Source organism: Chenopodium album, chromosome 12 (assembly GCF_948465745.1).
Source record: "Chenopodium album chromosome 12, dcCheAlbu1.1, whole genome shotgun sequence".
NCBI classification, from domain to species: Eukaryota; Viridiplantae; Streptophyta; class Magnoliopsida; order Caryophyllales; family Amaranthaceae; genus Chenopodium; species Chenopodium album.
The window spans coordinates 1404208-1544458 of NC_137845.1; the positions used below are offsets into that span (position 1 = coordinate 1404208).

The 140251-nt window shown below is 34.9% G+C and overlaps 16 protein-coding genes, 1 non-coding gene and 1 pseudogene across 22 annotated transcripts; 5 read left to right on the top strand and 13 right to left on the bottom strand.

The window, feature by feature from the left end:
- Positions 1–2033: 2033 nt before the first annotated feature.
- On the bottom strand, positions 2034–7693 carry LOC145569965 (uncharacterized). The gene is made up of 8 exons (XM_081628936.1): positions 7545–7693; positions 5653–7314; positions 5367–5556; positions 4328–4431; positions 4120–4222; positions 3692–3990; positions 2820–3125; positions 2034–2708 (listed from the first exon to the last, which is right to left on the bottom strand). The coding sequence occupies exons 2-8, from the start codon at positions 7303–7305 to the stop codon at positions 2277–2279; spliced, it is 3087 nt and encodes a 1028-aa protein (XP_081485062.1). The 5' UTR covers positions 7306–7314; positions 7545–7693; the 3' UTR covers positions 2034–2276.
- A 1473-nt stretch (positions 7694–9166) lies between these two features.
- On the bottom strand, positions 9167–12793 carry LOC145569966 (putative serine/threonine-protein kinase PBL7). The gene is made up of 5 exons (XM_081628937.1): positions 12403–12793; positions 11405–11685; positions 11065–11254; positions 10562–10953; positions 9167–9656 (listed from the first exon to the last, which is right to left on the bottom strand). Exons 1-5 carry the CDS (start codon positions 12533–12535, stop codon positions 9339–9341), a joined length of 1314 nt encoding a protein of 437 aa, XP_081485063.1. The 5' UTR covers positions 12536–12793; the 3' UTR covers positions 9167–9338.
- Positions 12794–19414: 6621 nt separating this feature from the next.
- Positions 19415–23156, top strand: LOC145569968 (enoyl-[acyl-carrier-protein] reductase, mitochondrial-like; annotated as a pseudogene). The gene is made up of 10 exons (XR_014096358.1): positions 19415–19637; positions 19723–19820; positions 19942–20073; positions 20644–20787; positions 20992–21094; positions 21172–21271; positions 21388–21472; positions 21555–21633; positions 22135–22253; positions 22809–23156. The product of XR_014096358.1 is annotated as an enoyl-[acyl-carrier-protein] reductase, mitochondrial-like (transcript).
- A 306-nt stretch (positions 23157–23462) lies between these two features.
- Positions 23463–27733, bottom strand: LOC145569969 (mitochondrial hydrolase YKR070W-like). The gene is made up of 12 exons (XM_081628939.1): positions 27600–27733; positions 27412–27515; positions 26891–26926; positions 26537–26610; positions 26395–26435; positions 26161–26232; positions 25763–25961; positions 25547–25642; positions 25388–25455; positions 24687–24879; positions 24473–24556; positions 23463–23974 (listed from the first exon to the last, which is right to left on the bottom strand). Exons 1-12 carry the CDS (start codon positions 27698–27700, stop codon positions 23915–23917), a joined length of 1128 nt encoding a protein of 375 aa, XP_081485065.1. The 5' UTR covers positions 27701–27733; the 3' UTR covers positions 23463–23914.
- A 1395-nt stretch (positions 27734–29128) lies between these two features.
- On the top strand, positions 29129–31965 carry LOC145569967 (pentatricopeptide repeat-containing protein At2g30100, chloroplastic-like). The gene is made up of 2 exons (XM_081628938.1): positions 29129–30284; positions 30890–31965. The coding sequence occupies exons 1-2, from the start codon at positions 29550–29552 to the stop codon at positions 31661–31663; spliced, it is 1509 nt and encodes a 502-aa protein (XP_081485064.1). The 5' UTR covers positions 29129–29549; the 3' UTR covers positions 31664–31965.
- Positions 31966–33012: 1047 nt separating this feature from the next.
- On the bottom strand, positions 33013–37133 carry LOC145571519 (inactive receptor-like serine/threonine-protein kinase At2g40270). Its single transcript, XM_081630553.1, has 9 exons — positions 36494–37133; positions 36234–36372; positions 35784–35855; positions 35472–35615; positions 35198–35338; positions 34511–35007; positions 34239–34429; positions 34012–34144; positions 33013–33892 (listed from the first exon to the last, which is right to left on the bottom strand). The coding sequence occupies exons 1-9, from the start codon at positions 36588–36590 to the stop codon at positions 33294–33296; spliced, it is 2013 nt and encodes a 670-aa protein (XP_081486679.1). The 5' UTR covers positions 36591–37133; the 3' UTR covers positions 33013–33293.
- Positions 37134–50098: 12965 nt separating this feature from the next.
- On the top strand, positions 50099–54250 carry LOC145569971 (LRR repeats and ubiquitin-like domain-containing protein At2g30105). Its single transcript, XM_081628941.1, has 10 exons — positions 50099–50316; positions 50394–50488; positions 50711–50863; positions 51564–51686; positions 51784–51884; positions 52287–52424; positions 52789–52837; positions 53404–53469; positions 53542–53661; positions 53741–54250. Exons 1-10 carry the CDS (start codon positions 50169–50171, stop codon positions 53849–53851), a joined length of 1104 nt encoding a protein of 367 aa, XP_081485067.1. The 5' UTR covers positions 50099–50168; the 3' UTR covers positions 53852–54250.
- A 293-nt stretch (positions 54251–54543) lies between these two features.
- LOC145569970 (ubiquitin-activating enzyme E1 1-like) lies at positions 54544–61039 on the bottom strand. The gene is made up of 7 exons (XM_081628940.1): positions 60677–61039; positions 60041–60390; positions 58499–58716; positions 57423–58217; positions 56453–57321; positions 55946–56378; positions 54544–55555 (listed from the first exon to the last, which is right to left on the bottom strand). Exons 2-7 carry the CDS (start codon positions 60375–60377, stop codon positions 54959–54961), a joined length of 3249 nt encoding a protein of 1082 aa, XP_081485066.1. The 5' UTR covers positions 60378–60390; positions 60677–61039; the 3' UTR covers positions 54544–54958.
- Positions 61040–62913: 1874 nt separating this feature from the next.
- Positions 62914–65968, bottom strand: LOC145569973 (serine/threonine-protein kinase STY17-like). The gene is made up of 3 exons (XM_081628948.1): positions 65130–65968; positions 64086–64384; positions 62914–63307 (listed from the first exon to the last, which is right to left on the bottom strand). Exons 1-3 carry the CDS (start codon positions 65160–65162, stop codon positions 63268–63270), a joined length of 372 nt encoding a protein of 123 aa, XP_081485074.1. The 5' UTR covers positions 65163–65968; the 3' UTR covers positions 62914–63267.
- A 233-nt stretch (positions 65969–66201) lies between these two features.
- On the top strand, positions 66202–84183 carry LOC145569972 (uncharacterized). 5 transcript variants are annotated; one of them, XM_081628943.1, is made up of 24 exons: positions 66202–68098; positions 71003–71585; positions 72449–72594; positions 72703–72746; positions 72864–72927; positions 73139–73253; positions 73351–73418; positions 73517–73614; positions 73819–73990; positions 74101–74320; positions 74726–74852; positions 75290–75408; positions 75549–75638; positions 77556–77684; positions 77872–78005; positions 78122–78211; positions 78294–78349; positions 80015–80174; positions 80318–80389; positions 81428–81467; positions 82202–82467; positions 82718–82895; positions 82968–83179; positions 83683–84183. In XM_081628943.1, exons 3-24 carry the CDS (start codon positions 72553–72555, stop codon positions 83977–83979), a joined length of 2793 nt encoding a protein of 930 aa, XP_081485069.1. In that variant the 5' UTR covers positions 66202–68098; positions 71003–71585; positions 72449–72552; the 3' UTR covers positions 83980–84183. The 5 variants fall into 5 exon arrangements, with proteins under 5 accessions (XP_081485069.1, XP_081485070.1, XP_081485071.1 ...); XM_081628944.1 differs by having other exon boundaries at positions 72498–72594; XM_081628946.1 differs by having other exon boundaries at positions 66203–68098; positions 75290–75399.
- Positions 84184–97897: 13714 nt separating this feature from the next.
- LOC145571520 (uncharacterized) lies at positions 97898–98892 on the top strand. Its single transcript, XM_081630554.1, has one exon. It carries the CDS (start codon positions 97987–97989, stop codon positions 98752–98754), a length of 768 nt encoding a protein of 255 aa, XP_081486680.1. The 5' UTR covers positions 97898–97986; the 3' UTR covers positions 98755–98892.
- Positions 98893–103724: 4832 nt separating this feature from the next.
- Positions 103725–104486, bottom strand: LOC145572750 (uncharacterized). Its single transcript, XM_081631721.1, has one exon. It carries the CDS (start codon positions 104484–104486, stop codon positions 103725–103727), a length of 762 nt encoding a protein of 253 aa, XP_081487847.1.
- Positions 104487–114666: 10180 nt separating this feature from the next.
- LOC145569974 (eukaryotic translation initiation factor 2 subunit alpha homolog) lies at positions 114667–119806 on the bottom strand. The gene is made up of 7 exons (XM_081628949.1): positions 119327–119806; positions 117239–117295; positions 117071–117157; positions 116851–116997; positions 116051–116155; positions 115259–115357; positions 114667–115078 (listed from the first exon to the last, which is right to left on the bottom strand). Exons 1-7 carry the CDS (start codon positions 119708–119710, stop codon positions 114929–114931), a joined length of 1029 nt encoding a protein of 342 aa, XP_081485075.1. The 5' UTR covers positions 119711–119806; the 3' UTR covers positions 114667–114928.
- A 124-nt stretch (positions 119807–119930) lies between these two features.
- Positions 119931–120012, bottom strand: TRNAS-CGA (transfer RNA serine (anticodon CGA)). Its single transcript has one exon. It is a non-coding gene; the product is annotated as a tRNA-Ser (tRNA).
- A 4493-nt stretch (positions 120013–124505) lies between these two features.
- LOC145571521 (gamma-interferon-responsive lysosomal thiol protein-like) lies at positions 124506–128172 on the bottom strand. The gene is made up of 5 exons (XM_081630555.1): positions 127727–128172; positions 127558–127623; positions 126608–126748; positions 125155–125247; positions 124506–125043 (listed from the first exon to the last, which is right to left on the bottom strand). The coding sequence occupies exons 1-5, from the start codon at positions 127985–127987 to the stop codon at positions 124840–124842; spliced, it is 765 nt and encodes a 254-aa protein (XP_081486681.1). The 5' UTR covers positions 127988–128172; the 3' UTR covers positions 124506–124839.
- Positions 128173–128651: 479 nt separating this feature from the next.
- On the bottom strand, positions 128652–130500 carry LOC145571522 (gamma-interferon-responsive lysosomal thiol protein-like). The gene is made up of 5 exons (XM_081630556.1): positions 130113–130500; positions 129910–129975; positions 129615–129755; positions 129430–129522; positions 128652–129244 (listed from the first exon to the last, which is right to left on the bottom strand). The coding sequence occupies exons 1-5, from the start codon at positions 130365–130367 to the stop codon at positions 129041–129043; spliced, it is 759 nt and encodes a 252-aa protein (XP_081486682.1). The 5' UTR covers positions 130368–130500; the 3' UTR covers positions 128652–129040.
- A 918-nt stretch (positions 130501–131418) lies between these two features.
- Positions 131419–133804, bottom strand: LOC145571523 (gamma-interferon-responsive lysosomal thiol protein-like). Its single transcript, XM_081630557.1, has 5 exons — positions 133547–133804; positions 133407–133472; positions 132986–133126; positions 131761–131853; positions 131419–131650 (listed from the first exon to the last, which is right to left on the bottom strand). Exons 1-5 carry the CDS (start codon positions 133802–133804, stop codon positions 131492–131494), a joined length of 717 nt encoding a protein of 238 aa, XP_081486683.1. The 3' UTR covers positions 131419–131491.
- Positions 133805–135316: 1512 nt separating this feature from the next.
- Positions 135317–139669, bottom strand: LOC145571524 (cinnamoyl-CoA reductase 2-like). Its single transcript, XM_081630558.1, has 6 exons — positions 139517–139669; positions 139254–139426; positions 138976–139161; positions 137406–137568; positions 135992–136178; positions 135317–135710 (listed from the first exon to the last, which is right to left on the bottom strand). Exons 1-6 carry the CDS (start codon positions 139629–139631, stop codon positions 135566–135568), a joined length of 969 nt encoding a protein of 322 aa, XP_081486684.1. The 5' UTR covers positions 139632–139669; the 3' UTR covers positions 135317–135565.
- Positions 139670–140251: the final 582 nt, after the last annotated feature.

The following is a 140251-nucleotide window of genomic DNA, read 5'->3' on the forward strand; positions in this document are numbered from 1 at the left end:
CATTACACAGATCAACACAGTGTTCACTTCAATAGCTGTTGATCAATGGGAGATGCACCATCATCCGCCTTATCAGCCTACTTAGTACTCCATCATAGAGTTTTGTATTATTGGAACTAAAACACTAACTAAAATAAACTGCTATGTAGCTAGGAGAATGCCAAGCAATGAAAAACCTTCGAAGCTAAGTACACATGACACAGACCAGAAGAGTGTGCACTTCAACTGCTATTGCTCAATGGGAGATTGCACCATCATCCACCTTATCGACCTACTTAGTACTCTATAATAGAGTTTTTTATTATTGGAACTAGAACATTAAAACTAAAATGAACTGCTATGAAGCCAGGATAGTCTTAAGCAATGATAAATCTTCAAAGCTAAGTGCACATTACAGATATCAGAAGAGTGCACGCTTCAGTTACTGCTGCTCAATGGAGATGCACCATCACCTGCCTTCTCGATCACCGACAGCATGAGCTCAATGTTGGGATCTGGCAAAGTAGCTACTGCCAACATAGTCATCCGGCTCAGATTAAGGTCAGTGTCATTCAGAGAAAAAGGCCTTACAGTAGAGGAATGTTCTTGCATGAACCTGCCATCCCTGATTGCCAAATTCACTACATTGATCCAAACAATATCATACTTGTCAGATTTTTATAAAACCAAACAAGATGACATAACACTAGAATTTCGATTACCGTACTAAACCAATCAACTAAACACGAGTCTGGAAATGTGGTATATTAATGATTTCAAACAATGGAAAAATAATTTATATCCATGAATTAATATATGAATATGGAAAAGTAGAATTCAAAGTGCAAAAATGACCCATTAATTGATTTCTTTTCACTTTTGGTTGTCTACCCAATTGGCATTACTGCAAACCCGAATTAAAATTCATTCATATAATTACTTCATATTCTACCCAGAAATTTACAGAAAGAAGCCATAATAATCAAGAAAACATAAAAGACAATTGATCAAAAAAAAAAAACAATCAACAGAGATATGAAAGATGAAACAAGAATCAGATAATTGAGCAATCAAAGAACTAAAAAACAACAAAGACCAGAAATAACAAGCCCAGCTAAATTCATCAAGAAAACGCAGAAAAACAGAGCAATTGACTTTCTGCAAAAATAGAAATCAAAACTTGAACATACCTGGGTTGGAGAACCACCAGAGGAGGAAAAAACAGAGGATGATGATGACAGGAATAGAATGGAGAACCCAGGAAGACCCAAAAAAACGACGAAGACGAAAAGCCCAGAGACGGCGATAGTTGTTGCGGTGATGGTGGTTGTTGATGAGGGCAGGAGGAAGAGTGGTGGGGTTGGGATCGAAATTGGAATTAGGAAGAACCCTTCGTCTCGGAGGAGTATGAGGCAGCTGCAGAATCTGAGACTGAGACAACAATGGCGAATGTTGTTCCTCTGTTTGTTCAGCATCAAGATTTGGGATATGGATGATGTGCTCCTCTGAATTTGGTGATGAATTCCCTCCTCTCAAAGCTTTCCTTTCCATGGCTTCCGATTTAGAGAGAGAAAATGGGTTGATTTAGAGAGAGAAAATGGGTTTTTGCTGTGAACTCAGAAATGGAGGAGAGAGAAAAAAAAAAGGTGGAGGAGCTAAAGTGAGTTAGTTGGTTAGAGTGGGCTTTAGTTGGTTACTTTTCATAACAGATTTTTGGCGGGAAAGTTTACCTTGGTTTTCATTCGGAATTTACTGCATCTGCCCACTCCAAGCTTTATCTGCATCTAAGATATTTAGTTAAGAGCTGTAAAAAAAAGAAATATTAGTTAAGAGAAGACGAGTGAAAAATTTAAAGAAAATTAGTGAAGAGACTAGATACAATATTATTATTAACTAATGTAAATTTGTACAATATATTATCTCGAATAATTTTGTTAACTACTTTTATTGATCTCTGATCCTCTAACTTCCCCAAAAAAAAAAAAAAAAAAAAAAAAAAAAAAAAAAAGGTTCTTCAGATTAGGTAATAAAAAGAAAGAAAGAAACCCAAAATATAGTGTCAAAAATAAATAAATAAATAAATAAATAACATGAAATTTCAACAACAAAAAATTGAGACAAATTGGACCAAACAATTACAAAACCTTCAATAAAATTTATCAGCTATGCAAGTAGAAATTCTGTTTCCATTTTTACATAGTGCCACCTACATTTGACGGAGACTAAGGAAAAGTCGTAAAACTTGTTTCTCCAATACAAGAAGACCTGAGAGGGAAGAGGAGGTTTCACTGTGTTTCCTAGTCTCCCTTCCTCCGTTTCCTATGTCTACCACCACCGCTGTCATTCTTCTTCCTTTTATTACGCCTATTATCGTCTGAGCTTGATGAACTTGCATCAGAACTAGAATCAGATTCAGCAGAAGAGGACTCCGAGCCTGATGAACTTGAACTTGAACTTGAACCGGAATCAGAACCGGAACCAGAATCAGATTCATCTTCTGGCACTTCCGGCTCTGGATTCTGTTGTTGCATTATCAAACGTGGCATGTTCTTCAGGTACTCTCTCAAGTTCTCTGTTATTCCTCCAAGCCCAATGGATGTGAAGAAGTTGATTGCAAAACGTGTGTTTCTGGGATTATCTTTAGGGAAAATTGAATCAAAGGAGTCCTGCATTGCTGGGTCATTTAGCCGTTCATTGAGTAACCGGATACCAAGGTGCTCAGACAATTCCTGCATTAAATGATTTTTTTAAAATTACTTGAACAATCAAGCAGAAGTACATCCATAGAGAACACAATACTATAAATCTTTATAAGAAATAAGTGTCATATATTACGATACCTGGAAAAGGATTTTGATGAAGATACGAGATGAAGAAGTTGTGTCCTCTTCAGTCAGACGAATGTAAGCTAAAACATGCCAAGGAAGAGCATCAGTGCCCAGCAAATGAGCAAAGAATTTGGCCACATTACGTAATTTGTTGGTCTCAAGTCGATGTATCATGGAGTATTGCTGAACAAAGCATTTGTCAAAATTTTCCTGATACACTTTGTTAAGCATACAAAACCGTTGGCCCAAAAGACCATAATATCTGAGATATGTCCTCTCTTGGCTGCAGCACTCCAGTAACATTATATTCAACTCCATCTGCAGCAACAATTTGAGATAAGTTTCACATAGTAACAGCTTACAACAAAGAGCTAAGAGCACACAGAAGCAGAAGTCCCAAAGACAGATGCCACAGGCAAATAAAACCAGCATAAAGAAAAAGGAAGTGCTACATGCAACCCAAAAACCTTTTTTAAAATGGTAGCCAAAAGCCCACAGCATAAAGGCAAGAGCAGTAGGAAATTAAACTTCATTGACAGATTCAGAACGGCAAACAAAGGGAAAATCAGATATAATACTAACTTCATAACAAATTAATATGCATCATTGGCATTTGGAGCAGCACGAAGAATACATTAGAGCCTGGATAAAATAACAAGTAGAGGGTCTAGAGAATATCTCTGATAGGGTGTGCAAATAATGTTTCAGGGAAAGTTACACAAAATATGTGAAATGTTAAAAGGGTACAAAGAAAAGGATCTTCCAAAACTATCAGAGAAACAAAATTTTAGATCAAGTTCCAAAAGCAGAATCTGACGCAATGGAGCAAAATTCAACGCAGTACGAAAATCTGGTAGAGGAATTTAAAGAGAAGAATTGCATACCTCTTGCCCAGGCTCAAGTTTGATTTTTAACAGCTTGTGGCCAGCTTCTTCAAAATCTACACTGGACATTATTGTTAAATATATAGTTCTTCGAAGATTTATAAGGTTGGTTTCTGTTTCATCTTTTATCTGCATCTGCTGCTCTTCTTCATCTTCATCCTCTTCTTCATCGTCCTCGTCATCATCAGACCCAGCATCAGATCCATCCTCGACCTCTGACTCATCTCCTAGTATGGATTTCTTCAACTCTTCGTACTTTTTCTCATTTTCCACGAAATTAGGGTCTTGTTTGAAAATGTCTGAAATTGCATATAAACACGATAACAGTTCTAAGAATCGCTAACAAGAATGATACATTGCTAATCAATTTAGTTGAAGTTAATACATGCAGAAATCATGAATAATTATAGCGAGAATAGTTCAAATACCAAGACCAGTCTCAGGATCTATCTCGTCTTCCAGTGACATCTCATGAGTAAGCTGATCTTCTGGGTCCACAAGATCCAGTTCCGGCCGCACAGCTGGATGCCCCTGCAGATCCAAATAACCCCAAAAGGCCAAAAGCTTCACTACTCCAGCATTATTGATAATTCAAACAAGTAAACATGCCATCATAAGTTATATATAATACCAGACCTGAAATTTAGCCTTTCTAATGGCAAACAGGCCTTCAATCAGAAACTGAACCCTTTTGTCAATCTCTCCTTCATGAAGAATTCCTCGAAAACGTTCAAAAATACCTGAGAATTCAAACAAATAAATTGTCAATCTCTCCTTCATGAAGAATTCCTCGAAAACGTTCAAAAATACCTGAAAATTCAAACAAATAAATGAGATGGGACAGTGTGAAGACCGAAGAAAAATTGGCAAAGCAAAGTAATTGAAAAGTCAGATCCAAAGAAGATGCACAATTAGTCAATTACAAAACTTGCTTAAAAAATGATTTTGTGCATTTTTCCACTTTGGACAAACCATACAACGTTCATCTGACTTAAACATAGCAGAACATACAGATGAATAGGAACTAACATCATGATAAATGCTTCACTGTCTTAAGTATCAAAAATGGGTACTCAACTCCCACTCAAATACTCTTTTAGGTACTAATTTAACTATATGGCAGCTATGAGATTCTAAGTGTAACAAACAAAAGAAGCAAAATGGAAGGATACAGAAAAATGAATCATGTTGAAAACAACGAAAATTTCAAAAAACAGAGGTAGTGTCACATACAAGTCACAAGTAAACTAACCATGAAGACCCTTGGGACAAAGGTCTTGAGTATCAAAAATGGGTACTCGAGTACTCAACTCCCACTCATATACTCTTTTAGGTAACAATTTAACTATATGGCAGCTATGAGATTCTAAGCGCAAAAACCAAAAGAAGCAATATGGAAGGATACAGAAAAATGAATCATGTTGAAAACAACGAAAATTTCAAAAAACAAGTCACAAGTAAACTAACCATGAAGACCCTTGGGACAAAGGTCTTAAGTATCAAAAATGGGTACTCAAGTACTCAACTCTCACTCATATACTCTTTTAGGTACTAATTTAACTATATGGCAGCTATGAGATTCTAAGTGTAACAAACAAAAGAAGCAATATGGAAGGATACAGAAAAATGAATCATGTTGAAAACAATGAAAATTGCAAGTCACAAGTAAACTAACCATGAAGACCCTTGGGACAAAGGTCTTGAAGAATGGAGCCACATTCTTTGACAAAATCAACTGCAACCTCAACACTATCATCAGTAGGCTGCTCCAACAGAATGGTGAGCAATTCCAAAGCAACAAGCTCATGAGCAACTTGCTGGTTCACAAGATGAGCTATGAATTTAACAGCAGCCATCAGTTGAGGCTGTAAATGGATTTTGAGCAGATTAGAACTCTATAAATGAGCAATGAAAACAACTAATTATAAATGGCATTGGAAAGAGGTAATAATCATACAAACCTTATCATTGCGCTTGTAAGCTCTCTTTAGCTGTAGAATAATCCTCCTTAAAAGAAGATCCCCGATTTCAGGGAACTTGGTATTAACCACGGCAACCAGAGCAGCGAAAACATCAGTAAAACCAGGTGATGCCATTTGGGACTTCATGCATGATCGACAAAACAGACCCCTTCCCCTGATCAGATTCTCACCAAGCAATTCTGGAATAATGTTCTTGATATTAATGGCATTCACTTTGTTTACCAAACCATTGATACTCTTCCTAAGGGCATCCCATGTCAAACGCTGATATTCCACACTGCTTTTGTCCTCAATTTCCTTCATCATTCGAGCCAACTTAAATGGTGGGATGTAAACTCCTCCAGTCCTGCCAAGGGTACTAAGATCACCACCTGGATTCATATTTGCTGCAGTAGACTGTGTTTGTGGTTTTGCAGGCTCTTCCCCAATCACATTCCTGCCTTCTTGCTTTGACTCAAACACTTTCTCATTCCTTTCCCTCCTAGATCTTATTTCCCCTTCCTCAAAATCATGGGTTTGTTTGCTAGTCCTATCCTCTCTTCGATCACTCCTCCGCATGCTATGCCTCTTTCTACGCCCATCAGAATCCAAAGAATCATCCGAGTCATATCGGTGCCTTCTCCTCTCTCTTTCACGTCTGCGTCTCTCCCTATCCCGTCGTCTGTCCCCACCAGAGCTTTCTGAGTCACTCCCTTGACGCCCAATCCTGCTGTTTTTTTCATTCCTTCTTCTACCATGCCTGCCTACAATGACTATTTCCTTGTCATCTTTTTCTTTGTCATCCAACCTCTTCCCATGTTGCTCCTTTTCTCGTTTCTCACTTTTCTTCCTATTCCTCTCTTCGTCAGAACTCCCTGAATCATTCTCTTGACGTCCATTATTATCACTTCTCTTCCCATCACCAGCTTCATCATCATCCAACCTTTTCCTAGGCTTCTCTTGCTCTCGTTTCTCACTTCTCTTCCTATCCCTCTCGTCACCAGAACTTTCTGAATCATTCTCTAGGCGCCTATTCTTCTCCCTGCTATCTCTTTTCCTTTTAATCTCCTCGTCTCCATCTTCTTCCACATCGGATCTCTTCCTAGGTTGCTCCCTCTCTCGCCTCTCACTTCTCTTCCTATCCCTCTCTTTATCAGAACCCTCTGAATCACTCCCTCCATGCCCACTCCTTTCTCTTCCATCCCTTCTCTTCCTATCTCCATCTCCATCCTCCTCCACCCTTCTGCTGGGTCGATCCTGCTCCTGCTCTTGCCTCTCACTTCTCTTCCTATCCCTCTCTTCATCAAAGCTCTCTAAATCACTCCCTCCACGTCCATTCCTATTTCTTTCATCTCTTCTTTTCCTATTTCCATCTCCATCCTCCTCCACCCTTCTCTTCGATTCCTCTCGCCTCTCACTTCTCTTCCTATCCCTCTCTTTATCAGAATTCTCTGAATCACTCCCTCCAAGTTCATTCCTTTCTCTTTCATCCCGTCTCTTCCTATTCCCATCTCCTTCCTCCTCCACCCTTCTCCGCGGTTGCTCCTGCCCCCGCTCTCGCCTCTCACTTCCTCTCCTCCTCTCCCTATACTTATCTCCCCCATCATTCTCACTGACATGCCTAACATGAGCGGAAAAGAGCTCTGATTTCATAGTTGAACCCTAACATTTAAGTGTTGTGCAATACATTAGCAACCAAATTTGATTCAATTATCTCAGAATTTTAGGGATATTCAATCATCTTTTGGTTATGATGTTTCATAATCTAAGAATTTAGAACCAATATATTTACGAACCCTAAAGTTAAAGCACTGATAATTAAATTAGATTAGAGCAAAAATAAACCCTAGATTGTGAAATTGATATGATGATAACAAATACAAACAACTTACCTCAGAAGCTGCTTCAATCAGGGATACAAGAACTAGATTCAACGGAGAACGGCAACTGCGCTTCAATGGAGAACGTTGAATGCGCTTCAATACAGCAATTCAATGGGTTGGACGCCTAGGATCCCTATGACCCGCCACAGTTATTGATGGGTTAAATGATGCTTAGATCCGTCTAATAAATAAATGGGTTGAGTCTTTATACTATCGTCCAATTACGGAACTGAGCAGACCTTTAAGGGTTTAGAGTAAACCAGTTTTAAAAAGTATCGAGTGTTAGTTTAACTTTACACTCTCATTTCTCAAATACTATGTTCACACACTAAAGCTTGTATAATTTGTTTGTAAGTTTTTTGGTATTTTTTTTAAAAAAAATTTTGATAACGGCTAAAATTACATTAATTGAACTAAGTTTACAACAAACGAAAGGAAAGTATGGTAACATAAGTCAATTACAAGTTATCATGTGAAGTGTGAACCATACAATTATACAGATAGTGTTACCTTTGCGATTTTAACAACAGCTGACGGTCACCTAAATTTTATTATAAATACAGTTGCAAACTAGCATAGTGTAGAATTGTATAAGTTTGTTAATTGTATGAGTTTGTTAACTTTCCACTTAAGTGTTAACCAAACAACTCATAAATCCACTTCCCATGAATTTGTATTTCCTCCATTACAAATGTGCACCCAAACAAGGCCTAAGTATTTGTATTGTTTTGACTCATTTCCTTTTTACCGTATACTTATATTAATTGTCACTTGGTTTCAAAAAAAAAAAAATGTTAATTGTCACTTATTTGGTACTACTAATTACTCGTGCTCCTTTTATCTCTTATTATTTGTCCATATTCTATTAAAATTTGTCCTTAAAAGATTACTCGTATCTCATTGCTATTTTAATCATGAGGATCACATATTTACTCATTACTTATATCTCTTATCAATTTCACTAAACTAAAAGTTAACAAAGTAGCCCATATAAAATTAATATTGGACAAGTATTTGGAGAAGGAACTGAAGGAGTACCAACTAATACAAGTAACAAAGATTGTAAGTCTTTCAAAAAAAAAAAAAAAAATAGTTAAAAGTTTTGCAAATGCTTATCATTGTTATTGGGCAAGTATGCAACAAACATCGCTCCTAAGAATTTTCAATGATGATGCAAAAACCTTCCACAATTACAGTGCAAAAGAATTCGCAATTACCATCCATAACTTTCACTTACAAATTAACGATGCAAAAAAACTTCCACAATTACAGTACAAAAAACTTCCGCAATTACCATCCTTCTCCTGGATCTGAACATGTTAAGGGTCGCGACCCTTCAAACTGCATTACTGCTCCAATTTATATACTTTCTCCATATTATACTCCATCACCTATTATTCAAATCACCATTCACTTAAATATGCAGATGCCAATATCAGGAAGGACTAGTTACTAGATGACAAAACAAAGGAGAAACATGATGTTAGAACTACAATCGTTATTATTGATGATGACTAATTTTTCTCTAAGACAACTACCTACGGTATAGGTATCTTAATTCTTACATACAAAAAACCCGAATAGAAAAAGATCGATCCACATCTCACATGTACACAGCAGAGCGGATGAGGTGGAGAAACTCCGGTCCTGTCAATATTGTTGAAGTCACACCTGTTATCTGAGCGTTACAAAATTCGATAACAGAGCGCCCACTTGTATGAACAATATCAAAAAAAAAAAATCTTTCAATATGCAAGAACTATACTGGATTACTGGATATACGTCATTTGATTATTCCATCTTCTAGTCTTCTGAATCATTCTCACTTCGGCTGTCTTCAGCTTCAGGCTTCTTACTATTACTGTAATCTTTTTTATTGTTGGAGGAAGATGGGGTTCTTTGATGGTGGGGAGTATGTACCTCAAGATCATACTTCTGAGAAGCAAGGTAATTTAAAGCAGTGACCACATCAAATACAGAAGGCCTTTTAGAAGGTTCCTCTTGAACACACATTGCAGCGATTGCAAGAGCTTGATACAATCCTCTTGAGGGATATTGACCTTGAAGTGCTGGGTCTGCCATTTGAGGAAATTTCTTTCTGTCTTTGAACAATGGTCTCGCCTGCAAGCAATACAAAATATGTTAGCCAACTAGAAGCGCCAAAGTCCAGGCCAGATAGATATAAAGCAGTGTCAACAAAATTAACTTAGAAAAGTTATCTCACTCCTTGTATGGTGAAGCTTAGTCTTTAAAAAATCTGCAACAGGGCATTATCATAGCACATCCAGTATTTCGAACAAATATACAACGATTCCAATTGTGCTGATAAAAGAGATAAATATTGAGTGTTGACTAAGCAACAGAGAAGAATTTCCAAACTTTCCTAGAACCAAACACAGAAGGGAAGCGGGTTGGGTAAGCCCTTTGGGCACCTTAGTAAATTACCAAAAGAGCTTCAGAACTGCAGCCATGTGACCTATAATTGTAAATATACAACCTAATTACTAGAGATGCACAAAAATTCAAGGCAATTTAACAAAGCTTAATTGTTATTTCCATATTCCATAAGCCAGACACTAGCAGCCCATAGTTTGAGATAAGCCCTGATTCAAACAACACATAATTTGACAGTAAAAGCAGGCCCTGACATAGAATAGAATCATCAATCATAAACAATAATTAATGGATTTAAAGAAAAGCATTAACCTCTAAAAGACATGGAACTTCTAATTATAACACTACATATTTAGTAAACGAATCTGGACTAAGATTTTAATTATAATCACTAACTTTGCTCTCAAACTCTAAGATATCGAACCTCAGGGCAAGCAGTAAGCTAATGAAAACATAATCAATATAATCAGCCAATTTAGACTAAGGTCAACCCAAATCAGATACAACTAAAGTTAGCAACAAGGTAATACTTCACAGCCAAGCAACATCTCTAACAAAAACAAAATCACATGAAAGCAACAAAAGGCTCAAGTAACAATAGACCAATCTAACATATGAAACAGCAATCTTACCCAAGCAACCAGATTCTGTTCGCGCCCGTCTTTTGTGCTATCAATTGCTTTTCTTCCTGTGATAAGCTCCAATAAAACAACACCAAAACTGTATATATCTGATTTAAAAGTCAGCTGACCCGTCATTGCATAATCTGGTGCACAATAACCATATGTACCCATCACCCGAGTCGATACATGAGTATTGTCTCCAACTGGACCCACTTTGGCCAGCCCAAAATCCGACAGTTTAGCATGATAGCCCTCGCCAAGCAAGATATTTGAGCATTTCAAATCACGGTATATTACAGGTGGCTCCATCTTGTCATGCAAATATTCTAAGCCCCTAGCCGCCCCAGCAGCTATTTTCATCCTTGTGTTCCAATCAAGAGCCTTCTGCTTATTTCGGAGGTCTGCAGCATTCATTATCAAGGCAATACAAAAAATGCATTAGGATATGAAAAAAAATTGCCAGAGAAGGTCTACTTGTAGCCAAAAAAAATCACACAGAAGCGCGTATGTACCATGTAGATGGCTTTCCAAGGATCCTAGTGGCATGTACTCATACACCAACAACCTCTGATTACCCTCAGCACAGTACCCAATTAATTTCACAAGATTAGGGTGATCAGCTAGACTAAGCGTCACCACTTCAACAACAAATTCCCTGATGCCCTGTACTCCATTACGATCAAGTTGCTTGATGGCAACCACCTGTATCAGAAAAGGCATATGTTACTCCAAGAAACTACCATCATCCGCCATTTCAGGCATATAAACTGTAGTTTAAAATGAATCAGAGCTTACAAAAAAATACAAAAATTAGCATCTAACGTATCCAAAGAACAAGATTAACAAAGCGACCTCACTAGTATCCAATAATTTCCCTTTATACACTTTGCCAAAGCCACCCTCGCCTAGGAAGCCTGATCGAAAATTATTGGTTGCATCCACGAGCTCTTGGTATGTAAATGTCCGCGCCTTGGACCTACTAGGGTCACCTTCGACTGTAACATCCGTCACACCCGACACCCTACCATCCGTCGGTCTAGCATCCGAAGACGGAACAGTCACTTCCCTAGCCTCCTCCCTCCTTGCATTAACATCCCTCCTGGAGTCCAATTGTTGCTTAGCAGCAGATTCGTCTATAAAACCACATCAAAACTAAGTACTACTAGACAATAATACCAAATAGTGTGAAATTTAACATGCATTAAAAAATAAAATGAAAAGTGAAAAATTCTTTAAGGTAATTATTATAGCCTACTCCGTAATAATTTAGTAAAAAGAGTAATGATAAATTGAGGGGTAAAAGTCAAAGAAATGAGCAATAAGAAACGTATAACACTGTAAGAACATGGGCATGAAAGACTACGTATTGACATGACAATCATCATGAAAGAATTAAGCATGCATGATGAACAGATGAAGTACAAACAATCAACATCAGATTATTATTAACATGAACCTACTCAGAATTAAATAATACAAACTCAGAAAATTAATCAAATTTAACCACCCAACTATTCACTATACAAGAAAAAAAAATTTGAAAAATTTAAATTTCGAAAAAGAAAATTGAATTTGGGTTGTTACATTTTGCAGAAAATCAACATGAATCAACAAATTGATTAAATGAATACAACATCAAATTCCCCTGTAAATAAGGATGAAATTAACCCAAAATTCAAACCCATTTCAGTTGATTGAAGTACAATTGATGTGAATTCTGATGAAAAGAAAAGATGGGTTCACATTAAATGATCAAAATTCAACGAAATTAATCAATGTATCCAGAAAATTAAACAAAAACTCAAAACCCCAGAAATTTTTAAATTATTTATTTGGGAAAGTTAGATTACCTGCAGTAGAAGATGTACGATCCTGGGCTTTATTCTTAAAATTAGAATTGACAAAATCTTTAGGATTATGATTAGGGTTTTCTGATCGCTTTTTCTTGTTAGAATTTCCAGAACAACCAAAAAAACAACCCATCTTCTTCTTCCTTTGTTCTTTGATTCTCTGTTCTTTTGTCAAATTTACAAGAAACAAACAACCCAATCAAAAAATTTTGAGAAAATTTGGGGAAAAAATTTAGAGGAGGGTGACTAACAACAAGCAAAGCACCCGCCCCTCTTCAGTTGTTCAAAAATGAAAAAAATAAAAATTGACAATTTTTCTCTTTCTTTTTCTCTCTCCTTTTCTTTTTATCTGTGTTTTGCTTTCCTTTTTTATTTTTGTTTTTGCTTTTAATTTTTTTGGGTGTAAGACAAGGCAGAGAGTGTTGGGGTTTGGTAATGTACAGTAGACAAATACGGAGTATTTCATTTTTGACACATAAAATATTTATATTTAGGGTGTAATAATGTAAACATATTTCATTGTTACAAAAAAAAAAAAAAAAAAAAAAAAAAGAACATGTAAACATATTTCAAATTTTGAAATGGTTATCATTTTTAAAACTCCTATTGGTTTTTTTCAACTTAATAATCACAATCACGAAATATTTCGTAATTAATTAATAGTATAAAAATTATAGCGCAATATTTTATAAAGTGTGTATTTTGTTTCCTTTATTGTTTTACAAAAAACAAGTTTTGAAAAGAAAAAAAATTAGAATTACATGAATACAACTTACCACAAATTTACTTTCAAAAAAAAGTACGAAGAATTTTGATACATTCAACAAAAAAAAAACAAAATGAAAAGAACTTGAATAAAACAAGTATGAAAAATCATCTATCATTATATGTTGTAAAAGACTTTTCTCCCACAAAATAAAAATGTTACATTATAATTAAAAGAAATTGCATTTTCTTTCAAAAAAAAAAAAAAAGAAATTGCATTTGGTGTGAATAATTAAGTCTATATTTTTAAAAAAAAATAATTTACTATGTATTCTTCCACACGTTTGTGTCTTATTTATCTTATAAAAAAATTTATTTTATGAATAGATTGAAATATGATACATTTCTTACATACTCTGTAAATATTTATGCATTTTAAAAATATATTAGAAAATTATTTTTATGAAACACTCCGTACTTCATATATTAATATTAAGTGGTTAATATTCATCACGCTTTGAAATAAAAAAGTCAGTTTTGTCATTTAATGAGGGTGGAACCATTTTTGTATAAATTACAATAATAATTAAAATAGCATTTTCATGAGAAAAAGAAATCTAAAATTTGGACACTTTGACTGAGTTCTCCTACAGAAACCACACGGTTGAGTTTGGTAGCGCCGCTGGTTGCGTGCCACGTACTGGAAATAGGGAAGGATAAAATAGTAAATGCAATTAAGAAGAGGTTTCTCCGTAATTACAAAAATAAAACCCTGTTTGGGGTATAATTCCTGAAAAACGCGGTGAGGGTTGTTACGTTGTAGCTGATGGGTTGTTGGAATTGGACCAACATTTACATAACTACTCGTATAAAGAAGCTGTTATCCACATTTTCATTGCTTTTAATTTTGGATCGGTAAATTTATATTCATGTTCTTTGCCTTCAAGCTGTATTCCACTTTTAACAGCTGTAATTTTTTTGCATCTATATAATTTAATTATGTGATGGATTTCTACCTATAAATCAAATAGTATGATGTGGTGCTGAGTAAGATAATGTGTAAAATGCAATCCATTTATCATCTTGGATATCCATTTTGTTAATTTTAAATATTTGAAATCTGAGACGGTTTGGATAAGATTATTTTTTTTTTATTATTTTTTTTTTTTAATGTGTAACTCATATGATATTAAAATTTAAAATTAAGTATTAACTTAAAGGGTTTTGCTATACATAGCCCTAAGGGCTATGCATAAGAATCAACAATTTCATATCATTAATTGTATTTTTCTTTTTTCAATGGAATCTTATAGTATTATTAATTTAATTTATTATTAATTTAATATAATATTATTTATGGGATAATTATTATCAAAATGCATAGCAAAACCCTTAGGGCTATGTATAGCAAAACCCTAACTTAAATATCGATGTTTATAAATATTGAAGGTCGGTTTATTAAAATTTATTAATTGATAAACATAAATTAACATATAGAATAATTAATTTAAATTGTGTAATTAGATTGGTTGTGAAGACATGTTGATGTGGATTACACAAAGTCGATTTGATCTTTGTGATATAGTGGATAACTACTTTCACATAGACATCGTAGTTATTCTTAAAATGGGTGTCAATCCTCAAAGATGATATTATCCTTACATGGATACCGTTATATTTGTAAGAAAATAGCGTGGATTAAGAAACAAAAAATCCTTAATGTACATGATGCTTAGATGATGATTGTTCATCAAGTCTTTTTCGACTTGCTACACATATTTAATTGTCAGTGCAACTAACATATTCAACATCGATCTTCTTCTATCAAATTGTGTATATTGATAACATTGTTAAAGCTTATAGAATAATTACTAACTCAAAACTATCAATTCATTAGAAGAAACCTCATTGTTATAAATTAGTTAAACATCATATATGCATATATGTATTATTGTAGTAATATCTTTATCTTTTAAGTCTAACTTCATTGTTTTTCGATAAACCCAATTTAACACGCCATCAACTAATAGCAAGACACATTACTCATAAAATTTAGTACTCCGTAATGATAATTCATTGTTTTTTTTGGAATTGGTTGACATAAAATGTAAATAAGAAATGTTTACTTGACTAAATTGTTTAACAACAACCTCTAGTCTTTACAACGTAGGTGAAAACTTTTTGAAAATTTCAACTTCATCACTAGTAGTGATATTTCCTACGTATGACTAGACAACCACGTAACTAACATAAGTAAATACCCCATTTATTACTTGAATGAATCATTAAATAGTTTTCCCTTAAATTAAAGTCACAAACCGAATGAAAACTAAAAGAATCCTTATCAAATCCAATAGGCGTGGTTAACTAATTAGCACTCAAACAATCGTGCACCAACTTGTAAGCTACGGATTAGATTTGTTTGGAAAGAAACAACTCAAACAAATTTAATCTTTTAAAATTAAATCCCCAATTTTTCGACCACCTAATTTTGCCATGTGTCAATAACCCAATTCACCATTTATTTTCTACAATATTACCATGCAGATTGCCGAGCTCATGCTATTATAAAGTACCTTAATTAATTAATTAATTTTACTTTACGTGAAATAAAGTTTAACAAGGAATCTAGAAATTATATTTCAAGGTTTCAACATATGGACGGTTTAGATTTATTGTCATAGCATTAGCTCACTCTACTTTACACGTGTCGAATGTCGAGAGCTTTAGAAATGACTCATACTCCTATCATGTAATTTCTCATGACAAACTTAGGATTAGTTGAGCTAATAACTAATTAAAGTTTGCCACTAAAAAAATTGGTCGGCCGTTTTTTCAGTTTTGTGATGCACACACATAAGCAAGAAATAGTATGTAACATTAGCTAGAAGTGACATTAATTAATGATAATTTAATTTATCTTTTATATCATTATCTCGGGATTAGTGGTGAAGCAAATAATAGTCAATGTGTAAATTCATTAAAATCAAATAAATGGTGGATGACTTTATAAGGCATTGATCGATTTTTGAATATACCTTTTTTCATATTCGTATCAATGTTGTATTTGTGAAAGGGACAAGCTAAGCTGAGTTCAGCAAGCAATTCACGCTTTCTAATGGGTTTTGATTGTTGCAAATTAAGTGGAATGCTAAATAACGAACTCTCATTAACTAGTTTATCATCCAAACTAAAACGTTAATTTAATAACTTTATTGGCTTTCATAATTGATTTCTATCATCATTATTAGAGTTGAAAAACAAAGTTGAATCGTATTTAAGATGTGTTTCGATTAATTTTTACTATAAAATATACAATATTTAGTTATAATCTGTTCACTGTTAAAATGATATTAAGGTTCACTTTTACCTGGTCAAAATGATACTAAGATTTACTTAAACATTTTGGAGGCCCTATACTACATTACTACCAATAAAACCAAGGGCTCCATTAAAAAAAAATATACTTATAAAAAGAAAGCAAATAAAATACATACAAAGTATTTATATAGGTGATCTTATTATATTTTTTCTTTAAAGATACTGAATTTTATTGAAATGAACTTATTTTTACTATATTGAAATTATTTTTACTGAATTAAAATTATATTTACTTAATATTATTTTTTAAGGTGAAGTGAACAATGCCTTATTCATTATAGTGTTATTTATGAGCTGTGAATGCAAATATAAATATATAATGATTTGGCTACTCCTTATGACCTAGGATTCTAGGAATACTGTCAAAGTATAAGAATTGTGACATAGGACATCTTGCATAATCAAATTACTTATGCAATGACAGTTTTCAAGTAGAGAATTAATCAACTTTGTTGTATGAAAAATACTATTGAAAATAAGTTAGGGTAATATTGAGAGAAAACTATTCTAACTTCTTGTTTATCTTTCCTTATTATAAAAAAATAAAAATACTATTGAAAGAACTCATACTTAATTTTTGTAAAAAATAATAAAAAAAAAATTATACTTAATTTCTTTCTTTATTACCTATTTAGAGGGCGTTTGGTTCGCGAAATATAAGTATGAAGCATGGGTTTAGAATGACTAAAACCCGTACCATATGTTTGGTTGTTAAAAATACGAATTTTAAACTCATATCTGAAACCCATGAGATATAGGGTTTAGAAACCTTGGGCGGCTTCGGGGGTAGGTAGGCTCATTCCATTCCCTTAGATATCAAATAAAAAGGAGAAAATAGTGAGATAATCCATTCGAAAATTGAACCAAACACATGGTATTAAATATCAAGTTCCAACCCTTTTCTTCTTCTTCTTAAAAAAAAGTATCAAGTTTCAACCCGATACCACCTTAACCCCATTTATTATTCCAAATCCATACCACTTTTGAACCAAGCGTCACTTTATTTTTTCATTCATAAATCTGTGTAAATAGAATACAGAAATGGGCCTAGGCATAGATTTATGGTCATATAGACATACTTAAAAAAAACGTATGGGTCAAAGTTCCAAGTGAAACATTCACCAACCTAGGTTCATATTATAATTTGTGGGCCCAAACCAATAATATGCATTTTTCAAGAAATCGAACAGAAATGAGGACCACCAATTAAGAAAATACAAGTAATTAATTGTGTAAAATTATAGTCAAATGTTAGCCGATGTCAAATAATAGTGGCTATCGGTGGTATAGAATGGCCGCCGGCCACCGACCATTTTAATGCATAAAATAGTGGTCACACCAATGACCTCTTTGTAATAAAACAAGCTTCAATAGTTCTATATATATTCCAATTTTATTCTCAAATCTATATTGTGGATTTGTGGGATATTTCAAATTTGTATTTCTCTTTTGTTTTTCCTTATTTTGACACTTTTGAATGATTTTTTTATTTCCACTTATCTTAATTGTGATAAGGGGGTTTAATTTTCACATAATTTATTTTACACTGAACGATATATTAAAAATTTGAAATTATGCTCTTTCAAAAAAAAAAAAAATGAAATTATGAAATAGTCAGAAAAAATTGTGAATTGCTAGATGAGGACATTAATTTGAAATTATGTCTTTTTTAATTTAAAAAAAAAAAAAAGAGATGAAGACATGCATTAAGTAGATGATAGAACTACTATAACATTACATTACGAAAAATGAAATTGATCATTTTGCCCTCCTCACCTTTTATCTTCTCATCGTTTAGTACCTCCAATCACATCTCCACCACCCTCCCCACCACCATCCCCATTACTCCAATTCGGCCATATTAATATCATCCATGCGTGTATCATTTTGACCACCTACGATCGCATTCGTCCATCATCATCTCAAAAAATATATAATAGTATTCAACATTTATTGGCAACATTTGCAATTTGGCATAACATTTTTAGGCAAGTAAAAGAGAGAAAACACTTAGGTTGTTTCTTGTTATATATGGTGTACAAAAATAATATGTTAAGATATCGATTAAAGGTGAGAGAAAAAGAGTGCCAAGTATGAGACTACGAGTATATTAAGTAAATTAATTCGCAAAATTATATATCAACAAAGTTAGGGGTTAGCCACTTTTTGCTTTGTATGAAAATGACATTGGTGTATTTTTTTTCAAACAACATTGGAGTATTTTATTATCTTTGTAATATACATAATTTTTATAATCCACAGTCATAAAAAATTTATTAATTATCAGTAAAAAATAAGGAAAAGAAAGTAATTTAAAAGGTGAAAAGCCAAAAGTCATACTCCCTCCTTCCCATAATATAGTTCTTGTTTGTGTTTTTTCATGGTATTTAAAAAATAGGAGAAGAAAGTAGATGAAATACATTAATAAAAGTGAAAAGTACAATCATAGACAAAAGTTAGAGAGATAAAGTGAAAAAAAAGTATCAGGCATGTACAAAATTTAAGGGTAAATTAGGAAGCGCAATGAATAAAGTTAAAAAAGCGAGGGTATAATAGTTTTTACATACTATCCATAAATGAAACAGAAAACAACATTTTGGATCTCAAAAATAGGAAAATATGAACTATATTATGAGACGCAAAAAGTATTAATTTTTTTTATTTGATGAAAGCCGGCTTTTTAACTAGTAAAAAAGTCATTTATCAAATAATTTTTTTAACTGTTTAACCAAGATAAACAAATCAGAAGCCAAAAGCTAATGAAAAAACCATAAACAAGAACAACAAGACCTTAATTCCATAAATGATTTAAAATCGGTTAATGAATCAACTTCTTCTTAAAAAAACAAAAAAACAAAAAAAAACTCTCACTTTCCCCTGGTAAGAAAAACGACACCGTGTCGTCTTACTGATAAGTCTTGTGTCTTCTAGAGCTAAAGTGCTAACCTTGCAGAAAAAAGGTGAAGAAAAATGGCGGTAATGAAGCTACTTGCTCTAAGATCATCTTACAAAACTGCGTCGTTTCACTTTGGTTCACACCAACTTCCTCTTCGTCGGAACTATGTCTGCGCTTTCTCAGCCGCGATCATGTCTCCGCCGTCAATGGCGGTGGTTTACGATCAGCATGGTCCACCTGACCAACTCACCAGGTCCCACCTTCTCTCTTTCTCTCTCCTCACTACATTTCACTTTCTCAATTCATCTCATAAACTTTTCTAGGGTTTAAATTTGCAGAATAGTGGAGTTTCCGCCGGTTGAAATCAAAGCAAATGATGTTTGTGTTAAAATGCTTGCTGCTCCCATCAATCCTTCTGATATTAATCGAATTGAAGGTACATAAATTCTTGCTGCATTATATTGTGATGCAATTTTGTGAATTTTGATTGGTTTAGTTTTGGTTATTTTAGGGATTTGAATGAGATTTTTGTGCAATTGTTTGAATGTTTGATACAGGGGTTTATCCAGTAAGGCCTGTGCCACCGGCAGTTGGAGGGTATGAAGGTGTTGGAGAAGTTTACGCGGTCGGGTCTGATGTTAAGGGTATTTCCCCTGGTGATTGGGTTATTCCTTCTCCCCCTTCCTTTGGTATTCAACTTTCAAATTTATTATCAATTTTTTTTTTTGGTTCTAATTTGCATTTCATGGTTTGCATTGCAGTATAGTTAGTTAATACGAGTGTAGGACTTTCGTATAATATAAGACGTTTATGAGTGAATTTTGCACATAAAGATATGAGGCAACTTCTATTAAGAACGTTTTATCATATACGCCCCATCTTATCTTGGAATTCGTGTTTATAATGGACCTAGCATCACGAGGATCCGAATAATGACATTGTTAGTTGCTCAATAGCTTGCTTATAGTATATTTTGCTTGATTATCCAACATACTTTATCTTGGTATGATCCCTGATCAAGGTGCTTTCCCAGTGCGCATTACGTGTGCTATTAAGAATAGCGTATATGATATTGATTTGTGAAAGTTGGAAAGTACCCGAGGAGATGAAAACTACTACAACATTATGATTCTAGAATTATTGACCTGATTTTTCTTGCAATGCTGAGGGAGGAAGTGTAATTGGCTAATTGCTTTAGTTTTCCCATGCTAATCCATTGTGGGGCAATTTGCTTATGCTGCATTGGTTGCTTTACTCAGGAACATGGCGATCCTATATCGTACAAGAGCAAAGTGTATGGCACAAAATTAACAAAGACACACCTATGGAGTATGCTGCCACAGTCACTGTCAATCCTCTGACCGCTTTTAGAATGCTTAAAGACTTCGTCCAACTGAATTCAGGTAACCTGACCTTTTTTTTTTTTTTAATTATCTTGCATTTTAAATATCTCTACTCAGTAATTATACAATTTTTGTCACTTGTCTAGGATGGTTTGGATGTATGCAGCTCTGCAGCCTTAGATATAATTAGTGATGATTAATACCTGCAATTTGTTCACTTTCCAAATTAGTAGTACTTTATTTATCTTGCTAAACTATCAACAGGTGATGCAATTGTGCAAAACGGAGCAACAAGCATGGTCGGGCAGTGCATCATTCAGCTTGCACGAATTCAAGGTGTCCATAGCATCAACATTATTAGAGACAGGTGCTAGTGTGAAAGATTGATCTGTGTTGAAATGATGCTGTTTGGTTTTAATTTCACGAGTCTTTCACTTGCTTCAGGGCTGGGGCAGATGAAGTAAAGGAAAATCTCAAGAAGCTTGGGGCAGATGAAGTATTTACCGAAAGCCAATTAGACATGAAAAAAGTGAAGGATTTGCTGGTAATTTATTTCACTATCAAAATCTTTATAGTTACTGGATCCTCATACGTTTCGGTTTGAAGATCTTCTTCATCTATTATATCTGCTTGTTAATTATAAGAATTTGAACTTTCTAGGGATCTTTGCCTGAACCAGCTTTGGGTTTTAATTGTGTTGGTGGAAATGCTGCTAGCCTGCTACTTTGGTTCTCAAATTTTTGAGGTTTCAATATTCAACTTGATTCTTTGTAATGTTAAGTCTCTCTGCTCTTATGATGATATTTACAACATTTTCTGTTTGTCAGGAGTGGAGGAACTATGGTGACATATGGTGGAATGTCTAAAAAGCCTGTTACTGTGTCTACTTCATCGTTCATCTTCAAGGTATATTTGTGGTTATGATGTTGTGTTGCATCACAGAGAGAGTTGTGAGAAGTGAGGATCCAATTTAGTTGGTTAGGTGATTGTATTAAGTATATAGTCTGTCTGAATGAATCATCTGCATTTAACTAGTTTTCACTGATCTTTGCTGTTTAATGATTTTGTTTTTTAAAAATGTTGCTGCTAAATACTATCTCCAATTCATATTATTTGTAACATTTGTCAAAAATGGATGCTTTATATTTACAGCAAATGTTTTTTTTTTTTTTTTTTTTTCCTTTTTAAGTTGTTATTTCTCCCTATCTTTCTCCTCATCACATGCATCTCTATCTTTCTCTCTCCATTTAACACTCATGAAAAATTTTGCCTAGGAGTATGTGCAAACTCATTTGTTGCAAATAATATGAAACAGTTAATCATGCGCCTTGTCACCAGTGTTGAGTTTCTAATATGATGGGTGGTATATTGTTAGCTGATGATATCCTTTGTTCCATGGATTTCTAGGATCTTTCTTTGAGGGGATTCTGGCTTCAGAAATGGATGAGTTCAGATAAAGCTGATGAATGCAGAGTTATGATTGATCAACTTTTAGGTCTGATGCGTGATGGAAAGATAAAATATGAGTAAGTTTTCTTTTGCAGAATTATATACGTTATAAATTTTCAATGTTTTTGAATGTGAAATTATCTATGCTGCATTATACATATGATGTTAGAAATTTTAGTTGGATAGCTTAACCTTTCCATACTATATTTTTGGAGGAATTTGCCCCCTTGTTACCAACTCTAGTTGCTGCAAATGTTAGACATTTAAGCTGGCTGTTTGTCCTTTTCTTTCTTCTAATGCTATCTGCTATCACGAGGAGCAAATGAATTGTCTGAGAATTTTACAGGAATAATTCCTAAGTTTGCTCGTCTTACTTTGATAAAACCAACTTAATTTGGATACTATTCCCTAGTCACAACTTGGCCCCATGTCAAGTTATTAACAGATATAGTAACTCTGTCAATAGTTTATTTTGGGAATAATGTATGCAATCCTAGGATAATTTTGGATAATCTAATTTTGGTATTTAATAATATGGAGTAGAGGGAGAATTTAGGAATATTCAATCCTGCTTAATTGCACTTGTTCTAGATTATATGCTTCTTAATCCTGTTTGCATCTGTTGCTTGCAGCATGGAACTTGTTCCTTTCAAAGATTTTCATATTGCTCTGGATAAGGCGCTTGGTAAACAGGGGAGCAACCCTAAACAAGTCCTCATTTTTTGATTGTGGTTATGCTGGCTTGTGCTGTTGCAGTGTTATTTAATCCGAGAATAATTGTTCGAGAAGTTCAGTGACAGCGGCAGTTTCATGAAAGTTGAGTTAATCTTTAAATTAGCACTGTAAATCTTGAATACTTGTTGATATGTCAACTCTCCCTTCTTAGTATACTACAATTCTAAGTTTATATCAATTGCTTAACTTGTCCATCAATAAAGTAATGTCTTTACTCTGTGTAATGGAAAGGGGACTTCAAGATCAAATGTTTTGATACCAAAGCAACCTAAATTATACAAAGTATTAATGTTTGATATCCAGATTTTATGGATCAGCTAATATACAATATAAGACACATTTTTAAGTGTATTACTGATATTAACTTCAGATATGTTTGAATTTTACATCTGTCGGATAATTTGCCTACCATTCTTAATTTTTCAGACAGTTCGATTCTTATGTACTGCCAGTAATTACCGGAACACGGTTTTTGCCCAAAAATGCTGACAACTATTGTTGTGCATGAAGCAAATACTAGTATGCGTGCAGCATCAGTAGAACATTTTGCTTGCTCTCCAGGAAAGATTATTCAATTCGGGTGAATTTTTTTTTACATTGCCCCCCTCTTATTCAAGAAAACCCTGCCATCAGTGTCCAGATCCAAAGATCGGTTTATCATGCCTTGCGAATTGCTATGTAGCACCAATAATTTCATCTTCAGGCTTCAGCTGAGACTGTTAGTCTTCGAGTTGTGGAAATATAAACAACTATGGAGTACTAATTACAAACATGTGATTTTATCAAAAAATTGTTGACTTTAAACTGTTGAAAATGTATTCTGGCCTATACACAAATAGCAGCAGAATGAATCAAAATTGAATTTCATCGAAAATTAAAGACATGATCGGAAGTTTATCATTGAAGATAACTGGAGCATCTTCCCAATGAATCTTATATGGTAGAATGACAATTGTAGCCCAATCCAACACAAAATTCAAATATATATGCCGCCAACCAATTTTCAGCTAATGTTTTCCTTGTCCAATATATAGTTCACAGCATCTTCCACAGTGTCAACAACCTACAGAAATAACACAAAAGACACTCAAACATAGCTTGATAAACATAAGGAATAAGCGGACATGCTAATAGGTAGAGCCTGTGCCTGGAACTTTGTTAGACTTTTCCATAGTTTCTTTAAGATGAAAAGATAGTCTGTGATCAGCTTTAATAGGGTCAATTTAAAGTAATGTCAGCTTGGCCTCCAATTAACTCTTGACATAATTCCCTATAGTGTACTTGTTTGATGTGTAGTCTTTCCTTAAAATTTTAGTAATTTAGTTAAGCGAGTTATTAGGAATTTAAGATAATATAAGAAGAAATCAACATTAGCTTACCACATTCAGTCAATTTTAGAAACGGAGGGAGTACTACACTCGAAACATGGAATATAAGTTCATGAAAGCAATTCTCATAAGTGTTCAGACTTCAATATATTGCAAAGAAAAAGAAATGCACAAAAATATGTCAGATACCAATGCATGACAACCAATTTCACAAGTGTTCAGTAATTACGTACCATATCTGCCGGACATTCAGGATCATTTTCTTTTCCTCTAAAAAGTCCAGTCCTAGTTAAAATAGAGAACCAAGGACGTCCTGCCTGAAATAAGCAATATTTTGCAAGTATCGTAATGTCAGTATGACATCAGAGTAGATATATGTGTGTTTCAAGCTGCTTAATAAGATGTAGTCACCAGAAATCACTAATGCGAACAAGCTATGAGACTCACCTGTTGTGCACCTTTAATGTCAACTGAAGGGTTGTCTCCAATCATATACAGGGTTTCAAAAGGACTAATGCCACTAATGTCTTGAATGGCAGTCAGTTGGTTATGAAGATGCTGAAGAGTATTTTCGGCATTTTTGAAAGCAAGTGGATTTGGCTTACCAACAGCCGAATATTGCAAAGGATGAGGGTGAATACTACATAATTAAACACACTATAAGTCTAAAAGAGCAGTACATCAATTCAAAGAACCAAACTAGACAACTTATCATATGGTTAAAGATGCTACAGCCAAAATATTAATCTCAATTAAGTGGTCAATCCAAGAAACACCCAAGGGAACAGTAGACCATATGCTTACTTTTTATCAATAGTACTTGAGGTTGAAATATTACCCCTGATCACAAGCGCAGGTGGTTCAGCATTTAAACAATATCACTTTTCGACAATTAACAATCAAAATTAATAAATTAGACACTCCAGAACTTTTTTTTTTTTTTCATGATTAATTGGTGTACTAGCCTACTAGGTGCATTTACAAACAAACCCATCCAAGAGCCAGGAAAAAAAAGTTAGGTTATTATGGGGTAACAATTCTACAAAAATTAACAGCAAATACATGATCGAAGATTAATCAATTTGCAGATGATATATCAACAGAATATACTCTAGTGCTCTTTGTTAAAGAGATCTCAAAAACCTTACCTGTTGAAGACAGATTGTAAAGAAATCCTAAAGGCACCCATTCCAAATCGTTCAGTGGGGAATGCACCCTATCTTCGGTGATAACACATCAGAAAATAACAGATTAACAAAGCACTTTAAAATGTGACTTACAAAAACCCAAGCTGAAAGTAAACTCACTTGGTATTTCAGATCATCATGAGCAAAGTATAGAGGAGGTTGAGTTCCAATTTCTCCTCCAGGAAGGCCACCAGTTCTCAATATGTCACAGAGAACCTAAGACTACAATTAATTAGTGACTAGGAATAAACCATTTACAATGTGCCATGTTTAAAAAATATATTTTACAGAACAAGTTGGAATAGTGTAGACTTTAAATTGAGTTATGCAAACAACCTGAACGTCCCTGCTCCAATCAACAGAGTCACTCACGACAAATACTGCTTGGACCCTCTGAGAGCAAACATATTCCTTTAGCTCCGCTGAAGGGAAACCTTTGCTCTGTCCTGAACTGTTCAGTGTCCATTTTTTATGAGGTGCCAAAGGATCAATGTTGTCAAAGCACAATGCATAGTCATCTATAGAAATGACATTCCTGGAAAAATGGAACAAGCGCATGAGAAGTTGTAGCAGTGACGGAACTTGGTGAACAGTCATGTAAATTATACTCCCTCCACCCTTGTAATAAGTGGCCAATTATAAGTGTATGTATCCTTTTGTTAGCCTCCATTAATCTTATCATGGCAGTTATTTAAGGATAGAAGGAATATGTCAGAAAAGTAGATTGATCATACTTGAATCCATATTCAGACAGCACTGAAGCAGGTTCTCCTTTGCCAACAGCAACAACAAAATCATTCTCAAACCTGCATTTAGTCAACAGCATGAAATTAGGAGATGAGAAATAAGTCTTAAATTCTACCAAGAAAAGGAATTGCGATGATTTCTAAAATTTTGCATGCTTAAGTGAATTTATGAAACAGCTATGCAAAATAGACGTATTACATCAAAACAATGTCTGCAGATACCTATGTGCCAGTTGTTTGAACGGCGAATGTCCATGCAAAACCTGTAATAATGATGCAGCGCAAGGTAAGATGTGTTCTAGTTGTAGATAATAGTTGAAAGCCACCAGCATATAGGCCTTAGCCGAGTAACATAAAAGCTTACTTGAGAAGATGAAACTTCTACACCAAAGAGTTTGCTCAACTCAATAGCCCTCTTGGATTCACGAACTCCACCCCCTAGCAGACATAATATGCCAGACTAGTTACTTGACAATGAAAAAGTTGACAGCACTTACAAGTTACAACTACCAAAACCAGGGGAGATCAAGATTTCCACCACTTTAACGTAAAGTCCTAAACAACAAAACTAACAACAATGTGGTGTATGTCATCCTCAAATTCAACAATCATCGTCGATAATGTGGTGTACATTACTGCATGCTTTAATGCTTTTCTATTCATTAACTAAAAACATGCATGAAGCATGAACTGACAGTTAAGTGTAACAAAAACTTACCATTAGTTAAAAAGACATAGGGGACCTTCAAGGAACCTACATTCACAATCATCAAATCAGATTAGCGAAAAATACGAACCAATAATGGAAAAACAAACGCTAACATATTTCCTCACTTTTACTCAAGTCAATCAAAGTATGTTTGAAAGAGACTTATCTCGAGATTCCATCCTAAAACCAATTGGGGCAAGAGGAGTAACCCTCTAATATTAACAACTATGGAGTACTAGTACTCCTGGTCTGAATTAGTTGTCACATTACCGGTTCAAATTACACAATCAATGTGACTATCAAATCGAGACAGTAAAACTTCACCACAAATCTCCAACGTAGTAGATTGGCATACCAATGACAATTGTGACAAATCAAGTTTTTTGTTTTCATGTAAAGTTGTTATAAATTAATGGGCACCCATCAAATTATACAATTTATCTAATTAAATTAAAAACCAAGGGTTATTTTCACCTAAATTCCTCCAATAAACTTACAAATTAAATACCCAGAAACAAAAAAGAACGGACCTTGGGGATGATAAAGCTTACTAAGAGCTTGAGGGGAGCCTCCAATGGTGGAATTACCCCGAAGAAGGACACCATCAATATCAAAAGCAATGCCAAACGGATTCCTGTCAAAATTCCCAATTCGTCAGAAAATTGAAAAAATTAAAAAGGGGCAGGAAAATAGAGAGAATAGAGATGAAGAAAGGAACCCAGAAGAAGAAGAATGAGAGAAAGAACGCCAGAAAAAAGATGAAGCTTGTTTATCTCTCTGTAATACTGCTGTTGATAATTTACTCACGATTCTATACATTCTGATTCTCCTCTTTCTTCCTTGCGCTTCTCTCTCCGGTGAGATTGAAGGGAAAGTAGAGTTGAAGAAGCAGAATAATTACCAAGTATTAAAGATACTAGTCAAAAGTCAAACTATTTATCTAAGTGCAAGTAACATTGTTGAGAGTTTAGTTGATGATTAACCTTTGGTTTGTACAATTTGCATTAACAATTGTTTGAGATTGTTTTATGATGACCGTTTTTAACTCTTGTTAAAAAAAAGAAAAAAGAAAAAAAAAATTAACAATTGTTTGAGATTGCATTACACCTTTTTTTTTTTTTTTTTTTTTTTTTTAATTTTTTTATTTTATATACGTATTGTATGTTAGATACGTGTTGGTTATTAACATAAGCACAGTTGTTATAGAAGAGGTTCATACTTATTGTAATTCTAATGAAGAATACTTTATAACTAAATTGTCATGGTTTTTGCAATGAGTAGTTTAAGTGTGTTTCTAAAGTCATACATAATATAGTTCCATCACCCTTTTAATTATGCTTTATTTGGTTTCAAAGTTGAATTTGATGGGTAAGACGTTGGATCTGTAAAGCCTCTAGGTTATGAGTTAAACTAATAAATTATAAACCCCGACCCCTTCTCCCTCCACCCCCCCCCCCCTCCCCCACCACAACCCCCGACCAACAAAACCCTAGGTCTCACAATCATAGTGATAGAAACAATCATGGATTATCAACTAGCTTAGTTAGTTAAAGTATTGAGGGGTGGTACTCAAAACTTGAGATCAAATCTCATCTACATCATTTGCTTTTGTCAGTCTCTCTACACCTAAAAAAAAAAAAAAAGTGACATAAAAACAATTAAAGTGGATTGCAAGAGTCCTTTCAAATTATCTTATTTAGTTTAGAACTCAAACATGTATTAACAATTAATGAAAATGTCAGTGAGAGCAAGACTACTTCATTGCTATCAAGATGTAAATTGCTCCACCTATTGACTTCCAAGTTAAGGTGCAAATAACGAAAATCTTAATTGTACGAATTAACTTTTTAGATAAGATTGTCTAAAACCACCTTATAAACGAGTTTGAGTAAAGGAAAAGAGAAATTGAAATAAGATCGCATGTTATTCACCAAAGGAGTCGTATGATGATAATACAGTCTTATTTAGACGTTTTTCATTCTTATTTTAGTTTGTTTAAGACCTTACCAAATAGAAAAATTGAAGGTTTTAGCACAAGTTTGGTTTGGGTGGTGAGTTGCAACAACACACACAATTCATGTTTAAGGTCTACTTGAAGCAAAAAAATCCATTACCAAGTAGGCAAGTAGGGATATAGTAAGCTCCAATTAGCCCACGTTTACGGTCTACATACATTCTACCAATAATAACGGACTAAAAAACAAAACCAAACCGCATAATATAATCGTAGAAAACTACAGTACATTATCTTATTTTAATTTCTCCAATTTCCACTCTTTTGACTCTTGCCGGAAGTTGATGGGCATAAAAATTGGAGTTTTTGTGATTAGATTAACTGATTGAATTCATCCTTCACCATTTCTTAGTTTATGGTTGGTATGTTCTTCATTTCTTTTATTTATGTCTTCATATAATTTTATATTTTTCGGTCGGTGGTGTTTCATTATCTAAAATATGTCACTTTATTAGATAATTTTTTGCATAATTTTATGTGCAATTATCATATTTGTATGATTTATTTTAATGTTCATCAATCTTCAACTGGGTTTTCAATAGAATTCTAGTTTCTTGCCCATAATTCTCCAAGCTTGAATTTTTCTGTATGTAATTTTCTGGGTTATCAATTTTTATTTCTGGTTGTTATCTGGGTTTTCTTGAAATTGTGGAAATGGTGAATGCTATTGGGTTCGCTCCATTAAGCTATGGAATAGAATCATCTTACCCTAGGTGGCAAGACCTTGTTGCATTTAAAAAATTGAGGATTGAAGCATGTTCTAGGGTTTCAATTACTCAAACTAGTGATAAAAAGCTGAAATACATAGTCCCAATTCGGAGTAAAGTTAGAGAGTTTAGGCTTTTTAACTCAATCGAGTTGGACCGGGTTTTGACTAGTGTGGATGAGGATGAAATGAGTGAAGGGTTCTTTGAGGCAATAGAAGAATTAGAACGGATGGCCCGAGAACCGTCGGATGTTCTTGAAGAAATGAATGACCGGCTCTCGGCCCGAGAGCTGCAGCTGATGTTGGTGTACTTTTCACAAGAGGGGAGGGATTCTTGGTGTGCATTAGAGGTGTTTGAGTGGTTGAAGAAAGAGAATCGCGTTGATAAGGAGATGATGGAGTTGATGGTGTCAATCATGTGTGGGTGGATTAAGAATATGATTGAAGCTGAAAAGGAAGTTGGGGAGGTGGTTGATCTTTTGGTTGACATGGATTGTGTTGGTCTGAAACCCAATTTTAGCATGATGGAGAAGGCCATTTCTGTGTACTGGGATTCGGGGAAGTCAGATCAAGCAGTTTCTTTTGTCGAGGAGGTTCTGAGACGCAGAATCCTGTCTTTAGAGGATGGTGTGGATGATATACACAGGGGAGGCCCTGCTGGCTATCTTGCTTGGAAGATGATGGTAAGATTTCCTTCTAATTTTCAACTTCATTAAACATTTGTCATATTGAGAACTATGTAGTATTTGTAATTTTCAAGGCTTGGCATAATAAGTAAGATCATCACTTTGCAACTGTCAGACTATCATTGCATATTGATGTTTTATACAAGTATATGTGATTTTCTAGCTGCTAAAATTAAACGGATATTATGGAATTACGTGCTCTGTAATTTTTGGGGGTAACATTATGTGATCAAATCACCTTCATACTATCTTGTTTAGTTGAAAATTGCTGCCATAAATCAAGTATTTTCTTGGTTATATTGTCTATAATACAAGGCTTGGGTATCATGGTCTATAAGGCTTTATTCCTGTGATTGATTGCTCTCACTGTGTCAATTTACTTGCTGCTTCAGCCTTTTTTTTTTTATTCTTAGATTCATGTTTCCTGTTATTATAGAGTACTAGCAGCATATACCAGTGCCATTATTATTTGTTACAGAGTAATTCAATATACCAACAAAACAACGACCAACTTTTTAGTATGTGTCTGCCAATCCTTAAACCAAGTATACATAGTTTATTGTAACTCTCTTGATGATGATGATCTGTTTTTAATCTTCTAGGAGAAAGGAGATTACAGAGATGCTGTTAGATTGGTGATTCGCTTGAGGGAAAGTGAATTGAATCCTGAAATGTACAGCTATCTCATTGCAATGACAGCTGTGGTGAAAGAATTGAATGAAGTTGCAAAAGCATTGCGTAAGTTAAAGGGTTTTTCTAGGGCTGGTCTAGTTGCTGAGTTAGATGAAGAAAATATTAGGCTTGTTGAGAAGCATCAGTCTGATCTTCTGGATGAAGGGATCCTACTCTCAAGTTGGTTGATTAAGGAGGGAAATACTTCAGTGCTTAGTTCAGTTCATGAAAAGCTCCTTGCTATGTATATTTGTGCTGGTCGTGGGCTTGATGCCGAAAAACAGTTGTGGGAAATGAAGCTTTTAGGTAAGGAGGTTGAGAGGTACTTCTATGACATAGTTTTAGCTATCTGTGCCTCTCAAAGAGAAGATGGAGCTGTTTCTAGATTGCTGACTACATTGGAAGCTACAAGCTCTTCATCTAAAAAGAAAACTTTAACATGGTTGCTTCGAGGCTATATCAAAGGTGGCAATTATGTGGATGCTGCTGAAACATTAGCCAGAATGCTTGATTCTGGATTGCATCCAGATTTATTGGACCGAATTGCTGTTCTGCAGGGTCTCAGGAAAAAGATGCACCAACCTGGGACTGCAGAGATCTATCTAAGGCTTTGCAAGCGCCTGTCAGATGCCGACTTGATTGGACCTTGTCTCGTATATATGTACATAAAGAAGTATAAGCTTTGGATTGTGAAGATGATTTAGGTAGTGTATGGTAGAGGAGTTACTCGCAAAATGTTTGTGTTTGCAAATTTTGCCTATGTCGAATCCTATGACCTGAGAGTTCCAGGAGCGCAGGAATTACTTTAGAATCAAGGTACAAAGTGTAATTTCAATGCCTAGAATGTTATGTGTGTAAATTATATGTATATCAATATATGTGTATATATATATATATGTGTTTGTATATCATCATTGTTCTTGACTTCTTGACAATACCAAGTTATGTTACCTGTGCTTATATGTGTTAAAGAAAGATGGCAAAGAATAAAGACTACTTGTTTTAACATGTTAATCTTCCTTCTGGTGATTTTACTAGCTTTATTATAAATTAAACTAAATCAAAGTCATGGTTCTTTTTTTGGCCTGAATTGTGGTTCGGCCTGATGCCTTGGCCGAAATTAGCTAACTTCCTTCTTTTGCTGTAGCCTTGCCCTGGTCTGTAATCAACTCTAATTTTGCCCGATTTCTCATGTATTGGTTGTCTCATTGAGTTTGCCCCATACTCTTCTCATGAGATATAATGCATTTGATTAGGTTGTTCAGTGGCGGTGATTATTCATTGTCATACTTTTTGTGTGTAAACACTTCATTGTCATATTTAATTCCTTAGTCTGATAAGTTGGTAGAATACTAATTTTTTAATGCAAAGTATAATCCCTGCAACTTTGTTTTAGTCACTTTACATTATTATATTGCAATTTGTCACTTTACTCTATATAAAAACCCTCTTTTAATCAACCACCAAATAATCTTGCTTAAGATATAATTTATCTTTCAGATGAAATTGATGAAGCATCCACCAAATTTACCAAAATTCATGGATTAATCAATTACCATGACAAAGTCCTCAACTGGCAAAAAGATAAGGTCAAATTGGCAGAACCCTTCTGATTTGGGTTCCATATTTAATTACCCCTTAGCTTGAATATTTGGCAACATTAGATATTACATCACATTTTTAGTAGTCATACTTTGACCTGCATCTCTTACATAACACAGAATAATTCTCCATTTACCTAGTTTGTTATGTTGAAATGGAGCATACAAGTAGCACAAATTGTATCGTCAGCAGTGGCATATTACTCCGTATTACATAGATGTATTTGAAAAGGTCCTTCGCGAGGGCTCTTTTGGATCTTAAACTATCTGCGAAGCTTGTGTTCAGGATAACTTAACACTCAGTTTACAATGTTCATTGCACACCCAGCTTAGTTAAAAGTTTGCTTTAAGAGCCTGTCTCAAACTGTTGTAAACGCGAATCTGTCTGAGTTTAGAGCACATGTTCAAGAAAGAAATCTAGTAGAGGAATCAAAGAACGTGCTTATATTGGATAAAAAGGAAACATTGTCTAAAAAAAATTGAGACACAGATCTGGCCAAGCAGCCAACTAAAAGAGCTCATTTTTCTCATTTATGTACAGAAAATCACACGCTTAACGTCCTTCTAACCACCTGTCTCAGAAAGCTCTGCTCCAGTATTGGTTTTATACTCAAATCATATTCTAGGCTATGAACATGGCTTTGAGATGAAAGCCATAACCATGCAAAAAAAAAAAAAAAAAAAAAAAAACAAAAACATAACTCTAGGCTTTTACTTACAGGAGTAAACCCTACTAACTTCCATCCATAGACATAACTTCAAGCTCTGCCCACCACAGAGGAGATAACCTCGGAGTTGCTCCATCAGGCCCCATCCCTGTAATCTCTCTTAAACGTGCAGCAATGTTTTTCATAGTTGGTCTCTCTTGTGGATCAGGTTGTAAACAATCTTTTATGATGCAAAACAATCTCTGGACCTCCTCGGCTTTAAACGAACTTAACGTTGGATCTATGATATCTTGTGGTAAGTAATCTTTTTCCAAGCAGTGGAAAACCCAATCTGCTACAGTGCAATTACCCTCCATGTAAGGCATCCTACCGGTTATGATTTCTAACAAAACCATCCCAAAGTTGTAGACATTGCCCTCTATATCTGTCAGTGCTGCCTCCAAAAGATGCATGGAAGGTGATCTCATTTTAGATACCGTTCCCACAGTCCAGAAGCTAAAATCTGATACTTTGGTCGCATAATCTTCTGATAGGTACATGGACGAAGACTGCAGGTCCCTGTGAGGTATGGGTGGGTTCAGCTGGTGCATATGTTCAAGGCAATAAGCCATACCCATTATTACACGTAGGCGCATCTTCCAGTCCAAGCGTTCAGCCTCTTTGACTGCAAATAAGGAGCTCACTTGTTACAAACAAGCCGAGAAAGCAAAGTCCTAACATATATTCTTTTTTTTTTTTCACTTCAAGTTTCAAAATGAGATTGAGGTTGGATAAGATACTCACTGTGTAGATGTTCAAAGAGAGTTCCATTTGGTGCATATTCAAAAACCATCATCCTAGTAAAAGGCTTCTCCTCTTCACAAAATCCAATAAGGTTCACAAAATTCTTGTGGTTCACTTTGGACAATGTTTCTATCTGTAAACAAAAGCAAAAATAATGAATATACAGAAAAAAACAACTAATACAACTAATAGCAGGTTTAACTTATGTCAAGGCACAGTATTAATACCTTCTTCCGAAACTGGGCTTCCAATTTTCTTGACCATTCCTCAGAAGACTTCACTGAAGTTGCCACAACAGCAATTTCAATGCCACTAGAAAGAGTACCTTTATATACAGTCCCATCGTTCAAAGTGCCAATTATGTTGCTGAAATCTTCACAGGCTGTTTCAAGTTCAACTCTCTTAAGCTTCGGCACACCTGGAGTGTAAAAATATCAGTAAGAAATATGCTACAACAGTGATAGTTAGTAATTGATTTGTAGGTGATGAAGCATCATACCTGAAACAAATGCTCTTTGAAGCTGTCCACTTAGCCCTGTGGCCCATGGTTTCACAGTACGTATCTTACTGCTTCTGCAGATTACAATGGCAGCTGCTGATATAATCAGAAGTGTCAAGCCACCAGCAACGGAGGCCCAAATAATAACCTTATGATGCTTCGAGCTGGATCTTTTAGTGTTATCTGGGACTTGAGCAGCCTGTGCCGCCGGTGATACTGAAACAACAGGGGGATTTGATGGTGTCGGAGAAGGAGGATCTGCAAACACAGGAGCAGGAGCAGGCACCGGTGAGGAGATGGCACTTGATGGCGATGGAGATGGAGATGGTGATGATGGTGAGATAGGAGAAGGGGATGGAGATGGCGAGTTCGAATGAGATTGAGAGGGAGATTTTGATGTCGGTGAAGCAGGCCTTCTGTTTCTAAGTCTCCGAAATGGAAAGCCTGGCACTTGCAGCAAGCTTCTCCCAACAAAATTATCCGGCCGGGTAGTATACCTGATAAAGAAGCAAGAGACAGGTTATAATTGAACAAGGTAATCTCCCAAGGCCTGAAGAAAAGGAGCGAACATTTATTATGCTGTTGGCTGAAAAGCACTACACTTTTAATCAATCATGTGCCCAATTTACTAATTCAACAATAGCAAAACAGGTAGATTTAGCATGAAGTCATTTCACAGGTTCTCACCAAGAAAAAGATTTACTGTTACAGCTTGCCCTGGCAGAAACAGTACGTAGGTATTCCTCATCCACCTGATGTTCAGATAGCATCTGAAGCTGATTAAGCTCTGGAGATAAGCTACCAAGATTATTGTTGTTGTCCAGCAGACTGTATCAGATGCAAATGAGAGACATAAACAAAGGGTTAACAGAAGGTCCCTAAAGAGAAAAACAGATGAAGTAATGACTATTATAACATGTGATAATCTTTAGCATAATAATACGGAGTAGGATCTACTCACAGAATCGACAGCGAAAAGTTGTTCCCGAGGTTAGAAGGGATCGGTCCACTAAAGTTGTTGTAACCCAAGTCTAGCATTTCCAGTTCTTTCAGGCCAGCTATCTCACTAGCAATGATCCCATCAAAGGAATTGTTGCGCAATATACTGAGAATGAGAAGTAGAAAAGCCAACCAAAACAATCAGTAAGAGGAACAGATGATAACAAGATAAAATGACACTTAAGCTAGAACATTGAAAAAGATAAATTCCAGTATTTCACTAACATAATAAAAACTCTACTATAAGGAATAAGCAACTAACTTATGCTCTTACATGGATTTAATATGATATAGATTTCCAAGTTCAGATGCTAGTGTTCCTCCCAGACAAAGATCCTTCAGATTCCTGCAAGTCGAAAATCACTGGATTGTAAGCCTTTAAGGGTTTAATTTCATCAAAGTAAAGGAATTTGGGATATGAAATACTAAAATATACTATAAATCACAAGCATTAGACAATTCAGAATCCAATAACCCTAATAACCAATTCGAATAACCAAAACATGAGTAATCTAGTATCAACGGAGACCATTAGACAATTCAGAATCCAATAAACCTAATAACCAATTTACTTACTAAAAATAAACCACAGGAAATTAATACAAAATTAACCAATTTGAGTAACAAAATATAAACATAATTAATTAAAATCAAAATGCAGAAAAATTATTAAAAATTGAGAAAAAATTGCAGGAAAAAAAATATAGAGAGATAAGGAACATACAGAATTACAACATTGCCATCAGAACAAGAAACTCCAAACCAGGAACAATGATCCAAATCACCATCTTTATCACTCCAATTAGAAAGGGCATTAAAGGGATCTCTCACCACCTTTTCTTTAAACTTCAACAAAGCCAACCCTATAAAATAAACAAAAAAATAAAAATTATTCACACCCAATTCATTTCAGCTTACTCCCAGAAAAACCCAGAAAATAAAATCAAATTATACTTCGTATGATTTAAAGAAGCAGAATTTTACCTTCAGAATTAAGGGATGAACAAGGAAGAAGAAGAAGCTGGAGATGAAATAAGAATACCAAATTCACCCCATAAAACATCCACAAATTACTTCTCATCTTCAATCACTTAAAAAACAGCAGAAATCTTCAGAAATTCTAGGTTTAATTCAGCCAAAGAATGCAGTTTCAGTTTAATCATATACTTCCAAAAAAAAGTAGCAAAATTCAATCTTTAATTAGATGAACTAACAAAGAACAGATCTTTTCAAATGTTCACCAGAATTCTTGAAATTTGAAGTTGGGAGGAAAGAGATTAGGGATGAGAGGAAGAACAAGAGAAACGCGTTCACCATGAATGAGGGGTTAGCATTTTGACTAGTTTAAGTGCTTTCATTTTCTGGGTTTTTTTAATTTTTGGGTTCTGGGAAATAAACAAATTTTCAAAAGTGGGTCTAATAGTAATAATGATTTTAATTTTTGAATTGAACAAATATGAAAAATTGGGAAAAAAGAAAACAGGAAGAAACTTACAAAGAAATTTAACCCCTTTTTGGTGTCATTAATCCGCGTAATTTTGATTCTTATGCTAAATTGTTAGCTGGTTTTTAAAATAAAATTAATTGGTTTGAAAAGCATTCAGAAAGTTGATGGGTTATTTACTGAGCTTACCGAATTGAATTACTGGTGGCGGAGAAGGTGAATAAATAGGAAGACTGAGTAAGAGCAGTTGAGTTCGTTTGTCTGAATCAGCAATCAAGGGGTGTTGGTTTGGCGACGACTAGTCAGCCTGACCCCATCTTTGGCACCTTATTGAAGCCGCCATCTACACTATAAGTCCAATTGTATGCTCCACATTTTGTTATTAGCTCATCCGGGTGACGTATCCCATAGAGAATTGACAATTTCAAACTACTCCGTAACTTAATCTATCAACTAGTATTCGAGTGAATTATAACTTTGACATTATGTGCAGTGTTCTATAAATTTTGTATATCTAATGAGTAACAACTAAAATACTTTACATGAAATAGATAATTAATGTTACTTGCACATTTTAAAGCAATGTGTTTTCATATAATATTACTCTATAGTAGGTCAAATTTATAAACCAAGATTGTATAATATTTATTTAGGATAGATATTTAACACATTTTTATATGTAAACATCAAAGCATCTTCTAAAAGTCGAACTTTGACCATCAATTAATGCGTTGTTGATAAGAAATTTAGATGAAAAATTCTCTCACATCTCTTTTCTTGTTTACATACTAGGAGATAATAATAATCTACCTCGAATTATGTTCGCATCACTTGAATGATATTATCTTTTTAACACGGTATTAGTATAAAACTTACGTCCAGTAAATTAAATAAGTAGCTTTTTTTTTTTTTTTTTGGTGAAGGAGAGGGGCAAACCCCAAGCATATCTAGGCAAATGCTAATTTTTTGAATGGAAACAAATTGAAGTACGCAAATTAATTTTTTTCATACTCTACCCTACGGAGTGCTTATTAGTTATTATTGGGTATATTTCACCTGTTCTTTAAGTAATTGGATGAAAAAACAAAGTGAACTTTTATAATAAGGTCAAAATAAAGTGAACTTTTCTATAAGTGATTGTATGTCGCCTATTCTTTATATTCCATACGATAAACCAAATAGAAAGGGAGAAATATTAATGCTCTTAATTAGCCATGATATTTGCAATTATTTTTTCATTTTGGTGCAAATGATATTTGCAATTTTTACTGATGTGCATGACTGCATTGTAGCAGGATCGAGTTAAGATCTAAGAAATATTCCATATTTATTTACTAGGGAGTACAATAGCTAAATGAATGATTGTCACTAAGCAGTTTATATGTGTAATTATGACCTTAATTATGAATTTGAGCTAGATGTTGTAGGTCTAAACATGATTAACCGGGTAATTAAAATGATTGAAGAAAAAGGAATGTTTGATTAAAAATAGTTTTAAAAAGCCGGTTGCCGCCTTAACTATAAAATGGTCCAAGTTCGATTCTGAACAAAGTCCGTTGACGTATATTTCCATGTTTTGCGCCGACTAACAATTTTCCCCTCTACAAAACACATTATCCAGCATTACCATAACTCTTTCCTTAATTTGTTATTTGGGCCTGATTTTGACGCTATAATCTACCAACTTTTGACTACATTGGCTTATTTAGTTTTAACTTTTTTAAGCTGTAAATTCCATACATTTGAATTACTCCTTTCTTGCTACCATAAAATTAGAGATATGCTATGATCTTTAAATTTAGGGCATGTTGTAATTTACTGAACTGAACTGAACTGATCGGAGCTGAATTGAACTGAACTGTTTATGAGAGAAGGAAATTGGGAACTGAACTGAACTGTTTATGAGAGAAGGAAATTGGGAACTGAACTGAAGTGAACTGAAATTAAGTTGAAGAGAACATGCCCTTAGTATTAAAGTGACATGAATTGAGTATAATAAAAGACATGAAGTATTTTGTAATTTTGTTAAGCTAAGTAGACATTTAATATTGAATCAACAAAGGGTATTTTAAAGCATAAAAGTCCTGAAATAAATTTGCTTTGTACATAAGAAATGTTTAAATAAGTATTATATTATATTTCAAAATTAAAAGCCATACCAAGATAATCATATAGGAGTAATGTGCATGGACCATCACTCCATCAGCCAAGCACTCAAGAGTCAAGAATACTAGAACAAAAAGAATAGATACATTTGTTACACATAATAATGATCCCATTATTATATAAATCTATTGCTACAACATTATATATCTATTGCCCTATTGGAGTTTTGGACCTACTCACCATTATATTATACTCCTCCGACATGTTTCCTTAATCATGTTTATTAATGTATAAATTCAATTATTAATATCTTTAATTATCGATAAGTAAAAATTATAAAAAGTTTATATTTTAAAATATATGTCGTGACAAATTTAACAAGACTTTACATGAATATATTTTTCAATATATATAAACCATAAAATACGATCAAATAAAAAAGTATATATGTGAATAGTGTTAAAATCTAACGAGTCAACTAATATAACGGAGGTAATATATACTCGTACTTGTATAACAGTGTACATTCCTACATGCATATTACAGAGGCAATTGTAATACAAGTAGTAATTTGTACATTTACGTTAGAGACCCACTTATTTTGCCAATTCCACGTGAATGTTCCTTAGAACAGAGGTTGATTTAATTTCGTACGGTAGAAAAGGTGATGTATATATAAATGCATTTAATTTATATTTGCCACCTTACATATTTTTTTTTTTTTTTTTAAAAAAAAGTGTTAGAAATGGGGTCGACATTATTGATGTGTTGAATGATTAATTTGAAGTGAAAATGTTGTCTTACTTATGAAGATGACCTTAATAAGCTTGATTGTCTTGCACTTCATCAAAAAGATACGAGTGAACTTTAAGCTTGGCTACATTCTGATCGAAAATTGCTGCCCCGTTCATTATAATAATGAGCTTGTTCCTCCATAAACATGTTATTATGGTCCGGTATGTAACACGAGTCGGCGTGTAGGGTACATATTCATCGATAGCTAATCCCAGTATTGTATAGTTATTAATTTAGAAGTTTTGATATTAAACACGCTCAAATTTACACTAGTCATTATAAAAGAGCGTCCAAAAAAAAGAGTGTCTAATATGAGAATTACAAGTAACATCTAATAGTAATGTGAAACCTATGATTTAATTTAGAAGGAGTTTCGAATTAAACCATATATAGTTGATATATACTCCGTATATTGCTAGCTTTTCATATACTCCATATATTGCTTATTCATAATATTGATAATAAATTAATAACAAATGTCATACATCATATATGTTCCAGAAAAAAATCATGCTAGTTTAGTTATGTATTAGTACAAACTATTTTTACCAACCTTTATTATGCTTAGTTTTACATATTAGTAAAGTGCTAGGATGTGCTACCATAATAAAGAATACAAAAATCTTAATGAATATTAGCATATGTATACTTTATTTTCTCTGTATAGTGTATACTTCCCTTTTCTACTTAAATATTGGCCTAATTTCATTTTTATTCAAATAATTTTTCACAATTGTTCTTTACTTTATTTATTTCTCCTCAAATTAAAGATCAAAACGGCATATCACCTCAATACATAACTCTTAATTAGAAAAACGAAAGTTAAGTAATGAGCTTTTTTATGTTAAAAAAGGATAGTTATGACTAGATGAAGTACATCATATCAATATATATCTAGTACCAAGACTAGCTAACAACTACTATTTACTTATTTAGTTAATCAAATGAAAGGTGCAATGTCCAAAAAAAAGGTGCAATGTGTCATTCCCATAGATTCTAATATTCTATAATAGTCTCCATGTGATATGAATCATATGATATTAGATGTTGAAACTAAGAGAAAAAAATAATCATATATCCCATCTATATATGTTAGATCCATCAAGAAAACTACGTATTATTTAAGTATAATACCTAGTATAATTTAGGGGTCGTTTGGTTTGCACGGGGTAAATAGAATGGAGTGAACAAAGAAAAATAAAGAGAATAGAATAAAAACCCAACCCTATTCACCCGGGGTCTAATAAACGTAAGCACATCCGGAACCCGAAAACCCTATCAACAATACGAAGACTTGTATATGCCATCTAAGACAAGCGACATCTTTATGTTTTGAAAAACAAAAGGGAAAAAAGCCACCTTCTCCGACCATCCAACCACCACACCGCCCCTTATTTTCTTTCACCTTCTCCAACCACCACCTAGCCACCCACCACTCGCCGCCCCTGCCCCACCCCTCCCCAGCAATCTCCTCCCTTGAAACATTTCTCCACTCCCACAAAAACATTAAAAAAAACCTCCCCCTCTCGGTAAAACAGTTGGCCGACACTCCCCCTCCTCCCAAAACCCTAGGCCAGAATCAACTAAGAAGGATTAAAGGAAATGAAGAGAGTAAAGGGAATTGGAAAAAAGGCCAAACAAACAATAACAAAGAGAATGCGGACAAATACCCCTACCATACGACCATTAGTCTAAAATTGTAAAACAATGAGAAAAAGTATAATGTTGACAGTTGGGCTATGTATTGGGCTTTTTCTTGCCTCCCATGGGCTGTCTAGTGGCAACTGAAATTGTGGGTCACATAAAACGAAGATCTTTGCTTGCCTATCTCTTAACATAAAATAAATTATCAGACCTTAATAGCTTAATCTGTTTGGATCAGTGGATAGACAACACACAAATTACTGTCAAGTTTGATGAACTAGGAACAACCATTTACAGTAATTTTAACTTGAGATGTTCCAGTGAACATACCACTACCTAAAATTGATCAAACAGAGGGACTAACCTAACTGTTAGTCGAGGTACCAAACCTAACTGTCTACCTTCGTCCTTTCATATTCACGAAGGAATATACTGTATTTATTTTCATATAATATTTTTAGCTTTACCATTTTTTCCAATTCTATATGTGTGACGACATAAGTAGTGAAAATAAATACGGAGTAGTTTTTAAAACTATCGCACATATCACAAGTATATAGCGCCAGCATTAAATACTACGTACAAGTATTATAATGAGGGGAGATGATGAATTGACATGTTACATTGATTACTTTTTCTTAGATTGCTTGAAACTATTGTGTGATGAGGAGGCCTGCAGTGATTTTCTGTTTTTCATCTTTGAAAGTTAGTCTTTCAGTGTGCAGAACAAAACATTTTGATGTTACATTGTCACCTTCTATTGTCTCTATGAATGAGTTGACCAAGTCTAATCTTTGTTACAATTTGATCTTTGTTCAAATTATTGCTGAAATTTTGTCCTGGAACAAAAATACAATTGTTGGACCTGGGAAATAATGGGTTTTTAGGGGAAATACCAAATGACTTGGGTCAATTTCCTAGCATTGGAGAATTCTTTAAACCTTACCTACAAGCTAAAACCAATTAACAGGACTAAAGCCACATTTCCACCCCAATTCTCTGGGCTAGACTAGCAGTTCTTGACCTTTCTGATAACAAGATCACCGGCAACTTGGATATCCTGGCAAAGCCTACAAAACCTTATTCAACATCTTTAATCTGTAGGTTAGTTGATTGAAATTCAATTAAAGATGACACTTGGGAATTGACTCTCTACAAAAAGATGAAATCCTCAATAGAAGATGTCATCAACCTGACTTCTGCTAATGTAGAAACAAGGAGCTCTGGAGTTGTGTACACAGTAGCTATGCGGCTTTTTGTAGAGAGTCCAGAGCTAACGGGGAAATACTCACTGCTATAAAGATGTGGTCTACAGATGAAATAGGGGCATTTAACATAGTCCGGCTTTTGGAGTGGGGATTCAACAAGAAACTCAAATTCGTATTCTATGACTACCTCCTAATTGGGAACTTAAGCTTAAGCTCATTAAATAAATGAACAAAGCTCGAACCACACATGTTTGACTCGATATTGCTTGTGAACAACTCGTTAAAGTTCATTTATAAGCTTGTTCATTTATAAGTATTGAACACGGAAATAACAGGGAAGAGAGGGGGAGCCAGAGGAGCTGTAATTACAATTAAATCACATTCTGTTTGTAAATTCCTACACTGTGGAAGCTAACTCCATCAGCTTATGCTTTCATACATTGAATGAACAATGAGCATTTTTACACGCATAGAGTAAATCACAGTTATTCGATCTCTTCATTCTAACATTGGACTACTCTACCACATTCTGTTCACATCATTGAATCTTTAGGAATAAGCAAATGCAAGCAAAACCACCACTCTTACAGTAGTAGTCTTGCCTACACTCATCAACCATTATTCAGTAATCAGAAGCAATAATCACCCAACCCCTCATCGCTCATCAACGATTGTTGATCTCTAATCATTACATCAGTATCCAGGTAACCTGTGAATTCATAGCCATCCCAAATAGCACAGTAAAAATACCAAATGAAACTGCGATGTGGTAGGAGCAGCACAATACTGTCAAATGAAGCATTTTATAGTAAACTCTGTTGAAATCAACCCATCTGATATTCTGATGTATCAGTTGAAAGCAAACATTACCGTATTCTGTTTCAGCGCATCCTCTCAACAGCCTATAGACATTCAAAGCTATTATGCTGTCTCAAAAAGATCTACCACAGAATACAATGGCTTGGGATGAAATCGAATCCATTTTTACAAGATGGAACAAATCAAAGCTTCAAACATAAATGTGGAGCTGAGGTTCGTACACTTGAAAAAAAAAAACTTAATGATCCCTTAAGAGAACACAAAACTAACACACTAAAAATCATGAAGATACTCAAAAGCACGCATACCCAAGTCACTAAGAAGAGAAAGAACACAATAATCTGCTAAACATCGTTATGTGATTAATAGACACAGCTTTAATTAATCAAAAAACTACTTTCTACATCCTGAAACAATAATCACAATTCATAAATCATATGAAGTGATTTATTATGTCTGGAAAAAATTGTCACATTAAAACGCTAGTTACAAGTAATCTTTTAGATAGCTCATGTCATACGAGTATTTCCTTTAATAGTAGGGAGTAGGGACAATGCGACAATTATTTTCGAATAACCCGAAAGATAAAATTACAAAGAGTAGGCACCTCATTGAATAAAGACCACCACAAAAGTCAAAAATGGATCAACACATCATTGTTATGCATGTAGTACTAGTACAAAACACACAACATGATTCATTATCATCAAGTAACTCATGGTTATGAAAGGGACAACTCTAACCCAGCTGAAGTCTTTTTTCATACATAATGAGCAAACATTAACTATCAACCAAACACATTTCCATCAATAACAACACCAAGTAGAATACAACCTTCTAAAGACGCTAGCTACATTTGTCAAACCCGCCTAATTCTAACCACCATTATTTCCATGATCATTATCATTATTATAATATAAATACCATACAAAAAAACATTATAATATAAAGTTTATCTCAAAAAAAAAAAAAATCCTACTCCTTTTTTCCCATTTATGTCATCATCAACTTTACACAACACATAGAAAACAAAAACAACCAAATCCAAACAAAATGTCAAATTTCTTTTGGACCTAATTGGGCCCTAATGGGCCTAAGCAAACCCAAAACTAAAAACCCAAAAAATTAAAAATGGACCTGTCTATGAAAATTTACAGGCGTTAATCGGAGCTAAAATCGGACGGTAGAGAGAAGGCGAAGAACAATCAGGACATCTAATCAGACCGTTCTCATTGCACACCAAACAAGATCGAAACCCAATTTTTTCCGAGAAGATTTTATGACTACCGCTACAATCGGCGCAGAGGATAAATCTATACCCACCGCACGTGATGCACGTGCCGGGCTTTTTCGGTGGTATCCCAGAAACAAGCTTCTTGAGTTCACCGATTTCGTTAAGATATTTAACTTCGTCGGCCCCACCAATGTATCTTCCACCAATGAAAACTCGAGGTAATGACAGCTGTTCGGCGGGTTTTAACCCGAGTAGTTCCCGGAGCTCCGACATAAAGCCCAAATCCATTGATATGTCACGTTCATCTATAACCACCTGGAACCCTTGTAGTATTGCTATAACTGACCGGCATGCTTCGAATGTGGGCCGGATTACCCGGAGACTGGTGTAGTAGACCACGATTCGGGCCTCCGAGGAGGGTGGTTTTGGACCATCTTCTTTTGGGCCGGGTATTGTTGTTGTTGGTGTTGTTGGGTCGGATCTGTTGGCCCATTGTTGGAGAAGGGAGTTAGCGGTGCGAACGCGGTGGAAAACGGAGCGGACGGTTCGGGTTTGGGTTTGGGTTTGGGTCGGAGCAGAAGGTTGGCGTTTAAGGGGGGAATCGAAATCTTGGATGTTGCAGAGATTTTCGATGTCTTTAAAGGAAGAACATCGGAAATTGGAGGAATTGAATTTGTGTTTAGGAGTATTATTATTGGATTTTTTGGGGGATGAAGATGATGATGATTTAACCCACGAAGACGGCCACATTGACCCGACCCGGGAAACCCAGAAAAGAAAATCAAAGCATTAATTTAGTGGAGATTTGGGGTTGAGGAGAGAGAAAATGATGGTGGTGTTGGTGGTGGTGCAGTGCAAATGTGCAATTGGTTGTGTTATGGGGAGTAACGTAAAGGAAAGAAGGAGATGTAAAAATGAAAGAGGGGGAATTTGAGGTGGTAGGAAGAGAGAATAACAGGAGAGAGAAAATTAAAGGTTAATTAGGTTTCGAGGTGGTTAAGTTGGTTGGATTGGGGAAACCTTTTTATTTTTAAATTTTTTTTGGAAATTTTTTGTGTGTGGGAATATAAATTTATATATAGGGGTAAAGGCTAAAGGGAAATATATACCCTATGGTTTAACAAAAAAAAAAAAAAAAAAAAAAAAAAATGGTTTAACAAAAAGGGTGTTACAATTATTATGTACTCTCTTGATTTCTAAATAATTGTTGATGAGGGGTTGTGTTTAAGGAATGTAAAATAATATTAAATGTATCGTGATTTTTTCCTTCGTTAAAAGATTGTCTAAATTTTCCTTAAATGATTCAATGTTGTTAACGTTTAAAGTTATGTTTAAGGATATTATGTACTCTCTTGCTTTCTAAATCGATTTTAGTTGTTTTACTTGTCATATACTGCCTTTTTTTAACGCATGTATATTTTATTGTTGAATTATTTGTTCATTTTGGATTGCTTAATGAATTATACATGTTGCATAGTCATGTAAAAAGAAACAAACAATAAATTATCATAGTAATGGTATAAACAAACATCAATTCCCTTTAAAGAATGCCATTATTTTTTTTTTATATAAAATTATGAATTATGACTAATATAATGTTGTATATAGTCACTTGATTTTCACTTAACTATACTTGCTTGAACTTAGCTTAGCTTATTTAAACCAACTTAAACTTATGCATAGCTCTTGCCACAAATTAATTGTTTTATATATATATATACACACTTATTAGTTATTATATACTCTCATTTGGCCTCATATTTACTTTATTTTCAAGAAATTAGTAAAATAAAGCAAACAAAACATGACCTAATTGTGATAAAATGCTACAAAACCACAAAGGACTTTTCACATTTATAGATCGAGTTACACTTTTAAAAATACAACTAATGAAAATAGGAGAAAAGTATTGTTTTCACTAATTAATACGAAGTACTATGTAGAACTCTAATTAACGAGATATTAACTCAATTTTGATTTAAAAACTACACACTACGAAATAATTTTTTAAATTTTCTACTCTCAAAAGACCATTAGTTCAAACATACATGTTTTTTGGGTTTTTTTTTTATTTTTATTTATTTATTTTTTTATATATAGTAAGTGTGGGAAGGACAATGATGTAGATGAAATTCAATTTCAAGTCTTGAGTACCACCTATGCAAAACTTAAACCAATTAAACTCCATAATGAGATTAATGAGGACTATGAGAGTATGAGGTCCCATTTGTGAATACTCTTTAAGGATAAGAATGTTGGAAATCGTATCTATATGTTGGAAGGAAGAGATTGTCATTAGGTAGAGGCAATTTTGGATTAGATGCCAATTTCTTTTTTGGTTTGTTCCATCCCAGCTGGTTAATTAATCAATTAAAAAATGATTACTACAAATCCTAACAAATGAAAGGCATTAATTAGCTAAAAAGGACATTAGACCGGGTCAAATCTTTGATGTGAAATGTGCTCCTCTCCTCGTGGGAGCCATATACTTTGCATCATCTATTAATCACGTGTGGATCTCTGTTAAGATAGACCTAATACACTAATTACGAGTATAATAATAATCATGTCCATGCTTCTTAATGGTTATGTCATGTTAATTGCTACGTATTTTTCAATTTGCTCCTTTTGTTTTATGAAGAGGATTATAAGTTATGATTAATTCCAAACCAAAATCTTTTGTGGATGAACATTCTGAAACCTTTAACAGGTCACGAGAGCTGAATAATGATCACAAGTCATAACTAGAGTAGTTTATTCATAAATTAATTTTATTCTATTTTCTATAATTTATGCTTAAATGTGTCTTTAAATTGGAGTATTGAGTAATATAATTAAGAAACTGTATTGATCTAGTGAACTATATAGTAGGTTCAATGCTTATTTGTGTCAATTTATGAGATTTGTTTGCTAAGCCTAGTTGGGTCATTTATTTTGAGGGCAAGTTAAGTCATTTATTGTAGGAGTAATATACTAATATGTATATGTTTGTAGTTTTTGGATTGAAATTAATGAAGTATTGTTCTCTCATTCGAAAATCCTAGAATAATATTAATGATGGGTAAAACAATCAAAACGTATTGAAAGGATTATTCATTTAATGTACGTAGTAAAATATAGTACCATATATACAAAATATATCAAATGTGAAGAAATAAAATCTACAAGTAATATACTTGTATTTTTTAAAACAATCCGTTGGAGAGCTAAGGTATTTAACTCAACTACATCCAATTTTATACAAAAGTAAAATTTGTGTGAAATATTAGTAAAGGATAAATGACTCAACTAAACCTAATCTCGTACGAGATACCAAATTACCGAGTACGGAGTACTACTACTGTACGTACTACATAATACATATAGACGGTGAGGTATAGTAAAATTCTACTTGACTTAAAATTGAAAGGCATTATTGTAGAGGATACATGAAAAAGAGGAAACATTATTGAGGGCATGTGGTGTAACTTGAAATAAGAAAAAGGGAAATTGTTAGTGAAATGGGGTAATTGATTGGGGGCAAAGTGGGTTCTGAAAAAGGGTAGATTGATTATATGGTACTCATTTTAGCAGATGAGATAAATTCACATGCATGCATGCTTCTTATGGTCCCTCCATTTTTAACCATTTTCTTTTCATTTTTAGGATGACCAGTTTTCTTTTGTTCTCTATTTTTTTTTTCTGTTTGGGTTTTCCCTTTCATCTTCTTCATTCTTCAGGTCATGCTCCCTACTTTTTTGGATCTAATTTGTGTCAAAGGCCCATTCAGAGCGGCCTGTTTGTTCCTAACGGACTGGCTTGAAAACTCATTATATGTCCAAGGCCCGGGATAATAGTCAATGATCATACGTTAATTTCATGCATGAGGAATTTATTGGTGACGAATCAGATGATCTGTTATATACTGTAATAGGCAGTGCTAACAAAGATGGCACCTGGTCGGTCCAGCATGAAACACAACACGACACGTTACTTTGTGTGCCATGTCGTAGGCTGGGTTTAGGCAGTTTTTTTTTTTTTTTTTTTTTTTTTTGGAGAAGCATGATAAGACACAACTTGTTTTGGCACAAAAAAGTACGCCAAAATCAGTAACTTTGGCTCAAGTAAGCAAGTTCAACACGGTGGTATATGGGCTTGGGTCATGAGCAAGCTAACAATTTGAAATCCAAGGCAATCAAGAGTAAGGCGTTGATAATTGACAAGCACTTACTATAAATAGACGACAATTTACAAGTACGAGTACTTAGTTAAGATGAAAAGAATTCTTATTTAACACTTGTTAGTCCGGAGATCAAACATTAAATTACAAGTAGTAATCATAGTAAGAAATTTCTTGATTATGAGCTTTTCAGTACTATCATAAGTGGTAGGTCAAATATGAGTAATAATTATTCATAGGCTCATAACAATGAATAATTGAATTTTGAATACTATAAAAGAAATCTAGTTATACCTTATGATTTTTTCCGTTTCATGTTTTTTTAATACTATAAAATATTCCAAAATTGCAAAAAAAATTATGAAACGAAGGTAGCATAAATAATACAGAGTATTAATTTCGATTGATTTTGTTCTAAACGTATTCAATTACTTAATTACTTTTACACCTTTTTTTCCCCAATGTATACTACCCAATTTAATTACATGAATAAAGAACTAAAAGTACAATGGATTCCCGTCAAAGTGGATAAAATTGTACCTGTACTCCCTCCGTCCCATAATATAGTTTATGTTTGTGTTTTTTTTACAGTATTTAAGAAATACTCTCTCCGTTTTTAAATACTTGCTCCATTTCTCCACGCTCCGAGTTTTAGGAGAAATTGGAAAAAGTAATAAAATATGGAGGTAGTGGGGTAGAGGGAAGAATTAAAAAAATTATAAAAAGCAAAAGTAGTGGAGAGAGAGTTAGAGGAAAGAGAATAAAATATGATTTATGTTGGGTTCACTAATTGAGTAAAATGAATTAAATATTGTAAAAGGTTTTCAAATAAGAAAATGGAGCAAGTATTTAAAAACGGCCGGAAAAGAAAAATGGAGCAAGTGTTTAAAAATAGAGGGAGTAGAAGGAGAAAATGGATAAAGTACATTAATAAAAGTAAAAAGTATATTTGTAGACTAAAGTTAAAAAGATAAAGTGGAAAAGTGGGAAAAAAGAACAAAATATGTGCAAAATTGAAGGATAAATTAAGAAATTAAATGAATAAAGTTAAAAAATAAGGGTATAATGATCTTTACATAATATCCAAAAATAGAAATAGAAACAAAATTTTGATTTTCTAAAATAAGAAAACAGAAACTATATTGAGACAGATAGAGTATATTCAAAAGGAGGCACGCAGGATAAAGTCCTGCAAAAGAAAGAGAGAAGAGTTTCACAGAAACACCAGCACTAAACTCGATAGCCAAAAAATGTCAGAAATTGTGGAGTTAAAGATCCAATTCGGAAGCGAAAGATTCCCACTTTCAATTAACATTAATTCCACCGTTTTTGAACTCAAACAACATCTCATGGACTCCACTAACGTCCTCCCTAAAGGCCAGCAGCTCATTCACAAAGGTTTTCTTCAATCTTGATCATGGCGTAATCATTGTTCCAATTAAAGTATTAATTTTTATTTTGATTTTGATTTGTAGGAGCTAAATTGGTTGATTCTAAAACATTGAGGGATTCGGGTATTGTTAATAAGTCTAAAATCATGCTCACGGCTTCTGGTGGTAAATTTCAAGGGGTATTAATTTCTTCTTACTTCCCTTCTTTGGATGCAATTAGTTTTAGGGTTTAAATTATATGAAGAATTGATCAGTTTGATGTTAATTATAGGATGTTTTTATTGTTTGATTTTGGTTTTGAATGAATCGATTGTTTTGATGTTGATTTGAGGTATTTTGTTGCTATTTATATTTAGGGTTTGGATTATTTATGGAATGATTGATTTGGTGTTGATTTTTAGGGTAAATCACCTGTGGTACCGACTTATGAGAAGATTATGAATGAGAATCGATCCCTCAATTCTGCACCTGTTAAAGAGACCAATATACTTAAGTCTAGTGTTGATCGGTGGAAGATGTTTAGGGTAATTGGTCTTGCTGAGTCTAATTTGAAGGTAAAATCCATTATCTTTTATTGCAAGTTTCATAATGTGGCATAGTTAATTCTAGTTTTATAATTTGGCATTTTGTGCAATTTTTATTTGGATGTGGAGATGTTGTGTAATTCCTGAAAATGAACATAGATTGTGTGTATGTTGTTCCGATTTTGCGTTTTAGTGTTGGCGCTATTTTCCTTGGATTATGGGATTACTTTCAACCAATGGTAAACTATTGTTATAATGCATTCCGATGTGGATTTTTGAAGGTATAGGAGGAGGAGAGAGAGTGAAGGATCTAATTTCTAAGATTTAAACATGAAGTCGTAAAAAAAAAAGGAGGGTTAGAGGTGTGGATGATTGTTGAAAAGTGTTTGCAACATTGTGATTCTTATGTGTCACCTTAGAAATCTTCCTCATGGTAGAAGAGGGTGGGTTCTTGCTTTAGAAATGTTGGAAAAAATATTATAAAATATAAGTTAACTATAATTGTTTATTTTATTTTATTTTTAATTATTGTTATTGCACATTGGTCAAGGGTCAAGGATAAGGTTCTATCTATACCCCATCCCTCCCTTCCCACCCCTCCGAAGGTGGAAGGCTCTTTGATGTTGCATTGTTGTAGTATCTCTTCACATAGTTCCTGGGATTATTTCCATGAATGTGTTCTTTTATGTATCCAATTGATGTACATTTTTGTATATTGAAAAATCTAAAGGCTATACCTGATGAAGTATGGGAATGTGGATCGTCTTCAGGCTCTTGTCCTAAAGTGCTTGATCTCAGCAACAACTATATTCGTGACATACCCTCCAAAATTAGCTGCTTGACATTTATCAAGGTAAGGAACTAAAACTAAAGTGATTACCCTTCATTTCTATTACTTTGCTGTTAGAAAGTTGTTATAAACATTGTGCTTCTGTATTCTGGTTTTGTAGAAGTTGATTTTGAATGCGAATGATCTCTCAGATGATTCAATAAGTTGGGAAGGCCTAACTCAGTTGAAGTACTTGAACTATCTTTCTTTGGATCAAAACCAGTAAGTTCTCTAGATATAATAAGACTTGCCTCCCATGTTCGGATTTAAAAAAAAATAAAAAAATTTGTACCTGTACATAATTAATAGAAAGAAAAGACTGATTGCATGTCCCTGAGGTAATCAGTCACAAGTCACAACTGTTTTGAGGAGAGTTTTTGCAAGTTATCACTGTGATTTTGGGACTGGCAAGGGTTGAGAAATTATAGTAAAAGGAAATTTGTGTGAAGAGCACTTACTTTCAAAACAATTTCCATAAAGAGAGCTTAGGTGTATAGACATGCATTGTAATTATGGCTCGTTCATCCTCCTCCCCCAAACCCCAATTCTGTATTCTGATTACTTGGTGCGAATTATCAGGTGCAATCCCATACTAATTAATTTTAAACACTGTATCTTTTGTAGGTTGACTTATCTACCTTCTTCTTTGGGTGAACTTACTTCCCTGGAGCAGCTGCACTTTGCAGGCAACAAACTGGAAAGCCTACCGGTAGAACTTGGTCTTTTGACTCGGCTAGAGATTTTTAAAGTTAACAACAACAGGTGTGTAGTCACTCTATCCAACATTTGGTAATTTCATTCTGATTTATGATATGCAACCCTAGAATCTATAGCCCAAGCATGTCTAGGGTAAATCTGACAATATGTGTTGTTATCTTAGCTTGAGATACATAAGGACTATGAAGTTAAAGTTCTTGATGTTAGTATATGTGTGCTGTAGACTTCAAATAGTTTTTATGACTAAGTGAACTATAGAAGTTTGTGAGGCTTATTTGTGAGTTGGTTATTATCTTCCTAAATCTGTATTGAAATTTATGAGCTTAACATAATTTGCATATATTCTTTGTCAATTTGACATTTTTGCTTCAGAATCATATTGACTTGATTCTTTACTTTAATTTGCCAGTTTAAGTGCGGTACCCTCTCATATAGGCGACTGCAATGCTTTAATTGAGGTATATAATTCTCTGTCTTTGGATAAGTAGCAGAAAAAATTGTGCAAAGCAGGTCGTCAATAAAAAATTATCCTTTCAGTTGCTATTCAACCCGATACCTTTAGCGCTTTTTAACAGTCAAATGTAACATAAATCATGAAAACTCTCTAATTTTTTTCTTTTTCTTTTTTTTTTTACTTATTTTTGTATTGATGTGTATGTTTTTTTTTTTCCCTGTCCATAATTCAGAAAGAGATTCAATGCTAAAAGTATGAATGTAAATTTTCCCCATTGACAGCAAGTTTTCACAGATGCTGTAGACAGCACTGAGATAAGGCGTTATATGTTTTTATCCATCCCCAGGGCTGAGTAGTTTAATGATTAAAGACGCCAGTTAAGGGTATATTTTGGCTTATAATAAATATTTTTTCTGGGGGTAAAAGAAATTTTTTGAGTTGGCTACAGAAATACAGATGCTATATTACGGAGTACTTTCTTTGAACTCAAGTTATACCATCTTTACGCTCTAATCAACGTATTTTATGATGTCGGTCAGTTTCCTTACTGAATTTGTTTTGTATGGCCAGGTCAATATATCCTTTAATCTTCTGAAAGAGTTACCTGAGACACTTGGCAAACTACAAAAGTTGCAGGTTGAATTCCATACATTATTTGTGCTACCATGTCTGTTGGTTCAATATGTAACCAATTTTTTTCTGCAATAGGCGCTGCATCTTCAGAATAATCCACTTAAATCACTGCCATCTACTCTATTGAAAAATTGTGTCAAGCTTTCAACTCTTGATGTTACCAATACACAAATAGCAGTTTATGAGCTTCGGCAGGTATACTGCTTTTTTACTTCACTATATTGATTGATGCTTTATGTTCCAGGGATATGAATTTATTAAATCTCTTTTCCAGATTGAGGGATGGGAAGATTTTGATAAAAGGAGAGTCTTGAAACAGAATAAGAAACTGGAATGTCGCACTGTTGACTCTGCTGACTTTGAAGAAGGTGCTGATAAAAACTGATCTCCAAATACAAATAATTATTGTAAAGATTGCTGCTATCTGAGGAACATATTTTTCAGGACTTGTTCTGGTCTGTTGTCCTTTTTGGTAGTAGGGTTTAGAATTGAAATCCACAGAACTGTATTCTCTATGTGGTGGTGTTCCTTGTGGATTATGGAGTTGCTGTAACATGGAAATATATGCCTATATGGAGGGAATTAATGGGGATCCATCTTGTAATTGATAATATGCGTAGAATCGCATTCCTCCAGTGAGATTTTCCTGGTGCAAGCGAATCTGTTATTCTCCACATACAATTAATTGAACAATCTGTAGGTTTTTATTTTATTTTTTTGTTTGTAAGTGGCTACCAGTTTATATTAACTATCTGAAGCTTAATATTAGCATTCGTTGGTTGAACTTGTTACTTGTAATTTGCATCAAAAAAAAAAAAAAACACTTGTTACTTGTAATCATGATTTGAATCCGAGATAATTCACAACTTTATTTTTAATTGTAATCTATTGACACTTTTAACATTTGACCCTAGCTAAGTAGCTAGCTCAAGGATTTACAGATTTACACTTCAGCCAACTTTCACAATAAACAAATCACCATATTAAGATCACCCCTGAAAAGAGGGGATAAAACTCTCAAACATGCTCGCATCACTCAGTTTACTAAGCAATAACTGCAAAGAAAAACATTCCAAATAATAGTCTTGAATGAGACCATCTCAGTCCATTTATTTGTAGGACATTAAAATTGCCCCCCACACAAAGGAATAAAAAAGTTACCTCTAAATTAAGTAAAAATTACCTGAGTCTTACAATGAAGTATTGTGTGACCTTCAAATTATGACTTTGCCTAAATATTATGCATACTGCATACTCAATGCCGATACAGAAAGAAGCTCATATTTCATGTAACTGAAGTTAGGCTCTATATAACATGAGGATGTGCATGAACAGATATCCAGTACATAAACGCTACAGAAGAAAATGTCCACTCCGAATCAAGAACATGTGTTGCATAACCTCATACAGGCTAAGAGATACAACGCAAATATTATGGCCTTGAGAATGTATAAAGATGATGGGGATGTCATTAGCATAATCATAGCAAAGCTCATCTGAAGTATACAGAGACCAGTGGGATGTCAATATCGTTATCATCGTCGTCCTCACAAGCCACAACGACATCCAAGTGGCGGCGATAAGGAGGAATTTCTATCTTCGCCACTTCTGTGGCAAGGTCCACAACCTTCTTGTCCATCCTTTCTCTGTGGCGAGGGAACATACTATTGAAAAGCAAGCAACTTCCACAAGAGATACTGTAAGCATTCAGACCCTTGTCCTTAAGCCACTGTATAAGTTCACTGAGGGTAGGGTTGCCCTTCAATACCCATCGGTCCCAAACAGTCCAGCTCATGTCGCGATGCTTAAAAACCTTTGGAGGGACTGGTTCAGCCATGGAAAACAGAGGCAATGCCAGATTAGCGAATGTATTTCGGTAGTCCTCCAGCTTATGCCCTCCATCCAAAGCCTTGTAAAGCTCCAGGCACACCAAACCAGTGGCCATAGTGGTTGAGGTTGCAATAGCAGGAATGATCCTTCCGGCAATAAACTTGGCCTTCAATTTGTCGACTTCAGGAATGCTGTAGTTCCTTGCCCTCATATTGGCAAGAGCAGCTATGAGGTCCATATGATAGTTTGTGTCATCATCCTGCATCAGTGTTGGGAAAAATAAAGAGTGACTCAGAAAGTGAGTTAAGTCCCAGTCAAGGATAATGGAAAAAGCTAACAAAATTCTAGTTTCTCTTTATCCAGTAAAACGGGGCGGGATTGCCAGACCAGAAATGCAAAAAGTAGAGATGAAAACAGACGGATAAGATCAAATGCAAAACACCCACCCCACTGCAATCACATCTTCTTCCTTATGGTTAATTAATTTTATACTTCGGGTACCACAACTGAAATTTTATGTAGGATTATATATACAATGACATGGGTAGCACAGAAAATAGTCTCTTTCATCATACCTTAATCCTTAACACCAACATTCAATTCAACAGTCACCAGTTACGCGATCATCAAAAATGAAATGAAAATTTACCTTCTCAAATTGGATTGGCTTCATCCTGAAATCCGGCAATAAATTGCTGCGAATGTGCTCCAACTTACTGATAAGTTCATCTATGACTGCTCCATCATCTATAGAAGAAGAGGAAAGGCTAGTAACCTTCTCATCTGTAACAATCTTGGCATCTTTTTTTGGCTGAAAGTCGGGGACCTTGACTTTATCAACAGCCTCAGCCAATTTCTTAGGATGTTTTGCCCAATCAGGGATGGGGATCCCAAATGTTTCAGCTCGTAATATAGAAGCAGACATAATAAAATGCAGATGTGAAGGATCGGAAGATGAAAATTGCAAGGGACGAGGAAATCTCTTCGGGGCTGACCAAAATGGAGCTCCTGTACTGGTTGCAGCATCTTCAGGGAATGTATACGTCAGCTGCTTCACACGGTTGGTATAGTAGTCTTCAAACCTGTTTATGAAAACCAAGAGTTAGAGTGGTGCATAAACTATACACACATCATTTAATTAGCAAGTGATACATACTTAAGCCTAGCCCAAGCAACACAGTCCTCAAATGTCTTGCATCTCTCCTTTTCAAGGCATTCAAGAACACGTTCCAAAGTGTCCCTAGCCTGAGCATCACCAGCATTCCTCATAGATGAAGTGTATTCACTAGGATTTGAAAGATATGCATTCACTTCAGCGGGAGTTTTCTCAAGTAGTCCCTCAAATTCAGAGCGAGCCCAGGTCAGACAATGGTCAATGTTGTGTGGAAAAGAATGCACTGTGCACATAGGTGCTTGCTTCTCGGGAGGATCTCGTGAAGCGCCATAATTTTCAGTAAGATGAGGAATGACCATTTGTGTGTTGCATTTGGCACCCAAAGTTCCTGATTCAAGGAGAGGCTTCTGGAAATACAAGCATCTCTGATCTACGTACAGTCTAGCATTCACATTGTCCAGTGCATTGACTACAACACTTAGATTTTCCCAAAAAGTGTCATCAAACACATTTTCAGTTTCAGAACCAACACGATTCTGCAAGGCTTCAACATGGAACTGTGGATTTATTGCTAAGGCAGCAGCAGCAGCAACAGTGGACTTAGCCTGCCCAATGTTCCAATCACGGAACAAAAATTGCCTACTGAGATTACTTTTCTCAATAACATCATCATCAGTAACTGTAAGCTTCCCTTGGCTACCACAAGAAACACCCATCAAAGCCAAATTCTTCAAGAATTCGCACCCAAGAGCACCAGATCCAACAATGAATGTTTTAGCATCTTCTAGCTTCTTCTGGAGTTTCCATCCAAAAACAGAAATTTGACCATCATAGCGGCAATTTCTTGGAGCAAAATCAGAGAGATCCAAGGGCTCAGTAGGAAGTGACTCAACTGAATCAAAGTAGAAGAACTACAAAGGAAAAAAAAAAACATATATATAAATAAAATATATGAAGTTCCAACAAATTGAAGATACATATTTAGCAAAAACAGATCAGGACCAGTAATAACCTGAAAAAGAGGATGGAACTTTCCAGAGCAAGCCTTCATGACTTCCTGTCCAACAATACCACCAAACATAGCAGCCATAGGATTCAGTACAGCCCTAGCACCAAAAGCAAAGTGGCGTAGAAGTTTAGGGTTGATGTCTTCCAGCCTGCCATCACCTAAGCCCTCATTAATTTTACTAGCTAAAGATATTAACTTCTGTGCATCATCTTCAGAACCAGGACTAGGAAATCGTCCTAGCTCACACACAAGTTTGTCTAAAGCTTGAAATGCCAAATGTAGCAGAGGCGGGCGGTCAAACTTTGAAAAATCACTCAAAAGAAAGTCACCCGGATCATTTAGTGCCTCTCTCAAAGGCTTAAAATGCAGAAGCTTTGGCTGTTTGACTTGTGTCACAATCCCCCCCTTCTGGTATACACCGTAATTTGTGGTGTCCTCCTCAAGAGTGAATGAATAGGGCCTTGCATTTTTAATCTTTCTTGGCTTTCCATCATTTAGTTCTGGCATCCCGTGAATTTCAGAGAACACAACAAGATCACCATCCTGAAACTCCAGTCTTTCATCATCCACACATGATACAAGAGCAGGGTTGTCATTGCTGATTGAAGCAATTATACCAGTGTGTGGTTCCTCACCATCCACATCAACAACAGTAAACTCAGGTCCAAAGTCGCAAAACACATTGCCAAAAAGGCCCCTAACTTCAGCTTTAATGAAAGCAATAGACGGTTGATGACTGTGGCAGTAATCATTGAACTCGATAGCTTTGTCCAAACTGATATCAGTAAATACAACAGCCTAAAGAAAAGAAAAATAGACCAAGGTCATTATAATATAGCAAGAACATAAACCATATATAGCCGCTTGATATTCTAAAAATGTCAAACACAATATCAACCAACAAACATCATCCACAGACAAGGGACTTTCATCTAGTAAATATATCTGATAGAACTATAGAAATCAACATTCCCGATTTTTTCCACAATTCATCAAGTCATACAAAGAAATATTTATATTCTATTTTTTTTTCCAACAGTAGTTCAATACATATATGGACGACATAGGTGTGGCAGTACCTGGAAGTCAGAAAGCTGTTCCTTTGTCAGTTTAGTTGTCAAAGTTGTAACAAGCACTGCATTATTCAGTTCTTGCAACTTTTGCACACTAGCAAGCGCTCTGTTTTTCCCAACATCATCTTCAGAGAAAAGAAAATTGCCCGACAAATCCCATAGCTCCACTGCTCCTTCATCATGCAGGGTGACAGACTTGACACCAGCAAGGATAAGATTCTTTGCTGTAAATTTTTTTTTAAAAGGGGGGGAAAAAAGTGTTTATTGTCAAGAGCAAGAAAGTCTCAAGCCAAAATTGGAGGATTACAAACACAAGATACAAGAAGACTATATGATCCTAGATCCTCAGTTCATGGGTAATATCATATATAGTGATATGTTGACATTCACATCATTATAGAGTACTTTAGCTACCAAATGGCAGCTAGTCAATCTCAAGCATTGTTATTAAAATCCCGATTTAAATCTTAGAATCTTACGATTTTACGATTTATGTATGTCATACGATTCGATTTACGATTCTACCTGATTCTACATATTTCTCTTAACTAGCGAAAACATTATAAGTTTAAACATGCCTACAACGTTATTTATAAGTATATATTGTCAATTATTGGTTGTTTAGTGGATAAACAACTATTTTCTATTAATAATTAGGCTTTAAACTTAAAATTTAAAAATTTTCAATTAAATTTGGATATGACGTCTTGATTATGCATGTCCGTAGAATCTTACGATTCTACGATTCGATTCTGAGAGCCCCTTCCGATTCAAAGTAGAATCCCGATTTTAATAACCTTGATCTCAAGCATTAGTAAGAAGACCAACTCGTATGTATTCTATTTGAGATTAGCAGAACAGTAAAACTCCATTAAACACCTTAAAGGTAACATTTGAAACTAACACCACAATGCTAAATCCGTAGACCATGTCAAGAATGAGAACCAGAACAGGTATGGGAGGAAGAAGTTATAAGATTCATGAAAGAAGTACTAAGCTGCTCCCTTGTCTAGGATAAATATTACAAATCCACAAACCTTCAACTTACAATCTAGTTACATCAATAATCGAAATCATGCGATATTATCAGGTATTTTCACAAATGGAAGACAACAAATTGTGACACAGAGGAAACAACGCAGAACCAGAGCTGGTTAATTACCGATGCCAAAGAGATAAATATAGGACCTCACTACAAAACATACACGGAAGACAAACATTGTGAATCTAAGACTACTAATTTTAAATTACATAACTACAGAAAAACATCAACAGATACTCATTTCAATTTTCAATACTATTACCAGAATACTTTAAAATTCAGAAATATGCAGCTCTCGGGGGTGATCATTTTATTTACTTCCTAACCTGTCTAGCTCAACAATAGCATTTATTCAATATAGCTCCATATTGTCATTATAAAAGACGAATCAATGATCAAGAGCTAACATAATTTCAAACACCGCAAAATCAAACTATTAGCAACATAACCACAATCAAACTAACATAAACATCATAACAACGAAAACATAGCACAAATAATTGTACCGATTTCAGCTCCGAGGCCTTGCATCCCCGAGACAAGAACATTGGAGGCAAAAAGGCGCCTCATAGTCTCACGCCCATACACAGCCAGCTGCCTACTATGCAGATCCTCATCAATTTCCTGCGGATTACCATCGCCTATAGCCATGGTGATCGTAACTTCGGTATCGTTGTTCTCAACTGTAAACCTACTACCAGAATTCGAGTTATTCGATGTCGAATTGACGGAATTCGAAGCCGAGGCGGATCCTTCGATGCGAGACTTTTTAAAAGACGAAGAAGAAGTTGTTGTATCGTCAACTACCTCACCTTCACCAGCAGCTCTCTTCCTTGGAAGCATATAGAGCAAACAACTGGTCAAAAATCGCCGTCCACGAACCATCGGAAAAGTCAACAAAAACAATATTAATTCAAATAGTAACAACGTCAGATATGACGACGATTTAGCTCTACTATAACAATTTCCAACGATCGGTGCCAAAATTAGAAACCCTAACCCTAATTTACACCAGAAAAACCTCATTTCTGAAGATATATCAACAGTTCAGATTCGATTCGATTCGATTCGAAATCAATGTAAACAAGCAATTAAAAGATGAAATTATACGAAAATCAAAGAAAAAGCGAAGAACAACATACCTAAATCTCTGAGAATGCCGACGAAGGAAGAATGGAATCGAATCGAAGGTTAGAGAGAGAAAATGAAGAACGGATTTTTGTTTATTCAGTTTATATTGGTAGCTGGAGTACTGAAGAAGAAGTTAGATAGAGAAGAAGAGTGAGGGAGAAAGAAAGAGTGAGTGTAATGGAAAAGGGTAAAATAGACAATTAACAAAATTAGGGTTTAAGAGTGAAAAAAACAGACAAATGAAAATGAAACCCCATTTTCTGAGGGGCTCACTCCATTTTAGGTTTTGGTGATGATGATGTTGGTGTTGCAGGAGAGAGAAAATGAGCGTGTTTAGTACGAAGATGCGAGACGACAGTAGTTCCTGGATAAAGTCAGCTTTTCCACAGACCGACGTCGTTTTCTATCATCTTTCTTTTCCTTTGATTTCTATTTCGGGTATTTGTGGTACTGGCCTACTGGGCTGGGTTTCATTTTGTACAAGGCCCAATATAGATATTTTTCTAGGTCTCCGACTCTCCGTATTTCATATCGAAATTATTGAAATAAATAATAGCTTCCTAATTACGGTAATGTACTCTATGTACTTTCTTGTGTTCCTTAACTTTTGATACTCCGTATTTGACTAGTATTTGTCAACATACAATTTTGAAGTACTCCCTCCGTGTTTTTTTAAGTGACACACTTTGATTGACACGTAGTTTTAGGAGATTTTATTGACTTTAATAAAATCAGATGTTAGTGGGGTAGGTTGGAGGAGTGAGAAATGATAAAGTAAAAGAATGTGAGAGGAAGTGGGGACCATAAAAGGAGTGAAAAATGATAAAGTAAGAGATAGTGGGGTGAAGATATATTATTAAAATGTAAGGAATTTCTAAAAGAGGAAGTGTGTCACTTAAAAAAAAAGGCCATTTAAGAAAAGTGGGTCACTTAAAAAAAAACACGGAGGGAATAATTAAAAGTAACGAGTAAATGTTACGTACTGTTATATAAAAAGTCAAATTTTTGTTTGTGCGATAAATTATTGTACAGTACATTTATATAAGTTTTTGAGCATATCGTCTTTTGAAATTTAAAAACATTATAAGACTTTGGAAGTTCTATATAAGCTATTGAATATATTACAACTAAAACCTATCCATTTATCGTATGAAATTGAAACAATTTAAATAGCACACTAATAAATGACTTCCTACATTAAACTATAAATTAGAAATCGTTGAACGGATACTATATCATAATCTGGATTAAAATAAAAAAATTTAAAATTACAAAATATATGTAATTCTTGTTTATATTCATGCATAATAGCGATATATTTTTAAAGTGTACAAATTAAAAATAGGTTATATATAAATCGTGCATCGCACGGGTTCTAACCTAGTTACCTGGATAATTATCCAATGTTACTCTTTACTTGATAGACTAGACTAGACTTAACTTCATCTACTTCGTAATATTATCCCTAAATTAAACTTCATCCATTATTAGCGTTTACATGTTGAGTTGTTTTGCCGATCACATAGTAATATTAACTTTGTATTTTCCTATATGCTTGGTGTTTCTAGTATTGTGTGAGTTTGTTTCATCATGAGTTGAAAGCTTTTCATTTGTTCAACCATTCAATAGATAATTATAAAAAAAATACTCTGTAATATATATAAATTTCAAAAATGTTAAATATGATAGCTCAAAAAAAAAAAAAAGATGACATCATCATTGCATTTAGGCGGGAAATTTTTTATTGAAAAAGAGACACGTGGGCAATGGTGACTTCAGCAATTTCTGTTACTTCTGTTTTAGTAATAGTTAATAGATTTATAGCATCATCCATGAAAACGTCTTATACTCTTATGAATCGTGATGATCCATCAAGGCTTCAAATAATACTTCCTATCATGGCTTATACGATAGGCCACCACACTGGATTGACAAAATGGGTCGAGCTGGGTTAAATAAGTTGATAAGAGCATTATGCAATTTAAATGGACTAGGAAAAAGGTTGTTAAATTTCCATAGTTAATTAATAGACGAGAGGATCGGAGTACATAAACGTGAAATGAAACATGTTTGTTGGTAAACTCACATGGGAGTGTTTAGCAACTTTTTAGTGTCTATTATAAAACCATAATAACGGAAAGTTTTATACAAACTAGAACGTGACAATGTGGATTAAGCAGCAAATTAATCGCAGACATAATTGACACATCCATCGTTGAACTACAATCTTCCATGTGTTCCCCCAACTTCGATGATATATTTTTTATTTCTCTTGGTAAATAGAAAAGGTCAATACAATGACTACTATCACTGTATCACATGACATAAACCGTTTTTTGGGTTTGTGCCACTATTTGTCTGAAATCAGCAGTTAAAATTAATAGGAATTCTAAGACTAACTATTTAAGCTACAGTTATCATCAATGCTGAAATTAGTATGCGAAAGAGGGTGGTCATCTGCATTAAAGCCTGTAACGCAAGGTTGCAGTCATGCGCGCCAACTCTAGCTAATCAGTAGAGTGGTAGTACAAGGGAAAGCTCAACTGCTCAAGAACTTCAAGGAGGTACATACAGGCAATCAGGCATACAGCAACACAGTAGGTTAAGTTAAACAGCCAAATGCAGCCTGTAAAATAACAAGCCTGGAAAAAGACCAGTAAATTTCATTTTGCAGTATATATTTGCTGAACTCATAAAAGTAGAAAACTATAAGGTCTACTGAACAAGATATGGTAATAATAAACATTCTGCCCTAGGTCCAAACAAACATGTCGTGATAGTGGGATTCAAAAATGGTGCAAAGACAAGGGAACTTCACCAACCCACCTTTCCTGGTTTACCTCAAGAGAGAGTGGGGTGGTCGAAAAGGCGAAAAGGCCCTATCAGCCAAAGAATTAATGAAAGAATACTTTAATTAAACAATTAAACTCTTTGGGGACCCTTGAGTTTGCCACAAAACAAGCATAAAAGGAAATCAAAGCCAAATGTCACATTGATCATCCAACATGCAGGGTCATCAAGGTACACAATTCCTTTTTTTTTTTTTTTTTTTTTTTTTCCCTCTTTCTATACTCTTATACGGAGTATATCTTATATGAGAAAAACAGAATCAGCAGCCTTAAAAAACGACGGGCACAAACGAAGAAATGATGTGATATCTCAGCATCAAGTCCAAATTATATGTGTAACACGAGCGATGATGATGCTATCCACAAGAAAACTATGTCCATTTTACACTGACAGCAGACTGTTATAAAGAGGAGTGGCCAGAACAAAACTATAATTTTCATTCACCATTGAGGAATACAAACTTGCATTACATCCATGAGGGGATGTAACTACGCAAACAGGCACATTTTTACATGAAATTTTGCAAAATAGATATAGAAACTAAATTATCATGGTAGATTGTACTTTCACCTGTTGTTTATGGTACTAATGTTGTTAGGCCGCAGTAGTATAGAGAGTATTTCAGAAAATTGAGGTCGCTTTGAAGGGGAATTGTTCCAGCACTTCATCATGAGAGATTTCAAGACTTGAGGGCATTCTTTAGGAATTTCAGGTCTAAGGCCACAAGCAGCAATTCCAACAGCTGCCTGGACAGGTGAGTATGCAGAGTAGGCAGCCTCACCAGTCACCATTTCCCAAATTATCATTCCAAAACTGTATACGTTACTCATCCATGTCTCACTAACGCTTTCAGGATCAGCTGCAATGATCTTAACAAAAAACACATGAACAACAAAATCAGAGTAAGTCAAGTGATGCCCAAATAAGCATAAAAATTTTGTTCAACTGGAATAATAATCAACCAAACCAAACTAGAAAAGAACAGCAAAACTGGTGGAAAATAGATTCAGTAGTCAATTAGTCATTGTACCCCCCCCCCCCCCTTCTCGCTTTTAAAAAAAACAACCAACCTAAGTAGTTTATCATAATTTTCCTAGAAAAGGGGAATAAGCTCTTTCTCAACAATAAGGACAATAACCATCAAAATAGAAAAATGTGGTGCTACTGCATAATTACACTAGGAAAATTGTGTTTTACCAAGGCAGATAAAGGTTAACAAGCATTAAAAGCACTATAATGCAGAACAATTATAAAGACATGTTCTGCATGCTCATAAAAGTAATGATATTTGAAAAGACATAAAGCCATCCTTTAACAAAAAAAAGACAGATGCTACTTACAATGACTCAATATGTTGAGACTTGAGAGCCTTAATTAGATATACAGTAAATGAACAAGAAATTTCAAAGAACTTTAGAAAAAGTTTGGTTAACGGAAGCTCATAGTTGATCTTATAGGGTATAATCTTTACTAGGAAAGCAAAAAAAAACACTTATTATCTCATTCACTGCCCGGTGGCTGAGTGGCCAGATTATTTATCCGAATGCATAATTACTGAAGGAGGAATAACCAAAATATTTGATAAAAAAACACACTCAGTTTTTCGTTTATTACCATGGATTGAGGTATATAGATTATCGAATGCATAATTACCAAAGGCTTCAACAAATCAGTAAATATAATCAGCACACGTTGCCCACTGTGTCTTCTCTTCAGTGGGAAGAGGATATTGAATCCCCTCCTAACCTCTCCAATGTTGTCTCCTTCGCCAAAGAAACCTTAGACAAACTTCGTCACCCATGGAAACTTACTCTCATGGGGAAATGTCTAGGCATTTCGGTCAAACCATCTTTCATAACACAAAGAGTAAGAGCTATGTGGAAACCTAGAGGTACCCTCGAGGTCATAGATCTAAGGAAGGATGTATACCTCTTTCGTCTCTCTATTATGGATGACTATGAACAGGCCCTGCTTGGAGGGCCTTGGTTTGTCCTCGATCACTATCTCATGTTAACCAAATGGAAGCTAAACTTCCTTCCTTCGATGAACCCTTTCAATAGAATGACAGTTTGGATTCGTTTCCCTGAGCTGCCAGTCGAGTACTATGATAAAATTGCTCTATTTGAAATTGCCAAAATGGCAGGCAATCCACTCCGAGTCTATTATGCTAATGACCATCTCACTCGGGCTCGTTATGCCTTCTGTATCGATATCGACCTAACTACCCCCCTTGTCACCTCAGTCTGGGTAAGTAATGGTTGGCAACAAATTGAATATGAAAATATTCATTCCTTATGTTTTCTCTGTGGAATAATTGGGCATGTCAAAGAAAAATGCAACTTCAAAAACAAAGGAAAAGAAGCACTAGGCCAAACCAAAGTGACCCAAGCCGGCCTAACCCAACTGATCCAAACGGTCCTACTTCTTCTCTTACCACAAACAACCGATCTATTCACATGGCCTCAATTTCTTTATCCAACTCTTTGTCTAACCCATTGTCAAACTTATCAGAAAGCACTCACCAAGAAATTTCAGAACCTTATGGCCCCTGGTTGGTTGTCTCAAATAAAAAAATCAACCACAAAAAATCCATTAGCAAAAATACGAACCACCAAAATATAAAAAACAATAACAATAAGAATAAATTAACTACTAAAGATACTTTAAACCCAAAGTCTACTCCTAGTTATATTTCCCAAGAAAACACCTTTCATGTCCTAGCCAATAGTGAGGCACAAGAAGGTGAAAATATTTCTTCAGAATTACCTTCAGCAAATATCCCCTGCAAAGAGATTTCTATTCTTCAGGAAACTCAAGAGGTTTGCGTGCACACACCATTAATTGCTGCAACACCTTCAGACACCTTTTGCCAAAAGGCAATGGAAATGGAAGCCCCAATAGAAGCCATGGAAACCCACTTACCGGCGCTACATCTCCCCCTTTTAAATTAAACCCCTGATAACTCAACCCCCACAGTTTACAATTCCAATCAAATTAATTCTCACCAAGCAAATCCCATCACTGATCTTCACCATGAACAGGAACAACCACCGCCAAACCACCACTCCCAGAAGATCCCACAGGCTACAAACTCGACCTCCGAGGAGTTACCGCCGGATAATGGGGGACACCCCCTCCCCTCAATCCTCGGCGCTCACCCCATCAACCCCTCAAATCCAAACCCCTATTCCACCTTCTCACCTTCCTCCCCCTCCGTCGACGGAGTTATCCCTATCACCTCCACTTCTAGGACGGCCAATTTTGAACCCCTCCTTCTAGCTCAATCAGCCAATCCTAGTCGCCAATCGCTACACCCCCTCTCACTTCCAGTTCGCCGTCCACTTCCACCAACAACCACCTTCACCACCCCCAAAACCTTGGGAGAGATCCAACAAATCATTCGTTCCCAACCATCTCAGCAACTCTATCGCCCATCAACCCCCACCCTATGGGCTTCAATCGAAACCCCTCCGACCCCAGCAAAGATAGCAATAATGCACAATACCCTTCTCCAACTCAACCTCTTTTCTCTGCCATCCCCTCCGACGACACCAACATCAGTTCAGGAAGCGCCCAATCACCCTCAAAGACACCTCACTCATCCTCACCCTCATATCCTCCTTCCTCCATCGAGAAATTTACCCATAATTCCTCTGTCATACGATCACATCGAGAAAAACGTCGCACGTCCGGAAGACCTTATGACATTGTTCAAGACCCAAAAGGAAGTGGTGGGCCTCCAACTAGAGCTCATCTTCTGGGAAACACCACTCACAATTCGGGAAGTCAATGCATTGATTACCCCTTTGTCAATGATGGACATCTTGTAGACGGAGCATGCATCGAAATGGGAGGATTGGAAGATGATGCTCCCTCCCATCCCACCTGCTGATCTAAAGGTGGAATTCCTTTCTCTTCCCTCTTTTCCGGATTTAAATATGAAAATCGTCCTTAGGAATGTTCGAGGTGCCACTAGAGATGAGTTTATTCCCCACGCTTGGGATATTATAGCTTTACATAAGCCGTCTATTTTTATAATCCTTGAGGCGAAAAGTAGTGGTGTTCGTGCCCTTCAAATCAGCAAATTACTAGGCTATGATGGATTGGAATTCATTGAACCAAATGGGAAATGTGGTGGGATTTGGATGATGTACAACTCAAGAGTCGAGTTAATCCTTCACAGAAATCAGACCCCCAACTGCTTTCACTTCCTTTTCAAATTCAAACCCAACAATACTGAAGTTCTCCTAACTGGAGTTCATGCTCCTTCTTCCCCCTTTAAACGTCAAAAACTTTGGAACCATCTTAGAAACAATCTCCCTCCTGATAAGACACCATGGATGGTGCTGGGCGACTTAAATGAAGTTACCTCTGCCTCTGAGAAAATGGGGGGCAAGGATTTTCGTCCATCTCAGTGCCGAGACCTCAATTTACTTGCTGATGCTGCTTGCCTAGTTGATTTGGGCTTCAATGGTAACCCCTTTACTTGGCACAATGCTAGGGAAGGGACTGCTATCATAAGAGAAAGGCTAGATCGTGCAATGGCGAACCCGAGTTGGCTCAATACCTTTCCAAATACTCAGGTACTTCACTTGCCCCATACTTATTTCGATCACAATCCGCTGCTTATTACTTTGTATAATGATAATATGCCTGGAAATTATCCCTTTAGATGCAAAGCTTCTTGGTTGGAACATGAATTATTTCAGAATTATTTTGTGAATAACCGGCTGTTAAATAATAATGATTTTCTAAAAGGAAGGGCTGAATTTCTTAACACTATTAAAGACTGGAGTTTTAGTGTTTTTGGAAATATAACCAGAATTAAACATAAACTCATTAGAAGAATTGACGGTATTCAAAAAAGCCTTTCAAAAAATTATTCTAATTTTCTGTTTTTATTAGAAAAAGATCTTATTCACCAGTTGAACCTTATTTATCAAACTGGGAGAATTAATTAGGCTCAAAAGGCTGGTTTAGATTGGAGACGGAATGCTGACTGTAACACTAAATACTTCACCTTGTTGCTAAAATAAAAAAATCAAAAGGAAAGATTATGTGCCTAAAAGATAATGGTGACAACTGGGTTCATGATCAAATTCTTTTAAAAGATATGGCCAGGAACTATTTTCTTCAAATCTTTTCTTCTTCTGTCACTAATATTGACAAGGATGCCCTGGCCGAGTATACCTACCCTAAGTCTATCCCTGATGATACTGCTTCTAGCCTAGGTAGCCTCCCTTTAGCAACTGAGATTAAGAATAACCTCATGGCCATGAACTCCCTTAATGCTCCTGGCCCAGACGATATTCAAGCCATTTTTTACCAAAAGCATTGGGACTCTATTGGTCCTAGTATCACTGATTTCATTCAAAATTGCTTTAAAGATGGTTGTATTAGTAAGGACATTAATAACTCTTATCTCTGCCTTATTCCTAAGACTGAGAACCCTACCACCATGTCTGAATTTTGCCCTATAGGGCTTTGTAACACTATATATAAACTTATAACTAAATGCATAGCCTCTAGATTGAAACCGCTCATGGACACCCTCATTAGCCCTTTCCAATCGAGCTTCATTCTCAACCGTTCGATAGATGAAAATATCATTATCATAAAGGAAGTAGCCCATTTTTTTCATAAGTCTTCTAAAAAAGCTAACATAATGGCCCTTAAAATAGACCTTGCTAAAGCCTTCGACAGTATTGAGTGAAGCTTCATTGAGGATACCCTTAGATCTATTACCTTACCAAATAACCTCATCAGCCTGATTCTTAGCTGTGTTTGCTCTCCCTTGATTTCTGTCATGTGGAACGGTCAGACTACTACTGCTTTCAGTCCCACTAGGGGTATTAGACAAGGATTCCCTCTTTCTCCTTACATCTTTGTGCTATGTCTCGACCGCCTTTTATGTATGATACAAGCCAAAGTTAACTCGAATCACTGGAAACCTATGAAAATTGCCAGAGATATCAACCTTTCTCATCTCTTTTACGCCGACGATGTCTTCCTCTTTGGAAAAGCTAACTTGGCTAACATTGAGACTGTGATGAACGTTCTGGGTGAATTCAAGAACATTTCAAGGCTTGCCATTAACATTAACAAGTCTACTATTACCTTTCCTAGGAAAATGGACTATAATATCAGGACGTCTATCTTTGAATTTTGTAACATCAAAAACTCCTCTAATTTTGGCAAATATTTAGGGATTACCATTAGCCCTAACAAACTAAAAATAAAGGACTACTATGACCTTATTGATAAAACCAAGTCTAGAATTAAGGGGTGGCAAAGTAAACTTATGAATATGGCTGGCCGTTGTACTCTTATTAAATCAGTTCTCAATTCCTACCCCATGTATGCCATGCAAACTAATATCCTCCCCGTCTCTCTTATTGATGAACTTAAAAAAAAATATTAAAAAATTTCTATGGAATAGGGTGGATAAGGCTAGGTACATCCCTAGGACCTCTTGGGGTATTGCTTGTAATCCTTTTAACTGTGGTGGTTTGGGAATTCGGAACCTAAGAGTTTGGAACCTATGCTTCATGGCTAAGTTAGGTTGGAAACTTCTCACCCAACCTAATAAACTTTGGGCACAAATTCTCACTAAAATATATCTTAAGTACTCTAATTTCCTTGACTACAATGTTAAACCCTCTGACTCCCAAATTTGGAAAGATATTCTCCAAGGAAGAGATATTTAAAAAAAAAAGGCCTTACTATTCGCATTGGGGATGGTGAAGACACCTCCCTTTGGTATCATAAATGGATTGGGGAGAACCCCATCTATCTTCTTGATAATGTTTCCATCCCCGATAGAATTGGTCATTGGAGAGTCTCGAACATCATTAGGAATAAAAAATGGTTCACCAACTCTATAAAACAAATTCTCCCCCCTTCCACTATCCTTAATATTGAAGCTACTCCCCTCCCCATTTATCACTCCCCCAAGGATACTCTCACTTGGTCCCTTCATGTCAATGGTTCGTTCACCATCAAATCAGCCTACTTCTCTTCTATAAATCCTATAATTTCCCCTAATATGTTTCTTTACAACTTCCCTTGGAAAAGAATGTGGAAAACTCACATTCCTTTTAAGTATAAAATGCTCTTTTAGAACATCATCCGTGGTATTCTCCCTGTAGGAGCTACTCTAGCTTCTAAAATCCCCAACTTTGATCCTAAATGCACTAGATGTACTTGGCATTGTGAAGATAACATCCATCTATTTAGGGATTGTCCTAATAGCCTTGCCTTTTGGGCCATGGTTTTCTCTCACTTCCCTCCTTTTAATTTCAATTACCCTGAATTCTATAACAATGATTTTGAAAATTGGATTTCTCTAAATTTTAATCATGATAAAGGCTGGGAAGTTGTATTTTGTGTTGCCCTTTGGCATCTTTGGTCCATTAAATGGTTTTTGAACAATCTATGGATTCTATTTCTACATCCTTTAATAAGTTCTTCTCGGATTATGCCATCAGTACCAAGCTTTCACAGGTTGATTTGGAAGTTGCTTCCTCGAGTAGAACCGTCTCTCCTAGAGTGTGGTCTCCTCCGCAACGAGGCTACCACAAGCTCAACACCGACGGATCTTGGATAAGTTTAAGGGAAGCAGGGGTTGGAGGTGTGATTCGTTGTGACAAAGGGAAATGGCAGATTGGTTATTCCATGAAAATCAAAACCCTTGGTCCTGCATCTTCTAAGCTTCTTGCCATAAGAGAAGGTCTCACCACAGCTTGGGAGAGGGGTATTCGTTTCCTGGAGCTTGAAACAGACACCCAGGCTCTTACCTACATGCTTCAGAATCCTATTTACTACATGGATCACCACTTAGCCAACATCACAAATGATGTAGCTCAACTTCTTAAAAGGGACTGGAATGTTACAGTTCTACACATCAAGAGGACAACCAACCAATTGGCTCATGGCCTGGCTAATATTGGGAGGGAACAACATGATGAACTTGTCTGCCACTTCCACTACCCACCTGGGATTACTACTACCTACATGAAGGAGCTTGCAAACTATGTCGCCATGATGGATGGCAACTAATTCAATTTCAGGGTCTGCTCTTGGGTCTCTTCGAGACTCCACTCTTTCTATTTACTTAGTTTTCTTGCTTTATGCTTCTACTGCTTTCTTGTTTTTTTCTGTCACCTTGGTTTGGGTTGGCTTCATGATTTGCAATTTTCAGCACCACTGCAATCATGCTAGCTTCTTTTGGCAACAAACTTTGTTCTACCTAGATGATGTTTTTCATCTAGTGATTTGGTAATATATTTCTAGTTTTTGTTAAAAAAAAAAAAAGAGGAGAGAGAAAGTGTCTTTGATTTGGAGTTGGAGTAGTGAGAGGAAGAGAGAGATAGAGTGAGAATGAGAGATTGATTTCTGAAAACCCAGAAAATTGGAAGAAGAAAGGAAGAGAAAGTGTGTGATTTTGAGTTAGAGTAGTTGAGAGGAAGAAAGAGAGTAAGTGTGAGAGGAAGATGATTGAGAAAAAGGGCGAAATAACATTTATTTATTTAAAAATAACATGGATATAAATTAAAATAATAAAAAATTAACACCAAAATAACATAAATTTTATAAACTTGGAATACTACGTGGATGATACTCTAGGAGTAAGATATAAATTGCGGTATTAACATTTAACAGCAACGAAACGGTCTTAAATTTCGTTCTATTGCCCTGTGTTGGAACTCATGTAAGATTAGATCACCAATTCACCATTAAAGCCTGTACGCCATCAATCGAACCCCAATTGGTCCGAAATTGATCGAATTTATCTTAAACCCTTATTTCTCGCTCGCTTTTCCTGAAAGCAACCACCACCTTCATCTGCAATCAATCTCGACCTCCATTGTTGATTCCCACGATCTTCTGCTGCAATTCTCACTCTTCTTTCTGTAAAATTCGTTCTTTGACAGAATTTGAAGCGTCGCTAATTAAAAATTTCATTAATCAATTCAAAATCAGACCATTTTTGGCGCCTCATTTGACACGAAATAGATTGAATTAGATTACAATCACGATGGATTGCAGTAGCGATGAAGATGAAGCTGAAGTAAACGAGGTATACATTTTTTGCATTTTTTTTTAGTTGATCATGTTTAATTTTGAAGAGGAATTACGCTGATTAAACCTAATTTTTGTTATTTGTATTTTCATGTGGTATATACAGTTAGAGCGTTTTGATGATTTTACGCTTGCTTCTTCTTGGGAAAGGTACGTGTTTCTATAATGTTGTCTGATCCTGTTGTGATGATTTTGTCCTGTATTTTATATTTTGAAATTTGATGAACAATGTATAATTATGTGATAATTTTGAACTCTCTTTATCAGGTTTATTTCAGAAATCGAAGCCGTGTGTCGGCGTTGGATGGCTGATGGCCCTAAGAACTTGTTGGTATGCTTGTATTTGAGATGATAAAATATCTTTTAGGATTGTTGACATATATGACAATGATTGATTATCATAGTTGAAGCAATGTATTTTTCAATATTGCTTAATAGTCACATTTTAATTGTTCTTGAATGAGGTCTTAGTACACGATTTTTGTAACCTTGTTATGTTTGTTGTATACTCTATCTGAATCGCTGGCTGTTCGATCCCTCAGGAGAAAGGTGCTGTGCTTGTAGGAAGTTCTAATGAACTGTATAAGACCAATTGTGAGCTGAAATATGATAAGAAAAGCTACTGTATGGAGTATTACTTTAAAGAGAAGCGTAAAGGTATACTGGTGAATTGATTTCATTGTATATATAGTTTCTGATTGTTCCTTAGTTCCACTTACTTAGTTTATCCGTCAAGCTCTCTTGCTTTGAATAGGCAAAGTCACAAACTGGGACTCTACATGGCACCATTTGCAGCTAGCATTTGGAGTAACTGAGTTTTTGGTAAGATTTGCACTTGGAACGTTGGAAGACTAGCTATTTTAAACAGATAAATTCATTTTTTTTTTTTTTTTAACATTTGTGTGAGGTTTTTTTAACAGATAATTGCACCACAAAGTGCTAGTGGTGTTGTATTGAATTCCCCTGAGGCCAGCAAGCTTCTAAGTGCAGTTGCAATTGCTATGTCCAACTCTTGCAGGTATAAGTTGAGCTTGTCATACGTAACTGCATAATAAGTTCAAATTCTTAATTGACTCACTTTAATATTAGTTATCTTGTAAGTGTGTTTCATTACCGGTGCCTCTTCTGCTTACCTTATTTACGAATATTACGAGATAATTCTTGTATGTTATTTTTTATATACCTTCTATTGATTTATAAGTCTCTGTACTCCATAACTCAGTCTATGGCCAGCCTTTGTCCCTGTTCATGACCCTTCTCGAAAAGCGCATATTGGTATTCAAAATATGGGAACTGTTTTCACTAGAAGGTTTGAATCAGACTGCATCAAGAGTCAGGTTCCTGTGAAGCTCATGCATTTGGAAGGGTTGTATGAGCTGTTTGTGTCCAAATTTGTGAGTTCCTAATCTAATGTATGGTTTACTGGAGATTATTTTCACCTTATCTGCATGCAACTCTCATAAACGATGCCAAGACTTTTACTAACATTTTTTTTTAATGCAAGGCCTTCTCAACACTGGACTTCACAATGTACAAAGTTCAATTTACAATGAAGCTCACCTACAGAACCCTTCCGTGTGATGATGATGATGATTATATGCGTGAAGCTGAAGCCGAAAACACAGAATCTAGTGCTGCTGCCAAGGGTGAACTGGTTCAAAGATCACAATGGGATGATGATTGCCCTTGGAGTGAATGGTACTCAGCTGAAGATCCAGTAAAAGGTACTTTATTATTTTTATCTGTCTGAATATACTGTGGTACTCAGCAAAATAAGGAACGTTGCCATGCTACTGTGAATTGGTCAGAGAAACTAGAAAGCCTTGTGGGCTCCCTATGTTTATGAGTACTCTTAATTTTCTCAGTGAAGTATTTAATATCTGTTTGTTGGGTTTGAGAGGTCTCAGACTTTCAAGCTTTGACGTATGTGTGTTTTGTTGTATACAATGATTTGATCAAAGGTTTGAATATGAGTGTGATAGGATGATTTTTATCAAATTGTGACAAATTATCGTAGCTGATAATTCCAAGATCTGCATTTAATTAGGTATTTAAATATTGAACAGATTTGACTTCCAAGGCAATGCATTATAACTGGCAGTTGTCTTGATGAACTTGAATACATGCAGGATTTGAGTTGGTGACAATATGGTCAGATAGGACAGTTGAGAGCTCCCTTGAGATGGCTGAAATCGAAAATTCTTCACCTCATGAAGCTAAAATGTGGCATTTACTTCCAATTATTTTGGATATTACGTAAGTATTATATTGAAGGATTACTTCTTTTTGCTTTTGATTTTATAATTGTTCTGATATAAGTGGTATTGCCTTGTCATGCTAACTTTGTGGCTTTTGCATGTTTAAATCATGATTGTTTCCCATCTTTCTGTTCACCCTTTTAAATTCCCCGGGGGGTGGGGTGGGAGGTGTTCATTCTCTTATATTTAGTCCTAGTAATTCTGGATGGGGGCTTGGTGATTTAAATGTGTAGTTATTTGAGCACATGAGATATCTGACTATGAAATGACCCTATTGCTGTTGCCTATTAAACTGTAAGGAATTCGACACATAGGAGGATGATACCTCCTAAAATTGAGTCAATCCTGTCAGTGTAGATACATTATATTTCTGTAAACGTTTCTTCTGCCTCCTGTTATTCTTTTATTATGTAACGGTTTTCTTCATTCACTCAGAAATGATGGTCAGAAAGTCAAAACAGTTGGATTTGCTTCACAACTATCTCTCTTGGTTGTTGCCTTAGAGATGTCATTTGAGGCTCAATTTTTGGAAGATTTTGTGTCAGGTTTGAAAGGTTTCAGTGTATGTCTTGTCTTTCCTATTTGCTGCAATTACTTTTTAGTAGCTATTGGCACAGTAATGGTGGTTGTATGATTTTCTTTGTTTAGCATTGATTTTTTTTTTTTTTTTTTTTTTTTTTTGGGATTCTGGCAGTAGATTCCCATGCAGAAAAACTGAGCTCTTCAGCATCTATTCCTCCACCAACTGTTGTTGCTCGCGTACTCAAAGAGCTGTTTCATGAGGGTATTCATCTTCATTCTTCTGTTCTCTTTCCAAGTTTATCCGAGCAGTCTTTTGGAGCTAATGTTTGTTGGGCTGCTGCACAGCTTTCACTATTTTATTTTGTCATACTTTCGCTTTCTCATGTTATTTGGTAAAATTATTATGAAGCAAAAATATAATATGGTGTATGTAATCTTTGACATACTGCCCATTACTTGAGATAAAAAGTTGAAGGAACAAAACTTTATTGAGAAGGTAAAGAAAATATAATAGTCAGGTAGGTTGATATTACGATTGAGTGCCTTAATTGGTTTCAAAAGAACCTATCCTGCTGCTCCAGTAGGGGAGGAAAGAAACAAATAAGAATTGCAAGCCTTCCTTACTGTTTGTTAGTTAACTGGATCCTGCTGGTGAATTTGCTGGTGCTAGAATGTCCTTGAGGGTTTAGTCTAGGAAGTATCGAATAGGTCAGAGGGATCTTAGGAGTTTTGTGCCTGTTATCATTTTATGTGTCTAATGATTGGGGTAGTTGGATGTCTCAAAGAATTTCATGAAGGCTGTTAGCTCATTATGATTCGTTGGTTAGTTGGGGACATTAAAGTGCTATTTCTAGGTATGATATATATATATATCTTTGTTCTGCAGGTTAGTATAGGAGTTGATTTTTCTGAAATTTTTAGCTTTAGACACAGTCTTGATCATTATACTGGGCTCTATCTTCTATCGAGTTAAGGTTTATATATATGTGGACTTCTTATAAAAATTTTAGGGTAAGGAGCTTAAAGTGGTGGGATGAGCTTGATGTTGTGGGTTAGGAGAGCAGTTTTAGGTTTACATGGAAGCCAAAGTGTGTTATTGGGAAGTTTGAAGAATTGGAATGTCAAAGTCTTTTGTGATGTTTGGGTATTGACAGGAGTGATCTTAAGAAATTTAAAGGGGTCAATTTGTTACATGGAATTTGGTTTGTTGGTCACGAATCTAGGGAGGAGAATGCTTTTGTCCAAGAACATGTGGTAAGTGGGAAAGGGTTAGTGGAGGTTTTTATTGGAATTTGACTTTTGAGCACTCCTTGTTCAAAGAGTGAAATCATTGTTATCAAAATCACTGGAAAGCTGTAGCCAGTACTGGTCACAGAAGTTTATTTCAAAAGGTTTTTTGTATTGTTCATTATTTGGGTGAAGTTTTTGATGGGTAATGGTGCTAATGTTAGGTTTTGGAAAGGTTCTTCAGCAAGAGAACGTCCATTTTTCAATATCGGGAGATGTGGCTTATCAGCGCGTGCGCGCGTGTGTGTGCGCGCTTGCGTGTGCGCGTGTGTGTGTGATGGCTTTTTCCTATTGTTTGTATTGTGTTACTAAGATAGATAGTCTTGTTCTCACTTTGTCTTACACTTTGGTTAAATGGAGTTCTTAAGCCACAGGAAACAGGCACACCCTCAGAAATACAATTTCTTTGCAGCCACAAGCTCCACCAACACTACGTTTCTCCAAAGCAAATTTTTTTTTTCACTCCTTCAAACTCCACTAGCCTAATCTGTAGCCATTCTCCAATATTTAAAGAACAAGCCCAAGGTAGCGTGTATCACTCGTCTATCAACAATCTTAACTTATTCTTAAGATGGGGCTACATAGAACAGGAATAGGATTGATTAGGTAGTTGGTATGTCACTTGGCTTTATCTTTCTCGCACGAATGCGTGGACACTAGATGCCCACTTAAGTGGCAGAAACTCTTGTAGCTGACCCCAAACTTAGCATGTGAAGCTGATAAAACTTGGTGTGGCTTAACCGCTTAATACAATCTTGGTTGCTAAAGCCTTGGTTTAGATTTGTTAGGTGGTGATCTTGGGTCATTTATTTTCTTATAGTTGACATTCTTGACAATCTACAAGTTAATTTAATTCTGTTCACTGTTGCTAAATTTTTAAAAACTCTTGCAGGAGTTGATGCATTAGATCTTTCCAAAGGCGAGAACAAAAGTTCTCGAGCAATTAAAGGGGCACCAGCAGAGTCATTATTTGCACAGTTTTGCTTAAATTCTCTGTGGCTTGGTAACTGCAATATACGTGGTAATTCCAAACTGGGAATCTGCTGATTAAATATCAAAAACTTTATTGTCTCTTGTTTAACATTGGAAAAAAAAAAAAAGGAAGATAAAAACAAAAGAAGAGAAAGGGTAAAAGTGATTACCTACCCTTGGTTCTTTCAATGCCTTCTTTCTTCCTAAACTTTTTCTTTTTCCTCATGTCTGTTTAGCTATAGCCATGCTCTGGATTGAGTTTGTTCGAGAAGTTCGTTGGTGCTGGGAAGAATCACAACCATTGCCGAGAATACCTGTCAATGACTCCATTGATCTTTCCTCTTGCTTGATTCATCAGAAATTGCAGATGGTAAGCTTCACCAAAATCAAAATTTTTGGATTTTGTAAGAAGCTCTTATGTGCACCTTTTTTTTTTTTTTTTTGATATATTTAATCTATACTATGCATGTAATTCTTATCACCCAGCTTGCAATGTGTATTGAAAAGAAGCATGAAGCAAATGCAGAGTTCTTTGATGCTACAGAAGACAAAGATGGTGTGCCTAGCTACATTGAGGTGGTTATGTTGTCTCTTTGAACCTCTTGAGCTACCCTGTCAATGTTCTTTGTTTGCTAACACACTGTCAATGGAACTGTAGGAGGATTTTCCTTCCAAGCCAGATCTCACTAGAAATGTGGATAAGAAAACTCACAGGTTAGCAAGAAAATCTATAAAATTGCTAGTTGGATGTTTTCTGCATGAATCGTTTCTTTTTTAAATAAGCAACCCATTTCTGTATCATTTCAGAATCACTTGTGCTCAATTTTTATCCTGGAGTCCGGAATGAATTGCTATGGTTTTATAACTCCCTATTTTTTCTATCCATTTTCTTCAATGTTAAATACCTTATTTTTTAGCAGAAGTAATGTGAGTTTGGGGGTTGTTGCAATACTCCCAGTTACGGGAATTAGAGACTCATAGTTATTTCAAATTTTCTCAACATGAATGCATTATACGAAGTAAATCATAGTAGGAAAATAATTACGATATTAATAGAGTTGAATTAATCTTGTTTACTCTACTGAGCTTATATATTGCTTGGATAACTATATACTCAATTCCTTGAGTCTTGAATCTTTAAATCTGCGTCCTCTATGAACCCATTCGTTTAGAGCGAAAAATTGTTCTATGATCTTCATTGGAAATAGAATAATTAAAAGGTTACTACCTCTAATCCTACCTCATTATGAATATACTTTTATATTCAAATCAGTTCAAAGGGAACCTTTTTGCTACCTCTTCGACCAGGTTTTTGGGAGTAAGGCGTCATTTGATATATACTTAGTTTAGAGTGTAATTCCTTTTAATATCAATTGAATTTGGGAATTCAACCTCTTTCTCAAATCCTTTAAAAAACATTTGAGAGGTTAAAGTCCTCTCTCTCTCTCTCTCTCTCTCATCATAAAAAGAGGGATCATGTGAAAATTTGATGGCTAGTGTGATGCCAAAGTGAGCATGCAAAAGGTGATTAATTCTTAATTTGTGAGGGTATTGAGAGAAACTGATTTGAGAGAGTTATTGGATGAGTTAAGGCCAAAGGCCCAAAAGTGGTTAGAATGGGCAGTAATTGGTAGTGTTTTTGGGGAGGGGTATGATGCCTATAATTTTGTTCCAGTTTGGCAGACATGTGATCCGTGGTTGGAATTTCTGGTTGTACTTGGAAGCAGAGAGGGTAAGGGTTGTTTTTCTACCGAGTGACCTAGAGATGGGAGTGTTTACAGTTGACGCTGCTGATTAGGGGCTATAGGAAGGTTTCAGACCTTGCAGTTAGGTGGTTAGATGACACTGGTTAGGATAATTATGACTATTGTTGATGGAATTGGAGTTAGGTGGTCTTTTGTGGAAGTTATCTAGGGCTTCAGTATCCTCGTGCAAAAGGACGAATAGAGAGTTGCGCATGATGTGGCACTTCAGTTTTTTTTTAGAGGCGCTTCTGGTTCGTACGGAGGACTTGTTAGGCCATGCGTGAGGATGTGCATGAGAAGCGTGTGGCAGCAAGTGAGTTTATTTGACTGACTGTGTGTTAATGACCTGATGTCAGTCATTATGCGTGATGTAGATTAAAATCTGCAAAGCAGTGACATTGCTGTTTATGGGCTGTCAAAACTCAGAAGGTCTTCCCTTTATTATATTCATTAGAATGGGTGACATCCTGGGATCTTATAATTTGATAAGTTATTTCTCAGCCAGGTGTTTTGTCCTAATCATTGGTGGTTTGGTACCTGTAGTTATTTGTTTTGACTTTTTTAAAGTATCTTGTTTTAAATGTTAGAATTGAAAACATATCGGTTACTTAATAACTGTTGGGAAGGAATGCAGAAGGAAGAGACGGGATGATTTGAATGACACTCAAGAAGCAGTGAATGACCTTAATGCCCTTGATGTGGCATCTGATCGCATTAGACGAGGCTCAGCTGGTGTTGCAGGATCAATGACGCTGTTGAGTTCATGCCAAAAAATGCATGCTCCATTTACTCAGGTTTTCTGACTTGTCTATGTGCTTGTACTGTGTTTCTTTACGTTTTATGTACAGTATATATTTTTGCAGATGTTTGTTTTCGTCATGGTTATTATATCTAGTCTATAAAATATATTCTAAATCCTGTTATGAATTGGTGATAGGATGCACCACCAATGACAGAAGACATTCATGATGAACGGCTGAATGCTGTTGCAGCATTCGGTGATTCATTTGTAAGTAATACTATTGTTTTCAACATATAATCACATACATTAAACCATTCAGGTATTCAATGATTTCAGTAGTAGCAGCTGTAATTTTCATAAATTGACATTCAGTTATTTTCTATAGGCCTGTAATCAACTGGCCCCACATTGGTCATTTGAAAATGCAAATGAGAATGATTTTTCATAGTATATGCAAATGAGACTGATTTTTCATAGTATGTTTGGAGTAGTTTTAAGTTAAAAAAATTCAAGGGAATGGACTGGATAATGGTTTTCAAGCTTTAATGTGGATTGTTGAAGCTCTAGTCAATGGAAGAGACCATCCTGACCTACCTTGACACTACTGTAACTTAAAGAGTCAAGACCTCACCTTTCATTTGTACAGTGACATCAGTCATGAGCTTGGAGTGTGTGTGCTTTTGGAAAGGAGTAGGTTTATTTTGTCCTCTTTCTACCATTGCTAAAGATGTTTCTTATACTCTCTTTCAAAAAAAAAAAAGATGTTTCTTATACTCTGGTAAAGGAACACACTGTAGTAGATTCGCCAGATTTCTTCTTCAGACCAAGAGGACAATATTCTGTACCTTTGTTTAGTGACTTTAGTCTCAATGGTTGGGCCATATATTTGGTTCCCCGGGAGAGGGGAGGAGGGGTGGGGGGGTTCCCTCTTTCCTTGTAAATTGAGCTTCTTATATGAAACCATGTGTTGATGTGCCATATTATCCCCTCCCCTTAATTCTTTCAAAAATGAGGAATGTTTTTTCCCATTTGGATAACTGTTGAAGCTTTCATTACAATCTCCTTACAATTAAAGCTGATGTGCTATAGGCCTACAACACACAGCAAAGCTTTGGTTATGAATATGAGCTGCAAATGATGTATTAAAATGATTGCTGATGTTATTGATAGTAGCATGTAAATCAATCTTTTATTTCCTCAGAGAGAACCCCTTCTCTCAAATTTAAGATGCTTTATACAAGTTTTTATGTAGTGAACAAAATTAATCATCATGAACTCATCAAAGATTATGTTATTTTATTGCAGAGCTTTTCTGCCCAGTTAGAGAAAGAGATCTTATCATCTGGTAATGTTCTTTATAACTTATTTTTCTTTGGAATTCTTTCACTATTACACTAACTGCACACACACACGCACACAAACAAACAAGCAAACAATCATTAACAACTGAGACTCCTTGGTTTACACATTCCATATTCAGTCATCCTCCTATTGATGTAAGGATAGACGTTGCATGATTTGGGTCTCACATTGTATGTAGTAAATATGACCACACAAAGAACTCATTTTCTGCTATATTTGAATTATTAGAGATGGGATCATATGGAGAGAGAAATCAAGGATTCTCTTGCATACAATTTTTTTTTGTTTTTATATTTCTCACTAGACATCATTTAAAGTATTTCATGACAGAATATGGTGCAGTGTGCAGATATTTTATTGATCCCCTGTCTGCAACATCAATTAAAAGTCTGCAGTACCCCTAAATTGCTCCGTTGTTGGAATATTCAAGGAATTAATTGAGAAGCAAGGATACCTAGCTATAATTTCTCATTTTTTAGAACTCCATGATAATATGGTACAATGCTGAAATTTTAACGATCTATTTGTCTTGAACTTTCTGCTATTCCAAAGTGTGCAGCATCTTCCTCAATGAGTAAATTGCTGAAGTGTTCACTGATCATATTCCCTAGTCTAGCTAGAATAAATTGGCTCGTGTATTTTTGTAAAAGTTGCAAGTTATCTGCATTATATCCTACTAAAAGATTATGATAACTGTTATTTATCTCTATTAAGCAGACATGTCAGCTTTTAAAGCAGCAAATCCAGATGCTGTGTTTGAGGACTTTATTCGATGGCATTCACCAGGAGATTGGATAAATGATGACGGTGAGGGAAACAAAATATCAGGAACTCGATTGAGTAGTGATTGGCCTCCAAGGGGAAGACTTTCAAAAAGAATGTCTGATCACGGGAATTTTTGGCGGAAACTTTGGAATGATGCACCTGCTTTGGCAGCTTATGAGCAGAAACCACTTTTGGACCCTAATCGAGAGGGAGAAAAGGTAATATACATTTATTATATTCTTCTGTTTTATATTATTTGAAGCCACTTTCCGGACTATAAAAAATCTTTTGTATGTATGATGCATAAGAATTTCAATTTAGAGATAGAAGTTTATACAGAGCCCTGCTGCAGTTATTTTGTTGCCATCGCATTATTGGTTTCAGAATTATGTATAAATTGTACTTGTAATTCTTTTACCCTTTCTAGACATTTTACCTGATATTGAACAAAATTGGTGACATTGGTAGATTCTTCATTATCTGGAGACATTACGACCACATCAACTGCTTGAGCAGATGGTTTGTACAGCATTCAGAGCATCAGCTGACACCTTAAACCAGGCAAGCTTTGGTGACTTGAATCAGATGAAGAGCAAACTCGATCAATTTTACCTCACCATGGCATCTATGCTCAGGCCTCTGCAAGGTACTTCTGAAATATTTTATTTTTCTTGTGTTTTCAGAATTGGATATAATTCCTTAATTTCTTGGCATGCAGCAAATCAATTATCTCAGGACAGTGACATTTTTGAAGATCTTAAAAGGTTGTGCGTCATATTAGAACACGTAGAGAGATTGACAGTTCTGGCAGTTTCCCTTTATCGAAAGTTCATTCTTACACCACGGCTTTTCAATGTGATATTTAGTGATTACTATAACTTTTACATTCCTAGAATGGGTAAAAGTGAAGTGGAAGTCGACTTTCACAAGGTAAATTTTGACAAGAGCTTGCATATAATCTGAAACTTGGGTGTAGCAGACTAGCAGTAACTTGTATTCATGCCTTGTACACAGTCACTTTTAAATCTGAATTCCAGCTTTTAGTTTAGCTGCTATCCATTCGTACATATGATGTCTGCTACAAGGTCTTGATATAGTTTTTACAACCCTTCTGCTACAAGGTCTTGGTGAATATAGTTTTTACACGAAATGTTCCATGCCCTTGTCCATGATAAATACGTTATCTCCCAATATAATATACATTTTTCTTGATTAAATTGTCATATATTGCACCTAAAAGAGGTAGCAATGGTTGTTGATTAGAATCATTTAAGAAAAATTACTCAAATTAGTTGTATGGCATCATATTACTTCAGCTGATCTTCTAGCAGAAGGGTTGTGAAAACTGTGGTATTTTTTCTTACTGATTACTGTGGTTATGACTTATGAGAAACACAATAAATGTGATCTAACATTGCTGTACATCTCTTCAGGAGTTTGACCAAAGACAGCAAGTATGGATTGATGAAAGAAATGCCGTAGCAGATCTTTTTATACCACCTACCTCTAACCAGTCATGGAGAAAAGTGCTAAGCATGGGGAATCTTCTTAACGGCCATGAACCCGTGCTTAGAGAAATTATCTTTAAAATGTGTGATGATATTAGTGACCACCATTATGCAACACATAATCCTCTAGGTCCTCAACAAGATATCGAAACTTATCGTATGTACATTGAAGGAACCTCTAATGATTTAGGTGTTTCTCTCTCAGTTGTTTCATGTGATTAATTCTTTCTGTAAGTATTCTGTAGAACTGTTGTGTAACTTATGTTAGCAGTCATAGTACTCAATTTATATGTGCTTCCATGAACGATTGAGAACTATACCGTTAGAGGGGTAAAATTAGCTCTGAAACTATTGATCAACTTTGATGATGTATGATACATTGTAGAGAACTATAATGACTAATGAGAATGCCCGCTTAAAGTTTTACTTGCATTGGAATTTCTTTCTTGTAATGTACTTCGTATCATATGAGATTGATATGCATTGTACCAGCTAGCCCCTCACAAGCTCTGCTCCGGTCTCGAAAAGTCGACAGCAATGTGTTGAATTCAGTTATATCTGTGGCGCTGATACATGGAATGAGTTATCAGTAACATTTTGTCTAATAAATTGTATTGCTCTTAATAAATTGCGGACGCTTGAAGTAGTTGCGTACGTTTACAAAATCACTATTGTCAGTAGCAACTTTCTTCAAGTAGATAGGTTTTCATACATTGCAAAAGCCAACTATAATAGCAATTTACCCAATAGTCAATACTCATTACAGCTATTCCTGTTAGCAGCTTTGAACTTGTCCTCTGCTTCTTTCCATCCAAGCTTTTGATAGCATTCTTGAAATAAGTTCTTTCCAATAAGGAGCATTAGTTAGGATAAAGGACGCACATTGTGGTTTCGAGTGTATGATACAAAGTAATAATTTTGCAAATTAAGCTAATAGATCCAGTCTCTGAATCTTGCATTGTTTGAACACTGAATCAAGTGTATTAATTCATTTGGGTAGGATGACTCAAATGACAAGACATGAAAGTGAATAAAGAGACAAGAAAGTATCCTATCCATTTGCGTCAAGTAGTAGGGTATAGTTAAGAGTTCATATCTACCATCATGCAACATTAAATTCTAGCTACTTGACGATTGGCGAGCATTGATAAATTTCCCTTATCATGGCTCCATCACTCTTGCTTCTTCGTAAAAGATTTATCTTTATATATTATTCATAATTGAAAATTCATACACATATTATTTACTTAAAAACAAGTTGATTATCACATGCACTCATAAGTTAATATATCATCATTTGCCTAAAAAAATGGTATATATATATATATATATATATATATATATATATATATATATATATATATATATATATATATATATATATATAAAGCAAAAAAATGTTGAGAAACTACCTAATAAAAAAATGTTGTAAAAAACTACCTAATAAAAGGTAAAATGTTATAAGAAACTACCTAACAAAATGTTAATTGCTGTAAAATACTACCTTCGCCGCAAATCCACCATTAACCCGCCTCAAAACACCCTTAAAACCACCGCTTTAACCCCAAAACCAACACAACCTACTTGAAATTGCCTTCACCAAGCCGATACCACCCTCCAATCCCAAAACCACCACCTCTAACCCCAAAATCAACATCCCGGATCACAAAATTAAACTATCCTGATCACCAACTCGGAATACCTTCTAACCACCCCAAAAAATAACCTTACCACTTTGAAAAGCAACCTCTATGGTGGTTTCGGGGGTGTTTTGAGGTAAGTCAACGCCTTAAAATTAGATTAACGGTGGAAATTTGGCCAAAGGTAATATCTTACAACATTTTAGCTTTTATAAGGTAGTTTCTTACAACATTTTTTTTATTAGGTAGTTTCTCGCAAATTTTAAGTTGTATTAGGTTGTTTTTGACAAAAAAACTCAATTTGGTAACATAAAGAATTAATAGGCGCCTTAATTAACTTAATTCCTAATCTTCTGCTGTAACCTTTATATATATATATATATATATATATATATATATATATATATATATATATATATGTATATATGTATATATATATAACCAATCAATTTATTAGCAATAATATGAAAGCAAGCTTATTAATTATAACAATATATACCACAAGAGAATAATACTCATTCAAGTAAGTGCTTATTACTTTGTGATCAAATAAAAGTCATGGTATATGGTATATATTGTGTTTGCACCTTCAGCTCCTCAACCACCTCATTGTCTTTTTCATGATATTCTTGATGCTTCAACAACCTTTGCTTGCAATCACCTTATAAGTAGTCAGGTCATTCAAAAATGAATTAGATCCTCATTGTAAGCACTTGCCAAAAGATACCAAAAATCACATCACAAAATAATTACTATCTCCGTTAAATGTTATGTGCAAATTTGGAATATTTTATATCTCACAAATAATACCCTAAAATTGCACATAACATTTAACAGAGGTAGTATAAAAAATCACCTAGAAGATCAATGACATCAATCAGATGTATGCATGGCCAATATAATACGTACAATAGGTTTATCCACAAATTAAATACAGTACCCTAATTGGGTAACTAATTGGACAGTGCAGTTGTTTAGAATTGTAGATCATCTCAAGGATGATAGTAAATTGGAGGGAAGGAGAGCAATAAAAGATAATATAATGTTGGTAGTCGTAGATTGGATCTAATCTTCGAATTATATAATAATTACCCTTAAACATGTTTGTATATATGTTTTTCATGTGGATGTACTCTGTATGTAATTTGGTGACAAATTGAGTATAATTAAATAATTAATACAAATTCGATAATTTTATTTGAAGATATATTAGATTAAATATAATCGTATATATGGACGTATGGTATTGGCATGTAAGCATGAGTGATACTTCATACTCCGTACAATAAGAAGGGTTGTGAAATGTATTAACCAATATATAGAGGCAATAGAGCTCAAGTCTTTGGTATATATATTTGCTTGATACTGCATATTCTTTTAATTACTACATGGATATTTGATGTCATTACGTGACGATGAATTATTAATAGTGAGGGGGTTAGCTAGACAAGGTGGAGCTTGTCAAAAAAAAAAAAAAAAAAAAAAAAAAAGCTAGACAAGGTGGAGCTTGATTAAATATTTAAATAATATATAGATAATTTATATAATGAATTTAGTTATCATCAATTATACTCAACATTAAATAATCGTGAGGATGAAATAGACACACATTTTTGTCTTGATTTTGGGGTTTAAGAAGCTAAAATTTGCAATCTGATAAGAAGCATTGGATGCTCGTTCTTTATTCGTACACAATATACATATAAATATTATAAAAAAAAACAAAAGAAATTGTCGTTTAACTTTATAATTATTCTAGGAATTGAATGATATATCCTACGACCATACCATGCACTAATTGTATAGATTAACAATATTTTCACTTGATTACTGGTCTTACTTGGTAGATATATAAATAGGCTATTGGCTACCGATATATAGGCCCCCACAGAAATGAGAAAACAAAAAATGGTGGTCCCTAGTGACATTATAGGATCAAATTAGGGTTTTTTTCTAAAAAAAAAATTATATAGAAGGAAAGAAAATGCTATTGAGTGTTAGTGCACTTATTTTAATTGATACAAAGTACTTCGTATTATAATTATATATAGTTGGCAATTAGTTGTTAGTTGATCGATTGTATTACTCCCTCCGTTTCAGTATATTTGAAACGTTGGGATACACACATATATAGCTTAAGAAAATTTTGAGTGAGGCCGTTTAATAAATTTATTTAATGTAAAAATCAGTAGGTCATGAAAGAGTAGAAGAAAATAGTTTTTATTTAATGGTCATACTATATTTAGTAATTTATCGGTTATTCTGAGACGGACGAAAATAAGAATTGTATTAGTTATTCTAGAACGGAGGGAGTATATAGTATAAATAATTGATTGTATAATAATAAAATTTATGCGTTGCTTTAATAACTTCTAGCTATTTAATAATAATAATAATACTTGTCAAAATAATAATAATAATAATAATAATAATAATAATAATAATAATAATAATAATAATAATTGTAGGTATTAAACATCGGCACAATGTTGTTCGGGATACATTTGTTGATATTTGCTACAGATCTGGGATTTCAGCAAGAAAGGAGGTTGACATAGGATTGTCTGGAGGGAATGACGAGGCCCTTAGACCTGCCGATGTGTTACTTTATTCATGGGATCGTGGTCGTGATGTATGTGTCGACTTCATAGGGTCTTCTCCTTTAACATAGACAAGGCTATCTGACTTTGTTTCGGGACGGGTTGTGGCTGATGCGGCTCATTGGAAGCGGGTTAAGTATGAAGCTCGTTGTCTGGCGATTGGATATGGTTTCATTCCCTTCTCCTTTTCTTCGCTTGGGGATTTAGAGAAGGAGGTTGTTGCGTTACTGAAGCGGATTCAGAGGTTCTCGACGACGCAAGACATTGAGGCTCGTGTTGCAACTCATATATTCACTAGGGTAGGTTTTGCTATAGCTAGAGGAGTGGGGGCCCAGATTGTATCTCGGCTTCCCACAAATTTATTGTAGATTGTTTGACTTTTGTTTATGAGATAATAATAATAATAATAATAATAATAATAATAATAATAATAAACGTTTCTCTCGTTTTAGGCGATTAGGGCAGGGTTGGGTAGGGTTCCACGTCATTTTTCGGCGTATTTTCCGGCGGCTTCAGTGTCTCGGTGGCTGTGCATTCAGGTTCGGTGGTTTCAGGCGTCTTAGGTGCTTCTTTTTGGGCGAATTCCGGGTGGAATCGGGCTCCTCTAGTGCAGTCCTCGAGGGTGGTTTTCCGTTGGTTTTCCAAGGCAGATTGGTTGCATTAGTGCTCAGGTTTTCCGGCTCCGATCTCAGGTTGTTTTTAGGCTTCATATAGAGGTGTTTCGGGCGTGTTTCTGGTCGAGGTTCTGGTCGTTGTTCATTCAGTTTTTTGCTCGTGGTGTTCTGCTTTGTTTTCAGCGTGATTTTGGTAGGTTTTTCGGTTGTTTGTTCTTGCTGTTTTAAGGGTTGTTTGGGTCCTTTTTCTGTTGCGATTTCTGGGCTGTTTCTGGGTGCCGTGTTGCTGCATTTTCTGGGAGTTTTTCTGCTGCATTTTCTGGTTGTTTTTAGTGCAGTTTTGCGGGTTGTTTTCGGTGTAGTTTTGGAGTACATTTGGTGCTGTTTTTAGTGCTGTCTTGGTGTTCAATTGCTGCTGTTTTGGGTGCAGTTTTGGTGTGGTTTTGGTGCAGTTTTGGTGTGCATTTGTTGCTGTTTTGGGTGCAGTTTTGGTGTTAATTTGGTGCTGTCTTGGTGTTCAATTGCTGCTGTTTTGGGTGCAGTTTTGGTGTGGTTTTGGTGCAGTTTTGGTGTGCATTTGTTGTTGTTTTGGGTGCAGTTTTGGTGTTAATTTGGTGCTGTTTTGGGACGTTTTTAGTGCAGTTTTGGGTGCATTTGTTGCTGTATTTGTTGCTGTTTTGGGTGCTGTTTTGGGTGCACTTTGCGTTGTGTTGTGTTGCGGTTCTCTTGTGGCAAGTTGTGGTTGATATTATGGCTCCTTCTGTTCTCTTTCATTGCCCGTTTGTGGGTCTTAATGGGTGTCAAGATGGTAGGGGTAATGGGCTCACTAAAACCTCTTTGATCACTCATCTTCGTGACCGTCATTGTTGTGAAGATGCGCGGGATTTGACCCGACACTCTCTTACTTCGGATTTGGCTATTTTCCTGGAGGCCGAGACGACCTTCCGTCGTATGGGCATTTGGCTTTGTGGGGAGTGTTTCAAGACACATTCTCTTCGTATGAAGTGTCGGCATGGTCCTGGTCCAGATGATTTTGTGGCCCCTCCTGACTTGGGAGATGGTGTTGTTCGGTTTGTTCTTTTCGGTTTTCCTAAACCGCAGTTCCTTCGGTGGTATCTCCTGGAGGGCCTCTTGAGCCTCATTTTGTTTTTGATGTTGCTCTTCTTGATAGTTTGCTATCTAAGCGGTTTCGTTCAGTGAAATCTATCCCTCCTAAGTGTCGCTTGGGTTTTTCTCGGGTTCTCAAAGGGGCCCTTGATAAGGTAATTTGCAAGCCTGATGACATCTCTTGTTGGGTTCAATTGCTTGTGTTGCCTCTCTGTGTCCTTAAAACCTTTTCCCCAAGGAGTAGTCGAGAGTGTTCTTCGGGTGTCAGGCGTCAGCGACAGGAAGAGAGTATCACCTCTGCTATTCGTTCTTGGTGTGAGCCTGGTGGTTCTGTGCAGCTTGTGCGTGACACGTTGGCTGATGTGTCTCCACCTTTGTTGGATGCTGATGAGGACCATGATTTGTCTGAGCGTAATATTAAGCAGTGTAAGAGAGATTTCTGACGGACATTACACTGCTGCGGTTAGGGTTCTTTCGTCTTCTGGTCTTTCCCCTTACAATGACGCTACTCTTGCTGATTTACAAGCTAAGCACCCTTCCTTTCCGGCTCCTATCTTCCCGGATATTCCCGTTGATCAGCACCTTATTGCTACTCCTGCTGTTGTTTTGGATCAGATTAGGGGTTTTCCGCGAGGTATGTCATGCGGTAGAGACGTCTTGCGTGCTCAACACCTTATGGATTGTTTGAGTGGTGCTGCAGTTGCTATTTCGGATGAGTTGGTGGACTCTATTACTAAAGTGGTTAATCTTTTTCTCGCTGGGAAATGTCCTGCTGTGTTGGGAGAATACATTGCGAGTGCTCCGCTTACGCCACTTGTTAAGCCTGGTGGTGGTATTCGGCCTATTGCTGTGGGTACTGTTTGGAGGCGTCTGGTTTCAAAGGTTGGTGCTGCTTTGATTGGTCCGCATCTGGGAAGTTATCTAGGAGGTCTTCAGTTTGGTGTTGGGGTGCCGGCGGGTGGTGAGGCTATTCTTCATGCAGTTAATCGTTTGGTTGAGGCGCGTGGTGGTGATGTTGGCCTCTCCATGTTGTTAGTGGATTTCCAGAATGCCTTTAATTTGGTAGACCGGTCGGCATTGTTGCGTGAGGTTCGTCCCCGTTGTCCTTCTCTCTCTCGTTGGGTTGAATTCTGTTACTCTACTCCAGCCAGGTTGTTTTACGGGGAGCATATCTTATGGTCATGTCAGGGGGTGCAACAAGGTGATCCTCTAGGTCCTTTGCTTTTTGCTTTGGTTCTTCACCCGTTAGTGTGCCAAATCAGGGATTCTTTTGACTTATGTTTGCAAGCTTGGTATTTAGATGACGGTACTATTATTGGTGATACCTTAGTGGTAGGGAAAGTTTTGGAGTTGATTTTGGCGGAGGGACCTCGTCTCGGACTCCATGTCAACGTTGAGAAAACGGAAGTATTCTGGCCCTCGGAGGACCCTCGTAGCCGTCTCGTCGGTGTCTTTCCTCCAGATATTGGTCGTCCTGTGCATGGTGTTAAGTTGTTGGGTGGTCCTGTCAGTGCTGATTCCTCTTTCTGTGGTGAGCTTGTTTTGCAGAGAGTGTCGAAGACCATTGTGCTAATGGATGTTGTTGCTAAGCTCGATGATCCCCAATGCGAGTTGTTACTTCTTCGTGCGTGTACTGGGGTTTCAAAACTCTACTTTGCTATGCGCACTTGTCCTCCTCGTCTTTTTGAAACGGCGCAGGTTTTATTTGACGTGGCCCTTCGAGCTTCTTTGGAACGTATTGTAACTGCTTCGGGGCCTGGTTTTGGTGATTGGCAATGGCGACTTGCCACCTTACCTTTTTCTTATGGTGGTTTGGGTGTCTATTCGGCGGGTGATGTTCGGCATTACGCTTTCCTTGCGTCGCGTCTCCAGTCTTCTGGTCTTCAGGCTACGCTTCTTCGCGATTCTGGTATTGTTGGTCCGGGATCGGCCTTTGATGGTGCTCTTAGTCTTTTTAACAGGACTGTGGAGACTGACCTTTTGAGTAACCCTAGTGAGATCGCTGCCCCCAGACTCATGAAAAAATTGGCAGATATATATTTCATGAAGGTCACTGCATCTGTGGATTCCACTTTCTCCTTATCTCCGCGTCAGGTTGCCTTATGGAAGTCCCAACAGGGGAATCACTCTTCGGCCTGGTTGCGAACGGTCCCGATATCGGGTTTAGGTCAGACTATGAATGGTAAGACTTACCGTAGTGTTCTTTGCTATCGATTGGGTGTTCCTTTGTTCTCCGTTTCAGCACCGTGTTCTACTTGCTCAAGGGTTTTTGATGGAGATATTTATGGGGATCATGCAGTATCTTGTGCTGGGATAGTAGGTATTAAACATCGGCACAACGTTGTTCGTGACACCCTTGTTGATATTTGTTTTCGGTCTGGGATTTCTGCTCTAAAGGAGGTTAACGTTGGGTTGACTGGTGGGAACGAGGGGGCGCTACGACCAGCAGATGTGTTGCTTTATTCCTGGGATAGAGGTCGTGATGTATGTGTCGACTTGACGGGGTCTTCTTCTTTGACACATTCGGGGTTGTCTGACTTCGTTCCTGGTCGTGTTGTGTCGGCGGCGGCTCAGCGAAAGCGGGACAAGTATGGGGCACGTTGTAGGGCTATCGGCTATGGTTTTCTTCCTTTCTCCTTTTCTTCATTAGGGGAATTAGACAAGGATGCTATTGCGTTGCTGAAGCGGGTTCAGGCGTTCGCTAAGTCTCAGGATATTGGTGCTCGTGCAGCTGCTCACATCTTCAGTAGGATTGGGTTCGCTATAGCTAGAGGGGTGGGGGCCCAGATTGTATCTCGGCTCCCTACCAATTTCTTGTAAATTGATTGAATCTGTAGGTTTTGTTATAATAATAATAATAATAATAATAATAATAGGGAGTGTAAAATAATTAGTAGTGGCAATAAAGATACCTTCATAAATTTTTTTGGGGAGATATTTGAAAACTCATATATATAGTAAAAGTTTCCTAAATATATATATATATATATATATATATATATATATATATATATATATATATATATATATATATATATATATATATATATATATATATATATATATATATACTGTGTAATAAATGTAGTAGATTAAACAATAATATCATGATAAAATTTTATTATACAGCTACATTTATGAGGTTTATTCGTCTTATTTTGTATTTTTCACGTAGTGATAAAGTACAAAATAAAACGTAACTTTTCTTACTATAGTTAAATTAAACAACAACAAAAAGACACTTGTCATGTAATCTAGTTGAGGGCTCTATTTCTCAAACTAAGTGTAGATAGAAAATTCTTATGAAAGAGGGAAAATTACTATAACCATTCAAAATTTGGGCATGAAATACCAAATCAAGTAAAAATGACAATAAGTTAATAATAAGTTGATTCAGCATCAAAAGGACTATAGTGGAGGATAGAAAGAAAAGCTGATAACTAATGATGGTGATAGGCGTAGTATAAGAAAAAACTATTTTTTTCGAAATCGGAATCATATCAAACAACAAAGATTCCTGAAATATAATTTGAAGTTTTGTTAATTGATAAGTATTTTATTAATGTATACATGGGTCTAGGTCGTTTAAGTTAATCACTTAATGTGAAAAAAAAAGTTCGAATGCAATACAACTAAGCTTAATACAAGTACAATCCTACAATCAATCGATGATAAAAATATTAACGTACTTCTCATATAAAAAAATAATGTTTTTGATGTTTGTTGTTTGCCTATTAAAAGCATTTATATTTGTCAATAAAAATATCTTTGATAACAATCTCTTATATATAGATACTTAGATATTAATATTCTCTCCTATTAATCACTTTGATATCAACACAATATCACTTATTAATTTAAAATTAAACACTTCGTACAATATTGTTTATCAAATTCATACGCAACTACAACAATTAACAATTCCTAAATAGTTTATGAATCTAGATTTTGTATGAAGAATTAGACATCACATCCAAAGAACAAAGTGCAAAAGAACTCGAAACAATTTTTTTGACCATAGCTTCAACACAATAATGAGAAGAGGTCCCTTAAAATAAATTGAAATTTCACCCTATTTCTACTGAGGACCAATGGTGATGTGCCACGTGGACAATCTAGTCAAACTCCAAATGAAAACCACATGAATGAAGCCAATAAATATGATGAGTGCAACATATAGTGGCTTGCATGTACGTACAAACTATACGGCCATTCTTTTTCTGGCCTATATTTTGCGCACAAGATCGAAAGTCTCGGAGGGTTCCCAATCACCCATTCTTTTTCCTTTGACTATAACCTTCTTACTTCTTACTAGCTGGTCCATGTTTTTAATTTGTGTTTATTAAAACTGTTGTTTCCTTAATTTTACATATCACTTTATGAGGAGTCAGAGAAACGTGACCTAAGCAATGATAATAGAACGTTCAAACTGTTGGATCGGACACACAAGAGTAAAAGAAATTGACAACACTAGCATAAAGTTTAAAAATTTTCATCTCTTATTAGCTCGTTTTGTACATCCATATATATATATGGGTAAAAGTGTAATTTCAATACAAAATATAAGATAAAAAAAAAAAGTAATTTTGTCGAACAATATAGACTATTAGACCAGTGCAATTGATGTATCAAAATTGTTATCATATGGAAAAACAAAGGTTGAAGTGAATTGGAAACCCTCTCTAATGCTTGTATCAATCCACTAATCAAATTAGTGTAATTGTCTTAATGGACTTATCAAGAGAGGGGAGTGGTTTAAGCCTATTTGCAGGGCTTTTTGGTCATTCTATTGGTTTATTGGGCTATTTAAAGATACAATGGGAAAACTCAAAACATGTACTAATGGTCTCGCAGCCCTTATGCCTTTTTTTTTTTTGTTCTTACCAAATTTATAATAACCACAAAAGGCTAAAGTTCGTATTTTTTTTTCAAACTCCTTTTAAAAAAATAAAACGATAAGCAAGCTTCCGTATAACAATTTTTCATGCTTAAAATAGGATGTTAAGAGAAGTAGAACATAGATTAGTCGATCTAGAAATAAAGAACAAAATTAGAAAGAGGTTGTTTAATAAAGAAGACAATAGTCATATTCCATAAAGCATTACTCCTCCTTTTTCTTCAAATTGTTACTGGTTGGAATAATAATTTTTCATTTGAATATATATATACAGTACATAAACTTTGTATATATGAATCTATGAGTAGAAATCAAAATATATAACTAAGTGGTTTTTTTTTTTTTTTAATTTTATAATAAAGGTTTATTCATAAATAAAAAGTCATACAACATTTACAGAGAGATTTATATCTAACAAATAAACAAATACATGACAATTATATCAAATAAAAACATCTTTTCAGCAAAGGTACGATCATTGTCACAAATCGTACATTCTTTATACCCTCTTTCACATCGTTGTTATTAAGTATTAACTATTTCTAAATTTATTCTGATGTTTGAGATATTAAATTGCTAATGCTTAAATGCATGTATGCAATGAAGTTTTTGTGCTAAACAAACGGAAACATATTTAAAAAATAGAGAGATCGGGGTATAATGTCCATTCGTTTGAGTTACTATTATCACAATACACAATTTGATGAAAAGTAGAATAGAAAGCGTTACATATAAGGTAAAAATGAGCTAGTAAAAGTGTAATAGTGCGTTACATATTTAGTTATTTACCATATACTCGGTAATATTTTAAATACTACTAGAAAGCGTACATAATCAACTCAAAGAAATTTGAATAAAATTGAAAAGCATAACCAACTTACAATATAATGATATCACTGATCACTTAGCAATAATTTATCATTGCTGGAAAATGAAAAAGAATAATTGTATATGCTCGATCAGCCTGTAAAAGCAACCATAAATTAGAATTATTAATCTACTAACAATGCTACGTCAGACATATAATCTAGTATTGATGTTCTTCTAGATTAAATAGTGTAGACATTTCAAAAATAAATAAAATAAGCGGAGAAATAAAACTTAGTGGTTGGAGGCTGGGGGAGGCATTTTTAGACTTGCATCAGATTGGGACAACTTGCCATACAATTTCATTTAACAAATAATATCTTGACACATCAGCTTTGATTGTGGGTCCAAATATATTATAGGCAAAACAATTAAATTCCACACTTCTTAAAACTCATCAATAGAAATTATAGCTAGGAATCAATTAGTACTAATAACTTTAATTCTAAATTATACAAGTACTTAAAACATTGATTCGAGGATTCTTAATTATTAGGTTATCATCTTATTTTGATACTTATCCTATAAAGTACGGAGTATATATTAAGAACTTGCAAATTTTGATGTCTTGAGGTATTGTGCAAATTTTTGGAGCACAAGAATTACATATTTAGTTATTTACAATAGATTTTGTGTTAAATCTTTGCTTTTTCCACTTTCTGTTTGATAGCCTAATAAAAACTTGCTTCGTTGTTGAAGGGAATTCTTATTGAGATACATTGCCATACATCATACGGGCGATGAGGTTGAATTTATTAAATTTTATACAATGGTTGAACGAAAGTTAGTAATGCCAACCCTTTTATATTACTAATAAAAAAAAATTAGGACATTTTGATCTTAATGAAATAAATATGTTTGAAGTTTCCATTGATTTATTGAAAGATATTTACTTGTTCATCACCATATAAAATGTACAACCATTGCATTGACGAATAAGTAACTCTATGTAAATTAAACAACATTATACTAATTTTCAAAATAAATATGCTACAGTATTAGAGTTCTAACACATCTTGAATAAAATCAAAGCCAATAATAATTGACATAGGATTATGGACCTGTTCTGTTCAGCTTAATGTCAGTTCAGTTCAGCTTTAATCAGTTCATTTCAGCTCCAATCAGTTCAGTTCCTAATTTTCTTCTCTCATAAACAATTCATTTCAACTCTATTCAGTTCAGCTCCAATCAGGGTCTGTTCACATTTATTGAATTGAACTGAACTGATTGGAGCAGAATGGAACTAAATAGAACTGAAATGAATATTTTATGAGAGAAGAAAATTAGGAGCTGAATTGATTGGAGCTTAACTGAACTGAGCTGAAATTAAGCTGAAGTGAATAGGCCCTCGGTTCAGTTCAGTTGTTTTCAATAAATCGAAACAGACCATATCTCAAACAATCCACACAAGTACATACACAAGAAAATCCTCATGGTTTAAGCATCACATACATTTCAAAAATTTCAATAACTACATTTCTCATTTAAAAAAAAAATTATGCATTCATGCAATGATGATTGAAGTATTAAGCCATAATTGAGACACAAAAGCCATAGTAATTATATATAGGATATAATTGTCACGATTGGATAATGTGTAAATGGTTTGAGTTTAAACCAAATTTAACTTAAAGAAACATGTTAATCTGATCAACTCGACACACAACCCACTACCATCTCTATTCTCAATCACCTTCCTATACCTAATCTCTTCCATAGTTCAATCAACCATGAAAATTAAAGTCCCAAGTTGTTACACTTACAAATACTCCTATTGACACCCCCTTATTTCCACAAGACAAAGTGATGACAATCACCCTTTATAATCTATTAGCCATTAGATCCTTACCTTACCTAACAAATCAAAATACATTCCTTAAATTAGTAAAACTTCATATAAAAAGAAAATGAATAAAATAAAACTCACTCACAAGACTCAAAACTGTCACAAAAATAAATTGATGTAAATTTTATTTTTTTATTTAATTTTTCAAAAAAAAATAAAAATAAAAAAAAAGGTGCAGAGCATAGGTATGTCCCTTCTAGAGGGGGCCAAAGCCACGTGATGACTTATAAGCTCACCCTTCATCCCACCCCCCTTCTCTTTCTTCTTCTTTCCTTCACCTTCCCTACCTCCCTCTCTTTCTCTCAAATTCCTCCCTTGTTTTTAATATTTTTTTTTAATTTATAAAAATAAATAAAATAATTTAATTATAATTTTTTTCCCTTTTTCTTCCTCACAAGAGTCTTGATAGTGGCATCCATCTCTTTTAGGGATTGGCTGTTTCTTTCTCTCTCCGGAGCCAACGACATACTACTACTACTTAGCTTCGTCTTATTCATTCATCTTTTCTTCCTTTTCACGTCCCATCACTTATAAATCCTCCCCCCCCCCCCCCCCCAACAGAAAAAAAGAAAAAAAAACAAAAACAAAAACCCCAATTTCACAAATATTATAAATCATTGGAAATTAATCATTATTTATACATAGATCATATATTATTATGGATACTACTGGGGGTGGAACATCCGAAACCGGAGGCGGCGGCGGTGGTGGCGGCGAAGGATCATCATCAGGACAAAGAGTGGAACTCACCCATGGCTCATCTAGTGGCGGTGTGGATGATGGGTCTCAATTAGTGGTATCGACGACGACATCAACGACAACCGCAGCGCCACCAAGCAGGTACGAGTCGCAAAAAAGACGAGACTGGAATACTTTCTTACAATACCTGAGAAACCACAAACCTCCTCTATCTTTGTCTAGGTGCAGTGGAGCACATGTAATAGAATTTCTCAAGTATTTGGACCAATTTGGTAAGACTAAGGTACACATCACTGGTTGCCCTTATTTCGGTCACCCTAATCCACCCGCCCCGTGCGCTTGCCCGCTTAAGCAGGCTTGGGGGAGCCTCGACGCTCTTATTGGCCGTCTTCGTGCTGCTTACGAAGAGAATGGTGGCCGACCTGAATCCAACCCGTTTGGTGCACGCGCTGTAAGGATTTACCTTCGTGAGGTAAGGGAGAGCCAGGCTAAAGCCCGTGGTATCCCTTACGAAAAGAAGAAGCGAAAACGTGCTTCTTCTTCTAGTACCACTACTACCTCCACTTCCGCTCCCACCGCCACTACTCTATCAACAACAGTGGATGCAGCTGCGAGTAGTAGTGGAGTCCTCGGAACTGGTGGGTCCCGGGATGGTGGTAGCGGAAGTGGAGATGCCGCTGGTGGTGCTAGTACTGCTGGTGTAGGTCCTCCTACAACTACTACCTAATTTTTTTTTTTTTTTATATATATATAATTATTTTTAATTTGACTTTATTATCAAGGATCAATTATTGTCCAACGCTGGAGGATCAAATTGTGATTATATATTATGTGAAAGCAAGCATAATATTATTTTTCTAATCCAATCTCGTATATTAATCAATTAATTAATTAATTAATTATTGTATATACTTATTATTATTTTATGATCAACCATTGTTGTAGAAGATGAAGTTCCATCAAAATTCAATCATATGATCATCTTATTCTCCAGGTAACAAGTCATGTTCACTTAATAACTTGTATTACCGGGGTTTTCTTTTATTTATTACTGTATTATTTAGGGGGGTTAATTAATTTAATCAAGAAGGCGTTTTCTAATTAATTTCTTACTGTATTATGTTAAACAACAAGTTTTGCAACATTATTTTATTAAGCAGTGATTTAAGGCAAGTAATGGTTAAAATAAAGAGTAATTAGGTGCCGTCAAGAAACCCAAATCATTCCATTAATTCTTTAAACTACTGCTATTAGTATGTTATTAACTGCGTCATTAAGCTCTATTTGATCATTAGACAAAGAAATTCTCTCACATTTTGCAGCTTTTGTCGTCGTGAGTGCCTGGTAAGTCTTATCAATTTACCATAAATAAACATGATAATTATACAATTATTTCCTAACTTGTTATTTTTCTTGTTATGTCAATCAATAAAAATGTACTGCTGTTACACAGAGTATATACCTATTACTTCTCTTTGTCAAAAAAAAAAAAAATACCTATTACTTCTCCGTATTTGTCTTCTTTCTTGTATTTTATTATTCTCAAAACCAATAATTCAACTTTCATATTGCATATATAAAAAAAAAAAAAAAAAAAATCCCTATGTTGCTAGATTCATTTTTTTTAATTTAATATTATTACGAAGTACTCCATATCTTTCATTTAATTTCCGGTCATAGTCGATCCTGGAAATACAATGTAATACTTGTAGATTTATTATATGGAGTAGAAATTAACTTGACAATTTAGGGGTTTTTTTGTACTACGTATATGATTGGTAGAAGGTAATTAAATGAACTAATACGATTTATACGAATATACCCGTAATATACTTTTATACAAGATTAGTTGTAGTTAGAAATAGATGGTGTGTTAGTTTACACGAGTAAAATAAGTGATAATTAAGGCTACATGACATACCCAAAAAAGAGTAATCACTTGAAGAACCTGAAGTCTTCCTATTTTAGCAAATGTCAATTTCAGCAGGTGAATTGTTGCCTAGCCTCTTTAACTCATGAAGTGATCCGTGTGCAATTAGATCAAACATTAAAGTAGGATGATGGAAATATATTAAATTCTCATAAAATATAGATAATAAAATAAATGTTTAATAAATTAGAATTAGCTAGGACGAACCCAACTTAATTATCATAAAGAAAAGGGAGCCCTAACACTACATACAACATACATATATAAACTCGTAAACGCTTAAAATTTCCAAAACAGTGAATAAACTAGGAAAGGAAGTTGATGAAACAGTTAGTAAGTAGGAAAGTATAAAAATCTAGTGTGTTGTTGGTGCTTTAGAGTGTATCTAAAATCAAAGATGTCCCCTTTTTCAGCATCTTAATTAATCTTTCTCTTTCTTTGAAAATGGTCCCCAAGATTATTAGATTTTCAGATGAATGAGTGAGTGAATAAGTGAGTGAGTGAGTGAGTGAGAAAGTCATCCATTGGAATACTTCCTCATGCCAAAATTCCTATGATTTACTACACGTGTGCTTATTTTTTTCTCTCTTTACTACTACTACTTCGGTTTCAGGTGCCATCTTTTTTCTTTTCTTTTTTTCATTTTTTTTTTTTTGATGATTTGTTTTTTCTCTTTATCTCCCTTTTAACTTAACCTGGTTTGATTCTCCTTTATTTGTCAAATATTGGCGCTGTTTTGATTAGTGCATTAGGCATGTAATTGAGTGCAATTTTTACTTTTGCAGGGTGTTTTAAAATTTCTGACTTTATAAAGACAATTTTGGGTGTGTACAATAATGTTGATGCAAAAGAAAATCTTTACCTTTGAACCTTTAATCATTTGCAAGAATTGAGTTTTCTAAAATTGTCGGAATGATAACTGACAAATTAATTATGAGAGAATAGCTTAGCTTTCTCATTGATCGTCACACAATATATAATAGCTACAATCCTCTTCTACCTAGAATACAAGATATCCTAGAATCTTAGGAAGTTAACTATAATACACAAGATAATCTTTGGTAAATAATATCTTCCCAAAAATATATTATATGATATATCCTAATACCCCCCCTCAAGTTGGAGCATGCGGATTCGAAATGCCGAACTTGGAAAGTAGATAATCAAACTGTGACTTCCCGAGAGCTTTAGTAAAGATATCAGCTAGTTGATCCTTTGTAGAGACATGAGACGGAGAAATTAAGCCTTCATTAATAGCATCGCGAACGAAGTGACAATCAACCTCAATGTGCTTCGTTCGTTCATGAAAAACAGGGTTCTTTGCTATGTGCAGAGCAGACTGACTGTCGCAAAATAATTTGATTGCTTTAGGATGTTGGACACCCATACTTAACAGTAAGGCCTTGAGCCATTTGAGCTCACACGTTGCCCCTGACATTGACCTATATTCGGCCTCAGACGAAGAGAAAGACATTGTTGGTTGCTTTTTCGTTTTCCATGAAATAGGAGATTTGCCAAGAAACACTAACCAACCCGTGAGAGATCGCCGAGTTAAAGGACAGGCTGCCCAATCAGAGTCACACCACCCCTCCAAAATCAAATCACTCGCAGAACTCAAGAGAATACCCTGACCCGGAGTGCCTTTTAAATATCGCACTACTCTCAAAGCGGCATCCCAATGCTCAATACGAGGAGCCTGCATAAATTGGGACAAGATATGAACAGAATAAGCAAGATCAGGCCGGGTGACAGCAAGATATATCAACCGGCCAACTAGCCTCCGATACGACTCAGGATCCGGCAGAAAATCTCCAGTAGCCGTACCCAATTTGTGATTCTGCTCCATTGGAAATCCGCTAGGCTTAGCACCTAACAACCCTGCCTCAGAAATAATATCCAACGTATATTTACGTTGACACATAAACAAACCTGCAGAGCTACGAGCAACTTCGATGCCTAAAAAATATTTCAAAGGACCAAGGTCCTTCATCTTGAAACAGTCACTGAGATAGGCTTTAAAAACAGTAAGAGTAGCGGAATCATTTCCAGAAATAATAAGATCATCGACATACACCAAGACATTAAGTTGAACATTAGCCCTAGAGTATGTAAATAAAGAATAATCAGAGTAAGATTGTTTGAAACCATACTGTTTCAAAGCCTTGGAAAGTTTGGCAAACCAACATCTGGGAGCTTGTTTCAATCCATAAAGAGACTTGCGCAACCTGCACACCAAGGTAGGATCCGAACTCTCAAATCCGGGAGGAAGTTTCATATAAACCTCCTCATCTAAATCCCCATGTAAGAAAGCATTATGTACGTCCATCTGGTGAAGCTCCCAATTTTTGGAAGCAGCAATAGCAAGAAATGTACGAACCGTTGTCATTTTGGCCACCGGTGCAAATGTCTCATCATAATCAATACCAGCTTTCTGATGATTGCCATACACAACCAAACGAGATTTGAGGCGTTCGACCTCTCCATTGGACAGAAACTTGGTCTTATAGACCCATTGACTCCCTAGTGCTTTCTTGCCGGGAGGAAGCGGCTCTAAGGTCCATGTCCCATTATCTTCTAGAGCTCGAATTTCTTCTTTCATAGATTTGCGCCACCCATCATACGTCATAGCTTCTTTGAAAGATTTCGGATCATTACTTTGAACCACGGCTGCAATAAATTTCTGATAATTGACAGAAAAATTGGTACAATTTATATAATGTGCTAGGGGGTAAGGAGTACCTGGAGCATGATTGGAAGAACGAGGCGGCGGACTCTTAGCAACAACCGTGTGTGTGACAAAATCCCGAAGCAAGACCGAACGGTATTTTTCTCGGAAGCCCCGACCCATCTCATCATTGGGCTCGGTGACAACCTGCTGTGGCTGAGAAGGGGGCTCGTGCAGGCACGGCTGAGCAGTGGCAGCAGCATCACGTTGCCCCTGTGCCGTGACCTGCTGCTGTTGCGACTGGGGAGCAGAGGCAGCAAGCTCCGCAGCCTCCTCGCGGGTTGCAGCAGGCTGCCGCAGGTGGCCTGCAGAGTGGACTGCCTCCGTGTGGTCTTCAACCTGCACTTCTTCGTGGTAATTTTCAGCAGCATCATCAATCACACCGTCATTATCTACCATATTATCCATAAAATCAGCATGAATTTCCACCTCCGTATTCCCAAAATTCGGATCAATATTAGCCTCTTCCGGACTTCCAAAGGGAAAAACCTCTTCTATAAATTTCACATCACGAGAGACAAAAAATTCCTTTGTATCTAAATCAAACAACTTCCATCCCTTTTTCCCGAAAGGATAGCCCATAAAAATGCATTTTCGACTTCTACTAGCAAATTTATCCCCCTTAGTCTTTTGATTGTGAGCAAAACATAAACAACCAAAAGTACGAATAGCATCAAATGAAGGAGATTTATTGAAGAGAAGCTCGAACGGGGTTTTATTTTGTAAAAGTGGGGTAGGAGTTCTATTAATTAAATGGGCGGCGGTTAAAATACACTCTCCCCAAAAATAAATAGGTAATTGAGCTTGAAATCTCAAGGCTCTCGCAACATTAAGAATGTGTTTGTGCTTTCTCTCCACTCTCCCATTTTGTTGCGGAGTCCCGACACATGATGTTTGAAAAAGGATACCGGTTGCAAAGAAAAAATCAATCAAACAATTAAATTCGGTCCCATTATCACTTTGCACAATTTTAATTGTTTGATTAAATTGTCTATCAACCATAGCAAGAAAAGCCATAAACATCTGAAAAACCTCTATTTTATCAATCATCAAAACCAAGAGCTTCGTTTGGCTGCTTCTCCTCGGTTTCTTGTTTGGCCAAACGAACCCTTTCTTCTTGAGTGACCAACTGATAAGCACGATCAAGACTAGGCAAAGGGTCTTGAGACAATATGTTTGTGCGCAAGGAGGAATAATATCCAGCATATAGACCCATTAGAAAATCATGAAGCCTCGATTGCTCGCGGCGAACCTCATGTTCCCTCCCTGCTGTACAATTCAAGCAACACCTACATGATATTAGAGGTTCGTGATGGTCCAAGTCTTGCCATAAAGAATGTAATTTGCCGAAATAAACCGAGACAGTCATGCCTTTGGTCTGCTCACACTTCGCAATGGAGGCACGAATTTGTTGGACTCGAGGGCCATTAGTCTGTGAGAACCTCTTCTTGAGGTGATCCCAAAAAGGTTTAACCTCACGGAATTTGGACAGAGACGATTTTACCTCTGCATCAATGGTGTTTGTGAGCCATGAAATTAACATGGCATTAATAGCCGTCCAATCTGATTTCGAGCAAGGAGGTTGCGGCTCTGTTATAGTACCGTCCAAGAAATCAAATTTGCGTCTAGCCTCAAGCGCAGTTTGGATATCAGCAGCCCATTCTTCATAATTGTCCCCTTTGAGACGAGTTGGAGTTATAAAATCCCCGGGCCGATCTTGAGGGCCGAGATAATATGGTGAATTTGGTTCGATTTTAGATGGTGGTGGTGGTGGTGGCGGCGGCGGCGGTGGGGTGTCACCCATATTTGATTGTGTTTAGGAAAAAAAAAAATATTAACCTGCTCTTGATACCATGACAAATTAATTATGAGAGAATAGCTTAGCTTTCTCATTGATCGTCACACAATATATAATAGCTACAATCCTCTTCTACCTAGAATACAAGATATCCTAGAATCTTAGGAAGTTAACTATAATACACAAGATAATCTTTGGTAAATAATATCTTCCCAAAAATATATTATATGATATATCCTAATAATAACTTAGTAAGGACCCTCAGACTTTAAAATTGAGTTAACAAACCCTTTTTTGTGTGAGTGTTAAAGAAAGAAAAAAAAAAGTCATGTTTTACTAGTTTTAAATTTTTAACACGAAATATGGGCCGGGGACACTCTTTTTCATCATTCAATTTGATTGAAAATTGGAGTATTTCTTTTACATGATTGACTTTTAATAAAAACAAAAGCAATTTTTATTTATGTTTTCTCATGTTTGGGGTGAAGATAATGGTTTCTTTTTAGCACTTTAATTTGTCAAGAGGGTATAGTATAATATAGCATATGAATTTGCTCGCTAGTCTATTTGCTTTCTCTTTCCTACCCCCTATCTTTTCAATGACAACAACACCACAAAGAAATTAAAGAGAAACCGAGAAAGATAACAAAAGAGGGGCAGGCACTTACAAAAAGAAAGTATAAGTGAAATTAAATAAATAAATTATTTATTTTTATTATAATCTTTCTGTTTGATTATTTGTCCTTACTTTAAATTTATTCTAGTGGAAAAAAGAAAAAAGAAAAAAAAAAAAAAAAAAAAAAAAAGGAGAAAACCATCATCTCATTGAAAAGGACCAATAGCCAACCGTTGGTTTGCTTACAAATAGTATATGCTTAATTTTATGAATTTTCCCTGTTAATAATATCTTATGGATTTAATGTTCATAATATTTTATTCTACAATGATTAGTGGCAAGACCCACCAAAGATCCCCTATGTTTATTACGGATTACTAATTTTCTTATAGTATTAATTAATAATTAATTGTCCCTTCAGTAGTCCTCATCTCCTATGAAATCATGCATGCATCATTGGTATTTATTTTGCTTATTCGTACTATTATCCTCTCTACGAAAATGTACAATAATGTGTAGTTCGTAGCTATTTATATAGGTATAGCAATATTAATAATGTTGCTATATTAATAAACAAATTAGTGGAGTAGCATAGCATAGATAAGGAATAATACATTAATACATATACTACGTACGTGTCATTATCTTTCTATTTTAATTCGTTTTTCGAGCTTTAAATTTATGTCAATCAAAAATAAAGAAGCTAGTGATATATTGTTATCAATTAATCTAAGATGTGACACGCATCTAATCACCCTTAATTAATTTAATTATATATAAATAGTCATCTATAATACTCCGCTTAAACAAATAAACGCTCGTAGAGTCATATATAGTTTCATCCTTAGTATAGTCAGGCCCAATATCATATCTCGTCGAAAAGATTTTGTGAGTAATCAACTACAAATCTATAAATATTAGTTGGTGTATCACGCACCTTGGTTTTATCCTGCTTTGTTAAGGTTGGATCATTTACCAAATAGCCCGTCTTGTGTGTGACCGGCCACACCGTGTGACCACTTATAAAATAACAAAGTAACCCATATAAAAATGACCAAGTAACCCCTATAATACTAATTGAGTAACCCCTATAACACTAACTGAGTAACCCTATAGCACTGACGAAGTAACCCCTTTAACACTGATCAAGTAACCCCTATTACACTAATAAAGTAATCTCTGCCACACGGTGTGGCCAGCCACATATAAGACTTTGTGTTTACCAAAATGGCTAATTTAACAAAAGTATTTCCCAAAATGGCTAATTATAGATTTTAATTCCAAAATCAGCTAAATTATTTATTTGGTAGGAAATTATCTATTTCTTATTTTCCTTTAACCAAACAGGTTCACTTTTTTGGGTTTTTTTTTTTATTTTTTTATAATTTTGTTTGTTTTGGGTTTATTCTAAATTTGCTCTTTTTTTAGTTAGAAAATTTAAAGGTTAGTAATTTTGTACATTACGTAGTATATGGTCTTTAAATTCTGATTTGCCAACATTTCCCGTTTTATGAAAAAAAATTATTATTTTGGTTTTTTTTGGGAAATTTTAAAGCCATAGTTTAAAATATCTATTAATTTGGGAAATAACATAAACATAATATATTTGCAGCAATTCTCAAATTTTTTTTTTTATAAAGTTACACAAAATAAAAAAAATGTCTCAAAAAATAAAAAAAAAACACTCAAAAAATTGTTCCAAACTTCCAATTAACAAAAATTAGCCGACATTAGCAGAGGGCATAAAAATAGCAAACATGAAAAAGATGAACAATACCTTAAAATCCCTTATCGTCGTATAAATTTGCGGTTGTGTTGATAGAACAATAGTACTTAAAATTTCAATTTTTTGTGATACAATCACGTCGATCAAGACAAAAAAAATTTGTCTTTTTTTGTGATATTGAAATTAGGGTTCCTATGACCAACTTTATGTATATATGTATATAGCTTCTAAACTTTCCAACTAAAAAAAACCCAAAAATAAAATAAAATAAAATGAATAAATAAATAAAAATAAAAACCAAAAAAGTGAACCAAATTGGTCCAAAGGAAAATAAGAAATAAATAATTTTTCTCCAAGTCAACATTTTAGCTAGTTTTGGAATTAAAATTTACAATTAGCCGTTTTGGTAAATGCTTTTATAAAATTAATCATTTTGATAAAAGATCCGATAAGGTTTCCTTGTGGGTTAAGCTCCTTATTTCTCTCCGACCCTCCAGTTTACATGTTAATTGTATACAAATATCGCCTCATAAAAGTGTTTTTTTCAATTTGTTAGCTTACATAATTACATATACACTAAGCATAATTAGCCTTCTATTTCCCTCTTCAATTTTTAATCTTTAAAAATGATGGGTTGGTGGAGTAATTGTCACATAGCCATATATGGTGATGAAAAAAGGAAGTTGGAAAAAAAAAGTATAAAAGAGATTAAATAGTTGAGGTTGCTTCCAGATTTCACTTTGTTGGTTTATTTTAACCCTTATAACAATCAAGGGAAATGAGCAATACAAGTGTTTTCTTGCACGTATGCACTTTATTTTTATGCACATTACCCACAAAAATACTTGAAAACAAGAGAGAAAGAGAGGCATGGTTTTTTTTTTTTTTTTTTTTTTTTTTGACGGGTGAAACAGAGGCATGGGTTAATATCAAGTAAGCTAGAATCTAAGAAACAACAAATTAAAGTGTAAACAAAAGACAAAGAAAATGCCAATTTAAAAAAAAAAAAAAAAAAAGAAAAGAAAAAAAAACCGTACTAGTACTATTGCTCTATTATTACTGTATTATCTGGTGAATGAATGCGGTTTCTTCTATGTGGTATTGAGTGATGAGTAGTGAGTGTCGTTCTGTATCATAAAGAAGCTATCTTTCTCTCTCCTCCCCCATGCTAGTAGCCTAGTAGTATTAGCTCCTACTACTTGTGATGAAAAAGTTGAAATTGGAGGCTCTAAATTTAATGATCTTATGTCCATGATTCTATTAATTCAGGGTCTCTGTTCCACCCAATATAGAAACGGGAATTGCACGAATTGTGTGGGTCTGGATCGCACCCATCATTATCAAGTTTTATTATATTTTAAATTTTATTATCTCCGTTTTAATAATATTGTAACAATGAGATTTTTGTATTATTCATTACTCTTTATGAAGTTGTACTATTCATTACTCTTGTTTCAACTTATAATATGATTTATATGTTAAACAAAATATAAGCATGTGAGTTTTTTTAAATTCGCCTCATAAAATACTTTCACAGTGTCAATTTTTTATAATTTTTACTTTTATACAATTATATATATTTAACATATAAAATGTGTTTTGAGATGCGTAATTTCATCTTTGTTGCAATATTATTGAACAAAATAAGTATGACACTAGAGTTGAGGAGTAAACTTTTAATTTAGTCTTAATAGATATTTAGCTCTCTTCTTTTAATAATGGCTTGACTATTATTAAATCTAGAAAATTACGGGTGGCATCCAAGGAATCAACTGTGTGATTAATGTCTTACAAATTGAATTGTAGATTATTGTACAATTATTAAGGAATTACATTCTATCGGAAAATTAAATACGAAGTTTACACATATGAAGAGTTCTAGGGTGATTAGTGATGACACGTAATGCTTATGTGATGCCAAATTATATTGAAGTAATAATGACACATGACGGTAGCATATTGTCAATTTGAATTTTAATAATATTATAGATAGATATGAAGATTGTTATAGTGATTAGTGATGAAACATAAGGTGATACACACTGCTTATGTGATGCGAAATCATGTTGAAGCTATGGTAACACATGACGGTAATATTATAGATATAGATTTCACTTAGGCACGATTGTACGAAGTATATGGTGATACACTTCATAAACTGAAAATAGGTTTGGGCTGGATTCATTGGAAAAAAAAAAGAGGAAATTTAGCCCACTTGTAATAAGCCTAATTAATGTTTCATCTTACAATCATTTTTTCTTTTATTTTTTTTTTTGACGAGATCAATCTGTTGTTGGTGTTGATGATTAAAAAATAATATTAAAATATTGGACCAAACTAACTAGGTATAACAAATTATACTACGTAAAGTACTTTGTATATATTTTTAAATATATAAGGAGACCTCTATCAAGTAGATTGTGACATTGTGGACTTGTACGTGGTTTGGGTGAAATAAATTCTAATTTGATATTATGATATACTTGCAAAAGGATTACTATTAATATACTGTAATCAATTATGGATTATTACCCTTTTATTCATTTCCATCACATGTTGCAAACACATGAAAACGCAATTATTGTATTTCAATTATGATAACATAGTCGAAGCATAAACAAGTATTCCCTCCGTTTTTTTATTTGCATCACTTTTCTTTTTGGGGTGTTTTTTTTAAATGCATCACTTTTATTTTTAGTAACTTTATACTACTTTCTCTATTTTTTAATAGTTGCAACATACCTTTTATTACGCTTTTCGATGAGTTGATTAAATTAGGTAAACGAATTAATTAAGCTATGAAATTTTAACCGTAACAACTTATCCCTTTCTTCTTATCGGTGGTAAAATTTTGTAATTTAATTTATCTGCTTATCTAGTCTAATATCTCCATTAAAATGCGTGCTAAAGAGGTGTGTTGCAAGTATATAAAAACAGAGGAAGTATATTTTATCATTTCTCTCTCTTACTTTAAACCACACTCAACTTATTTTATCATTTATCTCTCTTCCATGGTCCCCACTAAAATAATAAAAATATCTATCATCTTTCACACACTTTCTCTTTCATGGTCCTCATCTTACTTTTAATATAATAATTTATTCACCCACTTACAATATTATATTACTCTCCCGGTGAAATCCAAAGTGATGCAAATAAAAAAAAAACGGAGGGAGTATTTACCTAAGCTCACAGTTATTCATAGAATTATAATTTGTTACTACTATTGCAGGAAAAAAAAAATGTGTTACTGCTAACAACGACAATACAATACGTAAAGTATGGAGCTTTATTTTGATTAAAAATTGTTAAATTTTGAAACAATATGAAATGGGTCTGGGCAACCCGAACAAGGAGGAGGAGAGTTTGGGCCACAAACAAGGCTTTGGAGCTTCCATACTAAAACCAATTGACAATAGTAGGAGTTACTCCTCTACCTTATAAAGTGGAACTACATCTCCTCTTTCTCCAATGTGGGACACTCACAAGTGATACACATTGGGTTCCAACACTCCCCCTCACTTGTGAGTGTCCTTAGAATTATAGCACACCAGAAGGTACAATATAAATCCTCTTTGGGAATGAACATCCAATAGAGGCCCCTTAACCAGTGGCTTGACAAATACCCAGTTATAAACGGCCCAACAAACCTGGGCTCTGATACCATGTTAAATTTTGAAACAATATAAAATGGGTCTGGGCAACCCGAACAAGGAGGAGGAGAGTTTGGGCCACAAACAAGGCTTTGGAGTTTCCATACTAAAACCAATTGGCAATAGTAGGAGTTACTCCTCTACCTTATAAAGTGGAACTATCTCTCCTCTTTCTCCAATGTGGGACACTCACAAGTGATACACATTGGGTTCCAACATGTTAAATTTTGAAACAATATGAAATGGGTCTGGGCAACCCGAACAAGGAGGAGGAGAGTTTGGGCCACAAACAAGGCTTTGGAGCTTCCATACTAAAACCAATTGGCAATAGTAGGAGTTACTCCTCTACCTTATAAAGTGGAACTACCTCTCCTCTTTCTCCAATGTGGGACACTCACAAGTGATACACATTGGGTTCCAACACTCCCCCTCACTTGTGACACTAATATATCGTGCAATAATTGTGCAAGCAAAGTAATATTATAAACTATAATTTATCATGATACCATGATAAATTAGAGAGGAATAGAAAATAATTGGAATAGAATTGCTTGCCTTCTCATTGAAAATAATTGGGAATATATAGAGTTACAAAGATATCAGGAATTAACTAAAATATAAAAGATAAATATAAGGAAATATTCTATCAAATCTCCTAATATACGATAATATCTCAATAAAAATTTAATATATATAAGTACTAATATATTATCAATACATGATCCTAGTGTTCATACATGTTTGCATGGTCATACATTATACATACAGAGCGGTCGGCATATTATGCATGGTCTTTTATTTTCATACGCCTTTAAAAATTGCATGCATTATTTTGGTATCTTTTCACAAGAATGTCAACAATGGCTAATCTATAATTTTACGTACATTCTTATACATTGCGTCTCACGTGTGATGGGAGATTGTTAAGTCACCATTAAGACACTAATATATCGTGCAATAATTGTGCAAGCAAAGTAATATTATAAACTATAATAGGAATGTGTTTTAATTTTTACTTCGTATTATTTTGTTGTTTGGAAATTGGGTCTGCAATGCGATCACCGGTATGACATGAGCATTGGAGCAAATTTGCATCTATGGGCTATATCCATTGTTGGCGTGTACCCTTATCATCAATTAACCCAATTCCACTATACACATGGAAAACTAGTTTGAAAACTGACATAATCATATATACTGCATCCGTTACATATTATGTGCAACTTTTGGGCATTATTTGTGAGATATAAAAAATTCAAAGTTGCACATAATTTGTAGCAGCGGAAGTATTACGGAGTATGAATAAATTGAGCAACGTATTAGATTAACTTGAATTTCCATTGTCTTCATCAATACAATTTTGCTGTCTTTATATATATATATATATATATATATTTATATAGTATTGCATGGTAAAAAAGAAAAAAAAAAAAAAAAAAAACTTCAAATTCTATATGCATGTTAGAACCTCAAATAGATTACTGTAGTCATTTCTGAAATGAAACACTGAATTCTTCAATGCAGACAAATTAATTAAAAGATTTTAAAGAAAACTCTTATTATTAGTATTTTTTAATTTGACAAAAAGTATATTACTCAGTACTTAATTAAATGGGTGGCTAAATAATATTAGTCGGTGGATTATTTATTATGTTGGTCGTACTCCACATTTGGATGGAGTAGCTACTCTAGGTAGTACGAGTAGCTTTAAATTAGGTGTATTTTTTGGGGATCCAATCATTAGCGATTGGATCTTAAGGTTGACGGCTAAATTGTTCCTTAGCTACGTCAAAATTCTTTCACTTTGTGACCTTATTTCAATTTTTAGGATTACCTACGTGTCAAATCTCTATCATTCTGTTTAACTTTTTTAAAATTAAATTTATTATATACACACGATAAAATAAAAAACAATCGTCACAATAAGAACAAATACTCACAATACGGTACATCCGAACGTATATAACAACCTTTTCCAAGATAGTTTTAGTTTTATTGGAGCACAAATAACATTATTAGTTCCCACATTTTTTTTTTTATTTATTTACTCTAATAAGTGAAAGAATGTGTTCATTTACTTTCATTTTTCGGATAATTAGCTCTAATCCATTGTTATTATTATAAGGTAAAATCAAAGTTATCGTCTATTTTATTTATTAAGATCAATTATTAGGAAAAAAAAAAAAGCCACACGCACATAAATTCCAAAATGTCCAATCATTGTAGCAATAATTTAGTTGGAATAGAAATAAAACCTTAATACAAAATACGATTATTACTATAATTCCGTATTATAATTGGCTAAATCCCTAGTATTTTAAGCTAATAATAAGATACTCTATTAGGTTTAACCGTTTAAGAAATTGAAAAAAGAGAAGAGACAAAGAAGGAAGCAGTGGGGCAATGGATAAGCTGCAGTGAGTAGTCATGTCCAACTTCTCTTTCGCCTTGTCACTTATGTCATTGACGTTTGGTCTTCCAATTAAACTATTTTGTTTGCTTCTACATTTTCGTCCACTTTTTTTTTTTTTTTTTTTTTCCTTAACTTTGGGGGCTATTATACATTTTATGTATTGGCTAGTCGAGAAAATAATGTACTCCGTAAAGAATAACACGAAGTATAATAAGGGCCTGTTTTCATTGATTGAAGTGAGTTGAAATAAAATGAATATTTTATGAGAGAAGAAAATTAGAAAATGAACTGATTAGAGCTGAACTGAAAATAATCTGATAAAAACAGGGCATAAGAGGATTTAATCACGAAGTTCATGAATAAATTTGTAGGTCAATACAAAGTTTTATAAAACAATCATAATCCTAGAGGGTCTGCTCGGATGAAAAGAATTAGGGATTGAGTTCGAGTGAGACATCAACCTGATGACTAGACGGGTTACCACAAATTTGTTATGATTTGCTTACCAAAATCTCATACGGACAATATGTACCTGCTGTTAGACTGTTATGGCTTCGTTTAGTTTGAACTAGTAATATGACAATTAAAAGTGAAATTAATAGGCAAAGGGGTTGGGCCCATAGTAGAGGAGCATCTCAACGGCACCATAAGGTGACGCACCTTGTGAAATACGGCATAGCTTATCAGCCTTCTGTTCGATAAGGAGTTGATGGACCAAAACGGTAGGGTAGCTTCGAGGATTAAAGCCCCAAACAACGGAAGATGTACCAATGAAATTAGACTAAACAATAAACATACATGCTACTGTTTCCCTTCGTTTTATTGTTTTCCACAATATATGAAATTATATAATCATCCATTTGTCTTTCAATTTTCATGAATTCTTTTACAGAGTATATCTTTTTGTGAACAGAGTTGCAAGGAAAAAGATGTGATGAGGTTCGATTTTAAATTTAAATGCTACACCCAAGAATGTAACCAACATAACTAAATGGCACGAGAAAAAATGATTTTTTTTAACCAATCTCAAAATAAGCTATCTTTCAGGGTTTTACTTAATTGAGATAATCCCACATTTGTAGATTCCTTCATAAATTGGTCCTAGTGACCCTAAACCTAGAGCGTAAATAATTCTATATACTTAGTATATTCGAGCATGCCTCAAAAATCATAGCAACAATCTGTTATGATTAACCAAAATAAGCTTGATTTCGGACTATAGATATGTCCTCTAGTATGCATCTATTCTCTTGGGTTAGGTTAGCTATTATAAACCTTAAGGTATACTACACAGGACTAGATCAAAAGGACACAGGGTACTAGACACTTAAGGCTCTGCTTCAAATTTATGTGGGGGGTCTACTGTCCAACTTAGTGCAAAATCTAAGTTATAAATCACAAACAAAAAAGATAAAAACTATGGAAATCTCATAGATCTTGCTGCTCTTTCTAGGGCCCCTCCTCAGTGATGCCTTGCTATCGCTGTTAAGAACTTTTTAACATCAATAACCGACACTCTTTGTTTTTGCCATATTGAAAATGCATAACCAAAAAAAGAATTGAAAAGGCATACAAATCAAGCATAGAGCATCTTATTCTTGTTATCATTTGATTTGATTTGATTTTATTCATCTAGGGACATCGGCTTTTCAGTAGATGATGAGGAATATGCATTGAGCACCAAAAAAAAAAAAAAAAAAAAAAAAAAAAACGATGATCCCGGTGTTGTGATCCAAGAAGAGACTAGGGAGTACATGAAATCATTGTCAAGGCAGTAGTGAGTACACCTGCATAAAAATAGCACATTGACCAAAACTATTTGAATTAATCTCATATAGTCGTCTTTAACTAAATTTTGTAGCATAAAAATCAACCTCAGGGAACAAAAACTACCAAGTAGCCAAAAAGAAGCCTTTTTCCGGCCATTTACATAACTCAACCAATCCAACAATAAATAGTAAGAAAATTCATTGGCAAGGTTGAGGAGAAGATAATCTGCCATCAACTCCCCCTTTCTATTAATTTTCTTCTAGATGCAACCTATTCGTTTAACCCGGCGTTATCAATATCAGCATCACCCATTCCAGTTTCATCTTCGTCTTCACTGTTCTCGTCACCGCTCTTCTCAAGGTTTCCCCTACGCAAATTCTCCAATTGCTCCAGGAATAGTTTATCATCCCTTTCACTCACCTGCATCCCAAACTCAATAATTAGCCTATGAAATACATATTCTCATCCCTCAGAGCAGGTGGAAAAAAATTGTCCACCCAGTAAGGCGCATACACTCGCAATCGGCAGATCAGGCAATAAAAAGGGGACAGGATCACCCCAAAATGAAAAGAAATATAAAATTAGGACGAAGAAATTTACAGTTCTTGGCGCCTCCTTCACCACCAGCTTTCCCTTGTGATGTTCAATTTCTTTGGTACAAGCTTCAATTGCTTTGTGAAGGGTGGAAAGACCTTGATCCTGCAAGGATACCCAAAACATTATTGAAGGACATATTGACAATTAAAGATCTACAGGAAAATATCAACCCACACACTCCACCAAGGACACCTTTAAAAAAAATTGCAAGCAGAAACATAAATAGTAAGAAGAATTGCAACCCTGTGTTTCAGAGATTGCAATTTTTTATTTCCCTTTCTTTGTGTGTGTGTGTGTGTGTGTGTGTGGGTGGGGGTGGGGGGGTGTTGTCTACCCTTGTTTAAATAGGCCAAAACCATGAGCCTATATCAATAATTTGGACAGTTGAAAACTAATCAACAGAAATTTGAACAGCCTTGCATAGCAAGTCTTGCTTTATAAGTAACTCAACTTTGAAGTTCTGCTTCAATATTCAAGTGTCCAAAGTCCATCCGAAAGTAAAATTTAAATTTTTATTATTTTTTTTTTTTTTTTAAAAAAAAAAAGGCTAACCCTATATTGCAGAAGCATGAAAAAGCTTGCAGCTAATGACATTGAAAAACCTATGTACAGGATAAGAATTGCAACATAATAATATTAAGAAAAACAAGAGTCGTGGAAATTGCCATCAGAGGGTCCATATACAACACATTCCACTAGCAAGTAAGGTTTTCACTTTTCTTAAAAGGACACATGATTTCTTCAAGATATCAAACAACATATTTTTACATATTCTCTCTGAGATGGTGAACTAACCTTATCTAGAGTCTGAGTGGTCAAGACATAAAGTGGTGGAGCAACCAGTTTAATTTTCACAGGGCAATCTTCCGTTCCAGAGGCTTCAGCTTTACGCATAGCTTCCTGCAAATCATTATATCCATCAATGGAATTTAGAATAAATGTAACAACCACCAATAGAATTACAAGACAACATTTGAAAACATGAGAGCTACGGAAATACAACACATTTTACCCTCAAAAGCTAGGTGAAAGAAGATGGTCATTTCTACAGCTCAGATCAGGCTCCAAAAATAAATATAGATGTGACACAACACAGAAATAATGACTTTAAAAGTCCCAGCAGTTCAAGTCATTTTCATAGAAAGTAGATAAATGATAAATTGCACATCTTCAAGTATATTAACACAGTTATCACAATACAGATTTTCATCCCCTAAATTAGTACCATAGTTAAACACTAATTGGCACAAAATCTTGACAACAAAGAATGCAACATCTAAAACTAAAAATCAATCAAGTAAATAAAAAAGAGTGATGGAGAAAGAAGTGAAAACTGTATTGGGAACTAAAGTTGAAGAATTCATAAGCTTAAAGATATACAGGCACTGAAACTTTATCATCACATATCCATAAAATAATCAGTGTGTAGAGGTAAAGCCATATAAGAGCACATCTTTGAACTCATGCAACTCTAATATTAAAAACAACCAAATCGCAATACTTGAGCCTAAAACATCACTACTTTAAAACCTATGTAGAAGCCTCAAAAACATAATTACCTCAACCACACAAGTTCAGTGAAAACGATCACCTACCTTGATGTGAAGCACTCCGTCAAAGTGGAAACATTTCATTTCAATATCAGCACGGATTTTTAGAGGCTGAGGAGTCATTCTTCGTCTAATATTCTTGATCAAAGAAACTTTGATCTCTGGGGTTACAGCAGGGATCACTTTTGTTACCTGCAGTAAGCGCATATGAGACCTGAACCAGAATTATCACCAGTGAAAATGAAAAGCGGGAAAATTTGCATACCTCCAAACCATCAGGACCAGTTTCTTTGACTTCGTAGGTGAGTGGATCCAAAATAGTGTCAGGGTCATTCACAATAACCTTGAATGCCTATTTTAATGAAAGAAGCTTAGAAATTTATCGAAGGAAAAAGTCATCCTGAATACAAGGAAACAAAATGAAAATGTTTACCTCAAAAGCATGACCATACTTCCGATACAGAGGCCACCCTATACGTATATATAAATCCTGCATAATGGAAAACACATTTAATCAAGCCAGCATGAAGATCCAACCATCATGTACTATGCATAAATCAAAATTTCTTCTGCTAAGTAAAAAAGGGCAAAAACACTAAAATTGATACAAAAAAAAAAGAGTTTATATAAAGCAGAAGAGAAGAAGCACGATCGAGAACAGATGCCCAGTGAATTTGGCAGCATGTTGATCTTAAGTAGCTCAGAAATAGAGCATGGAGAATAGAGATTACATTCACAACTAAGAAGTCAGAAGGGGCATATCCAGTCATCAAAACTAAAAAATTATGTGAGGCGTGTAATTTAAGGTTTAGCAGCAAAATTAATCCACAAAAACAGAACCTAAATTCAAGCCCACTAAATAACATAGTTTTAACACTGATGAAGTGATTCATCTGCAAAATATTATAAATATCACGGCAGTTCAGAGTCAGATGGACATGCATCCTTCTATTTAAGTGATTTACAGCCAAGTCTACCTTAGTTACAAAGGTCGGCCTAGAAGTTCAAAAGGTGAATCATATTCCTTACACTCTCCCCTCTTATAAAAAAGACTTTGAATGTTAAAAGAGATGAAAAGAGAACACAACCGACTTCGTTCAACTTCCAAGTTACAATACATTGTTTGTCCCAAACAGAGTGTTACAATTGTTAACTACTACACAAGGTTATACCAAAAATAACCTTTTCTTTCTTATTAAACTACAACACAGTGCAACTTGCCCATGCTGCCCTTTCTCAAAAAAATTCAGCTCACTCAACATGAGCCCAATGGAGTACTAAAAGCCATATCGTAGTTTAGATCAAACTTCCACACTGCGGGTGACTTATCACTAAATTACAATACATTCTTTGTCCCAAACAGAGTGTTACCATTGTCCACCACCATACAAGGTTATACCAAAATAAATCTGTTCTTTCTTATAAAACTACAACACAGTGCAACTTGCCCATGCTGCCCTTTCTCAAAAATTTCCAGCTAACTCAATATGAATCCAATGGAGTACAAAAGGCAATATTGTAGTTTAGATCAGACTTCCACACTGTGGGGGACTTATCACTACTTCCCAATATCCACACAGCCCATTAAACATCAATAACGAGCACGAGGAAGCTGAAAATGATAAATGAGAAGAAAATATAAATCCATATTCTATTTCTCCTCAATCAGTCCGTTTAGATGGGGGATATAAACATATAAGAACACCTGGACCTCCCAAGGCCCTGACTAAAAAATCCTGTTATCTTTACCAATAGTAAAAGAATACCTTATGGGACATGGGACATGGGACATTACATTCAAAAAAATTACACAAAAAACTTTGTTATCATCCTTAAATTACTAACTTTAATCAACAAAGTATAACAATAGGTTGCTACTAGAATCTACAGAAGATAAAAAGAAGTTAATGAATGATTCATTAACAAATCAATCTGATAGCAAAACTAGAAAACTTTTCAAGCCATCAGAGTAACAACCGGTGCAAATTTCCGACGTGCAAGTATAATTGACCCAATTAAATAACATTAAAACAGAACCCCTTGTACAAAATCCATGATTAAACAAACAAATGAAGCAAAACCCAAGGACCTCACGCTTAATGCACAAGACTTATAATTTAAATAAGAAAGTAAATTGAACCTACACCACTCGTTCTTCCCAACTCATTTCGAACACCAGCATGTGTTAAAAGTGTCAAACTAGCTAATCTTATGAAAAAAAATCCAATCTTTTTGGTTTTTTGATTAAATGCCAAGTCTCAAGTAGTCAAGTGTCAATACCGACGTCAGAGTGTCGAATTACTTGAGGTAAAATAGAATCACATCATCGTTGTAATCTTAATACTATAATTCACTATAACGCCAACAAAAACCCCAATTAAAAAACATCATAAAAATACAAACAATACTGCAAAATTAAAAAGCTTTGAAACAATAATACATCAATAACAAACAAAATTGATAAAATTCACAACAAAATATCAAAACTAAACACTTAAGAGATAGAGGGGGAAAAAAAAACCTCCAAATCCATGTTCATAGTCTCAGCAACATGACGCATAATAGAATGAACAAGCTTACTCTTATTATAGCGCTCCTCACATTGAGCAATATCTTCTTCAGAAACCCTACGTTTACTAAGATCGATGTAACCCTTTTCCTTATCAACCCTAAGAACCATAACGGGTTCAGTACGACCCACCCGAATAAGACTGTTAACACTCCGAATACGACGACGAGAAAGTTCAGAGAAAAGGATCATTCCTTCGATATTGTTGTACTCCAAAAGAGAAACATACGCACCCATGTCTGCGATGTTCTTCACCTGAATCATCACCGCCATATCCACTTCTGGGTACCGAGATTCGTACATCCGACATTCCAAATTGGGGCCTCCGCCTGCCATTGATGCGATTCGAAGGAGAGAGAAAGGGGGGAAATTTGGGAATTAGGGTTTTTTTGGGAGAGTTTGAGAAGAAGAAGATGATTTTAAAAAGGGTGGTGAATTGTTGCTGCTGGGTTGTTTTTATATTTCTGGATTCTTTTATCGGAAGGTTTGCGTTGGGTTTAAAAACGTCGTCGTTTTGGGGAATAAAATTTTGATTAAAAAGGAAACTAAAGAGTGTCGTCGACAGCAGGATTCGAACCTGCGCAGGCAAAGCCCAACAGATTTCGAGTCTGTCTCCTTAACCACTCGGACATATCGACACCTTGTTCTTTTTGTTTCGTGTTAAATTTCACAATTTTTAAAATTAATTTCACAACATTTTTTTTAAAAGATTATTGATTAGTAGGTAGTATAAAGATATGAAGCATATAAGTAATTTGAACTTCACCACATGCATAATCTATTTGTCTACATCTAAAATTTGACATACGTAGTATATAAATACTTAGTACTTGTATAATAGAATGTAGCTTCTTACAAGTACAAGCAAAGCCTTGTTCAAATTTATTTTTCAATTTATATTAATAACCTTATAGATAATGGTTTTAATCGATTTGTTTTTAAGTTGTGTTAGGCATGTTTAAGTACAACTACCATAATTTGTCTAAAAAAAAAAGTACAACTACTAGAAAAGTTCCCCGTGATTTTAAATTTGGATTAGATTGATGTAAAAATTACTAAATTTGATTTGGAGTTAGGCTAAGTAAGTAATAAGATATCAAATACAAGTAATATAGTAGACAATAAACTACATTGACTTTTTTACATGGCGTTCATTATCAAGGCCATTTTGCTCTTCACGATCTGGAGTGTCAAAGACTTCATCAGCTCCAACTGTAAATATTTCATCGGGAGTGGCAGGGTTGTCTTTCATCTCAGTTTTAGGAACAACCTCAACCGAGTCATCACTCATCAGCCACTCACCCTAAAACCCACATTCAATTAAATCAACTAAGGATCCAGGCTCTCCATAATCAGATTACGGATCGTGGATGTCCTATTTTTTATATTTATTGTTGAATATATTTTATTTAAATATCTAATGATTTTTTTTATATATATAGTACATATTGGTATAACTAAACCTACATATTATATAAAATTTGATAATGACATAAAATTCCTAAAAACATCCTATTATATTATATATTATATATTGCACATATATGCGCAAACAAATATGTGTGTTTTACATTAATATATGTTTTGGAATTTTAATATCATATTTCCCATTCAAAACTTTATATTACTTATAATTGCAATTACCAACAAAAATAAAGCATCCAAACATAGCAAAAATAAACTAATTTAATGTATTTTGGACGTCTCTACCTTAATCTAATCAAGGCGATTTCTAGCATACATATAACCAAAATAAATTCATGTCAAACACCAATTTAGAATTGGATTCACTTATACTGTTTCACACGTCTCTTATTATTTTTTTCTATAAATAAGTCCATCACTCTGCTAGTTTCCCTGTTAAAAAATTAAACAAGGTAAACAAATGGTTTAGGGTACACATTTATAAATTGTAAATAATGTTCTTTTATACGCAGATATTCTAAATATATCGCAATAATGTATTCATCACAATACATATAACATTACCTTCTTTTCTTGATTCTTGGTTATTTAAAGCATAAAACAATATTTTGTACTTTATTATTTTAGTTTTATTCATTGGATAACATCTTTACACTTCATTTAGAATTTAGATTTTAGTTTGTACAAATTATTACAACTCAAAAAAGCAATACTTTATGGTAGGATTTATTTCTTAAGAGTACATTATTATGAAAGTGTATAAGTTTTTGAAAATAAATTTAATTAAAATATGGTTTTTTTTAGAAAATAACACCACAAATTTTTGAAAAATTGGATTATAACGCCACAAAATCTCAAAATTTTATTTTAACACCACAAAAAAAAACTGAAAAATTGTATTTTATGACCAGTTAATAGATTCTTGGATGGAATCCGTTAGTAGGGCCCTCAGTGAACACGTGTCAAGTGATCTATTTGTTTTTTTAAAAAAAACTTAAAATATATATGATATAAAACATACGCAAATAAATTACATTTAAATATTTATATATTAACAAATTACTTAAAACTGTATGAATACATTGTTATAAAAGTGTATAAGTTTTTAAAATAATGTTAATTAAAATATATAAGACATAAAATATACATAAATAGATTATATTAAAATATTTATTAATTAAAAAATTACGTAAAACTTTATCAGTGTATTAACAAACAACAAAAACGCTAAGAGATAAAATTTTCTACTTTTTATCGTTTTTTTAAAGCCATTAATTTAATAAGTCACTAGGCTAATCCCATGCGATGCACGTTTAAATAATTAAAAACTTACTTGTACATGTGTAATATAAATATTTTAAGCAAAACATAATAAATCGTGATCGATCCCTTTAGTTAGATTAATTAAGCTAAAAAATATTCTAATTAACTTCACAGTTATAATAAAAATTTTAAAATGTTAGCATTCATTTTTGATTCATTATAGAAAACTTGAACAATTAATAAAGGGGGAAAAATAATCCAAACTCTACTATCACTAATAAATTGTGTAATTAGCCATTTTAGTCGTAAAAACTTTTAGAAAAATGTATAATTAATCAATAATTTTCAAATATTAGCTTTATTTTGAAAAGGAAAAAAAAAGTGAGAATAATATCACAAATAGTTTAGGAGGGAAAATTTTTTATAAGAAGGTGACACATGTACAGTGGTGATATTAACGGTAATTATTTTAGTATTAGTTATAGACAAGTTCCGCCAAAGTTTAAATGAATACATTTCATATAAGAGCCTATTTTAATTTTAGCTGATAAATGAGTAATAACATTTCTTGCCCGAAGTACATGAATACAATTGAAACTAAGAAAACCATCACATATTCTACTAATATTCTTGTAGATTTGGAAAATAGAAGCATTACCCTTTATCTTTAGTCTGATAGCATGTACTACAATCAAATAGTTGCATTCAAGCACAACATTATGGTAGACAAAGTAACTAGTAAGATTCACCCTGTCTCGAGTTGTTGCAGCCTCTTTCGTTTCAGGAATCAGCGATAGCTTGTCTTCTATGTAGCCACTATTAGCAGCTTTCACTACTCGTCCCTAATAACTACGCCCAAACAAACACTACCTTTTTTAGGCACAAAAGCTGCTACATTAACCTTAATTTGATCACGATCCGGATGTAACCAACTAGTTTTAGAGTAATTATCGTCTCTACTTATATTTATAATAAAGTCTTCATTTTTCCATAATTTCTCTATCTTATCAAGCTTAACAAAACATTCCTATCCCTATATAAGAGGAATGTTCTTTCATTCGGGTCATTCAAACAATCTGTATTAGGGGTTAAAGAAATAGGGTATGTGTTAGTGGGAATGTTGAGAGAAATGAGGTAATAAAGGGAATGTGCTAATGATTCTGATTTTATGCATATGGATATAGGCAAAGTTGTGTGATTTGAGAGAAATTACAAGTTTATTCTTGATAACAACAACCTCAAGTTCAACAATTTGATACACTAGTACAAGTAATTTTTTTTCATCATATACCCCGAGTTTTTTTGTTTATTCACCATATATCCATGAAAATTTTCAAATTTACCATATACCCCTAATGAAAATAAGATAAGTTGAATTTGATTAATTATATATTGAAACCACCTTAAATCTCTCTCCCTTATCCCAAAACCACTCATTTTCTTTCTCCAGTCCCCAAAACCATTTCAAATCTCCAAAACCATATTCGTATGATTAATTTTAAGGATGAAAAAAGGAAATTTAGGGTGGTTTTTGGGGGGTGGGAAAAAGGAATGTAGGTGGTTTCGAGGGTAGGGAATGTATTTAGGGTGGTTTTAGTTCCTAATTAACTCTAATGATTAACGAAATTAACAATCATTAAAGGTATATGGTGTATTTTCTTAAAAACTCGGGGGTATATGATGAATTTAAAAAAGTTCAAGGGTATATGGTGAATAAACAAAAAACTCAGGGGCATATGATGGAGAACCCGATAATTTTATATTCAATTAATATCAATAACCTTATATAGACAATGGTTTAAATCGATTTGTGTTGTTTCAGCAAGTTTAAATACAACTACCAAAAAAGTTCATCGCGATTTTTAATTTGGATTAGATTAAGAAAAATTGTCAGGAACTAAAAACTTATCCTTTAAATCTTAAAAGTTTGTGTAAGTCTACCTTTTTTCATTTCCCGACAACAAATTCCGGCGAGAAGGACCCATTTGTTATTTTCCTTCCAAAATAAAATCATCACTCTCGTATATATTAACCAACCCTCCTCTACTAGTAAAAACTCAATCTTAAAACCCAAATCTTTGTGAAAATCACCGGTTGAAGAAGGAAAAATGATTTGGTTTTTTGAATTGAGTTTTTGTAAAGAAGAGGAAGGTGGTTAATATATACGAGGGTGAGGATTTTTTTGGAGATAAAATAACAAATGAGTTCCACTTGCCAGAATCAGTTATCGTAAAATGAAAAAAAGGAAACTTTTTAAATTTAGTGGGTTTTATAAAACTTTTTAGCAAGTAGTTTTTAACAAATTTACCTATTAAGAGAGTAGTTTTTGACAACTTTTCTTTAAATTAATGTAAAAATTGGTTGAATTTAAATTGGATTTGAACTCGATGTCTACCAAATTACGAGTATACAGTATACTAGATATGATTTGAGGTAGGCCAAGTTATGAAGTAAGACATCTAATACGAGTACCAATAGACAATAAACTGGATTGACTGTTTGTGCCAATCTGAGATATTACAATTTCAATTGCTAATTTAAGCTGAAGTAATTAAAAAATATCTGCTGAGATTCTGAACAACCTTCTTCCACACAACGAAACTCGCAGACTTGCGAAAGAACAGCTGGACAGCTGGTTTACATAGACAACATTCACGAATTTAACAAATTCTGCAACAAACGTTATATACAGCATTACCGGTACTTCATGAAAGCCTTTATGGCTTCTTGAGGCGAAGAAAAGAAAACAAAAAGACTATTTTACATAATAGCATGATTTAGACCATCAGATCCATCCACGATTGTATGAAGGACCACATTTTCATTAAGAGTGTCGCCTTTGTGGTCTGTTCTGTGTAGGAAACAAGGTGAACATGACTAGCCTTCTTTGTAACAGCACTTGCAAAGGATACCACATTACAGGCACTAGGTTGTGGTCCTTTATACGCTTTACATATGTAGGTTATAAAGTCTTCAAAATCCTATAACATAGAGATTTATACAAGAATTAGTTATTCATTTTCATGAAAATAAAGAGAAAAAAAAAAAAAAAAAACTTCAGTTATGAGGACAGAATAATGGACATTTCTCACCTCGAGGAGTGGTTTTCCATCCACAACAACCCAAGGCACGTATTTATGCGGAGGTTTGAGGGCATCAGTTAGAGCTGCGTACTTTAGCTCAAGCTGCATGGAACTTGATATGTTAAATTCAATTAACAGAAGGCAGAAACAATAGAAAATACATAAATAGCTACCCATAAAGCATATACCAAGAAAACTGAAACAGAAGAGCAAGACTCTCCAAATTACAGTTCACATACACTTACCTTATAACAAAAATTAATACCTTCCAAAAGTTATAAAACTGAGAGTTTAAGGTGTTTTATTAATTCTTCATGTGTCAAACTGTCAAATTAGATAGTATGCATTGTTCTTTAACTATATCATGTTAGCCAGAATAGAAAGAGCTGAACAAAAAGGTAAATTCTTATAAAAGCCTTCTTTTAAACCATCAGAATATTCATTCATAGAAGAATACACCACCACCATCACCGCCAAAGCCTTATTACTAAAGTCAAAGAGTCGACAACATGAATAGAGAATTTTCTCCTATGGTCATCCACAAAGATCCTCTTCCAAGCCCACTTTCTTCATGTCCTTTTTAACTCCCTCCATCCAAGTCATCTTTGATCTTTCTTGGCTCGTTTGAGATATCCATCAAGTCAAATAAACAAACCCTTCACCTTCCTTATATCGTCCTTAGATCAATATCCACAACTCCAACTTTCTTCCAAATATCTTCATTCCTTCATGGATCTCTTGATGAGAATAAATGAAAAACTTCAGAACACATGTGAAAATGCTCTCAAATAGATGCAGCAAGCCTGCTCCTGTTCTTTTATACTTGTAGTAATTAAATTGTATAAAATCCTACATATAAAGTGAAAGGGGATTTTGGGTGATAAATTTCACCTTCACAAATTAGTGAATTACCCCTCTCAACTTTTAACTACCATCTTAAATTGGAAAAAAAAAACATCTTATCCTTTTTATTTATTTATTTTTAATAAAATGCTATCTTAACTTTTGAAGATAACACGGAGTACAATTATACAAGTACTAATCAACCGGTTTTTAATTACTCAATTAAAAAATACTCTAAAATTTTATAACTTCTTTTTTTTTTTTTATTTTTTACCAACTGTTATTAAATTTACTAATAGAGAAGAGTGAAGTTCTATAGGCTTCCTATATTGCTCACACTCGCATTATAGGCTTCTTATAGGCTTCCAATAACTACCACCTTTAGACCAACTTCCAATAACTACCACCTTCAATATTCCTTCACAAATATTTTTATCGATTTTACTTCAATATTCCTTCACATACAAATAACCTTCGCCTTATAGGCTTCTTATATTGCTAAAGATGAAAACTGAGAACTAACGTATGGCGCAAAAATAAGGTAGATTTTGGTTTATACTCGTATTAGCAACAGATGCTAGCATGAAACAATGAAAATTCTGTCCCATAGAAGACTGACCTTCTTTCCAGCTTCACTCTTGTAACAATCAGTAATAGGTTCTGGATCCAACCCCAATTCCTTGAAACAAGTTTCCCACTGATAGTACTTGCCTTCATAAACAAGACTCTCAACGCAAGTAATAAACGGGAAGTGGTCATCCTGCCAAAGAGTTTGATCCACAACATACATTAGCTTCTGTTTTACAGAAAGCAGATTCTTCCATCCATATAAGAAGACACAAATCGAGACTAGTTTATAAAAGGAGTGCAAACTTTAAACAAAATGGCTAAGATACATGCAAATCACACTCTCAATTACCTACATGCTCTGATAAGAAACAATTCAAAACAATTGGCATAGCAAGCGCAAAAATTTAAACAAAATTATCTGAAATTGGTGTATTTAGATGAACCCCCACCAGCCAAACTTCACAAAAAAATGCAGCTATTGAACTCAGCAGTCCCACCAGATTAAATTCCATATCATATCATATCAATTCAAATTTAGACCAAAACTGATATTATGATCTCAAATTGAAACATTTAAACAAAAACATTGATCTATAAAATAAAACAAGACAATTTAAGCAAAATGATGTGAGCTATAAGTAGATGAAACTAGACCAAATATGTATAAATTTCAAGAAATACTTCACAAACACAAAAATGCAGATCTACCAAATTATTCCAAATTCTAAAGTGTTAAAAGTTGTATTAAAAGTATTAGAGAAATAATCCGCAGAACTATATACCAACTTTAGGTTTGCAGTGTATGTAAGGAGCTAAAACTAGAAATATTAAGCAAAATCAAACATTAGTTGCATCAATCGACGAGTAACAGAAATAAATATTTGATTTTGCCAAGCAATGCTAAATTAACCCTAATTTAAGAAATGTATCAAATAATTTCAAAATATATGATAAATTAGGTAAAATAAAGGCAAAAATTATTAGGAGAAGAAAATGTACCAGATTAGGCCAAGCATGAATGGCACAAGCTTCAACAGTATTAAGCAAACATTCATTAGGACCATGCTGAAATCCCCATTAATCGTCAATCAAAATCAATAAATCACCATTAATCAAATTCAATTTCGATAAAATCGATAAAAATGAAAAAATGTTGAATCAATCAAACCTGGCAAGTAAAGGAATTTTTGGAAGTTAGCTTAGCATTGCCCCAAGGAAAAAGGCGAAGGTCAACGATGTCGATTATACCGTTTTGGAAGATGATTGCGAGGTCGTTGATGATGAAGTCAGCACTGTACGGACACAAGCTTTCGTAGTACAAATCCAGCTTCACTTTTTCTGCAGAATTTGAAGTTGCTGAGCAGATTTGGGTGATTGTTAGGTATGTGAGAAGGAGAGAGAAAATTGTTCGAAGATTTGGAGACGCCATTTTTGGATGAACTGAGGATTCTGGAAAAGATTTAGTTTTAATTTTGAAATTTAAGGGTTTTTGATTGATTTATTGATGGTTTTGTTGCATGCAAATGTGCAATGTGGAAGAAAGAGAGACAGAGAATGGAGGGAAAATGAACTTCATCAGGTTGTGATGAACCTAGTTTAGGAAATGGGCTGTATTAATACTTGCCAATTTTTTTTTTTTTGCCGATGTAGATTTTATTGTATACTCGGGTGTATATAAAAAGGTATTCAGAGTAAAAGGAATGAAAGCTTAGATGTGGGTTTGTAATTAATTGGTGATATGAAGGTCAAAACTAAAAAGAATGATGATAAATGTTTAGCAAATTCTATCATACACCCGGGTGTACCTAAAAATTACGGGAAATTATGTATTCCTTTAGAAGTTGCATTGGAAGTTTAGTTAGAGTAATGAAAGGGATCATCTTTCATTTGCGTGCCATACTGGGTACATTGCCACATTGTTCGTTCATCTTGCATGATAGGCAAAGTAACCATCCTAACTTCTTTAACCAATCTAAATGTTTGAAAAGGATCAATGTCTTCAATCCAATTAAGTGACATACTCAAACGTACAAAGTTGTGAAGAGGTGTAACGGTTACTAACTCAAGATGATTATTGAAATCATTGAGAACCTTGGCCAATTCAGGGTTAAGAGGATAACAAAGTCATGAATGGCAACAATGTTGGCCGGAGGACATGTACACCATCATCTTTAATTTACAAGCAACTTTTAGCTCATTATACTAAGCAGCAGGATATTGGCATGAATTACATCTCACTGATCAACCTACCTTATCTCGAAAAGAGATCATTACATTACTTACTCCATCTACTAAGATTTGAACAACCTGCTCACATCATCAAGGAGCTTGCAGGGTTATACTGGTGCCAATACAAAACTCATAATTCAATAACACTCTAAAAACAGACAAGGTTGTTATTTACATAAAGCTACACGCCTAGATGGTAATAGACACATTAAACAAAAACCACTGCGATGTCTTTCACATGACAGGACTTGATTTATATCATTTGATCAATCCATGATGTTATGGAAGACCAAATATTTACCAGGAATTGCATCTTTGCAGTCTGTTCTGTGTAGCAGACAGGGTGATCTTGATTAGTCTTTCCTCTCAGAACACTTGCAAATGATGCTTTCTTGCAAGCACTAGGTGGAGGTCCTTTGTAAGCTTTGCATATGTAACTGGTAAAGTTTTCATAGTCCTATAACATAGAAGGAAAAAAAAAGGATATTAATCATCTTGAACAAAGAAATGATGATGACAGAACACATCTAATGTACACTACTCGGACAGTGTTGTACATGTGCCTGTGTGTACGTGTATGAAACTTGCAGGCCGCGACATAGAATTTGCAGTATTGAGGACAGCAGAAATGATAGTTCTCACCTCAAGAAGGGGTTCTCCAGCCACAACTACCCAAGGCACATATCTATGAGGAGGTTTGAGTGCAGCAGTTAAAGTTGCATATTTTAGCTGAAGCTGTATGATGGAACTTGATGAGTCAATTTCGGACTACATTTACAGACAAACTAGCAAGAAACTGTGAATATAGAGCACCAAAGATGACTGACCTTTTTGCCATGTTCACCATTGTAACAACTAATCACAGGTTTTGGATCCAAACCCAACTCCTTGAAACAAGTTTCCCATTCAGTGTACTTGCCCTCAGAAACCTGACTCTCAACACATGTAATAAATGGGAAGTGATCTTCCTGTCAAAGGGTTAGATTCAGGTTATAAATTAGTACAAGACCTAATGTTTGAGACGGCTGTAAATTATACTTGTATTACATACTACGTATTAGATTCAATTATTCAACTGCTATAAAATTGATCAAAAAGATCATGAACTCAAAAGAGATTTACCAGATTAGGCCAAGCATCAATAGCACAAGCTTCAATTGTATTAAATAAGCATTCATTAGGACCATGCTGAAATGAAATCATCAATCAAAAACAATTAATCAGTCTTAATAGTATTCTACGATAATTTACTCCCTCTGTTTCTAAACAATTGATGTTTCAGACTTTTTCATTTGCACTAAAAAGTTGAATACAGTAATACAGACCTGGCAAATGAAAGAGTTGTTGGAGATGAGCTTGGCGTTTCCCCAAGGAAAAAGGCGAAGATCAACAATATCAATCAACCCATTCTCGAATATGATGGGAAGCTCATTGAGGATGAAATTGGCACAATAAGGACACAAGCTCTCATAATACAAGTCTAAAGGCACCTTTTTCGCCGAATTTGGACTTCCTAAGCACACTTGAATCACAGCTAAGTATGCAAGAACATAGAAACACCGTCGCAAAATCAAAGCCATCTTTGTAAAAACAGAGAAATTACAAAGTATGGAGATCAACTAGGTAACATAATTACATCAGTATTGCTACTTATATTGATGTGTGTGGATGTTAGGGGAGTAGAGGTGGCAGTGTGAGAATCTATCAGATTTTTGGCCCACCATTATAGTGTTAGTTTGAGGAATCTTTGTGGTTTAAGTATAGTACACACAAGATTCAGATATTTGCTTAGGTAGTTTGATTTGTTCAACTGATTTTTTATAATTTGTTGAGTGGATAAGCGTAGTAGTTTACATCAGATGACACTAATTTTCTGACTTTTATTACAGCATACTGTAGTTTTTCCAAATGTAATTGCTTTATTGATTGAATTAGAGACATTGCAAGACGTGTTGGACTCTTTGATGGCTACAGATGATGATTCGACCAATTGAGATAAGGTGGATTAAGGCAAATGAACTAGGCCAGATTCTGGGTGAATCTAGTCAGAAAATTGGGCTGATGCTGTTAACTGATGTATGGTAACTTAAGTGGTATCTTATCAATTTGGGCATTTACTTTTGTTACTTTTGCGGACAGCATGCAACAACGACATTGTTTAATGCATCATATGCCAAAACGGTGTTGTTTCGTGCATCTCAGCTAAAAAAAGTTTTAGGATGCACCTCTACATGTGCTAGATCAACTAAAGGTCTACAGGTGCAAAACGTTTCACGCTCCCCGCATATTTTTACTAAATGGAAATTATTCTGATTATTCTGACCATTTCCATTTTATGTTTATGCTAAGAGAGAGTATGATTTTCTTTTTCTGTGCTATATCGCTACGTTGAGGTGAAGAAACCTTATTCCACTATCAAACAAACCTTATTCAACTATTGAGATTTTGAACCTTATTCCACTATCAAAGAAAACCTGCAGTGTTAAACTGGTATACGGACACAGGATTAAACAAACATTGCTGTAACTGCGAATAAAAAGCCATATGAAATTTGACAGTTTTACACAACATATAAAGTTCGTTAATTACATAGCAGCTATATGCCTCCTATGATTTCCTTTCACCAAAACAACCACACTGTCTTTACATGACAGCAGGATTTATATCATCTACTCCATCCATGACGCTACAAAGGACCAAATTTTCATTTGAAACGGGTCCTCTGGGGTTTGTTTTCCGTATCAGACAGGGGAAGAGCATGAACTCCTCCCTTGGGAGCACTTGCTAAGGATGTTTTCACGCAAGCAGTAGGTGGAATCCCTTTGTAAGCTTTGCAGATGTGACTAATGAAGTTTTCATAATCCTATAACATGGAAAGTTCAACAGAAGTTATTATAACTTAAAAGTTATTAATCGTTCTGAAGAAAGAAAAGGAAGATCAGTAAAAAGAATAACAGAATTGGATTTACTCACATCTTCAAGAGGTTTTCCATCAACAACTACCCAGGGCACATATACATGAGGAGGTTTGAGTGAGGCAGTTAGATTTGCGTATATTAGCTCAAGCTGCATGGAATTTGGAGAGTTAAATTCAGCCAATAACCCAAGACAGAAACAAAGAAGCCAACATAGAGATTATACCAGTAGAATAATTCCCTGACTCGCCAGCTTAAAGTTGTTTATAGAGTACGAGTAACTTATACAACTAATTTTCTTCTGCAAATGTAACTGTTCTAATGCTAGCCAGGGTCAAAATGATTACACATTCTGGCAGTCAGTCACATACCATCTAATAAAAACTACCCTATCCATCAAAGGATATATAAAATTTATATTCAGAAGAGAGATGTATGTTAACTTAAGATAAGAAAACTGAAACAGGAGCTATGATTCTCGATAGTATTCACATCTAGTATAACACTGATTCTTAACTCCAGAATAGAAGCAAGCTTCCAAGCATGATAGAACTACGAGTAGTTCAGCTGCTTCTATGATTCTTCGAACTCTCAACTAGAAGTGTACATGACTATTCGTTCTTACAGATATGCCAAACAGTTGACAGAATAGAAAGGGTCGAATAAACAGGTAAATTTCAATAGCATGCGTTAAAATTTCAGAATATTATTCCTTCATAACATCCTGATAAGAATAAAGGGAGCACATGCAGCTTGCAAGCTCTAGAGTATATCTTGGCACATACATTTGGCTTGCTTGCATCAAGCTATTTACAGCATATAGGAATTCCCAAAATACCAAGATTTTATCCTGTAGAAAAATGATACAGAAACAATATAAACCCAGATATGATTTCTCAAGATCAATAAAACTACAAATTATCCACATGCACCTTGACAAGAAAAGGAACTATAAAACTTCAAACTATACAAATGTCATCACCATCACTCAAATGCCTACCACGAGGCTCCTAATTACAGCAGAGTAAGTAATGCTCATTGCTCAATCTACAGATTCCATACTACTATGCAGCCTTAAGTTAGTGACATGGAGTAAGTTCTATTCTTTAGACCCTGATTGATAGGAACACATTTGGCTAATCGACTATCCAAAATAGTGAAATACTCTCCAAGAAAAAGTATAAAGGAAGCATATATAGCAAAGTGAAGGTTAATTCTGGATTACATGAACATGACAAGCTTGCATGAAACAAAGATATAGCACAAAAAAAAAAAAGGCTAACCTGTTTGCCACCTTCACCCTTGTAACACGTATTAACAGGTTCTGGATCCAAACCCAACTCCTTAAAACAAGCTTCCCATTCCTTGTACTTGCCCGCAGAAGCCTGACTCTCAACACAAGTAATAAATGGGACATGGACATCCTGTCAAAGAGTCAAATCCGCATGGTAAGTAAGATGTTCAATTACATAAATAACATTCAATTTACTACACCAAAAGACACAATTTTAGACTGCTGAGAAAATGAATGCAAAAACACATTCGCTTGTCTGCACAAAAGATACACTTTGAAAACAATAGGCAAAAGAACGTAGAAGAAATTTAAGTACATAGATAAATCAGCAGCTTAGAAGTGAAACTCAAGAAATTACAATGCTTTATTTTACTTCCACAAAAAAAAGGCAAAAAAATAAGAGAGATTACCACATTGGGCCACGCATAAATGGCACAGGCTTCAACAGTATTAAGTAAGCATTCCTTAGGACCATGCTGAAATGAAATTTTAAATATTTAGCAAAAATCAGAAGTAAAAGAGTGGGGAATAAATGTAGATGAAATTAGACCTGACAAGTGATGGAGTTATTGGAAGCAAGCTTGGCATTGCCCCAAGGAAAAAGGCGAAGATCAACAATGTCCATCAATCCATTCTCAAAGATGACTGGGAGTTTGCGCATGATGAACTTAGCACTGAATGGACACAAGCTCTCATAGTACAAATCCAACTTTACATTTCCCGCCGTATTTGTATTCCCTAAGCAGATTTGAATCATTGATAGGTATGCAAAGAGAGAGAAACAGCACTGCAGAAGTAATGAAGCCATTGTTGCAGTCAATAGAACAGAGGATTTTGCAAAGAATGAAGAATGGAGATATACCAGTACTGGTATTTATAGTGTAAGAATGTTTCGGTTTTGTTTCCCGACATCATTTTCCACTTTAGGAAACCCCCAAGGTTTGAAGTGTATCACTGATGTATTAAAGACCATAAATTTGTTTTTTGTCATTTTTGATCGAGTGACTTATTTTAGGATTAAGTTCACATCATTAAGCACTAATATTCTGACATTTATAGCACAACTCTTCCCACTACTGTGTTACAGAGTGAATGAGGAAATTGCAAGACGTGCAGGAATGTTTCACTGACACTTATGTTCTCCTAGTGTATTTATCGACTATGATGTAGGAAACAGGGTGAATAATAGTGCATAAGAGATAATGAATAGTTCTAGAGCTTCTAGTATGTGCATTCTGGTGGAAGTACCATGCAGGCATGCACCCTCCGATAAAAGAGGTGCACACACTAGTCACGCATCAGCATGGTGCATAGCCTGAGGGTTCAAGAATCACCTTCATACTTTAGAATGTACTCCTAGATGCATGGCATATCCATCTCTCTTATCTGTCATCATAATAACAAAATTGGACTATATTACTGTAAATGTTAAATAATGGAAATACATACAGTATGCAGGACTCAGTAAAATCTGATGAGACTTGTAATAGTTTATTTTTCAGATCTCTTGACATAGAGATATGAAAAATAAACTATTACAAGTCTAAAGAGTAATGGGGAATAATGAAATTTGACTTACACCCATATCTCTTTCTTTAGAAATAGGAATAACCTTTCACTTTTTGACAGTAAACGCAGCAATGGTTAAAAATAATAAAGAAAAGAAAAAACATACCATGCATCCAGCATCCTCATGGAGAAATAACGTTGTAACAGCATGCCATTCATCTTCAAATTACTAAAAGTAGAACTAAAATAAGTGGAAGCTGATGAAATGTAATGGTCCACTATCTTCTTCGCAAGAATCGTAATTATTTTCAACAAGAGAACAGTAACATGCCATTTTCAAAATTTTATATACCAAATAAGAGCATACCTCCTCTTTCCTAATTGAGACCCTCTTTCACGAAAGCTAATATCTTAGTTAAGTCTTAAAATAACACTATTTCACAGTAGTGCAATTGTTGAGATAGTGAGATGTTATTCTCGGAAAATCTATTTCCAAAACTGAATGCACTATCTCATAGCAAAGAACAGCCTGTACCTTCTAATAAACACTGGGAATGTTGCACACTTATACATATCACCGATATTGGCTTCAAGGAGTAATGGAGAACTCTTATGCTACTGTTCTGTATAAGATAGAATAAATTATATACACAGCTAATGATGAAACAGAGAGCAGAGCATAGAGACAGATCAGGCAGCAGAATTACTCGATGAAGCTGTATGCTTACAATACATACAGCTTATGCTACTGTTCTGCATAAGATAGAATAAAAAATACACAGCAGGTATCTGATGAAGCAGAGAACATAGCGTAGAGACAGATTCGGCATCAGAATTATTTGATGAAGCTATATGGCCAAAATAGTCATATATTTATTCCTTATGAGTTGAACTCTCAAACGTTAAGGCCCAATACAAGTTCTAGTTCAATCTAGGGTTGCTAGAACACCTAGTACAAAATCATATTACAGTATACAAACACTCAGCTGTAAACTGCATGGCTTATTAAGACATAGCTTTTGATCTTAGGGCTAATAAGGAAAGACTCTAAAAAGCATGTTCACGATAAATATCCTTTGCTCTTTAAGCTCTCAACAGACTCCTTGATTATTTGCTCCATTGGTATGAATTGAAGACCTAAATCAATCAATTTCTTTGATGCATCTTTGGCCCTCAACAGCCCCGGCTGTGTATCTCTTGGCAACCTGTACAGATGGAAGAGGGATTGAGGCCTAAATTTTAAATCTCATGATAAAGAAAAGGCCAAAAGGGGCCATGATGTTAAGCAACTGCTAGGTACTAATAGGTAAAGCGGCTCTAGATAGTTGTAATATTACAAACTTGCGATGCAAAGATTACAAACTCAGGTTGCAATCCCAGATCGTCAAGACCTACATTATTATCACAAATTTAGTACAATAATGCTTGCCTGACAGTTGAAAAGATACAGTAAACAAGTTACTTTAATGATAGTATAGCAAATTACCTTGGCACATTATATTCCGGTAATAGCTCTGCCACTTTGGCAGCAAAGTCACCATAGTGTGATATAGCTTCCACGCACAAGTGTCTTCCAGTAGCAGACTTGTTTTCATATACTAAAAGGTGTGCCAGGGTCACATCCTTAACATGAACAGATCCCATAAAGAAATTTTCGTATGTTTCAGTGCAGCCTGCAATTTGGAAACACTAAAAATAAGTATCTTGACTGTAAATGGAGTATGTATGAACTGAAATGCAAGCAGATTTGAATCATTTTCCCTCATTACTTTTGCAGAGTTTATTTTAAAAAGACAAGTTAGGTGGACCAAAATTTTAGATTAGTTTCAATTTGTACTCCATAGATCATAACAAAACAAATTATACTTGGAAAATTGTGAGAAGACTGATGCGGAAGAATCTCTCCCAAGTCAATATTGTAAAACTAAAAGACAATGTATATACCAGGGCACCTTAAGCTTTTAACTACAAAGCAGTTGTTTCAATCACCTTTACAGTTGTATGGAGTACTACTCTGTATTGAACATCAATAGTAAAAAAAAAAATGCGATTTAGAGAGATGCTGTATTTGATCCATCATTTTCAAGGGATGTAAAAATTACTGAAAGATGACTGTCAAATAATCAAATATGAAGAAAAAGCTGGAAGACAACATAGGCCTAAACTATATGTAAGATTTTGAAAATATCTAGCAATTATTACCCTGAATATAGAGAAGACGCACTACACTGTTTGTATTTCACATTTTCACATGGGTGAGATCAGAGAACAGGCCCCATAACAGTGCCAAGGTTAACCACGACCACGTTCAAACCATTCTCTTCAGCAAACTCTTAAGTTCCTTTTTACAGCCAATGACTCAGAAGTGGATGCAATAACTAGAACAAAGAGTTCTATTCTTAATAATAATTATTATAAAATGTATATATTTTTAAAAAATAATAATAAAAAACACTTTATAATTGACCTTCTCTTTTCCTAAACATAGGGGTCCTTAATCTGTGTGAAGGATACTTGAAACACAAGCAGATTTAGATGCTTTCTATCTAATTATTGTCCTTATTGCTGACTTACAAGCAAACCTACGTTTGAAATTCTAATGGTTTTCAAATCCAAAACAACCTCACGGAACATCCCAGCAGTGCAGGGTCTAGCAAGGTGTATACAACATTAATTCTTCAAGAAACAGAAATCGTGTCGCTACACGATTTACAACCTCGCATTCACACTTAATATAACAATTGAACCTTAATCATGCCAGAGGCATGATTTGTGAAGGTCACTACTCAAGATAAACATTACTCAATAGAGATTGTCGAGTTGGTCAAATATGAAGGGAAAATTAGAAGATATAAAGCTGGTGAGTTACATGTAAAATCTGGTCAGATAGATATCATTACCCTGAAGAAGGCGTAGTATCATTAGCATACTTGCATTTAACGTGGGTGGGAGAATTGGCCCCATCACAGTGCCAGGATTTACCACCACCATGTCCAAGCCATTCTCCTTAGCAAACTCCCAAGCTGCTTTTTCAGCCAATGTCTTGGAAAGTGGATACCACAACTAGAACAAGAAATCAATTTTTGTTAGCACAAGTGCACAACACCGCCAAGAACCAATAAAGACATGTTCTGTTGCAGTCGAAAGTAACATATATCCGGAACTAAGAGATGTTATAACAAAATAGAATAACCAGTAGACTTGACTCTTGAGTAGAAGAATCACCTTAACAGCCTAGATACTCAAATCTTAAAACCAGACCCGCAATTTTCATTTAAGCATTGCACAATGTTTTTTACAACATTATTAAAATCTAAAACTCCAACAGATCCATTTTATCAATAGCCACTTTTACACATACCAAAATTTCAATTACATTGGATCAATTTTGTATAGATTTTAACTTCACAAACAATATTGCATTAACACAACAAAATGACCTAAAGTCTAACAATAATTTGATCAAATGAAATTAGATAAGGCCACAAGGGAGTATACTTTATACCATGTAAACGCATATAGGTCCTGTTTGGCAAAAGTAGCGGTAGCGGGTAGCTTTTAGCGGTCGATTAGCGGGTAGCTGTTAAAGTAGCGAGTAGCGGTCAATTAGTAGTGGGTAGAGGTTAGCTGTCAAAGTAAGAGTTGATAGTATGAGTGTTTGACAAAAGTAGCGGTTGCAATATTAAAATATATCAAAATTCATATAAACATTGTTTAAAAAGTAATAAAAATTTGTCAAACGCTACCCGCTACTTCCAAACGCTACTATTCTTAACGTTTGAAAAAAACTACCTAAACGCTACCTTTATCGCTAACCGTTACTAGAACCGCTACCCAAAAAAGCGCGCCTAAGGCGCTGAGGCGCAAGGCGTTAGAGGTCATGCGCTTTTTATGGTCTAGGCGAGGCGACTTCAATGAGGCCCAGCTAAGGCGCGCACAGAGGCGCGCCTAGGCGCACCAATGCGGAGCTTGCACCAATGCGCAGCTTGAGGCGCTCCAAGGCGCAGCCTGAGTCGCACAAAGAGCTTTTTCAGAATTTTTTTTATTTCTTATTATATGCACCTCACTTCAATGAGGCGCGCCTTGGGCGCAAGGTACTCCAAAACGCCTTGGTGCGCCTTGAGCCTTTATATACATTGCCGCTACCTTGCCAAACACTCTCAATTTTTTTCTAATAGTGTTTTGATGGGTCAAAACACTAATCGCTATCTCAAATGCTAACAATAAACAGGGCCATAGTTTGCATAATCAAACTGAAATAACATCATTGTAAACCCTTGAACTATCCTAACAACTCTGACCATAAATTTTAAAGCAACCATTGAGCTTACATGGCCGGAAACACGGTCATCATAAAGTCCAAATCCGCAATTATAATATAATTGAACAACTAACTTAAGTAGCATTAACACACCACAAAAGCAACAAGTCATTTAAATTAACAACTATTATTAAAATTAAGTAAATTACCCCATTCTGCTTACAAAACTCAATATCAGTCCAACAATCTTCTCCCTTAACAACATCAGCAGGCCAATTCGGACTCGGCGTAATTGCAGAAATAGAAGAAGTCAAAACCACACGCTTTACACCTGCCGCTTTCGCAGCTTTCAGTACATTATTCGTCCCTTTAATTGCTGGATTAAGCAATTGCGTCTGTTTATCACTCAAAATTTTCCAATTTTATAAGTAGTTAATCAAATATCAATAAAATGAAACAAAAAAAAAAGGAAAATCAAAATCAAAACCTCAGGATCATGAACTTGATCGACAATACAAGGGGAAGCAAGGTGAAAAACGCCGGAGACACCAGAGACGGCGGCGACAATGGAATCGTAATCGAGAAGATCGATTTGGAACAATCGGAGACGAGATTCAGCGCCTTCTAGAGCTTCTAGATGCTTCGTTTCCTTCTCATCATCTGAAAATCAAACAAAAATCTAGTGTTAATTGACGAAATTCAAGAGTTGATGAAATTGAGTGATGAAGAAGAGGAGAGAGAAAACGGAACTGAGGTCTTTGACAGTGGCGTGAACGGTGTAGTTGCGAGAGAGGAGGAGAGAGACTAGCTGTGACCCAATGTAGCCACTACCGCCGGTGACGCATACCAATTTATCGTCGGACATTATCGCTGGAATGAGTATTAGGAGTGTGGTTGTTTCGAACCTTGTTAGATCACTTAGAAGGTGTCTCTTTCGAGAGATATTAATTCTGTTCACTTTATTTTCACTTATTTCAGGGTTAATAAATTCATATAAAGGTTAATAAGTTTAGATAAGATAAGTTCAAGAAAAATAAGTTCAAATAAGTTGTAATAAGGGCTAATAAGTTCGGATAAATTAAGATAAGTAAAAATCAGGTGAATAGAACGCATCCTAAATAGAAAGATACCAGATTAGGATAAGAGGAAGGGATTTAAATATTCTTTTGTTTGTTTAGGGGATAAGGATAATTTAATATTCTTTTGTTTGTTTAGGGGATAAAGATAACTTAGGAGGTGACGATAGGGATAGAAATGCAAGTTATCCCTCCAAAATAATAACTAGGGGAGGTGGTATAAGGGATGAGGATAAAATTAATGAGACAAAATACATTTTTATCCTTAATGAAGAAAAGAAGGAAGGAAGAGGAGAAATATGAGTAAGGGTAGTTAAGTAAATTTCTTATTTATCCCTATATAATTCCCAATTCGTACCGAATAAAAAACAACATCATTTTTATCCTTATCCCACCTACTAATCCCCCT

What these genes read in the sequence shown, in the direction of transcription:
- LOC145569969 (XM_081628939.1), bottom strand. Translation starts at nt 27,700, where the DNA reads ATGTATAGAATCGTGAGTAAATTATCAACAGCAGTATTACAGAGAGAT. An exon ending in TCTCATTCTTCTTCTTCTGG is followed by an intron (nt 27,516 to 27,599) that starts GTTCCTTTCTTC and finishes GAATTTTGACAG; the next exon opens with GAATCCGTTTGGCATTGCTT. An exon ending in TAAGCTTTATCATCCCCAAG is followed by an intron (nt 26,927 to 27,411) that starts GTCCGTTCTTTT and finishes TTGTGAATGTAG; the next exon opens with GTTCCTTGAAGGTCCCCTAT.
- LOC145569971 (XM_081628941.1), top strand. Translation starts at nt 50,169, where the DNA reads ATGTCAGAAATTGTGGAGTTAAAGATCCAATTCGGAAGCGAAAGATTC. An exon ending in CCAGCAGCTCATTCACAAAG is followed by an intron (nt 50,317 to 50,393) that starts GTTTTCTTCAAT and finishes TTTGATTTGTAG; the next exon opens with GAGCTAAATTGGTTGATTCT. An exon ending in GCTGCTTGACATTTATCAAG is followed by an intron (nt 51,687 to 51,783) that starts GTAAGGAACTAA and finishes CTGGTTTTGTAG; the next exon opens with AAGTTGATTTTGAATGCGAA.
- LOC145571522 (XM_081630556.1), bottom strand. Translation starts at nt 130,367, where the DNA reads ATGGCTTTGATTTTGCGACGGTGTTTCTATGTTCTTGCATACTTAGCT. An exon ending in ACAACTCTTTCATTTGCCAG is followed by an intron (nt 129,976 to 130,112) that starts GTCTGTATTACT and finishes ATTTCATTTCAG; the next exon opens with CATGGTCCTAATGAATGCTT. An exon ending in ATGGTGAACATGGCAAAAAG is followed by an intron (nt 129,523 to 129,614) that starts GTCAGTCATCTT and finishes TCCATCATACAG; the next exon opens with CTTCAGCTAAAATATGCAAC.
- LOC145571519 (XM_081630553.1), bottom strand. Translation starts at nt 36,590, where the DNA reads ATGAGAAGTAATTTGTGGATGTTTTATGGGGTGAATTTGGTATTCTTA. An exon ending in AACTTTTCGCTGTCGATTCT is followed by an intron (nt 35,339 to 35,471) that starts GTGAGTAGATCC and finishes CATCTGATACAG; the next exon opens with TCTGCTGGACAACAACAATA. An exon ending in TCTCTTTGAACATCTACACA is followed by an intron (nt 33,893 to 34,011) that starts GTGAGTATCTTA and finishes CCTTATTTGCAG; the next exon opens with TCAAAGAGGCTGAACGCTTG.
- LOC145572750 (XM_081631721.1), bottom strand. Translation starts at nt 104,486, where the DNA reads ATGGGTGACACCCCACCGCCGCCGCCGCCACCACCACCACCACCATCT.
- LOC145571521 (XM_081630555.1), bottom strand. Translation starts at nt 127,987, where the DNA reads ATGGCGTCTCCAAATCTTCGAACAATTTTCTCTCTCCTTCTCACATAC. An exon ending in TTCATGCTTGGCCTAATCTG is followed by an intron (nt 126,749 to 127,557) that starts GTACATTTTCTT and finishes ACTCTTTGGCAG; the next exon opens with GATGACCACTTCCCGTTTAT. An exon ending in ATGGAAAACCACTCCTCGAG is followed by an intron (nt 125,044 to 125,154) that starts GTGAGAAATGTC and finishes TCTATGTTATAG; the next exon opens with GATTTTGAAGACTTTATAAC.
- LOC145569974 (XM_081628949.1), bottom strand. Translation starts at nt 119,710, where the DNA reads ATGGCAGGCGGAGGCCCCAATTTGGAATGTCGGATGTACGAATCTCGG. An exon ending in AGTATGGTCATGCTTTTGAG is followed by an intron (nt 117,158 to 117,238) that starts GTAAACATTTTC and finishes TCATTAAAATAG; the next exon opens with GCATTCAAGGTTATTGTGAA. An exon ending in ACGGAGTGCTTCACATCAAG is followed by an intron (nt 116,156 to 116,850) that starts GTAGGTGATCGT and finishes AATGATTTGCAG; the next exon opens with GAAGCTATGCGTAAAGCTGA.
- LOC145569966 (XM_081628937.1), bottom strand. Translation starts at nt 12,535, where the DNA reads ATGGGTTGTTTTTTTGGTTGTTCTGGAAATTCTAACAAGAAAAAGCGA. An exon ending in AATTATTGGATACTAGTGAG is followed by an intron (nt 11,255 to 11,404) that starts GTCGCTTTGTTA and finishes TTTCTGATACAG; the next exon opens with GTGGTTGCCATCAAGCAACT. An exon ending in CTTGGAAAGCCATCTACATG is followed by an intron (nt 10,954 to 11,064) that starts GTACATACGCGC and finishes TGAATGCTGCAG; the next exon opens with ACCTCCGAAATAAGCAGAAG.
- LOC145569965 (XM_081628936.1), bottom strand. Translation starts at nt 7,305, where the DNA reads ATGAAATCAGAGCTCTTTTCCGCTCATGTTAGGCATGTCAGTGAGAAT. An exon ending in AACTTGAGCCTGGGCAAGAG is followed by an intron (nt 3,126 to 3,691) that starts GTATGCAATTCT and finishes TTGTTGCTGCAG; the next exon opens with ATGGAGTTGAATATAATGTT. An exon ending in TCATCAAAATCCTTTTCCAG is followed by an intron (nt 2,709 to 2,819) that starts GTATCGTAATAT and finishes CATTTAATGCAG; the next exon opens with GAATTGTCTGAGCACCTTGG.
- LOC145569972 (XM_081628943.1), top strand. Translation starts at nt 72,553, where the DNA reads ATGGATTGCAGTAGCGATGAAGATGAAGCTGAAGTAAACGAG. An exon ending in TTCATCAGAAATTGCAGATG is followed by an intron (nt 78,006 to 78,121) that starts GTAAGCTTCACC and finishes CTTATCACCCAG; the next exon opens with CTTGCAATGTGTATTGAAAA. An exon ending in TATGCTCAGGCCTCTGCAAG is followed by an intron (nt 82,896 to 82,967) that starts GTACTTCTGAAA and finishes CTTGGCATGCAG; the next exon opens with CAAATCAATTATCTCAGGAC.
- LOC145569973 (XM_081628948.1), bottom strand. Translation starts at nt 65,162, where the DNA reads ATGCATTCGATAATCTATATACCTCAATCCATG. An exon ending in TCTATATACCTCAATCCATG is followed by an intron (nt 64,385 to 65,129) that starts GTAATAAACGAA and finishes TTTTTTGTTAAG; the next exon opens with ATCATTGCAGCTGATCCTGA. An exon ending in ATTAGTACCATAAACAACAG is followed by an intron (nt 63,308 to 64,085) that starts GTGAAAGTACAA and finishes GTCTTTTTCCAG; the next exon opens with GCTTGTTATTTTACAGGCTG.
- LOC145571523 (XM_081630557.1), bottom strand. Translation starts at nt 133,804, where the DNA reads ATGGCTTCATTACTTCTGCAGTGCTGTTTCTCTCTCTTTGCATACCTA. An exon ending in AGGGTGAAGGTGGCAAACAG is followed by an intron (nt 131,854 to 132,985) that starts GTTAGCCTTTTT and finishes AATTCCATGCAG; the next exon opens with CTTGAGCTAATATACGCAAA. An exon ending in ATGGAAAACCTCTTGAAGAT is followed by an intron (nt 131,651 to 131,760) that starts GTGAGTAAATCC and finishes TCCATGTTATAG; the next exon opens with GATTATGAAAACTTCATTAG.
- LOC145569967 (XM_081628938.1), top strand. Translation starts at nt 29,550, where the DNA reads ATGGTGAATGCTATTGGGTTCGCTCCATTAAGCTATGGAATAGAATCA. An exon ending in ATCTTGCTTGGAAGATGATG is followed by an intron (nt 30,285 to 30,889) that starts GTAAGATTTCCT and finishes TTAATCTTCTAG; the next exon opens with GAGAAAGGAGATTACAGAGA.
- LOC145571524 (XM_081630558.1), bottom strand. Translation starts at nt 139,631, where the DNA reads ATGTCCGACGATAAATTGGTATGCGTCACCGGCGGTAGTGGCTACATT. An exon ending in CGCCACTGTCAAAGACCTCA is followed by an intron (nt 139,427 to 139,516) that starts GTTCCGTTTTCT and finishes TTTGATTTTCAG; the next exon opens with ATGATGAGAAGGAAACGAAG. An exon ending in ATCAAGTTCATGATCCTGAG is followed by an intron (nt 139,162 to 139,253) that starts GTTTTGATTTTG and finishes AGTGATAAACAG; the next exon opens with ACGCAATTGCTTAATCCAGC.
- LOC145569970 (XM_081628940.1), bottom strand. Translation starts at nt 60,377, where the DNA reads ATGCTTCCAAGGAAGAGAGCTGCTGGTGAAGGTGAGGTAGTTGACGAT. An exon ending in AGTTCCATCCTCTTTTTCAG is followed by an intron (nt 57,322 to 57,422) that starts GTTATTACTGGT and finishes TTTCCTTTGTAG; the next exon opens with TTCTTCTACTTTGATTCAGT. An exon ending in AGCCAATCCAATTTGAGAAG is followed by an intron (nt 55,556 to 55,945) that starts GTAAATTTTCAT and finishes ACACTGATGCAG; the next exon opens with GATGATGACACAAACTATCA.
- LOC145571520 (XM_081630554.1), top strand. Translation starts at nt 97,987, where the DNA reads ATGGATACTACTGGGGGTGGAACATCCGAAACCGGAGGCGGCGGCGGT.